General features: G+C 43.7%; 3 protein-coding genes across 12 annotated transcripts in view; 2 read left to right on the plus strand and 1 right to left on the minus strand.

Moving 5' to 3' along the window:
• The first annotated feature begins 16,606 nt into the window (after positions 1-16,606).
• On the plus strand, positions 16,607-88,671 carry LOC126984168 (protein-L-histidine N-pros-methyltransferase-like). 3 transcript variants are annotated; one of them, XM_050837580.1, is made up of 4 exons: positions 16,607-16,743; positions 77,476-77,814; positions 87,721-87,908; positions 88,331-88,671. In XM_050837580.1, the coding sequence occupies exons 2-4, from the start codon at positions 77,495-77,497 to the stop codon at positions 88,603-88,605; spliced, it is 783 nt and encodes a 260-aa protein (XP_050693537.1). In that variant the 5' UTR covers positions 16,607-16,743; positions 77,476-77,494; the 3' UTR covers positions 88,606-88,671. The 3 variants fall into 3 exon arrangements, with proteins under 3 accessions (XP_050693537.1, XP_050693538.1, XP_050693539.1); XM_050837581.1 differs by having other exon boundaries at positions 16,615-16,756; XM_050837582.1 differs by lacking the exon at positions 16,607-16,743 and adding an exon at positions 44,031-44,076.
• Positions 88,672-92,669: 3,998 nt separating this feature from the next.
• On the plus strand, positions 92,670-108,922 carry LOC126984170 (BLOC-2 complex member HPS3-like). 3 transcript variants are annotated; one of them, XM_050837583.1, is made up of 19 exons: positions 92,670-92,741; positions 95,575-95,795; positions 95,957-96,558; positions 96,684-96,871; positions 97,012-97,199; positions 98,122-98,265; positions 98,847-99,016; positions 99,283-99,395; positions 99,527-99,778; positions 99,909-100,074; positions 100,513-100,611; positions 100,776-100,880; positions 101,870-101,986; positions 102,093-102,296; positions 102,529-102,618; positions 103,309-103,530; positions 103,752-103,928; positions 104,186-104,300; positions 105,197-108,922. In XM_050837583.1, the coding sequence occupies exons 1-19, from the start codon at positions 92,719-92,721 to the stop codon at positions 105,376-105,378; spliced, it is 3,378 nt and encodes a 1,125-aa protein (XP_050693540.1). In that variant the 5' UTR covers positions 92,670-92,718; the 3' UTR covers positions 105,379-108,922. The 3 variants fall into 3 exon arrangements, with proteins under 3 accessions (XP_050693540.1, XP_050693541.1, XP_050693542.1); XM_050837584.1 differs by having other exon boundaries at positions 92,672-92,838; positions 105,197-108,921; XM_050837585.1 differs by lacking the exon at positions 92,670-92,741 and adding an exon at positions 92,874-93,064 and having other exon boundaries at positions 105,197-108,921.
• Positions 108,923-111,250: 2,328 nt separating this feature from the next.
• LOC126984171 (dnaJ homolog subfamily C member 13-like) overlaps positions 111,251-142,791 on the minus strand; it is a 38,412-nt gene continuing 6,871 nt past the window's right edge. For 3 of the 6 annotated variants that reach the window (XM_050837587.1, XM_050837588.1, XM_050837589.1), the window contains exons 10-40: positions 142,225-142,432; positions 141,720-141,899; positions 141,340-141,570; positions 140,649-140,849; positions 139,998-140,084; positions 135,641-135,823; positions 135,325-135,432; positions 135,028-135,137; positions 134,321-134,528; positions 134,023-134,202; positions 133,667-133,828; positions 132,910-133,113; positions 132,466-132,630; positions 131,721-131,852; positions 131,036-131,260; positions 130,347-130,538; positions 129,968-130,103; positions 129,447-129,631; positions 129,017-129,208; positions 125,543-125,722; positions 125,248-125,418; positions 124,609-124,839; positions 124,201-124,363; positions 123,546-123,587; positions 120,976-121,124; positions 119,732-119,855; positions 118,099-118,381; positions 117,696-117,903; positions 117,413-117,592; positions 116,816-117,109; positions 111,251-116,202 (exon numbers count right to left, since the gene is read on the minus strand). In XM_050837587.1, coding sequence (XP_050693544.1) covers positions 115,996-116,202; positions 116,816-117,109; positions 117,413-117,592; positions 117,696-117,903; positions 118,099-118,381; positions 119,732-119,855; positions 120,976-121,124; positions 123,546-123,587; positions 124,201-124,363; positions 124,609-124,839; positions 125,248-125,418; positions 125,543-125,722; positions 129,017-129,208; positions 129,447-129,631; positions 129,968-130,103; positions 130,347-130,538; positions 131,036-131,260; positions 131,721-131,852; positions 132,466-132,630; positions 132,910-133,113; positions 133,667-133,828; positions 134,023-134,202; positions 134,321-134,528; positions 135,028-135,137; positions 135,325-135,432; positions 135,641-135,823; positions 139,998-140,084; positions 140,649-140,849; positions 141,340-141,570; positions 141,720-141,899; positions 142,225-142,432 — 5,521 coding nt within the window. In that variant the 3' untranslated portion in view covers positions 111,251-115,995. The remainder of the gene's footprint in view (positions 116,203-116,815; positions 117,110-117,412; positions 117,593-117,695; positions 117,904-118,098; positions 118,382-119,731; positions 119,856-120,975; positions 121,125-123,545; positions 123,588-124,200; positions 124,364-124,608; positions 124,840-125,247; positions 125,419-125,542; positions 125,723-129,016; positions 129,209-129,446; positions 129,632-129,967; positions 130,104-130,346; positions 130,539-131,035; positions 131,261-131,720; positions 131,853-132,465; positions 132,631-132,909; positions 133,114-133,666; positions 133,829-134,022; positions 134,203-134,320; positions 134,529-135,027; positions 135,138-135,324; positions 135,433-135,640; positions 135,824-139,997; positions 140,085-140,648; positions 140,850-141,339; positions 141,571-141,719; positions 141,900-142,224; positions 142,433-142,791) is intronic. The other 3 variants (XM_050837591.1, XM_050837590.1, XM_050837592.1) reach the window with 3 other exon arrangements.

A 142,791-nucleotide genomic window follows, 5' to 3' on the forward strand; every position in this document is an offset into this window, starting at 1 on the left:
GGGTGGTTGTGTTAGCAGGGCTCCTATTTAGTGCGTCTTTCCCTTTCTTGCCCTGGGTTTGAGTACATAAAAGAGGTTGTATTAGTAAGGTTTTCATACGAGTCAGTCTTTCTCTCTCTCTCGCTCTGGGGCATAAAGGCATAGAGGTCGTGTTAGTAAGGGTTTCGTAATGAGTCTTTCCCTTTGCCGCCCTGGGTTTAAGTACATAAAAGAAGTTAGCATAAGGTTTTTTTCATAAGAGCTTCTCTCTCTTCTCTCTCTCGCTCTGCATAGGCAGGGGTCAAGTAAGTAAGGGTTTCGTAATGAGTCTTTCCCTTTGCCGCCCTGGGTTTAAGGGGTGTTAGTAAGGCTGCTCTATAGTGTGATTCTCCCTCTACCGCCCTGGGTTTGTGAGCATAAAGGGGTGGTGTCAGTAAAGCTTCTATAGGACTGAATAAAAGACACATAATCTCAAACGTTTCAGGACTCACACACCCACGTTAGATCAGGCTTCCGTAGAGGTTGTTGTGGGTATATCCATGGGTAGTTTTATGAGCCTAGTGATAGTTTGACAAGGCTTCCGCACCGTGAATGTGGAAAACACTCACAAGAACCCGACTAATCTCCTTTGTGGCCTTTGAAAATACTTGTTGAGAGAGACGAAAGCTCCTGAGAATACGTGTCTTACTTAGGGGCGTATTACTAGATATATCGCCGCCCAAGAACACATATTCGACAAGGCTTTCGTAGGAGTTGTGGGCATTTCCAGGGGTAGTTTTATGACCCTGGTGGTAGTTTGACCCTTCCTCTGTACCGTGAACCTAAAGAAACACATATTTGACAAGGCTTTCGTAGGAGTTGTGGGCATTTCCAGGGGTAGTTTTATGACCCTGGTGGTAGTTTGACCCTTCCTCTGTACCGTGAACCTAAAGAAACACATATTTGACAAGGCTTTCGTAGGAGTTGTGGGCATTTCCAGGGGTAGTTTTATGACCCTGGTGGTAGTTTGACCCTTCCTCTGTACCGTGAACCTAAAGAAACACATATTTGACAAGGCTTTCGTAGGAGTTGTGGGCATTTCCAGGGGTAGTTTTATGACCCTGGTGGTAGTTTGACCCTTCCTCTGTACCGTGAACCTAAAGAAACACTCATTAGAACCCGACTGACCCCTTGTTTGACCTTTAGAAATAGTTGATGTGAGACGCGAAAGTGTCTTATAAATAGTGTATCCAACTCCATTGATTTGATGTTTCTCTTCTCTTCGCGTCTTTTTACTGTTCTTGTACCGCTCATGGCTAGTTAAGGAAGGTATAGGGATGTGTTTGGCTTAGTAAGAGTTCCATGGAGTGCCTCGGTCTATCTACCTTCATCTTACGAGTCCATTTCGCAGTGTTAAGTTTGAGTCTAAAATGTCGTGTCCTTGAGGCCGGAAGAGTACAAAGATGTCAGACTCAGCTTGCCTTCCTCTTCGTTTTCTTTTCTTTTTTAATTGTGTTTATAACTTTTGTCCTTTGTGTTTGTGTTCTCTCTTCCTTGTCTTGTTCAGTGTGTGTGTGGGTAAGGGGGGGGGGGGGGGGATGAAGTGTGTGTGTGTGTGTGTGTGTGTGTGTGTATACCTAACCTGCTTTTCATCGTCATTTCTCCCCTGCTTACACGTGTATCTTACCCGTACCCTTCCCGTCACGCCGTCCCCTTGCTATACCTCTCTCTCTCTCTCTCTCTCTCTCTCTCTCTCACACACACACACACCAAACGCAGCCCAGAGATGTGTGATACCCTGAGCGACTTCCATCCCTTCATCCCTTCCCCGTATTGTTCCTTCTTGCAATCAAAGCCTCTAGTCCCCTCCCTCCCCAGCCTTCCCCAGCGCCTCCATCTTACACCAGGGGGCCGTAAAACCCGTAAAACCCGCGACATCTTCAGAAATCTTAGTCCTGCTTCTTATCTTGCCGGCGATTGTTTAATATCTGAGCAAGACGCCACCGCGCCTGTCCGTGATGAGCCGAGCAATAAGATGGCGGGTTCTCGCGCAAATGAGATATCAGGCGCGTTCGTTTCCCCTCGCAGCGGCTCCGTGTCTCATCGCCGCCTGAAATGATTGATCCCCAGCGCTGTTATCGGGCGTAGGAGGCGTGGGATAAGGCGGGCGTGTGCTGGTTATCAAGGGCGTGGGCATTGGAGGCGTGGATGAGAGAGAGTGCTGGAGGGAGAGAGGCGGCGCGGTGTCCTGGGAAGTCGATCTGTTCGGACTAAGTTTCCCGCCATTTGTACTTTACTGCTGGAGCCGGAGTCCTCCTCCTCCTCCTCCTCCTCTCTTTCTCTTTTTCCCCTCCGAGCCGCCCCCTCTCATCTCTCCTCCCGCCCCCTCCTCTCTCTCTCCCCTCTCTCTCTCTCTCTCTCTCTCTCTCTCTCTCTCTCTCTCTCTCTCTCTCTCTCTCTCTCTCTCTCTCTCTCTCTCTCTCTCTCTCTCTCTCTCATTCTTTACCACTCGCTCACAGGCACTCACTCTGTTTGTCTTTTGTCTGTTTGTTTGTTTGTTTTTTCTTCATTCCTCCCGCAGTGTGTGTTTTGTGCTTTAGATGTGAGTGAAGTGTGTGTGTGTGTGTGTGTGTGTGTGTGTGTGTGTGTGTGTGTGTGTGTGTGTGTTGGTATGCATCAAACACACACACACAAAAAACAAACATCACATAGAAAAAAAAAAATACAATAACATCCACTGACTCGTTGTATTGTAAATCATGTATAAAACGAGAAATAAATTAATGTATACACGTAACTCTCTTCTATACAGCGAAGTGAATGTATAACGGCGAAAAACTCTATACACTATACACATAACGTTGAAAATGTGTATTATGTATATCCTATTACGCTTCGGTTCGTCGGTGCAAGGAGGCGTGTGTGTGTGTGTGTGTGTGTGTGTGTGTGTGTGTGTAAAAAGGAAGACGTATGAGGCGGTGGACACACTCGCCTCGCTTACTCGTATTTTTACATGTGTATTTCTTTCATTATTATTCACGCGCGGGGATGACGGAACGCCGCTCTGTGTGTGTGTGTGTGTGTGTGTGTGTGTGTGTGTGTGTGTTGAGTGTCCGCGAATCAATATCTCCGGACACTTGCCGCTCAGACCTGGCTTCCCCTCCTCCTCCTCTTCCCTCCTCCTCCTCCTCCTCCTTTGCTCATCCTCCCTCCCCCACCCCCCTCACCTCGCTTCACCTGGCCGGCAACAATGCATATCCCGGAGTGGCTCGCCTGCGCGCACGCACTACCACCACCACCACCAGCGCCTCAGATAAGTTATATATATTTGCGTACATATTTCCAGATCGTGTAGCGGCGATAACTCAGAAACATTACCTGGAATGAGACACGCTTCTTCGCCTAGGAGGAGGAGGAGGAGGAGGCATGGGAGGAAGGAAGAAGAGGTAGGTATACGTTGGGGTGCTTGAGGAGGAGGAGGAGGAGTAGGAGGAAGAAGAAAAAGAAGAAGAGGAGGAGGAGGAAGAGGCGGGTAAATTCCTCCAAGTTTGCTTCCTCGGAAACTTTAATGAGGGTCTCGCTTGTGCACGAACCCCGCTATGGCTGCCCCGCCCCGCCCCGCCCCGCCCCGCCCCAGGCCTTGCTAATCCCCGAACTCCTCCGCACGACCCCCCCACCACACCGTCGAGTCACCGTGGAGTCGTCGTAGGTGTGAGTCAGACGATGATGATGACTATGATACCGAGGGAAGGAGACGAGACGAGGAAGATGAGACGACTCGGAAAGAAGGAGGAGGTGGAGGAAGACGAGAAGGAGGAGGAGGAGGAGGAGGAGGAGGAGACGAACGAAACTCATGTATTTAAATTATAATGACAACTCGAGCTATCCATCCCGGCGGCAGCGAGGCCCAGGTGAGCGGCGCGGTAACAAGCCTGTTTGAACTAGCGTTAACAAGGTCGTTGGTGAGTTAACACTTGTTCCGAATTTGAGCCTTGTTACGGCCCTCTCATTATCTTTTACGGCCAATTTACCGAGGACGAAGGAGTGGGATGGGAGGGGGCTGAGTGGGGTGTTAAGTGGGGGGTTGGGGCGATGTGTGAAGTAATGGGAGGGTACGTTGAAGATGGGGTGGGAGTGGAATGAAAGGGGAAATGAGAGGGGGTTGAGAGGGGGCCGAGGTGAGACTGAAGGGAAGGGGAAATGAGGGGAATGTTGATGGTGTGAGGCCGACGAAGGAATAATAAGCAGAGGGAAGGAAGGCAGGAAAGTCGCGGGTTGAGGTTAATGGCGTGAAAAATAGAAATAATTGGAGAGGTTGTTAGACGGGAGAATAAGTATTGGAAGGAATGGTTGGGATTTGAGAGAAGCTGCGAAAATATCATAGTTTACATATTATGAAGGTAACAAAACTACGTCGACGATGAAGCGACAACAGGAAAACGATTACTAACTAGACGAATCAGAAAACGTTAGTAAAGAATGATAGATTGAAACTGTAAGTAAAGGGACGCTGAAAATCAACGTTTAGACTCATCAAACGTTAAAGAGAGACTAAACGTTTGAATTGTAAGTAAAAAAGTGATGTGAAAATAAACGTTTAGACTCATAAAACGTTAAAGAGAGACTAAACGTTTGAATTGTAAGTAAATAAGTGATGTGAAAATAAACGTTTAGACTCATAAAACGTTAAAGAGACTAAACGTTTGAATTGTAAGTAAATAAGTGATGTGAAAATAAACGTTTCGACGCATTAAACGGAAAAAACAGTTAAACGTTTAAATTTAATAAAGCTAAGGAGAATATCACCAATAAGAGTGAGTAGCCGAAGGAAGAAAGTCACGTATAAGCTGATCAGAGGAAATGAGAATACGTCCACGGAAATTAAATTCATATTACAGAGAGCAAAAAAAAAAATCATAAATAGTTGCGTGCTTCTAATATCCGTCTAGCAGGGAAAATATTAATATCAAAAGAGATTATATTAAAAACTTGATTAAAAAACGACTTGTAACATCAGCTGGAATTGTGTTTTATAAATGAATCAGGATTACTTAATATGTTTCTCCGGCAAATATATGTAATAACAAAACAAAAAATTAGGTCGATAATATCCATGTTGTTTTTACACGTGAATGAAACAGGGAAGATTAATTGTTTGTCTTTGAATGATACTAAAAGGAATAACTGTTTAGACTGGAATGTAACAAAGGATTGACTGTTTTGGCTTAAGTGAAACAGAAAGGACTTGCTATTTAGACTGGAATGTAACAAAGGATTGACTGTTTAGGCCTAAGTGAAACAGAAAGGACTTAATATTTAGACTGGAATGTAACAAAGGATTGACTGTTTAGGCTTAAGTGAAACAGAAAGGACTTAATATTTAGACTGGAATGAAACAAAGGATTGACTGTTTAGGCCTAAGTGAAACAGAATGGACTTGCTATTTAGACTGGAATGTAACAAAGGATTGACTGTTTAGGCTTAAGTGAAACAGAGTGGACTTGCTATTTAGACTGGAATGTAACAAAGGATTGACTGTTTAGGCCTAAGTGAAACAGAATGGACTTATATTTAGACTGGAATGAAACAAAGGATTGACTGTTTAGGCCTAAGTGAAACAGAATGGACTTATATTTAGACTGGAATGAAACAAATGACTGACTGTTTATGGTTAAGTGAAACAGAAAAGGCTTACTAACTTGGCCTCGATGAAACAGGAGAGCAAAAAGTTAACAAAAGAAAGGAAAAGACGGTAAAAGAAAGACAGGTAAGGAAAAAGGTCAAACATAGAAGCAGAAAAAAATAATCTCCCTTTTTTTCCTCCTCCCACTCGCTCTCTTTTTCCCCTTTTCCCCTTTTTCTCTTTTCCTGACTTTGCATTTGTTTGTTTTTAACCACCTTTACTCTCCTTTCACCTTCAATTTTCTCCTTTGTCCTCTACGTCACTTTTTTTCTTTTCCACTTTCATTTTTATCTTAAATTTTTATAATCCTGCTTTTCTTCCTCTCTTTCATTACCTTTGTTTTTCCATTACTCCAAATTTAACCCTTCCTCGCTTCATCCTTCCTTCCTCCTTTTCCTCTTCCTACTAGAATACCTTTTCTTCACTTTTGTATTCGTATTTTCTTTTTCTTTCCATTCCCTCAACTTTACTTTTTACCCTTCCGTCCTTCCTTTTCCTTTTCGTTCTTTCCCCTATCCGTCCTCCTCCTCCTCCTCCTCCTCCTCGTCTTCCTCTGTCCCTCGGTAAATAGGAGTGATGCTCATAACTCTCTCCTCCAAAATGTTGAGAAAGAATCGTCGGGGCTTCGTGTGGTCTGTTCCTTCAAGCGTGAAATTACTGCTTGATATGAAAACCAGGAGAACCTCGTTAGATGTCTCTTCTCCTCTCTCTCTATCTCTCTCTCTCTCTCTCTCCTTTCCCTCTCTACCTCTCTCTATCTATCAGTCTATCTCCTCTCTCTTACCTCTATCTCTTCTCCATATCTCTTTATCTCACTATTTCAATCTCATCTCTATCCATCTCAGTTTTTCTTTCTACTTTTTTTCTGTCTCACTGTCTCCATGTCTTGTACAGGTAGAAAGGAAGAGGAAGAATAATAAGAGAAATAAAGTGATAGACAGGTTCACGTAACAACAAAAGGAGGAAAGGTGAACAGAGACAAATAAGGAGGAAGTCTAATAATTAATATAGATAGAAAGACAGAGGTGAAAGGAGAAAGAAATAAAGAGAGGGAGAGAGACTAAAAGCTAATGGTTTCTGGCATGTCTTCAATTCTCGATATGAACACAGAACACTGATTTAATATTGAGACCCGATGTGGAGAGAGAGAGAGAGAGAGAGAGAGAGAGAGAGAGAGAGAGAGAGAGAGAGAGAGAGAGAGAGAGAGAGAGAGAGAGAGAGCGTGCAAAAAGAAAAAAAATAGTAAAACAATAGACGATAAGACAATCCAACTCTCCTTCCTCTTTAGTCTCGGGGTAACTAAAGGAATCCAAGAGGCTGAGAAGGGATTGGATATCATGGCATTTATATTTGTGTTCCTTCGTCTTTGCAACAGCGTCGAGACCTTGTTTTCGACGAAGGGAAGGAAAGGGAAAAAAAAACTCAGGTACGCGCTCACTCACGTATGGTTATTAATCTTACCTGGTGAGAGAGAGAGAGAGAGAGAGAGAGAGAGAGAGAGAGAGAGGGAAAAAAAGCGAGGAAAGGTGTACTCTCTCTCTCTCTCTCTCTCTCTCTCTCTCTCTCTCGCTCCTACGAACATCTGAGTGAGAAAACGCTCGTAGTGGAAGGAAACGAATGATGCAAATACGTGACGGACCCAAGCGAAGGAGGAGGAGGAGGAGGAGGAGGAAGAGGAAGAGGAAAAAGTAGGAGAAGGAGGAGGAGGGGGAGGAGGAGGGAGCCTGCAAACGCCTGATAAGATTTAGAGACTTCGAATGCTTTTCTCATTGTTCCTGATATTCAGCTTGAGATTCCTCCTCTGTGTTACCTTGAGATATAGCGAGGTGCGGATAAAGAGGTGAAGCATTAACGTGTGTGTGTGTGTGTGTGTGTGTGTGTGTGTGTGTGTGTGTGTGTGTGTGTGTGTGTGTGCACTTGTAGTACTTTCCAGTTCTACTTCAAACTTCTTTTTTGTGATATTGTTGGTGGTGGTTTAAATGTCAAGATCTTTGTTTACTCTAAAATATCTGGGTTTGATTAAGTGGACTGGAAATGGAGAGAAAGTGGATGAAACGGTTTGTGAGACGAAGGATAGAGGAAGAGAGAGGAGGTGGAAGAGAAGAAGAGAAAGAAAGAGATGTAACGGGATATAGGGGAAGGAAGAGGAGGTGGAAGAGAAGAAGAGAAAGAAAGAGGAGGTTAAAACGGGATATAGCGGAAGGAAGAGGAGGAGGTGGAATAGAAGACAGAGAAATAAAGAGAAGATGAAACGGGAGATAGAGGAAGGAAGAGGAATTTAAAAAGAAGACAGAAGAAGAAAGAGAAGGTGGAAATAGAAGATAAATAAAGAGGAGGTGAAATGGAAAAAGAGAAAGGATTAGGAGGTAGAATAGAAAATAGAGAAAGAGAGAATGTGGAATAGAATAAAGAGGAAGAAAGAGGAGATAGATAGCACTGAGAAGAGAGTAAAGAGATTGAGAGGAAGGGAATAGGGACGAGATTAAAAGTAAATAAGGAGAAAACGAGAGTGAAAAAGACCCAGAAGATGAAGATGGGAAGAAGGAATAGAGGATAAGAAGAACAAGCGAAAATAATAAAATAGGAAGTGGATAGGAAAAAAAGATAAAGGAGAAATCATAGGAACGAAGACCAGAGGAAAAGATAATTGGAAAGGGAAAAAAGAAACAGAGGAAGAGGTGTAAGGAAGAAGAGAGAGAGAGAGAGAGAGAGAGAGAGAGAGAGAGAGAGAGAGAGAGAGAGAGAGAGAGAGAGAGAGAGAGAGAGAGAGAGAGAGAGAGAGAGAGAGAGAGAGAGAGAAGAGGAAAAAAGGGGAGAAGAAATACAAAAAAAAAATAAAGCTGGTTAAGAAGGAAGGAGAAGGAGGGTAAAGAATGAAGGAAAAGGGGAGAAGGAAAACCACAAAAAAGAAGCTGATTAAGGGGAAGAAAGAAAATGGGAAAACAGTAAGAAGGTTAAAGAAAGAACGTAAGCAAAGGCGTGTAGGGGGAAGAGGTAGAGAAGGGTAGGGGAGAAGAGTTGGGGAGATGGGGAGGATGCGGATATCTTATTGGCGCTCGTGGAAGTTTGGGATGGCAGATTGAGTCCCCAGTTGCGTCATTCCCTCCACCCCCACGCCGCCAGGAAATTAAGCCACCCACAAAGTCTTCCTTGAGATGCAAATTACCTCCTCCTCCTCCTCTTCTTCCTCCTCCTCCTCTTTCTCCTTGCACAACCTTCGACGCTGTGGGTAGTCTCTCTGCTGCTCCTCTTTCTCTTCCTCCTTCTCCTCTTCCATTTTCTTCCTCCTCCTCCTCCTCTTCTCATTCTCTCTTCCTCTCCCCTCCTCTCTTCTTTTCGTGGTTTTCTCGTTGGTGTTTTCTTTTTTTTTTTGTTCTTTTTTTGTGTTTTTTTGTAGTTTTTTCATTGTTTTGTTTTTGTTGTGTTCTTTGTCTTGTTTTCTTGTTTTCTTTCTCCATCGTCCGTTCGTCTCTCCGTCCTTTATTCTCTTCCTCCTCCTCCTCCGCCTCCTCCTCTCCTGATACATCCACTTTGCACTTTGTTTTCTCTCCGCTAATGCCTCCAAGCTCTCTCTCTCTGTCTCATATTCAGATTCTCTCTCTCTCTCTCTCTCTCCAACGCTGTTTTTCTTTCATTTTCAACGTATAATGGCGGACGAAAGTAAAAATTCACGTCTTTACGAAATCATGGAATGGAGATGAGATTGAGATTCGGCTCTGGGATGCTGCTGCTGATGATGATGCTGATGATGATGATGGTGATGATGGTGATGGTGATGAAGGTTGAAGAGTGATGCTGTTGAGGTATTACAGTACGTGGTGGTGATGTTGTAGTGATGATACGGTGGTTGGTGATGATGTTTGGCGGTGATGTAGACAGTGGGAACATCAACCCCCCCCCCCCCCCACACACACACACATACACACTCACACACACTCATTCACACACACATACACACTCATATACAAACTACTAAGTCTTTCCTTGTGTTCTTGTACGATCTCTTATCCCATCCATCATTCTCCTCTTGTATACCGTTTCCTATTTTCTTTTTTATCCGTCTTCCTCTCCACTCTTTCCGCTCTCCTCCCCTCCCTCCATACCCCCTCCTCCTCCTCCTCCTCCTCCTCCTCCTCCTCGTAATCCTCCGTCTCCAGTCCTATTGATTTGTTTGCTATGCTCAGCCTCCGTCCATGAAGTTTAAGTATGTAAACACTCTCAGGGAATGAACTTTTCCATCTTGAATCAGTGACGTCACCAAACCCCTCGGCCAATCAACGCCTTTAATCCGTGACGTCATTATATCAGCCAGCCAATCAGGGAGCGAGAGGCAAGAGACCGGGACCAATCAGACACGTCGCTGGTGCTGTTTCCCCCCCCCTCTCCCCTCCTGATCCCCCCTTTTCTCCCCCTCCCCCTCCCACTCCTCCTGCTTATGGATTAGATAGCATGCTGATTAAAGAAATGGACGTGACGAGTTTTCGGACGAGTTGTCATAAAGTTCTGATTACGGGCGAGTTTTGACGGAATTTCTCACGAGATTTCCAGTTCTTTTCGTCTTATCTGAGTCGTGGAGTCGGCCAGCGCGGAGCAAACAAAGAGAGAGAGAGAGGAGGGGAGGGAACGAGCAACGACGGAGGAAGAGGGAGATGGAGGGAAAGAGGAGGAAAGAGAGAGGAGGAAGAAGGGAAAAAAGTTAATGTGATCATGACTTAGACTTAACTGGCTCCGGAAATGGTTCTATGTTTTCCCATTTTTTTCGCCATTGATGTGAAATGTTTACGGGGAAAGATGATATGTTGTGTCAAGCAGCGTGTGTGTGTGTGTGTGTGTGTGTGTGTGTGTGTGTGTGTGTGTGTGTGTGTGTGTGTGTTTTCCTTTCATGGAGCGACAAAGAAGTGGCTAGGGTTTGGACACACACACACACACACACACACACACACACACACACACACACACAACCTTAATTAAACCTTGCATACTTATAGGCCCTAAGCTTCCTATTCCTCCACCTGTAACCACCTACCTGTCCTTTCCACCTCCCTCCCTGCCCCCTCACCTGAACCCACCTTTACCTGTGCCCTAATTAACGTAGACGCTCTTACCTGGATTTTCCCTTTCACTCTCATTACCATTTCTTTACCTGTTTTTTTTTCTGTGTGGAGTTTAATACCTTTCTACCTACACTATCTCTTCTTCTTCCTCTTCTTCGTCCTCCTCCTCCTCCTCCTCTTCAGGTTAGTGACGCAGCTTCTCAGGTCACGGTCGAGGCTGAAGGAGGAAAATGTGAGTGTGAGGACAGACTCAAGTGTTTTGCAAGACCCACTGCTCTGATCACCCGCAAATCTCTTACCTTTTCTCTTCGTAGTCTTCTTACTCCTCCTCCTCCTCCTCCTCCTCCTCCTCCTCCTTCTTCTTCTTCTTCTTCTTGTTCTTCTTCCTCTACCTCATCCCCCACCTCATTCTTTTTCTTCTTCTCTTTCTTCCTCCTTCTCTTTCTTCTTCTTCTTGTTCTTCTTCCTCTACCTCATCCCCCACCTCATTCTTTTTCCTCTTCTCTTTCTTTCTCCTCTTCATCTATCTCCTTGTTCTTGTTCTCCTCCTTCTCTCTCTTTTCCCTATTCCTCCTCCTCCTCCTCCTCCTCCTCCTCCGATCGATCCATCCTCCTTATCCTACTCATGTACTTTACTTTCCCTTCGTTTTTTTTTATTTATTTGTAAAGTGTGTGTTTGTGTTTTCCTTCTTTTTCCTATCTTTATTTTGTTTTCTGATTGATGACTTTACTGCTTTTTATCTTTGCTTGCTTTTCTTTCTCTCTTTTCCTTCTTTTCCTCTCCCTTTTATATGTTTTTGTTTTTCGTTTTGAGCGAGATTTTTATCCAACAGATTATCCAGTTTGCTTTTTTGTTTTGTTTTCTTTTCTTTTCTCTTTTTATTGCCTATATTTTTATTTCTGCATCTCATTTATCTCTTCGTTCTCCTGGTCCTCCTCCTCCTCCTCCTCCTCCTCATCATCATCATCTTTATATTTTGACTCTCTGTATAAGGAAGCGTAGCGACTTAGTGTTCTTTACCAGTCTTCTTCCTCCTCCTCCTCCTCCTCCTCCTCCTCCTTTTGATCACGTGTTCTCAAGGTTTCTGTACCATAAGTTTATTTTCTTTTGTCTTTTTTTGTATAAACTACCCTCTTGTACCCTTGATTTCTCTCTCTCTCTCTCTCTCTCTCTCTCTCTCTCTCTCTCTCTCTCTCTCTCTCTCTCCGTGTTGACCTACAGGTGGTGGGCGGCCGAGTTAAAGGGACTTGTGGGTTGGTCAAGGGCGGACATCATCGATCCTGTATAGTCCCCCCTCACTGGACACGCCGGAAAGAGGAGCAGCAGGAGGAGGAGGAGGAGGGAAAGTAGCCAGGGCGAAGAAGGGAAAGGCAGAGAAGGGAAGAGGACAGGAAGGAGTGTAGGAAGAAGAGTGATCATATGGAAAGCAAGGGAGAGTTGGCAGAGGGAAGAGGGGAGACTGAGGCAGAGTTAGAGAGTGAACAAGGAGAAGGGAGAGGCAATGGGATGGGGAGTGGACAGAACGAAGAAGGGAGAAGCTGAGAAACAGGGAGAGGAAAGGATGGATGGTGGGAAGAAGTTGGAACATATTGAAAGAAAGAAAAACAGCCAGGGCGTAGAAGGGAGAAGCAGAGAGAGGGAGAGACGAAGAGGGCAGAAAAGATGGTGGAAGCCGTGAACATTTGGAAGAAAGGGGGAGTAAACAAGACGAAGAAGAGGAGAAATAGAGATAGAAAGAGTACAAAGAGAAGGAGAAGGAAGCAGTGGGAATCATTTTGGAAGAAAGAGAGATTAGTCAGGAACAAGAATGGAGAGACAGGGAGAATGAACAACACTAAGAAGGGAGAGAAAAGGAAAAAGAGAGGGGTAAGACAGGGAGGATAGTAGGGTGGCTAGGGCGAAGGGAGAGGCGGATAGGGAGAGTTCAAAAAGGATGGGTAAGCGAGAGCGTTGAATCGTAAGGGAGAAATTAAAGAAGGAAGATTAGCCACAGAGGGAGAGGAAGAGTGGAGCCGGTGTAGGGAGAGGAAGGAAGAGGATATGAAGGAGTACAAAGGAAAAGTAAACAGCAACATACCTCTTGGTCCTAACTAGGCTGTTTGTTGTTGCTACCATCGAAGAAGAGAGTGGAGACAGGAAAGAAGGAAGGGAAAAATGGTTATAAAAGTGAGGGAGGAAGATAAGAGTGGAGAGAATGGAAAAACGAAGGAAGAGGAGGGAAAAGTGAGAATGGGAAAAGGGAAAAAGAATGGACAGGGAGGTGAAGGGTGAAAATGGATAAATAGTAGAGAAAAAAGAAGTTGAGAATACAGTAGAAGAAGAAGAATGGAAAAGAGTAGACAGGGAGATGTGATAAATAGTGGAGAAAAAAAAAGTTGAGAATACAGTAGAAGAAGAAGAATGGAGACGAGTAGACAGGGAGATGTGATAAATAGTGGAGAGAAAAAAAGTCGATAATAGCTTGAAAGAAGAAGAAGAAGAAGAAGAGGAAGAGTGAGATAGAGAGAAAGTGAGAGACGTAGCGGTATTTATTTTGTTTTCATTTTCCTGTTAACGACATCTTTTGAAAGCCTCTGGTATCGAAGTTAAGTATTTTTCCTCTACTAATTGGACTTGTATCTTTTATGTACTATTTCACTTCTTGAGTTCTTCAGTTCGCTTCCGGGTTCTTTTTCGCGTTCCATAAGAGTGACTGGCGGGCAGAGTTTGTGTCATTATTTTTCAACGTCAAAAGAGAAGAAAGCTCAAGAAAAAAATGAAAAAAAAAATGTTATACAGAAAAAAAATACCGCATACAGAAAAAAAAATGTTGGTCAAACTGTATAATTCCTTTTTTTTTCTCTTATATAAACCTTAAAAACCTTCATATTCTATTTCATTCGTACTCTCTGGGGTTCATTTGCGAGGTAGGAGTTCATGTGTTCATATTTTTGTACTATTTTATTTTTTGTCAACCTGTATGTCATTTCTATCCCTTTTATAAACCTCAAAACCTTCATATTTTCTTTTGTTCGTGTTCTTTGAGGGATCATTTGCGAGGCAGGACTTCAGGTCTTTATATTTTTGTACTTTTTTATTTTTTTGTCAACTTGTATGTCATTTCTTTCCCTTTTATAAACCACAAAACCTTCATATTTTCTTTTGTTCGTGTTCTCTGTGGTTCATTTGCGAGGTAGGACTTCAGGTCTTTATATTTTTGTACTTTTTTTTGTCAACTTGTATGTCATCTCTTTCCCTTTTATAAACCTCAAAACCTTCATATTTTATTTTGTTCGTGTTCTCTGTGGTTCATTTGCGAGGCGGCGGTTCATGTGTTCATATTTTTGTACCATTTCAATTATTTGTCCACCAGTATAAGTCCTTTTATTTTCCCTATATAAAGAAAGAGCGAGGATTCAAGTTATGTGTTATGTTCTCGTTTTCCTCTTAACATCTTTCAAAGCCTCTGGTATCGAAGTTTATAGTTTTCCATCCTATCTACTAATAGTTTTTGTATCTTTTTGTACTATCTTTTTCTCCCCGTGTGTATTTACCCTTTGTGGCGGGGTGGACGCGAGGAGATGAAGTCTATTAGGGACGATTGATGCCATTATCAGTCAGTTGAAATCCTCTATGTATGGGCGGCAGAGGGAGGGAGGAGAGAGGTAAGGTAAGGGTGTTAGGGTCGATTCCCTTGCTACCTCCCTTCCCCTCTCCTCCGCCTCCTCCTCTCCTACCCTTCCCTCCCGCCCTCAAACCCCCTCGGTCAATGGGGTCTGAAGGGCATTGAAGCAGGCGGCGCTTACATAAAGTATTGAACTTTCTGTCTAAAGGATTGAGGTCTTTATCAGGCGGATGAATCATGTCGGGAGAGAAAAAAAAGGGGGATTGAAGTTGAATGCCCCATCGCGTCTGTGGTCAAAGGGACTTAAAGATCAACCAGGTAGTCAACAGCCCCCCCGAGACCCAAACTCCCCCCCAGCTACCCTCCATCACCACCCTGGACGTATGCAAAGTGGCCCGTGCCCCCACCATTGAGCGGCGCCGAGCCCATTGTCCAGCGGCGTTGTGGGCCCTCGGTGGCCACGGCGCCCGCCACCCCGGCAGCAATTAGCGGATTAATATGATCTGTGGCCGGCAGGGTGACGCGGCGGGGAGGGGTGACGGGGCAGAGTGACGGACAGGGAGAGAGAGAGAGAGAGAGAGAGAGAGAGAGAGAGAGAGTCAGAGAAAAAAAAAGAAACGGAATAATATGCGTGTGGGTGGTGGTAGGGGAGGGGGGGAGGGACAGAGGTAGTGGGGGAGGGGGGGAAGAGAAGGGAAGGGAGGGAAAAGGGAGGGAAGAGAAGAGAAGAGAGAGAGAGAGAGAGAGAGAGAGAGAGAGAGAGAGAGAGAGAGAGAGAGAGAGAGAGAGAGAGAGAGAGAGAGAGAGAGAGAGTATGTTATGAGGGTTTTAGAATGGAAAATACTGTAATATGTGTCTCAGTGTGTGTGTGTGTGTGTGTGTGTGTGTGTGTGTGTGTGTGTGTGTACCTATTGATAAATGGGCGAATGTTTATGCTTTAGAAAAAAAAAATCTCCCTTGCTTTGAATACAGACCAGCTCTCCCTTCCTCTCCCTTCCCTTTCCCTCTCCCTCCCTTTGTGGACGCTGGAAGATAGCCGCTCGATAAGACAGATAAGGAAGGCCAGCGCTGAGGGGATTGTGAGACCCATCGCTTATGTTAGGGCAGATAAGGTGATGACCAGGGATGAGGAGGAGGAGGAGTGCAGGCAGAAGGGGAAAGAAGTGGTTTTGAGTTGAGGAAAAGGACGGTTGATGGAAGAAGAGGAAGATGGAATATATTAAAAAAGGGAGAGAGTGGATGAGGAAGGAGGAGAAGGTGGAGGCAGAAGGGAGGTCGTAGCAGTGATATGAGTATGTGGTTTGACGAAGAAGGAGTTTGAGAGAGGAGAAAGAGAAGTAGGAATATCTAAATAGGGGGAGAGTGGGAGAGGAAGAAGGAGGGATAGCGAGAGAAGGACATATCAGGGAGTGGAACATGAGTGGACTATTTTTGAGGAGTGGAGGCGGAGTAAGGAAGAAGAAAAACACCCGGGAAAGAGAAAATGATGGAAGGAAAATAGGGAAAAGGGAATAAACGAGAGAAAACGAGGAGCGAAGGGAAGAAAAGAGGAAAAATAATAAGAAAGGTGGAGGAAAATAGAGTTTGAGGAGAGGAAAAAGAAGAGGAAAGAGAAACGAGGAGGTAAAAAGACAAAAAGGAGAGGAAGAGGAGTTGGCAAAGAGGATGAAAGAGTAGATTGCGTAGAGGATATAGAGGAAAAAAAGAAAGAGGAGGAAAAGGGATAAGGATGGAGATAGAGGAGAAAGAAGAGGAGGAGGATGCGTGCAGATGATGAGAAAGGGAAAAGAGAAAAAGGGTAGATAGGAATGATTTTTGTGTTCTTTAAAATGATATAAACTGGTTGTATTTTCTTGATTTTGTTCCTTATATTAGTAATGTATGTCTGCCTCCTCCTGTTACTGTGTGGATATTGTACGATAACTTATACTGTTCATTTTTACGTGTCTTTCTCTCTCTTCATCCATCATGTCTTAAAACACCAAAGAAAACCAACCCAATATACATTTTTCATTCTTTTCCCACCTTAATTAGTATACTCAGGTGTAACGGAGCGCAGGTAACCCTCATCACCCACCTGTCTTAATTACCTTATATTCCCTAATGATGACGCAGCTCCTTCTTCGGGCACATGACGTCACAGAATGGTAGAGTAACGCCCACAACGCCCCCTTCGTCTACCCGCCTGTCTGCATACCCCGCCCCACACCCTCCCTTTTTCATCCCCCTTCCTCTCCTCCTCTTGATCCGTCCCCCGTGAATACCCCCTGAGGCTGAGGGGGCCACCGCAGTACCCTAGCGGATCATACTGGCTGTGGAGTGGCTCACGGACGCGGCGGTAGCGGTGGAGGAGGTGAAGACGGAGGGAAGTGGAGCGAAGGTGATGGACTTTAGTGAGATGTGTGGAAAGGTGGAGCGCGCTGACACCCGGATTCGCGTCAAGGTAAACAGGCCAGGTGAGAGGAGACTGAATGACGATTTAGAGAGAGAAGGAAGGAGGAAAAAGAATTGAAAGTATCTGTGAAGTAAAGAGTTGAGGGGGTTGTCTGGTTGAGTTCTTACACCTCGATTCGCGTCAAGGTAAACAGGGCAGGTGAGAGAAGACTTCTGGCGTTTAGAAAAAGGAGACAAAAGAATGGAGAGTAAATGTGAGTCAAAGAGCTGTAGAAGGGTTGTCTCGCTCAGTTCCTACACCCGGATTCGCTTCTTCATGGTAAACGGTATAGGTGAGAGGAGACTTGACTGGCGTTTTAGAAGGAGAAAGTATAAGAGAAAGAAGAGTACAGGTTAAGCAAAGAGTAGATAAGAGGAGACTGACGGGCGTTTTAGAAGGAGAAAGTATAAGAGAAAGAGGAGTACAGGTTAAGCAAAGAGTAGATAAGAGGAGACTGACGGGCGTTTTAGAAGGAGAAAGTATAAGAGAAAGAAGAGTACAGATTAAGCAAAGAGTAGATAAGAGAAGACTGACTGGCGTTTTAGAAGGAGAAAGTATAAGAGAAAGAGGAGTACAGGTTAAGCCAAGAGTTATTTTCCTCAGTTCTTCAATTCGTGTTCGGTAGCATTGATTGGTAGAGTTAGTGTTATTATTTTTAACGGCAAAGGAGACAGCTCAAGGAAAAAGAAAAGAATATACAGCAAAAAATACCACTTACAGAAAGAAGAAAAATCGGTTTACGGAAGAACAAAGAAAAGCAACAAAAAAAGCCTTGTAATCTTCATAGTTTCCCTAACATACAAGGCATCGTTATATATATTGCTTCGAAGCCTCACGCCGCGTTTCGAACTGAAGCAAAGGACGGTTCTTGATGGCTCTTAGAAGCGAAGCAACACATCAACAGCAACGTCACTCACTCTCTTGAGGCGAAGTTCGTGTGACGCCCAGAGTGACGTATTTCAAGGCCGTTAAGTAGATGTCCTTTTGTTGTTCTGTGATGTAAAGGAGTTAAAAAGATGACCTCCTCCTCCTCCTCCTCCTCCACCTCCTCCTCTTCCTCTCTTTTTCTACTCCATCTTCCTCTTTCTCTTCTGGTTCTTGTTCTTTTTGTTCTTCACTTCTTCGTCTTCGTCTTCTTCACATTCTTATTCTTATTCTGCTCTCTCCTCCTCCTCCTCCTCCTCCTCCTCCTCCTCCTTTTCCTCTTTTTCTACTCCATCTTCCTCTTTCTCTTCTGATTCTTGTTCTTTTGCTCTTTTTTCACTTTTTCTTCGTCTTCGCCTTCGTCTTCTTCACATTCTTTTTCTGCTCTCTCCTCCTCCTCCTCCTCCTCCTCCTCCTCCCCCTCCTCCTCGTCGCCGCGTACTGGAGTCCACCTCGGCTCGGCTATTTTTCTCCCCCGATCAGATAAAGCTCCTTCCGCGGCGGGATCCCTCGTTGTCAGTCGCCTTCAGAAGTGGATTGATGGAGGATTCAGGAGATTTTTACCTTCGCGTGTGTGTACAGCAGCGTCCTCCTCCTCCTCCTCCTCCTCCTCGTCCTCTTCCTCCTCCTTCTTCTTCTTCTTCTTCCTCTTCCTCTTCCAGCTTCTCTTCCGTCCATCTTTACCACACAACTTCCTTTCGTCCACTTTTATAATTTTTTTCTGATTTCCTTGAACTCTCCTCCTCCTCCTCCTCCTCCTCCTCAGACACCCCCAAACACACACACACACACACACACACACACACACACACACACACACACACACACACACACACACACACACACACACACACACACACACACACACACACGAAGGGTTCCTCAAGGTGGTAATCCCGCCCAGGCTTCTCTTCCACACGTCAACAAGACTCAAGTGGCTCAGCGTCTTGCACTTCGATCCTGTTTTTCAAGGTGTTCGATTCCCCTTCACTCCCAGAACCTCCTTTTGCCCCCCCCCCCCTCCTTTATCCCCCTGTCGTGCCTCCTCCTCCCTAACTTTTTATTTCTTTATTATTATTTACTTCCTGATTGTCGCTTTGAAGTTCTTTTTTTCTTCTTTAATGATTTTTTTTCTTTCCTTTTTCATCCTATTCTTTCATTAATCTTTTTTTTCTTTATTATCCCATTTAACTTTTTTTTATCTTGTTATTAATTTTTTTCATTTTTTTTCTTCTTTACTTTTTTTTTGCGGTTGTTATTGTTCATATTTCCTCTTGTTCTTGTTGTTGTTTCTATCGTTGTTGTTTTTGTGGGGGGTATTCTATTTCTGTTATGTTTGATCTCTCTCTCTCTCTCTCTCTCTCTCTCTCTCTCTCTCTCTCTCTCTCTCTTCTCTTCTCTTCTCTTCTCTTCTCTTCCCTTCCCTTCCCTACCCTTTCCCTCCCTCCCTTCCCTTCTCTTCTCTTCGCCCTCTACCCCTCTCCCTCCCACCACCTCCTCCACCACAAACGCGTATTATTCCGGTTTTTCTCTCCCGTCCCGTACGTGTTCCCTCCCTGGCGGCCCCACAATAAGCTTTACCAGAATCAGCATCTCTCACCTTCACTGTAATCTCCAGGTTCCCCGAAGACTCGCGTGTGAAGCCAGAAACGGGGACTTGAAGCATAAGGAATAGGAATCGAAGCTTGAATAAGAGAAAACAATAAGAGAAATAAGGATAAACAGGAGGAATAAGAGTCGAAAGGTGAAGAAGAGAGAAAACAAGATAAATAAGGATGATAATAAGAGAGTAGATCCATAAACTGAGTGTCTTATGGGCAAAAAAAAAAAAAAAGTATTCGTGTAAAAGAGAAAACAATAAGAATGACAATAATAATAATAGTAATAATAATAATAATAATAATAATAATAATAATAATAATAATAATAATAATAATAATAATAATAATGAGGGAGAAGAAGAAGAAGAAGAAGAAGACATAGGAAAGGAATACTTAAGGTCTGTTATGGAGAAAAAAAAAAAGCCGAGAGAGAGAGAGAGAGAGAGAGAGAGAGAGAGAGAGAGAGAGAGAGAGAGAGAGAGAGAGAGAGAACCAAATTAAAGAAATATAAATCAGAAATACATCACCATCAGCCACGCCCATACCTTTTGACTCCCTCCATACCCTCCCCCTTCCCTCCATACCCTCCCCCTTCCCTCCATACCCTCCCCTTCCCTCCCTCCCGTCGCGGCCTTTTGAGGGGAAAAGTTAATTAGGATGTAATGAAGTCACTCGTCCCTCTGAATGATGAATGATGGATGAATAAGGTCGCGCCAGGCCGGCCATGTCTCCTCCCTCCGTGAATGGGCAATGAGACGATGAATGAAGGTGAATAAAAGGGGAGGGGGAGGTGGAGGGGGGAGGGGGGGGGCGCAGGGGGTGGCGGCTTGTATAAATTCGCCCCGCCATTCATCACTCGTCATAATGAAGTGGAAAGATGGGACGCCTTTGTCCTCCTCCTCCTCTTCCTCTTCCTCTTCCTCTTCCTCTTCCTCCTCTTCCTCCTCCTCCTGTGTCTCTTAGCTTCTGCGTCGTTGCCTTTTTCCATATCACTAATAATAATGATAATAATAACAATAATAATAATAATAATAATAATAATAATAATAATAATAATAATAATAATAATAATAATAATAATCTCATCACCATCTTCATTTTCTCCTCCATGCCTCTTCTGCTCTCTTTATTCATTACCCTCATCTACTAATTCTCCTTTTTTTCTTCATCTCTTCTTTCTTCTTCTCTTCTATCCTCTCCTCTTCTCTCTCCTTAGGTTATTATCCTCATCCTTCTTCCTCCCTTTCTCTAACCGCTACTTTCTTCTTCTCTTCTTTCCTCTCTTTTTATCACCCTTATCCTATCCCTTATCTTCCTCCTTGTTTCCTTCTATTATATTTTCCTTTTTTTCTATTTTATGCAAACAAAACATCGGCTTCTTCTTTAGGTTTTAAATACTTTCACTTCTCACCCGAATCATCTATGTATCTATCTATCTATCTTGTATCTATCTGTATTATCTATCTTCCTCATACCCTACCTTTTTGGCCCTATAGTGTCCCTCTCATCACACACATCATCCACCCAATCATGTATTCCTGTCACATCTTCCTCACTCTCTTCCTCTCTCCCTCTCTCCCTCACTCCCTCACTCCCTCTCTCTCTCTCCCGCGGCATACCAGGAGTCAGCAGAAATTAGTAGCGGCGTCCAATCCACCCTTACCATGTCTCTGATACCAAAGTTGGGATGGAAAGTGGATGGTAGGGAAGGAGATAGAGAATGATACGGGAGGTGGAAGAAGCGAGGGAAGGAAGGAAGGAAGGTAGGTAGGTAGGTAGGAAGGAAAGAGAGGTAGGAAGGAGGAAATGAACGAAGGAAGGAAGGAATGAAGAACGGAAACAAGGAAGGAGGAAGAAAGGAAGGCGAAAGGAAAGGAAGGAAGGAACGAAAGAAGGAAAGAAGGAAGGAATGAAAGGAATATTGATAAATGAAGAGAGAGAGAGAGAGAGAGAGAGAGAGAGAGAGAGAGAGAGAGAGAGAGAGAGAGATACGAAGGGAGAGAAAGAGAGAGAAGAGAGAAGAAACCAAGCATGTCGAATAGATAACACAGAAGAAGAAAATGGATAACAGAAAAAAAAGTAGACAAATTAAAAGAAATCTGGATGACATAAAGAAAGGTGGATGACAGGAAGGAATAAACGAGAGTAGAAAGGAAAAAAGAGGAAGGTTAATAACGAAAGGAGAGATGGAAGAAACTGAAGGAACGGAGGTGGATGCTAGGAAGGGAGGAAGGGAAGGAGGGAGAGAGGGAGGTGGATAGCTCGAGATGAATATGGAATGGAGAAGAAGGAGGAGGAGGAGGAGGAGGAGGCGCACGGAGATGAGGAGGAGGAGGAGGAGAGTGAGGCGTGAAGGATGAGGCCTGTGGAATGAGAGAGAGAGAGAGAGAGAGAGAGAGAGAGAGAGAGAGAGAGAGAGAGAGCAACAGCAGAAGAGAGAAAGAGGAAAAGCTGGAAGAAAGAACGAGAGAGCGAGAGAGAGAGCGAGACACAGAGAGAGGGAGAGAAAACACCACAAAATAAGCAAGTGAGAGAGACAGGGAGAGACATGGAGAAGGGGAGGGAGGAGTGAGGGAGGGCGCGTGTCCCTTCCATCGCCTGCTTTAATATGCAAACTGGCTCGTGTGCGTGGCGGTGCCCAGCGTGTGGAGGCGGCGTGCCCACTACCCGCCCTCCCGTATGCAAATAGCCACATGCTTAAGGGGGAAAAAAAAGATGAGGGGCGCCCGCAGAGGGGGAAGAAGAATACCAGTCCCGCACACAAGAACCGCCTCCTCCTCCTCCTCCTCCTCCTCCTCCTCCCCTTCCCATCCTCTTCTCTTCCCCTCTTCTCATTCCCCTTCCTCTTCTTATACTGCAGTTACGTGATGTGATAGAAGAGAAGAATACTAGAAAAATACAAGTCCCGGACATAACACCTCCTCCTCCTCCTCCTCCTCCTCCTCCTCCTCCTCCTCCTCCTACTACTACTACTACTACTACTACTACTCTTCCTCCTCCTACTCCTCCTCCCCTTCTCTTTCCCTCCTCTCTTTCCCCTCCTTCTTCTTCTTCTGGTGCAGGTTCGTGATTTGATACAAAGAGAGAATGAAAGGATGATAGGGAAAGGATGTAGAGGAAGGGGATGGATGAAGGGAAGAAAGGCAAGTATTGTAGATGGGTAGAGTAGATGGTGATAGTGTAGATGGTAATGATGATGATGGTAATGGTGAAGACAGTAATAGTGTTTTCTTACTTCTTTCTTTAAGGTATATGCGTGTTGATTTTCGCTATTTTCTTCTTTTTCCTATTAGATTATTTTCATGTTAGAGATAGAGAGAGGGAGATAGAGAAAGATAGAGAGAGTTAGAGAAAGGAACAGAGGAGGAAAAGGAAGACTGGGAATGGACAAGCGCAATATAATAGGGAGAAGGGAGGGAATAAAATGGGAATAAAGGAAATAATAGATAAAAGGTAGGAAAGGAAGGGAGGAAAAAGAAGAAAAACGGCCGTGGAAGAATAACGACGAGAGTGAAAAAGAGGAAAAAACAATATAAGAAGACAGAAAAAAAGAGAAAGAGGGTAAAAAAAAAGAAGATAAAACGGCTGGATCAAAGAGGAAAAAAAGAAAATTAAGGATGAATTGAGAGTCAGAAAGGAGAGTGGAGAGAGAAAGGGAGAGGAAAGGAATGAACGATGAAAGGAGGAAGATGAGGAAGAGAAGAAGAGAAAGGAAAGGAAACTGAAAGCAACTCGGTAAAGGATGCGAGAGAGAGAGAGAGAGAGAGAGAGAGAGAGAGAGAGAGAGAGAGAGAGAGAGAGAGAGAGAGAGAGAGAGAGAGAGAGAGAGAGAGAAGAGGTATAGGATAGCAGACGGAAAGACACAATACCAAAAAAAAGAGGAGGAAAAAAAGGAAAGAACTGGAGGCTGGGGATGGAACAGAGGGAAGGGAGGAGGGGAGGGGAGGAGGGGGGGAGATCCTTCGCCTGCATTCTCCCCTCCCCCCTCCCCCCTCCCCCCCAACACACCTGGAGTCCGTCAAGCGTGAGTTGGGTCCAAGTTTTTTTGTTGAAGGATTTTAATATATTACTTTTCTCACCATTATAATCCCGACCCGCTGCAGCCTCCCTTCCCTTCCCTTCCCTCCCTTCCCCTTCCTCCCCTCCCGTTTTTTTCCCCTTCCCTTCCCTTCCCTTCCCTTCCATCCCCTTCTCCACCCTTCATATCTCTCTCCTTCCCCTTCCTATTTTCTATCGTTCCTTCCCTTCTCTCTCCTTCCCTTCATTTCCATTCCCTTCCATCCCCTTCTCTACCCTTCACATCTCTCTCCTTCCCCTTCCTATTTTCTATCGTTCCTTCCCTTCCCTCCCCTTCCCTTCCCTTCATTTCCATTCCCTTCTCTACCCTTCTCTACCCTTCACATCTCTCTCCTTTCCTTTCCTACTTCCTAACCTTCCTTCCCTTCCCTCCCCTTCCCTTCCCTTCACTTCCATTCCCTTCCCTCCTCTTTTCCACCCTTTCCCTTTCTTTCCCCTCCGTTCTCTTCCATTTCCTTCCCTTCTCCTCCCTTCCATTCCATTTCATTCCTTCCGTTCCCTTCTTTTTCTTCCCTCTCCCATCCCTTTCTCTTTCTTTCCCTTCCATTCCCTTCCTTTCTCTCCTCCCTTCCCTCATATTCCATTCCTTTCTCCTCTCCTCCCTTTCCTACTTGTCTCCTTTCCCTTCACCCTGCCAATCTACCTCCCTATACACTTCACTTCCCTCACTCCTCTTTATCTCCCACACTTATCCTCCCTTCTTCCTCTTCCTCCTCTCTTCTCTCCCTTCCTCCCTCTCCTCTCCTCCCTGTCTTCCTCCACGTAATACACCCTTGCTAAGTTTCCTTCCATCACCCTTTTTTTCCCTCGTACCCTGCCAATCTCCATCACCCTTTTTTTTGTTACTTCTCTCCCTCTCTCCCTCTCTCTCCCTCTCTCCTTCACCTACCCTGTCAAGCCCTTCCTTCTCGTCTCCTAGCACCCTGCCACACTTCCCCTGCCAGGTCCAGAGTGCAGCCTCCCTCATCTCCCTTCTTCCTCTCCCTTTCAAGCCTTGTTTCCCTTCCTCTCCCTCTCTCCCTTTCCTTCTCTCCCTCCCTCTGTGTCTATGTCCTTCTCTCTCTCTCTTTCTTTCACCCTTTCAGTCACATGCAGTTTCGTGATTCACTGATATAAGAGAGAGAGAGAGAGAGAGAGAGAGAGAGAGAGAGAGAGAGAGAGAGAGAGAGAGAGAGAGAGAGAGAGAGAGAGAGAGAGAGAAGGCGAGGGGGTTTCGAAGGGGGGATTAGCCGTAACAATGCAGCCGTTTATTGATCGCCTTCGCCACTCAGGTATGCAAATTAGACACGGGGAGGAAAAAAATGTGGATGGGGTGAAGGGAGGGAGAACGGGAGGGGGAGGGGAAAGGAGGGGGGAGTGTGTATGCGTGTAGGGGGGGGAGGGACGAGAGGGGTGGCTAATGTGGGGGGGTGAGGGAGAAGGAGGAGGAGGAGGAGACGGAGGGAGAGAGAGAGAAGGCTTGGAAGAGAAAAGGGGAGAGAAAAAGGGGAGAAAGAGAGAGAGGCAGTGTGGTAGAAGGGAAGAGAAGGGAAGGGAAGGGAAGTCAGCTCTCTCTCTCTCTCTCTCTCTCTCTCTCTCTCTCTCTCTCTCTCTCTCTCTCTCTCTCTCTCTCTCTCTCTCTCTCTCTCTCTCTCTCTCGCTCAGTACGTAATTAATTTTAGATGCGTGTTATCAGTCATTACGTCGCCCGAATGTGTCTGTCAAGAGGTCGTGTTTCGTTTTATGGCCAATAGAATGTGTGTGTGTGTGTGTGTGTGTGTGTGTGTGTGTGTGTGTGTGTGTGCGTGTGTGTGTGTGTGTGTGTGTGAACTCAGTTGTTGTTTTTGTTCCATTTCGTTTGCTGTTTTATAGGTGTTTTTTTCTTTGTTTTTTTTTCCTGTTCTGTTCTTGTTTCTCTATTCTTTCTTTCCTTTATTTATCTTTATTTTCCCTCCTTTTCCCTCTCTGTGTCTATCGTTTATCACAGCCTTATAGTTAGTTATCTCTTTCTCTCCCTCACTTTCTCTCTTTCCCTCTCTCTCCACCCTTCTCTCTCTCCCTTACCTCCTCCTCCTCTTCCTACTCTTCTTCCTCCTCCTCTTCCCCGCCCTTACGCGTGCCCAGCTTCCTCACCTTATTAGCTCGAGTGTAGAGAGAGAGGAGGAGGAGGAGGGAAAGGGGGAGAGGCAGGGGGAGGGGGAGGGGTGAACGGGTGTCAGTATGCAAATAGAAGGTCTTGGTTAAGGGACAAAGGGGCATACGATGACGCTGAAACATGCTAGGGAAAAAAATGCCTCACAAGGTGTATGCTAATATTTTTTTTCTTTTTTTAATCTTTATTTTTCTCTTTTTTTCTCTCTCTTTTCGTCTCTTCTTTTTTTTTCCTCTGCTGGGCTCGTTTTGGTTTGCTTTTTCCTTTTCTTTCTTTTTTTCGCTATTTTTTTTTCAAGAGGAAGATCGAGTTATTTTTTTTTTCTTCTACATTCGTTTCATTTAGTTTCGCTTCCTCATTTTCTTCTTTCTTTTCTCCATTCCTTCTATCTCTATTTATCTCCTCCTCTTTCTCTCTCCAACCCTCTCTTCCGTGTCTGTGTGTGTGTGTGTGTGTGTGTGTGTGTGTGTGTGTGTGTGTCTCCAGCTGTCATGAATTCTACCCCATCGCTTGAGGCAACGAGACTGTGGCATCTTCATTCTCTCCCCTCTCTCTCTCCCGTTCCCCTCTCCTCCTCCCTCTTCTCTCTATTCCCTCCCTTCCTCTCTCCACCCTCTCAAATCCATCCCTCACCTCTCCTTTCCTTTCATCTATGCATCCTTTCTCTTCCTACTGCTTACTCTCTTCTTCTTTCTCACCATCGATAGTAATAGTAACAACACCATCACTATCACCACCACCAACACCACCAACAAAGCCTCCCACCACCACCACCACATCATCATCATATCACTGTTATCATCCCGTGGCCAATAAAACACCCCATTCTAAGCCTGCCATTGAGAGGGGGTTGCAGTGGGGCTTGAGGTCTGTCGGTCTGTCTGTCTGGTTAGCTGAGTGACTGGGTGCCTGGCTGACTGACTGGGTACCTGGGTGACTGGCTCGTTAACTGACTGGATCGCTGACTGGCTGAGTGGATGTGTTACGTTGTGCTGAGTGAAGGAAAGAGTGGCATGAAGGGGAACCAGACAGCAGGGCGGGTGGCAGGGCGGGGCGGGACGCATCAAGAGGGCAAGGGTAGGATATGCAGATTATCCCCCGCTGTCACCACGTGCCCGCCATGCCCACGGGCCTCGGGCGTGCCCCTGTTATGAAGGGTCCACCGCTAATTTGAATAGGCACATGCCAATCTGCATACACCCCTTTATGGCCGCGCTACCCACTCTAAATGGCCATTACTTCGGAGAGCTGATGGCGGGGCGGCGCTCGGCTCCTCGCGGGATAAAATCGATGGGCGCATTCCCTCACTACATGCCCGGCGTATTTAATGACGGCCGTGGCTTAGCGCTCTCTTGCCGCCGCCATTATACTTCTCGCTATCTCGAGGCTCAAAGAAAGCTCATTACCCTGTGACGGACTGCCGCGGCCTTATTTATGGCTTGTGGGCGCGTCTTTGTCCGCTGTTGTGACGGGTAATGGTGATGGTTGCAGCCCCGCGACGCGCCCATTCTCGCCCCGACACGTCCTCCTCGTCCGCGCCGCTCTTTATGCGCTAATGACCTGCGGCAGATAGCGGTATGTAGCTCGTTTATCCTGGAGACTGGCGGCGAGAGAGAGAGTGTGTGCGTGTACGTGTGTGTGAGTGTGCGAGTGAGAGAGAAAGAACGTAAGAAAGATGGAAAAAATGGGAAAAGAAAAAGGAGAGAAAGAAAAAGAAGAGTCAATATTGAAGAAGAAAATAAGAGTTAAAGTATGAGAACATTGACATTGAGGGAAAAGGAAATCCGGGAGCCGCTGCAAAGGCATATCCCGGTACTACATATGATCTGATCTGAACGTCCTTACTTAATCCTATCGATCGTCCTCGTTAATAAGAGACAAAATCGCTCGTTTGTTTAATCACAGAAGAAAGTAAGCATCCATTTCATTACTCCACCTCCTCCTCTCGCTCCTCCCTCACCTCCTCCTCCAGCTCAGCCTCCATCTTCACTGCATCCATACCATAAGAAGGTGATAAAAACAGGTCCTACAGTAGAGTCACAAGGTCTTCGTTACCATCCTAGATAAGTGATAGATAGCAAGGGAGAAAGGATTAGAGTAGAGGTGAGCCTCGAAAATATGATTAGTGTCAGCTGAAAAAAAAAATATTGGGACATGTTTGGTTATTGATGAATGCTTTAATGAAAGAAAAGTAAAAAGAGGGATGAATAGATAATGATGGTTTGATGGTTATATGTAGTTGATATGTAGATGAATGATGGATATGGTATTGCTGTATGGTTATGATAATGATAGATGGTTTAGGTAATGTCTGTATATAACATTCCATACTGTAAGAAGAGTTAATAATAAATACATTACCATTTAAATATAACTAGGCTGAGAAAGGGTAATAAAAATGGTTTCCTACAAAGCTTAGACCTAGAAATACATTTAAATAGCAAAAAAGTAGTTTGAAAATATTTAAAACGTCAAAAGCCAAATAAAGAATAAATAAATAATAATAATAATAATAATAATAATAATAATAATAATAATAATAATAATAATAATAATAATAATAATAATAATAATAATAATAATAATAATAATAATAATAATAATAATAATAAAGAATAGTTTAAAAGAAGTAAGAAACACGAGAGAACACACACAAAAATATATATATACAAGTCAACCAGATCATAAAGAAAAGAAATAACCAGATACTGTAAAAACGTTAGCTTAAAAAAAATTACTTCTTAAAAAAAAATACTACTGAGATTTTAGTTGAAAGATAGGTCAGATTCGGGGAAATGACAAGCATAAAAAAAATTCTATCGTTAATACCATGAAGATAATTCCAAAAGCAGATTTTAAGAACACTTTAATCAGAAAATAGGAACGACAAAATAAATAAAAAAATGTGAATACCAAAATAAAACAGGAACAAAAGTAAACATTACCCAAAAAATAAAACAGTAAAGACAAGAAACGAGAAAAAAACAATACGTCATAACACACTGAAAATAAAATAAAGCCTAATAAATACACTAACATCAAAACCAAAAATAACTATCTAGAAAAAAAAATCAAATAAATTACCCGGAGAGTCAATACGAGTAGGGAAAGAAACAAAGAAAGAGAGAAAGAGAAAGAGAGAACCAGATGTTGCCGGCCGGAAGTGAAGGGAAAGACGGAAAAGGATGACAGGAAGAGGAGCAGGAGGAGGAGGAAGGAAGTGGGACGGAGGTCACGTTAAAATAAGGAGCGGCTGCCGGGCGGAAGTCGAAGAGAGGAAGAGAAAAGAGAGTAGAGGGAACAGGAAGAAGAAAAGGAAGAAGAGAGATGAGAAAGATATCGTAGTAAATAAAGTCCAAGTTAATATAATGAATTTGAGAGTCGGAAATTATCGTAGTAAATAAATTCTAAGTTAATATAAAGAATTTGAGAGTCGGAAATTTAAGGAAACGAAGAGAAATTACGAGGAAAAGATAAAGAAGAAATAAAAACAGGAAGAAGAAAAGGAAGAAGAGAGATGAGAAAAATAACGTAGTAAATAAAGTAAGTTAATATAAAAAATTTGAGAGTCGGAAATTTAAGGAAACGAAGAGAAATTAAAAGGAAAAGATAAAGAAGAAATAAAAACAGGAAGAAGAAAAGGAAGAACAGAGATGAGCAGGAAAACGCAATAACTGAAGTCTGAGTTAATATAAAAGATTTGAAAGTCGGAAAATTATGGAAAGGAAGAGAAATTAAGAGGTTAAGATGAAGAAAGTAGAAATAGGAACAGAAGAAGAGAAATGAGAATGATAACGTAGTAAATAAAGTCTGAGTTAATGTAAAAAAATTTAGTCGGAAATTTAGGTAAGGAAGAGAAATTAAGAGGTTATGATAAAGAAAGTAGAAATGGGAACTGGAGGAGGAGAGGAGAGAAAGAATGATAACAGAAGATCAGAAGGAGGGAGAACGGAAGTATCAGCGTTAATATAAGCAGAGGGAAAGACATAGGAGAAGAAGGAGGAAGAAAAATAAAAATGAACAAAAATTAGAAGAGGCGAAAAAACTGACATTAGGAAAGAAAATACAACTAGAAGAAGAAAAAGAAAGCAGAACAAAAATTAGGAGAAGGGTGAAAAAACAGCATTAGGAAAGAAAATACAACTAGAGGAAGAAAAATAAAGTAGAACAAAAATTAAGAGGAAGATGGAAAAGATGTCAATAGGAACAGAAAAACGACTAAAGAAGGAACAGGAGAAAAAAATAAACTAGAAAATCAGAGGGAAATATGAATGAGAGAGAGAGAGAGGTTGCAGATTTGGATGAAAATTAGAAAAAAGAAAAGAAAAAGAAGGAAAAAGAAAAAAAAGCTGAGCATGTATTAGAAAGAAGAGGAGCAGGAGGAAAAAACGCTAAATATGAAGATCAGAAGATGGCAGGAATGAGGGAGGGAAGAAAAGGAAGAGGAGGAGGAGGAGGAGGAGGAGGAGGAGGAGGAGGGAGCAGGGGAGGTACAAACTGCGTCCCTCCCACCTGATCGCCTCCTGCCGGGTACTGTCCTCTCACCTCTGATGGACTCCTTATTTTTTTCTCCTTCAGGTTTAAATAAGATACGTTTTCCTGTTGTGTTGTTGACGATCTCTCCTCTTCTGCGCCTCCCCCCTCTCTCTCTCTCTCTCTCTCTTCTCTCTTTATTTATTTCTCTCTATTTTCTCTTTATCTATCAGTCTGTTTATCTCTCACATACACACACACACACACACACACACACGCACACTTATTGTAGTTTTTTTTGTTATTGTCGTTAGTTGTAATATTGTTTTCCTATAGTAATCTTTTTTTTTTCTTTGAGAGAGAGAGAGAGAGAGAAAGTTTTCTAATTAAGATATCCTGAAAAGGTCTTTGTCAGGCTAATCAACACGCCTCTTACCTGCCCTTTATAGCAGCCGAGAGACACTTGGCGGAGGGTAGTAACAGTAATAATGATCATGATAATAATAATAATAATAATAATAATAATAATAATAATAATAATAATAATAATAATAATAATAATAATAATAATAATAATAATAATAATTTGCTCGTGTATGAATTTGTGATAGACCTGTAAAACGCCTCTTCCTCCTCCTCCTCCTCCTCCTCCTCCTCCTCCTCCTCCTCCTCCTCTTCTTTCTCCTCTTCCTCGTCCACATTTGAAGCTCGTCACGTGACCGATAATATTTCTGCTTCCCTTTATGAGAATGTCCCTGCTCTCTCTCTCTCTCTCTCTCTCTCTCTCTCTCTCTCTCTCTCTCTCTCTCTCTCTCTCTCTCTCTCTCTCTCTCTCTCTCTCCTGTTATTTTTTTTCTTTTTTTCCAAGTATTTCTTTTTTTTCTTGCTTTCATTCCTCTTTCTTACCTCCTCCCTTTCTTTTTTTCTCATTTTTTCCCTTTTCCCTGTTTTTCGTCTCCTTACCTTTCTTTATTTTTTCTCGTCTCTTCCTTGTCTTCCCCTCCCGTCGGCTTCTTTTCTCTCTTTGTTTTTATTCTTTTCTTTTCTCTCTTTCTTTATTCTTTCCACTTTCCTCTCTTCCATACCTTTGACTCCTCTTGCTTCCTCTATTCATTTCTATCTTTCTTTTTATTTCCTTTTTTTTTATCAATATATATGACTATTTCCATTCATCTATTAACATTCTCTGTCCGATTTCTCTTCCTTAATATATTTTACCATGCCTCTCTTCTCTCTTCCTCTTTTTGTAATTCCTTCTTCTACTCCTATTCTCTTTTCACACACAAACACATTTTCTCCCATACTCACCTTTCTTCTTTCCTTTCCCTTCCTCTTACCTTCATTCTTGCTCTCTTTCTTCACGTTTTCATTCAGATCACCCCATTCATTTGCCACGCACTCTCTTCCTCTCTATCTCTCCTTCTCTTTCTCATAATACTCCTTTTCTTTATTCTCCCCTTTTCATCCCTTTTACCCCCTTTGCACCTCTTCCTTCCGCCATTTTCGAGAGGCGAGAAACATCTTTCCTGTGGCTCGGGTGAAGGATTTCCACAGTTTATGGCGTAGCTGGTTGGGGGTCGAGCGTCACCAGTTTCTTAAATGATTTGCGACTTTGTGAGCTCCGGGCTACGGCTGCGAGAGAGAGAGAGAGAGAGAGAGGGAGAGGGAGAGGGAGCAGCAGCACCCTCTCTTGCACCCTAATGAAGGTGATCACCCCGGACCTATAATGATAAAACTCCTCGGAAACTGTAATGAGACTGCCCTGGAGATGACGTACCCGGAGCCTGACTGCCAAACTTAACCTCCGCGCGCCCCTCCTAAGAGCCGAACTCCTCTCCCTCCACCTCCTCCTCTTCCTCTTCCTCCTGCATGGGCCAGCCTCCTCAGAGTTGGCCCCCTTAAAGCACACACACGCACGCACACACGCACTCTCTCCCTCCTCCCTGCTCCTCCTGTTGCCTCGTATCTTTGGCTGTAGTTTATCAGACAAGCGCAAGATCTCCGGCATATGTTGAGGCTGAGGCCGCGAGCTGACCCTATTGATCCCGCCGCAGACGTCATTATTTGCCGCGTTTTATAGCGGGAATTACGTCGCTGCGCACCTTCAGGAGTTGGTTCTGCGGGAGGGAGGGTCTTTATCTCTTCCTCCTCCTCCTCCTCTTCGTTCGCTTCGGCTTCTTCTATCTATACCTCCTGTCTGTCTATTTGTGGACTGGCGGTTCTGTTGTTGTTGTTGTTGTTGTTCATGCTGTGGTTGTTATTGCTATCTCCGTGTTGTCATAATATATACTGTTTACTTCTGTTGTTTATTTTATTTGTTTCTACGACTGTTACTGTTGTTGCCACCCTTACAGTAATAACAATAACGGTAGCAACAACAACAACAACAGTTACTACTTTTACTACTACTACTACTACTACTACTACTACTACTACTACTACTACTTCTTTAATTTTCTCGTCTCATCTTTCACTTCTATCTTCCCTTGCCCTCCTCCTACCCATCCTCCTCCTCTTCCCCCTCCTCCTCCTCCACGTTGTAATTGTAACTTTTAATAAAACTTTTAATAACTTCTTCATCAAACAGGCGACGTCTCAAGTTTTATGGGTTTAATTTCGGGCTCCTTTTTCCTCCCGTGAAACATCTTGATTAGAAAATTTTAAACTTTGAAAGGCATTACTCTGGGCGGCGGCGGCGGCGGCGAGGGGTGAGGCGCGGTGTGCAGAGAGTGGAAGTGGGGGCTGTTCTTTTACGCCTGTGCTGTGAAGTGTGGGCTGGCTGGTGGGCTGTGCATGGGGCTGACTGGAGGACAGACTAGGTAGGGATAGGTGGTACTTGCCGCTAACCTTTCCTAGTCCTTACCTTCTTTTATTCCATCTTTCCTTCATTCTTTTTCTTTCTTTCCTGTCTTCCGTCGAGTGAATTGGTGGGCTTGTGGACAGACGGTGTAAAAAGTGCCACGCCTACCGTCTTTCCGTCCGTTCTTCCTTCCTCCCTTCCTTCCCTTCCTTCCTTCCTTCCGTCCGTCCTCTCTTTCCTCACACACACCCTTCCGCCCGCCTGCCCTCTCGTCCACCCATGCTGAGTAAACATTGCTCCATTACTTTGTGTGTCATTGGCCGTGTTTCTATTGCGGCTGCTTTGTTGTCAGAATTGTGATACTAAAATAATGAACATGATAGCACTGTGGGTGTGTTTTCCTAGAGGGCGAAAACTAGAAGTGTATAAGCGTTGTAGCTTTGGTTGGTGCCTTGTCAAACATGTCTTGAAGCAGCTGATTCTTGTGTTAGGTTTTGGTGGTTGTGGTGGTGGTGGTAGTGATGGTGGTGGTAAAGGGATTAGGTTTGTGTCAGTGTTGCTAATTATACTGATTAGATATTCCTGTATTTAAGTTTCGAATTAATTTTTATCTAAACAGTAAGTACATAAATTTCGTAATAATAATCGTTAATCGTCAGTTTGTGAGATATGCCAAAGCAAATTGTAGTCAGATTTTTCATAGTTTTTTTCTTACTCTTTTTCATAGACATTTTTTTCATGCGAATTTTTCATACATATATTTTCATACAAATTTTTCATATAGATATGTCATACACTACCTTTAAAAATATACTAATACGGCGTTTAATTTATATGAACTTGAAATAAACACTTTAAAAAATACAAGTACCGAATATATGCGAGTTTACGGCTCAGTGTATGGGAGTGTATTAAGAGAGAGAAAAATAAAGGTCACTAATTAGTAAGCTACATTTATTTGTCCATTAGAGAAGTTCGGTGTCGGAAAAAATAAACTCATGGTCTTTCTTTAACTTACTTCAAATTGATATCATGTTTTACACTCACCATACGGAAGCTTATGATCGCTTAATATAATTTTAGGAGAGATAACCTGCCTCTGATAAGGACCGCCAAACCTCACCGCAGCACGTGTTCCGCCAGGCCGCTTAATAATATTTTCACCTTCCCTCAAAGCTCCACGTCGGCGGTGCACTGCGTCGCCTCCCATTGTTCCCTTGTTTGGCGGTGAATGAGCGGCGGTTTACCTGTCTGTTTTACCTGTGAGAGAGAGGAGCCACTTTTCCCACGCCTCAACCCTCCCCCAGCAACCCGACCGTCCTGGTGGTGTGGCTGAGGGTTGAGTTTTGGTGGCGTGGTTGGGTTGAGATGTGGTGGCGTGGTTGTGGTAGAGGTGAGGTGCTGTTAGGATGAATAGATCGGTGTGGTTGAGATGTGGCGTGGCTGAGGCGAGATGTGGTGTGTCTGGTTTGGTTATGAATAGGTGTGTGTGTGTGTGTGTGTGTGTGTGTGTGTGTGTGTGTGTGTGTGTGTTGGTAATATTGTTGTTGTCGTTGTTCTCCTTTTTCTTCTTTTTTTCATATCATTTTTTTTTCTCTTCTAAGCCTGGGCAATCTCTCACTCCAGCAACTCTACCGCAGCGTGACATGGAGGCGTCGGTTAACCTTATAAATAGATCAGTGTGGTTGTGATGTGGTGGCGTGGTTGTAGTGGTTGAGGTGAGATGTGGCTGGCATATGCTACTGTGATGTGACATGACTAAAAATTCCATTGTGTATTTTCATCTAATATTCTATCTTTTCCACATATTCTATTACTATTATTCTCTATTCCACTGTATACAATTATTCTATATACCACCATACTCCACTACATACTATTATTCTTTATTCCATCTCAATTCATTCTGTATTTTCATGTCATATTCTATCTTTAGTACATACTCTTACTACTATTCTCTATTCTACTGTATACACTTATTCTACATGCTACCATACTCCACTTCATACTATTACTCTCTATTCCATCTCTATTCATACAGTATAAGATATTCTACCGCTCCTACACTCTTCTTTGTTATTCCAACCTAAAGACAGCGAAATCAAATGTAACTCTGTCCCTGGAAATTATTTTTTATACATATATACTCGAAACTGGCCTTTTTTATTGTTGTTTGTAGCTAATATATGTATGGTTATGTTTTCCTCACGTTTCAATTAACCAAGAACGAGCTTAGGGAATATTACGTGCATTTTCTTAGCTCGAACATACTGGGGTGCTCAAGGAAGGGAGAATATAGACGTTAGGCTCAGAGGAAAACACTTATCCTTTATCCGCTTTTCCTCTCGTTTCCATTATCCAAAGAACGAGTTTAGGAAATTCGCGAGTGCTGTCTTGGGTGTAACATGTTGGCTGTACTCATAGAAGGGGATATAGACGTTAAGTTCAGAGGAAAACACTCATCCTTCAACCCCTTTTCCTTTCGTTTCCATATAGCCGAGAACGAGTTTAGGAAATTTGCGTGTACTGTCTTAAGTGTAACATGTTGGCTGTACTCATAGAAGGGGATAGAGACGTTTGGTTTAGAGGAAAGGAGTCAGCACTACCCCGAACAGTCCGCTCTCTTCCCTGCGTCCCGACCTTCGCCGCTGAAACCCAAGAAACGTGAATGATAACTTGTTTTAGCGGTCTTGACTCACGCCGCCCCCTCCTTCGCCCCGGCCTGCCTCTCGTTGGCGTCGCTTAGGGGTGTTACGTAAGGTTGAGGTTGAGGTTGCTGGTGCGATGTTGTAATTTTTTGATAGGTTCTTTCGTCTTTCTTCAGTGTTTTTTTATGCGTATCGTAACACAAAAGGTACATAGTGAGGTTGTTGTTTCTTGGTTCTAGTTTCTGACTGGCGCTTTGTTGTTGTTATTGTTGTTATTGTTATTGTTTTAATGTATTTCATAACACAAATAAAGAGTTTACATATGTGAGGTTTTCTTTTTTTTTTTAATCTGTTTTCTTCGTCGGTAGTTTTCGTTTTATTTATACTGTAACACAAAATTAATAAAAGAAATACATACATGAGGTTGTTGTTATTTCCTTCTTGATTAAAAAAAATTCTCCGTCGGTGTATTTTTTATCAGTATCAAAACACAAATAAGAAAAGGCATAGATTCCGCTGATGGTTTTTATTCCGTATCTCAGGTGCTTAGAAGTCTTTCCAGGTATTCACGTTTTCTTGCTGTCGACTTTACTCTTCCATTTCATCGTTCCCGTTCAGTCGATGGAAATTGACTACTTATATCGAAACTACTGTCTGGTGTTGGTATTTGCGTTGTATTGGAGGTGCTTAGAACGCCTGCTTTTGCTTCTTCCTTTTCTTCTACTAATACTTAAGATCTACACACACACACACACACACACACAGAAACACAAACACAAACACAAACGCAAAGACATACACACATACATTCAGGTTTGTCTGGAGCACTTAGAATGTCTGTTTTTGCTGCTTCGTCTTCTTCTTATACTTAAAATCTACCCCACCGCCCCACCCCCTCCACACACACAGACGCATTCCACCGCCGTTGTTTTCGTTTAGCTCCGGAACCAACGAGTAGGTAAATAAAAGATGCATTTTGATCGCGTTCTTTATTCTGCGGCGGCCTGAGTCCCGTGACGTGAGGAACTGTTGTGTTTGGTTTGAGATTCATGATATTCCGAGCCGCCGGTACTGCCCTGGGTCGCCTCCAGCCCTCTGTATTGATGTGCTTACCTTGCCCGTCTCTTAAAGCCGCTTCAGTTCTTGGTTTTCGTTACCTAGTGGCGGAGTCTGTGGCGGCGGCGGCGGCGGCGAGGCGAGGCACAACATAGACACCGCAAGAACATGAAGACTTTGCCTGGGAATAAGAATGAGGAACTAAAATGATCTGTTATATGTCTGAATTTTGCTTATGTAATTGGTAGTGTTTTGTCCTTATTTTCTTGTCTTATTGTATTGTTTTGTTTTCATTGTTCCTCTGTTATTCGTCTTGTCCCTGTTCTTCTTTTTGTTGTTATTTCTTTCATTTTTTTCTTCTTCCTCTTCTGTTTTCTTCTTTTCACTTCGGTTTTGTTGTTGGTAATATTGTTGTTCTTGTTGTCGTTGTTCTCCTTTTCTTCTTTTTCCATATCAGTTGTTTTTCTCCTTCCTATTAACCTGGGCACTCTTTCTCTCCTCTTCTTTTTCGTTTTTTCTCCTCCCTCTTTTTATTTGGTTTTGTTGTTGATAATATTATTGTTTCTGTCGTTGTTCTCGTATTCCTCTTCTTCCCAGTCATTATTCTTCCCTCTTCTAAACAAGGACACTCTCTCTCCTCTCCTCTTCATTTTTTCTTCTCCCTCTTGTCATTTTGGTTTTGTTGTTGGTAATAGTGTTGCTGTCATTGTTCTCGTTTTCCACTTTATCCCAGTCATTATTTTTCCCTCTTCTAAACCTTCGCTATCTCTCACTCCACTACCATTCCAGCAGCATGTCATATAAGCATTGGTGTACCTGTGGCGGGTATGCCCAGGTAACCACGGGCCAGACTCAGCCGTGGCCGCGTTGACAGGTGGGCCGGTTACGTAAAAATTGTAGTACCTTGCCCTGACTCCGCAATAAGATCGTGGTACTGAGAATTATGTATTTTAGTAAGCCCTTAATTTAGATCATTTATGTGGCGTTTGTTTTGTTTCATGCTCCTTAAACTGTTATAAAGAACGTGACTACATGCCATTGTTCACGTCTAATTCCTCATGAGAGACCCACCTGCCGGAAGCTTTATATATGTGTGTGTCGTTATAGCTCGGATGTAATGCGTAGAAGGTTAATACTTACCATGAATCATTAGTTTTCGTCTTTCCGAGCATGTCTTTAATATTTTCTTTTATAGATGTATGCTGAGGGCCATTCTTTCGTTAACTCTCGGTCTGTTTCCTGTTACAGCGAATTAATGTTTTGACAAAGGTGTAAGCAGATGTGTGTTAGTGAATGTGTTGGCTTGTTCTGTCATGAGGAGGTTAGAATAAGGGGTTGTGGTTGTGATCTGAACACTCGTCTGCTGCCCGCCACGTCTGCGTCGCTCCGGGCGTCAACCGTAAACCTGTAAAGTCAAAAAAAGTAATTATTCTTTTCATTATTTGACGATGCTTCGCTGTCTGTCGAGCCGCGTCTCTCGTTGCAGGGACGAAACTAAAACACCACAACGTTTGTCTAAGGAAGAAAAAATATCTGTCGTTGAGAAAAACCTTAATTCATTCTCTTTTTTTTTTCAACTAAAGCAGAATTTATTGAAGTCCAAGAAACTGAGAAAATGAGAAAAAAATGTGCCCTCTCACGCTAAACAAATTATCATCGTAACAAAAAAGCAACATGAACTATCGGTAATTATAAGCATCACTCAACTCAATACTAACACTCCTACTGACGAACTCACTGTGTTACGTGGCCGGAGGAGCGATGGAGGCGAGGGGAGGCGTGGCGGCAAGGAGGAGTGGGCACGTCGGCGGCCAGGGCGGTGACGTGCTGGATTTTCGACACTTTACCGACGATGACGACCCGGGCGCGTGTCGACGAGGAGCACTGCGACTATTTTGCGTCTGCTTTACAAATATGCGTGTATGGAAATTAAGTTGGCTACGTGTATTTTGTGTTTAGAAGCCCTCAGTGTGTGTGTGTGTGTGTGTGTGTGTGTGTGTGTGTGTGTGTGTGTGTGTGTCGTCGTCATCGTCACCAGCAGCTCGTCCTCAGACTGGCTGTGGCGGCGGCACTCACCTGGCCGCCCCGCCGCTGCCCCGCCGCCGCCGCCGCCACCTCCGCCGCCGCTGCTTCTACACCTTCGTCATCTTCGTCACTGTCAGTCCTGTCACCGTCTACATCGCCCCTTCAGCTGCTAGTAATGGAAGTGATTACAAATGCCAACTATTCGATTTACTTCTTTTTTACCATATTCGCTTAGCTATTTCATGTCACTTCTCTCGTCTGTGTGTGTGTGTGTGCGTGTGTGTGTGTGGGTGATGGGTGGGGGTGGGTGAGCGGCTGCCTCGCCCCCTGCAGTGTTTGGGTGTGTTTGCGAAGCCCGGGAGGGAATGGTTGGGAAAGAAATATAATATTGTAATTAATGTCGCTTGGACGAACCCAACTCACTCACTCGGTATCAATGTAAACTCAGTGCGGCGGCGGCGGCGGCGGTGGGGCGCGGGGCGGGGCGGGGCGGGGCGGGGGACAGCTGAGTGGTGGTGGTGGCGGCGGCGGCAGCAGTGGGGGTGAGGGGAAGACACGTCTCTTTCGCCCCGCCCCCCGCCGCCCCTCCACGCCCCGCCCCTCGCCTAGCCTCGCACAGGGCCCACCTTTTTAACCGGTTTCCCCCGTCGGCTGCGTTCCCGAGGGGAGGGCGTGATTAGAGACGGCATGATGGTGGTGTAGCGATACCCGGCCCGCTCCTCGGCATAGCTCCCTCCTCCCATTATTCCTCTGATGCCCTCCTCCTCTCTCACACGGCGTAAGGCTTGCTTTGTCTCCACTCACAGCGACAGCCCGTCCTTGTCTTGTACAGCAGGCGGCGGTGTCTGGCGCGGCGCGGACTGGCGGCACAGGCGACGGGCGGCACGGCAGGACGGAGCAGGGAATGAGAGAGAGAGAGAGAGAGAGAGAGAGAGAGAGAGAGAGAGAGAGAGAGAGAGAGAGAGAGAGGGAGAGGGAGAGAGGGAAGGGAGGGAGGGAAGAAGGGAGGTGAGAAAATGGATAGTTTATCATATTCTTCAAACGTCTAGATATGTACCTCCCTTCCTCCCTCCTTGCTCCCTACCCTAACATCCTCCTCCTCCTCCTCCTCCTCCTCCTCCTCCTCCTCCTCCTCCTCGTCTCTCCCGACCTTTAGCCAACATCCTCCACTCCTCTCCAGGTTCCTCTCGCCCGTCCCTCGCGGCGCCGCTCCTCAGATAAGGCCCCGCTCCTTGACTGCTAATATAGTAATTATGTTCCCGGCGGCGCCTCCTGCGTGGCCTGGCGCGGCGTGGCGTGGCGGGGCTGGCGCGGAGGGCGGCTGGTGTGTTGAGACAGACGTTCAGGCCTCGGGACGCCCCTGAAAGTGACGGGGGAACTGTGGAAGAGACGGAGGTAGAGAGAGAGGACTTGAGAGAAGGGAATATGCCCCCTCTCACTCTCACTCACTCTCCCAAGCCAGCCAGCCCCCATCGCTCGCACCCGTCCCCTCTCTCACTCTCCTCTCTTTCTCTCTCTCTCTCGCCGTTAACAGAGGCCGGGTATTGCATCTCCGCCAAGTCTCCGCCAATCTAACATTCTGCACGTACGCCGCCCCCCAGAGATGCCTTATTTTGTGTTTATTCATTCTTCAAAGTGTGTGGTTTAAATGCAGATGTGATGCACGCCGCCCATTCCTCCCGCGCTTTACATTCTACGGCAAAATCCTGCGGTCTTTCATTCATTATACAAGGCCGCGTCTGTTCCCTTGGCCGCGGACCCTCGAGTTGTTGCCTCTGATTCACGGTGTTGCCTCTCCTTCTCTCTTTTTTCTTCTTCTTCTTTGTCCTCTCTCTTCTTCTTCTTCCATCCTGTCTCCTGTCCTTTCTTCCATATCATGCTTCGTTCTTTGCGTGTTGCCTCTCCTCTCTTCTTTTTTTTCTTCCTCTTCTTCTTTGTCCTTTCTTCTCCTTCTCCTTCTTCCATCCTGTCTCTCCTCTCCTTTTTTTTCGTTTCGTGCTTCGTTCTTTGCGTGTTGCCTCCTCATTTTTTTCTTCTTTTCTCTTATCTTCTCTCCCTCCTTTCATCTCTTTTGTTTCTTACTTCTTTCTTTCTTTGTGTTTGTGGATGTGTGTTTTTTTAATGAATGTTGGTTTGTTTTTTCTTTCTTTATTCTTCGACTCCACTAGGCTCGATTTTTATGTGTGTTTGATAGCTTGTGTTTTGTTAGTCTTTCTTTCCCTTTCCTTCCCGTAACACACTCAGCGCCGCTACAACACTGAACACACACACACACACACACACACACACACACACACACACACACACACACACACACACACACACACACTTGAAAGGAGGAATAGGACTGGTGCAGGACTCTGTTAATTTCTCAAACGCTCGAGTGTTTTGAGACAACCGAACGTTTTTTGCAGTAACGTTTTAAATCTTGGTGATGGTAAAAGAGACATTAGTTTATTGTTATTTTCATCATCTTAGTGTTTGTCTTTGTTTTCACCTTCTTCATATAGCAATAAAAACAGTAATGATAATAATAACAATACAATGATGGTAGTTATGGAAATGGAAGAGGAAGGATAAGAATGTAAGAGGACCATAGCAAGAGGAAGAGGAGGAACAGAGAGAGAGAGAGAGAGAGAGAGAGAGAGAGAGAGAGAGACGGAATGAAGATGAACAAAAACAAAGAAGAGGAGGAAGAGGAGGAACAGAGTGTGTGTTAGAGAAAAAGAGAGAGAAAGAGGAAGAGAGACAGAATGGAGATTAACATAAACAGAAAGAAGGAGAGGAAGAGGAGGAATAGAGAGAAAGAAAGCGGAAGGGAGACGGAATGATAGATGAACATAAACAGAAAGAAGAAGAGGAAGAGGAAGAACAGAGTGCGTTAGAGAGAAAGAGGAAGAGAGGCAGAATGAAAATAAACATAAACAGAAAAAAGAAGAGGAAGAGGAGGAACAGAGAATGAGTTAGAGAATGAGAGAGACAGAGAGAGAGGTTGGTATGTTCAGAGGAGCGGAGTCGAGCCTTATCTGCCGGGGGTATTTGCCTGCCGCCCTGGTTCAAATTTGGTCTTGTTTAACTGCAGCAAACACGACGAGGAGCGAAATAATTGTAATTTTCTCTTTGAATCTCGATGTTGACTCAGATGTTTCCCTCATAAGGCGGCTGTTTGAACGTGTCTCTACCCCCCTGACCCCCCTTACCCCCCTTACCCCCCTTACCCCCTTCCCCTACCACTGTTCCTGCCCCTAATGCCCCTCTCCCCCTCGCTTACTCCTGTTCCTGCCCCTAATACCCCTCATCCTCCTCTGTGTTACCCTGTTCCTCTTCCTCCTCCTCTTCCTCTTCCCTCTTCATCTCCTCCTCCTCCTCCTCCCTCCCCATCGTCTCCTGCCCTCACCAAGCCTCGCCTACAATGAAAATGGAGGCTGTTTCTTTTTCTTTTTTTTTTCTTATGATTCTTTTAGACAATTAAGGAGAGTGTCTCGTCAGCGGGCTCTGCTTTTCCTAGATTTGTTAACATTTTTAGTGTAATTTTCTCTCTCTTTTCCTCTTTCATCTTTTCTCTTTTTCTCTTATATCTTGCCTTTTTTTCTTGCTTTCTTTTTCGTTTTCTTTAATATCTTGCTTTTGTTTCCTTTTCCTTCTTTATCTCATTCTCATTATTCTACTATTGTCATTTTTTCCCTCTTACCTCTTGTTTCCTCCTCCTCCTCCTCATCATCATCATCATCATCATCCTTCTACTTCTCTCTTCCTTTTTTTTTCTCTCTTACCTTTCTCTTGTTTCCTCCTCCTCCTCCTCCTCCTCCTCATCTTAATACTTGTCTCCTCTTTTTCTCTCTCACCTTTCTCCTTCTTCCTCCTCCTCCTTCTCCTCCTCTTCCTCCTCCGTCTTCAGGTTCTCCAGCGTGAAAAAAATTGTATGTATGTTGAAGAAAAGTCTGCCGCTGATTGGAACATGATTATTATTACTGTTTTGTGTGAGTCTGCTCCGTGGAAGTAGCTGAAAGGAAGAAATAATAGGGAAATGAAATAGTATGTATAGTTAATGGTTCTGTAGTGAATGGTTTTGGAGGTGAGTGGTATGGACTAAAGGGGGGGAGGGGTTAGGGGGTTTGGGTATGAGGATGTGAGGGATGGGGTGAGTGTGTGTGGTAAGGTGTGAATGGGTGTACGTGGGGTGAGTTTTGGGGTGAGATGTGAGTGATGTGTGCGTGTGTTTGTCAATAGAGGATGGTGTGTGTGTGTGTGTGTGTGTGTGTGTGTGTGTGTGTGTGTGTGTGATGCCAGAGGTAGGAATGTCTCTTTCTCTCTCTCTCTCTCTCTCCACCACCACCACTACCACCAACACCAACACTACCACCACCACCACTACCACCACCACCAACAACGCCAACACCACCACCAACTGAAGTAATATCCACGATTTGCACTTAAACTACTTTACCCAACTTTTGCTTCCTTCATTTACCTGCTTCGGCCGCCTTGCGTGTGTGTGTGTGTGTGTGTGTGCGTGTGTGTGGTGGAAGGAGGAACATGGCGGCGGCGGTGGTGGTGGTGGCGGTGCGGGATGGAGGGAGGGAAGGAAAGTAAGACGTGACAACCTGATCAATATTCTGTCTCGCATTTATACACCAAAACTTATAATTACCAAACCCTCAATACCAGCTGTACGCCTCCTCCTCCTTCCCCTTCCTTCCCCTCCTCCCTCTCCTCCTTCTTCTTCCCTCTCCTGGTTTCCCTTTTCCTCTTTCTAAATCGCTTTCTCCTCCTCGAATGTGTACGTGTTTGTGTACGTGTGATATTTATTTATATGTACGTGTTACTTTGAGAAGAATAGTTCACTGAAGTACTTAGATTCCTCCTCCTTCCCCTTCCTCCTCGTTCTCCTCCTCCTCCTCCTCCTCCTTCTTCCCTCTCCTGGCTTCCCTTTTCCTCTTTCTTAATCTCCTTCGCCTCCTCGAATGGTGTTTTTGTACGTGTGATATCTATTTCTATGTACGTGTTACTTGAAGAAGAATAGTTGACCGAAGTACTTAGAAGACAGTGTTGCGTAAGTGTTCCTTTTATCACCATCACCTTCAACTTTCACCTTCACTTAACTATCACCTTCAATTCTAGCGTCACTCACCATCACTCACTCAGCACATCACCAGCAGCTACGCACACAGGGAGTAGCCGACCATCACCATAACCATCACCATAGTCACGGTTACCTGCCCCCCCCCCCCGCCATTCTCACACCTGGCGGGCAAGGGAAGATAAATAAAAGGATGGCGATTCGTGCTGAAGGTGTTACTGAAGGTGGACAAGATAATGATGTTTGGTGATTAATAGGAACATGAGTGACTATTTTTTTTTTTGCATTCTTCTTCTTCTTCTTATTATTATTATTATTGTTACTAATAATACTAATACCATTACTAATACTACCTTGGTTTGAAAATAAGTTGATGAAATAGCAAAATATGATACACAGACTTTTTTTTTTGTTTGTTTGTTAATTTGTTTGAGTTATCTTCCCAATAGTTCTTGAATTCACTTTTCTCTTTCCAGGTAAGCTGCTCTGTTCCTCCGCTACCCCGCCTCGCCCATCCCCGCGGCCAGGTACAATATTAGAGTCACACCTCCATAAATGAAGGGATAATATGTTAGACTTTAAAATATTGAACCTTATATATTTTACGTACAATCACTAGCATTCCACGTTTTCTCACTCACAGCAAAGATGAGGGACAAAAAGTTAATCATTAAATATAAAAGAAATTCCCGCTCTGTGATATTCCTGTAAAGATGAACGAAAGTAATAAATAAGAGAATGATTAGATTTACCTGTAGAATTCTCTCCATACTTAACTAATACTAATAAACCACATTAACACAAACAAACAAACAAACACATACACATAAAAAACACAAACCCACACCGAAACAAACACACACACATACACACACACGCACCTTTAATCAAATACACCTGGATCCCAATATTGGTGGATGCTGGATTTAGCGTCGATGTTCCCCTCTTGTCCAGGTGAAGGGACAGGCCTCGAGTCTCCCCTCACCTGCCCGCTCCCTCCCACCTAGCTGATTTCCCAAGGTAGATTTATCCCCACCCTCGGCAGCCTCCTCCCCATCCATCGCCGGCCGTTTGGGGAGGGAGGGGCGGGGAGGAAAGGGAGGGAAGAGGAGGGGAAAGGGAAGGGAGAGCAAGGGATGGAAGGAAAGAGAGAGAGGAAGAGGAGGAGGGAGGAGAATGTGAGAAGGGGAGGGAAGGAGAGTATACTGAGGGTTAAGGTGGAGAGAGAGAGAGAGAGAGAGAGAGAGAGTTGGGTGGGTTACTCTGAAGGGCAGGTGGCCGCGGCTAAGCTTAGGGGGAACTATGCTATTGATTTTAGATTTAAGTTCTGCATTGACCACCTTCCGATATTCTTAATGACGCTCCCTGACGCAAGCGCTCTCTCTCTCTCTCTCTCTCTCTCTCTCTCTCTCTCTCTCTCTCTCTCTCTCTCTCTCTCTCTCTCTCTCTCTCTCCTTCCTTCCTTCCTTCCTTCAGTTCCTTCCTGTCTTCTTTCCTTTATTTTCTTCATTCATTCAACTTCTTCCTTCCTTCCTCTCCTTCACCTTCTTTCCTTCCTTCCTGTCTTCCTTTCATTACTTCCGTCCTTCAATTCATTCCTCTTTCCTGTCTTCCCACCTGTGTTTCCTTACGTCATTCTTTTTTTTCCTCTATTCTTCCTCTTTCTTTCTCTCCTTCACCTTCTTTCGCTCCTTCCTCTCCTTCCTTCCTCCCTTCTTTTCTTTGCCTTCATTCCTTCGTTTCTCCTTTCCTTCCTTCCTTAAACTCCTTCCTCTTCTCCTTGTTTTGTTTCATTTATTCTTTCCAATCACTTTTTTTTCCTTCATCCCTCCTTCGCCTCCTTCCTTCCCTCCTCCTCGTGACCTTCCTTCCTTTCTTCCTTCCTTTCCATCACTTCGCCCATTATTTCCTTCGCCAGATATTATGTTTCCCTTCCATTGATTTTCTTGTATTTCATTTTTATTATTTTTTTCTCGCCCCTGAGTAGCGTTTTCTTTATTTTTTTTTCTTTTTCACTTGTTTATATTATTTTCGTTTTTAGATTCGATTGGGATTCATGATTTCCTGTGTGTGTGTGTGTGTGTGTGTGTGTGTGTGTGTGTGTGTGTCTCTCTCTCTCTCTCTCTCTCTCTCTCTCTCTCTCTCTCTCTCTCTCTCTCTCTCTCTCTCTCTCTCTCTCTCTCTCTCTCTCTCTCTCTCTCTCTCTCTCTCTCTCTCTCTCTCTCTCTCTCTCTCTCTCTCTCTCTCTCTCTCTCTCTCTCTCTCTCTCTCTCACCAGCCTCCTTCCCCTCGTCATTTTAAATTTCTGTTTATTTATGTATCAGACGACACATGTATTAGCATATATAGAGATGCCTTCCCGTGTATACGCCTTCATTTACCTGTTTGTCTGTTTGTCTGTGTTTGTCTTTCTTTCTACTTGTGTGTTTGTCATGTTTGTTTGTTTGTTTTCACCTCCGTTTTTGATATGTGTTTTTGGGGTGTGTTGTGATCTCTGTGTTTGTCTCATTGTTTCCCTGTTTTTTTCTTCTTTTTTTTAATGATGTTTTTTTTTGTGTGTTTTGGTTCTTGTCTTAGATATGTTTTGATTTTTTTATTGCTTTTTTTTTCTTCTTCATTTCACGGTGTTTTTTTTCATATGTTCGGTCTTGTTTTAGTTAATCATTAATTTTTCTGGTTGTTTTCTTTCTTTAGTTTATTGTTTTCTCCGTTTTTTTTTCTCTCAATTTCACTCACTCGTTCATCTCGTCTCTCGCAGCTCATATATTTATCTCCCCTTCTCTCTTTTTTCTCTCCCTCACTGTCTCTTTTTTGTATATATTTCATCTCCCCTTTCCCCTTTACCCGTAACTCATCTCATGTATACTGCCCTCCCTACCTCCCTTCCTCTTTCCCTCCCTCCCTTCCTCCCTCTCTCTCCCTCTCGCCTTCCACTGGTCCCTTTCCCTCACTTCGGTTTCTCCCTTCCGCCCCTCCCTCAATCTCTCTCTATCCCTCTCTCCCTCTCTCCGTCTCCCTCAGCTCTCCCTCCCCTCGCCAGAGACGGACAATCCACTCATTCCTTTTCGATTTAAATGGATTCAGAGACGCCAAGGTTTGACACGAGGGGAAGGGTAGGAGGAGGAGGAGGAGGAGGAGGAGGAGGAGGAGGTTGAATAAGAGAAGGAGAGGGAAGGATACCGAGAAAGATGACGAGAGAGAGAGAGAGAGAGAGAGAGAGAGAGAGAGGCTGTGACACTCCATACTCGTCCTCCACTCCCCTCTTAACTCCTCCGCCGCCATTCCCTCACTCACATCTCATTCCAAATATTTTTTCCCCTTGCATCTTAATGTGACGCGACGACGAGGCGGATTCTTCCAAGAGGCTCCGTGGGTCCCTGAAGAGTGGTGGTGGTGGTGGTGGTGGTGGTTGTATATGTAATAGTGGTAGTGGTGGTGATGGTGGTGGTGGTGGTGGTTGGTGGAATAAGGAGAAATGATTGAGGTGTTTGTTTGTTTGTGTATGTTTTGTTTGTGTTTGTGTTTGTTTGTGTTGCCTGTTGGTGATGTGGTTCCTTCTTGTGTAATGATTATCCTTTGGTCAGAATGTGTAGTTGTTGTTGTTGTTGTCTTTGTTGTTGTTGTTGTGTGTTTTTGTTAGTCTGTCTTGCTTTTACTCAGGTCTGTTGGTCATATTGTTCTTTCTCTCTCTCTCTCTCTCTCTCTCTCTCTCTCTCTCTCTCTCTCTCTCTCTCTCTCTCTCTCTCTCTCTCTCTCTCTCTCTCTCTCTCTCTCTCTCTCTCTCTCTCTCTCTCTCTCTCTCTCTCTCTCTCAAAACCACGTCAAACGCTCTCCCTATCTCCTCCTCCTCCTCCTCTTCCTCCCCCTCAGTTCCCCCTCTTTCCCGCATCCTTCCCCTCTTTGTCCACAATTTCATTATTCCTCCACCTCAGTTGGTCCTTCCTTCATTCTTTCAAGCTCTTTAACTTTAGATATTTTTCATTAAGTTTCGTTCCGGCAGCCTCGGCGTTTATGTTTTCATGCCCCCGTCGCTGAACGCCTCTTTTTTTACGTCTCTGTATTTTCTTCCTTTTCTTCTTTTTTGTATCTATCGCTCTAGTGTCATTGTGGGTTAGTAGACTCCTTTTTTTCGTTTCCTTTGCTTTCGTTCTTTTTTTTCTTCTACTCTTTCTCCCTCCTCCTCTTCGCTTACTCTCTCTTCACTGATAGCTTTTCTAGGAGCTCTCTTGCTTACCTCTATTTCCTGTCTGTGTCTGTCACCATCTCTGACCCTCACTACCACCACCACGATCCTGTCACCGCCCTACCGTTGCCTCCTCCTCCTCCTCCTCCTCCTCCTCCTCGCAGCTCTCCCGCCTCCACTATTTTCATTTCATTATTATTCCCACTAACTTGGATGGCTGACTCTCCCGGTACTTGACAGCTGAACCATTTCGCAACGATCAAAGAAAAATACAGTCAGACGGCTTCCCCGGCAGCCCAGGTTATTACGAGGTGACGTGGCTGCGAGGGGCGTCGGGGCTCCTGGAGGGGACGCCGCCGAGGAACACCACCCAGGGAACAGTCGATGGAGGTGGCGGCGGAGGTAAAAGGGACGGAGAGCGGTGGAGGGGAAAGGAAAGGGGGAGTTTTTAGACGACGGAAAAGGGAACATTGAGATCATTTCAGTCCCCTTTCCATTCTACCTCAACTAACCTCCTCTTCCTCTTCCTCTACAACTCTGTCTTTGATACCACCCTTCCTCCTCCTCCTCCTCCTCCTCCTCCTCCGTCCCCTTTCCATTCTACCTCAACCAACCTCCTCTTCCTCTTCCTCTACAACTGTCTTCGATACCACCCTTCCTCTTCCTCCTCCTCCTCCTCCTCCTCTTACCCCTTACCTCCATCCTCTCACCCACCCATCCGTCCCCTCATTCTCCCTTTCTCTTTCTCCAACGCCACGTCCCCCTCAGCCACGCCCCCTTCACTCCTTCATGCCCGCGTCAGGAGGTGTTGGCCGCCGTTAACACCCTCCGCACCAGGACGAATGGAACTGGAGACCAAAGGCGTGATCTCGAGACGTAGAGGGCGATGGAAAAGGAGGTGGTGGGTGAAGGGAGGTGCTGGAGGGGGAGTAGAGGAGTGACAGGAAAAGCAAGGAAGGGGGAGAGGAGTGATGGGTGAAAGAGAGAGTTAGAGTGAAGTTAAGAAAGTGGGGAGTTAGAGGAAGCTGAAGAGTACGAAGAGATATGTGAAACAGGTAGAAAGGAAAAGTAAGTTTCGTTTAAAGGAGTTGGGATAAAAGTTATGGATGATGGAGAGAATTAGAGGAGAGGTAAAGTAAGTAAATGGGAGTTAGAGGAAAGTGAAAAGCCCGAAGTGAAATGTGGAATAGGAAGTTTGAGTAAGCTGAAGAAGAGGAGAGAAAGGAAGAATAGAAAAACAGAAGTAATCTGAGAAGAGAAGAGGGGAAGGAAAGGAAGGTAGCGATAGTTAAAGAAGCCAATGAACCGAAGTAAAGGAACAGAGAATATGATAAAGAGGGAAGGGGAGAAAAATGAAAACAGGAAAACGGGAACACGAAGATGAAGAGGAAGAAGAAGTAGAAGAAGAAGGTGTAAGATAAGGACCAAGACGAAAAGGGAACAACAGACGAAGTAGAAGGAATGAGGGCGAGGGGACAGAGAAGGAGACAGGGGGGGGGCGTGATGGTAGGGTAGGAGAGGAAGAGGGGAGTGAAGGAGAAGAGAAGAAGGGAAGGGAAGGGGGGGAGGTCCTCATTCCTTAGGCCTATCGCGCACGCAAACTATACGGAGGGCCTGATGCCATCCCGAGGGCGCGCCATTTCTCGCCCTCAGTGAATAAAAAGTAGGAGGAAGAAAGGGCAACACTGCTTTGGTTTTTTTAGAGAAAGATGGCCTCTGTAGGTTCCCCAGGGTCAGAGAGAGAGAGAAAGAGGAGGGGGAGGGGAAGGAGGGGGAGCAACACTTGTCACTCCCCCTGGCTACGAAGACCTCCATCACTGTGCCTTGAGTTGTTCTGGCACCGAAGACTTAGTTATGGTGTGTTGCGAGTTCTTAGGATATGTGAGTTGCGGGTTGCTTAAGATGTGTGTGTGTGTGTGTGTGTGTGTGTGTGTGTGTGTGTGTGTGTGTGATTGGGTCGAGGAAGTATAGGTGTTTCTCGTGTTAGTGTGTTGATAGCTGATGATTTGTTTACCTATGTGTTTGTTTACTTAGAAAGACCCAGTGTTTTTGTTTTACTAAGAAGGAAAATTGGGCGTGACTGACAGGCAGAAAAACAGGCACATATATAGACAGACACACAGTCAAACCCCCCCCCCACCCCCACCCCAACACACAGATAAAGGAAAGAAGGGGAAATTAAAAAATCTTAAGAAGGAAGGGAAAATGAAAACAAGGAAAGGAGAGAGAAAGGCAAGATGGAATGATAGAAACTTGGAGAGTAGGAATTAAAGAAAAAAAGGAAGAAAGGATGAAAGGAGAGAGTGCGGAAGTGAGAATTTAATTAATGAGTGCAGATAGACAGACAGATAGATACAGACAGAAAGACAGACAGACCGATAGATAAACAGACAGACAGAAAGAGATAGATAGATACAGACAGACAGACAGATTGAGAGAAGGAAACAAAAAGGGCGGAAGGACAAGATTTGCTCATTTCCATCCTCAACAACATCCAAATTGAAGGAAATGACGTTGTGAAAAGATAAACACAATTACAGGAAATAAACAAACAAATAAACAAATAACCTCAGAAGTCCTTACCTACATCCGGGGGTGGAGACGCGGGGAGGAAGGAGACAAATGGAAGCGTCCTTATTCCGGGGAACATGTCCATCTACACACTCCACTCCATTCCACCTTACTACTCCACTTCACTCCACTCACTCCTCCACAGCCTTTTCTCTCCCTCTTTCATCCATGCACTCCATTCCACTTCCCTCCGTTCTTCCATTCCTCACCATTCCACTTCTCCACAGGCAAATCCACTCTCTTCCTCTCCACTGCCACTCCACTTATCTCTTATCCACTCACACACTCCATCCCATTCCTTTCCTCCACCACCACTGCTCCCCTCCCCTTCATCCACTCCTTTACTCCCCTCCTTTCCACCGCCACTCCATTCCCTTCCACGCACTCTACTCCTCTCCTCTCCACTTCTCCACTCCACTTCTTTTCTCTACTCTACCTGATGCCCTCGCTGCTTCCACTCGCCCGCCAACATCACATCATCATCATCATCATCATCCACTTTTCATCCACCAGCAGTTTTTGTTTTGTTTTTTGTGGTTGTTTTTTCTCTTGATTTTCTTTGTTTTCTTGTTTTGATAGATTTTCTTTTTTTTCCTTATTTTTTCCTCTTTCCTCCTCTTTGATCTAAACTCTTACTCCTCGTTGTCTTCTTCCTCCTCCTCCTCCTCCTCCTCCTCCTCCTCCTGTTACTGCTGCACTGCAAGAGATTACCACCCGTTTGTTTTTGTACACTAAGGCTCAGAGTATATGAGAAAAGGATTGAGTCTCTCTCTCTCTCTCTCTCTCTCTCTCTCTCTCTCTCTCTCTCTCTCTCTCTCTCTCTCTCTCTCTCTCTCTCTCTCTCTCTCTCTCTCTCTCTCTCTCTCTCTCTCTCTCTCTCTCTCTCTCTCAAAAATGCATAATTGTGTAAAAGAAAATGGGAAAATTGTGTGCATCTAGACGTCAGAATAATAGACGAGAGAAGAAGAATGGGAAGGATTATGTGAGAGAGAAAATAAAAGAGACACATAATGGAATTTCTCATATCTAGAATCGAGCTTTAAACAAGACTTTTATGAGGAGGAGGAGGAGGAGGAAGTGAAGGAAAAGGAGGAGGAGCAGGAGGAGGAGGAGGAGGAGGGGGAAGGGGAGAAGAAGGAGGGAAAATAATGAATAGTTTGAATGTGTAGAGAAGAAGAAGAAGACGGTGATGGAGAAGAAGAAAAAGAAAAACACGAAATCGAAAAAGAAAGTAAAGAAAAGTTGAAGAAAGGAAGAAAAAGAATGAAGGAAGGTATAAAAGGAAAATAGAAAAGAAGGAAGAGGAAGGGCGAAAGGAAGGGAAGGAGAGAAATAAAGAGAAAGGAAGATAGGATGAAAGAAAAGAAAGAAGAAAGGGAGCGAGAAGGGAATGAATAAAGGAAGGAAGGAAGGAAGGTAGGAAGGCAAGTAGAAATGAATGAATGAAGGAAGGAAGGAAGGAACAAAGAAAGGATAGAAAGAAGGAAAAAGGAAAGAAAGTAAAAAAAGACAAAAAAAGGAAACGAAGACAGGATGAGAGAAAAGAAAGCAGAAATGAAATGAAAAACGAAAGATCGAATAAATGAATGAAAAGCAAAGCAAGTAAGAAAGAAAAAAAGAAGAAAGAGGGAAGAAAGACAAAAGAGAAAGGAAAGGAGGAAGGGGGCGGGGACGGGGGTGGCGGAACAACGAACAACAAAGCGACAGGTGGACTTTCAATTACCTGAGCGGCCACCTTCCCCCGCTCGTCTACCTTGATGCCGCAGACAGACCGAGGAATTAAACCCGAAGTCAATTATACGAGGGAAAGAAGAATACCTGGAGAGAGAGAGAGAGAGAGAGTAAAGTAACATCAAATCGCCACATTTCCGCATGAGTTAACGTCGAGAGAGAGAGAGAGAGAGTGTGTACACCGTCAAAACTTCATTGAATAATTATAATATCCCAGAACGTTTAATAGTTGAAGTAATATCAGTTGTAAATCTTATTATTCGTTTTGTTTTTATCATTACTAAGACTTCTTGCAATGGGGATGGACTGACCTCCACGCGAATTTGTGGAATTTAAAGTAGCTTGCATAGTATTGCTTGTTCATCCTTCCTGTTACTTAAATATTCAAGAGAGGAGTACCGACGCACCTGTGGCCTTAAAGTTAATATTTCGTTTTCTTTACTGTTTTGTTTTTTTGTAGGAGGAGCATTTTATGGCCCTTTATTTTTCCTTGTTTAGCCCTGGCTCTGACTCTTCGTCCCCTAATAAGAGTTCTGGCATGGCTGAGGAGATGAATGAATGGCGAACGCACGGACCTACAATCGCCCGCTGTTCGAATCTTCATTGTGACTGTTCTTGAGGACATCTGTGGTGGTACCGTGAGCCAAGCAAGCAGGGGAAGGCCTCACTATAAAAAGAGTCCGCCCTTGCTAGTTCAGACTGTGACCAACCACCAAAGCCTCTGAAATGTATGAATATGTCTTTAGATTACATGGAAAATCATTATGATAGCTTTTTGATAACACACACACACACACACACACACACACACACACACACACACACACACACACACACACACACACACACACACACACACACACACACACACACACACACACACACACACACACACACAAACACAAACACCAAAGAAGATGAAGAAGGAGGGGAGAAGGGAGAAGAGAAGAGACAATTTCATGACGAAACAAAGACAATTTCTCGACAATAGCAGCCCCGGCGTCTGGGCAAATTGAAATTCCAAAAACCCATTTTACGGCTGATTAAAACGTAATAAACATTTTATGGGAATTTTTCTTCTCATGCTTCTTATTCAATATCGTATCAGCAGCACACTCGCTCCGTAGGGTAAATGTTCCCCTTCCTCCTCCTCCCTCTCCCCCACCATCTCCTTCTCCTCCTCCATTCCTCCTCACTCCTGCTGTGTTTCCCGCCTCACGCCACTCCTGGAAAGACGAACTGATAAGAACGTGTCAGAACGTGTTAGGACGAGTTAGAACGCGTGAATCCGGCTTTCCATCAGGCACATACATGATTGCTTTCCTCTAGCTTCGCCTCTTAGTGTTTATCTCTTGAGGGGAATGAGGCTGAGAGAGGTCTTTGTGAGGGTCGCGTGAGGGTGTGTGTGTCTGGTATAGATGTGAGTTTGTGTCTTGATCTACTCCGCCTCTGTTAGTGATGGGTTTGTTCCTTCCTTTCTTTTCTTCTTTCTCTTTCAACTCCACTTTCCTTCCTTACTTTGAGGTCACTAGTCTACTCCCACCTACCTGTTTTTTTTCTCTCTCTTTTCCACTCTTTGATACTTCTATGTTCTTCTCTTTTTCTCTGCCTTTTCTCTTTTTCGTGGTTCTATTTCTCTTTATGTTCTTGTTTATGTCATTCTTCAACGTCCCCCTCTTCTTCCCTTTTTTACTCCATCTTCTCCTCTTCTTCCTCGTCATTCTGCTTCTATTTCCCCTCCATTTCTTACTACTTCCACTGTTTTGTCTCAGTCTCTCCTTAATTTTCACTCCACATCATAATTCTTCCAGTCGTCATTCCTTTCCGACAACACACACACACACACACACACACACACACACACACACACACACACACACACACACACACACACACACACACACACACACACACACGAACTCCCCTACCCCACACACACACACACACACACGTACACAGCCTGTCAGGGTTTGGGTTCTTCCTCCTAAACTTGACAAAACTCTCCAAAGTTTCACCAAATAAGTCAAAGGCGAGGCCATTATCAGACATTAAGTTCGGGTAATTTTAGATAGGAACTTGGCAGCGAGGGAACACAAGTTTTAAAAGCTTATCTTGGGCACACGTTAATTTTACAAGCTCGGCGGGAGAGAAGTAGCAGGAAAGGAGAGAGAAGGAGGAGAACAAGGAGAAAAAGAAGGAGGAGGAGGAAGAAGAAGAAAAGGAAGGAGAAAAATGTAAGAAAGTGTAGAAGGAAGGCTCAGTATAAACCCTTGGATGAAGAGAGGAAGGACGATGGGGAAGAGGAGGATGAGGAGGATGAGCAGAAAGGAAGAAGAAAAAGAGGAAAATGAGAAAGTGGAAGAGGAAAAGGAGGAGGAGGAGATAATAAATATAAGATACTAGATTAAGACATAGATATATTGGTAGGCAGTTAGATATTTAGGTTAAGTAAATATATATAGATAGATTAAAAGATAGTTATGAAAAGATATAGATAGATAGAGATGATGTAAATTGATATATACGCGATTCCACATAAACACTAATAAACAGATGAATAGATAAAATGCTTCCCACGTTAAATATACCTGCACGCAAATTTAAAGGTAACAATTAATGAAGAAACGAGAAAAAAAAAATAGAATAATGTATATGTGTTATCTCTTCTATCTCTCTCCCACACTTTACCTCTCCTATCTATCTCCCATTCCTTATCTCTCCTATCTTCCTCCCTCTCTTTATCTTCATTGAGTCATCAGCTGATCAATCCTTCTTATCCTGCCGACCCAATATCCTGCCGCCGTGACCTCTCCTCGCCCGCTCCTAGGCATCTGTTCTCATTCTCTCGACGTGATCTCTTTCCCATCAGTTTCTTCTCCTATTCTGCCTCTATGGTTTTTTCCTCTATCCTATATATTTATCTCTCTTTCCTTCCTTCATCTCACTAACCTCTCTCTGACTTGCCCTTAATGTTGCTTTGCTCCTTTCTATATTATCATTATTGTTTTTGTTTTGTATTATTTTGTGTATAGGAGTTGTGTCCCTAAGTTGTTTATATCTACTTTTGTTTCCCTCATCACGCTAGACTCTCTCTCTATGACTGTTTCCTCTTCATAGTCTCGCTTCTCTTGCTTATTTTCTTCACCTTCGTCTTTGTTTTGTAATATTTTGTCTGTCTGTCGAAGTCTGTATATCTATCTACTCTCTATCTATCTTTATACACATCTTCCTTTATTTTTGTATCTATCAATTCATCTCTATATACCTTTTTATCTATCCATCTACCAATCTACTTATGCATTTCTAACTTATAATTCTATCTTTCTTAACTCACTAGCCTCTCCCTCACTCACTCACTCACTCTTGCATCTTCCACCTTTGTATCATCACTGTTACCCTCGTTTTCTATCATTTCAACTATAGGATTTGTATGTCTATCTTGTATTTTTTTTTCTCTCTCTCCCTCATCTCTCCACCTTTTCCCACTCTTTTCCCGCTGCTTAATATCGCTTTTTTTCCCTTCTATCATCAAAATTATTTTCATTCTCTATCATTCTGTTCCTACTTTCTTAACCTATTACTCTTTCGGTTAAGTGATCACATTTTCAATAATATTCTAACGCGCTATCAGTACGAGCATAGCTGCTTTTTATAAGTCTACGGATTCTGTTTATCACGTTTCAGTATACAAGTAATGTCATATATATAGATTCTTTTTTATGCTTTATCAACGATTTTTGTTAATACTCCTTGCTCCGTCTTCCTTTTTCGTCTTTGTGTATAAGTCTACGGGCTCCGGTTACCATGTTTCAGTATCTAGGTAATGTTTTCATATTTCCACGTTCAAGTCTTCATTTTCAGGACTCCTTTATTCTATTTCAGTGCTCTTTCCTACTGTCCCTTCTTCCTTTTCATCGCCGCTTTTTATTCGCTACAACTTTTTTTCATCCTTCCGGTTTCATATCCACTCCAAGTTGATTTTATTTCTTCATTTCCTGTTTATTCCCCTTCCTTCCTTCCCTCAGCTTTTTCACATCCTCTTCTTCCTCCTTCTCTCCCTCCTACCTCTCCTCCTCCTCCTCCTCCTCCCCCTCCTCCTCCTCTTTCAGCTCTATCTGGTTGTCTGGCTATTCCTCTCTCTCTCTCTCTCTCTCTCTCTCTCTCTCTCTCTCTCTCTCTCTCTCTCTCTCTCTCTCTCTCTCTCTCTCTCTCTCTCTCTCTCTCTCTCTCTCTCTCCTCTCCTCTCCTCTCCTCTCCTCTCCTCCTCCTCCTCGAGCCCCTATTCTCCTTCCTCCTCCCCCGAAGACCGGCTTTGCTCTCGGTATATCTCATGCATCTGCTTATACGTTTTACACATCGTGGGAACCAGGCGTCTGCCCACCACCTGACTGGGTAAGGAACCGATATAAGCAGGCAGCGCTCTCTCTCTCTTCCTCTCTCCCTCTCTCTCTCTCGGTTTCTTTCTCGGTTTTTCAGTTTCTATCTCTCGTTCTCTCGTTCTTGTGTTTCTCTCTCTCTCTCTCTCTCTCTCTCTCTCTCTCTCTCTCTCTCTCTCTCTCTCTCTCTCTCTCTCTCTCTCTCTCTCTCTCTCTCTCTCTCTCTCTCTCTCTCTCTCTCTCTCTCTCTCTCTCTCTCTCTCTCTCTCTCTCTCATTCACACACACATACAAACGCACTCTATAATTAATTAAAGTCTTTCTCCCATGCAACTCGAACACACACACACACACACACACACACACACACACACACACACACACACACACACGCACACTCACACTCACTCACTCACTCACTCACTCACACTCAAGCACACACACACATGTTTTGAGCCAAGAGTTATTACACTCGTGGAAAGTTTCATAGTTTTTTCCCCTCGCTTTTTTCCCATTTCTCTCCCTCTCTCCCTCACTCCCTCTCTCGCTCTCTCGCTCTCTCTTATTTCTCCTGCGCCTCGGAAGCTCATTTGACGTCCCGAGAGTAATTTTGCCGCGAGAAATAACATTAGCATGCCTTCTACTCCCCCTTTACTCCTCCTCCTCCTCCTCCAGTTCCTCCTCCGTTTCTTCCTCTTCCTCCCCTCCCTCCCCCCCTCCTCCGCCATTGTCTCAGGCCATCCACCACCCATCCAATAACTTCCGCGGGCGATCTTCAGAAAGCCATATTCCTTTTCGGGTGAACTGATCTAATCGCTTTCCATTCGAGATCCAAATTAATTCCTTTCCCCCCGTGATAGCGTCTTCCCGGCCCGCCAGCCCCTCCTTTAACCCTCCCCTCGGATTCGAAAAATGAGCCCACACATTTTCCCCTTTCAATATATTAACGGCCTTTCCTATAATGCGCCGCTTTTAACGCCCTTAATATCTTCCTCAACGCCTCTAACGAACCGTTTTTACGAATCCCGAGGAATTCCCAGAGGTTCCCCGCATCAAATTCCTAATCTCCCCAGACGAAATGGAAAACTACTTCATGTTTTGGAACTCCGAGTTGATTGCGCGGCCTGACAGTCATCAGCGTAAATATTTCCCCTCGTTCGTAACCACGCTGCTCCCAAGAGAACATTAATATGGCTCCAGGAGAAGCTTAAGCTCAACTGTTTATTTCTTTGTTATGTGAGGCACGCTGTCCCCCCACCCACCCCCCCATCCGCCACCCCCAGCCAGCGGCAACAACATGTACTTAGGTGAACGTGAGGACGTGGGCTGGAGGAAGCCGGCGCCACACACCAGCGATCGGACGCGGAGGCTGCACTAATGGCAAGGCGAGGCGTGCTAATCACTGAGCGCTGATTGGTCGAAAACTCCGGCGCGCCCCCTGCAATGAGAGTGTTTTCAGCGCGGCTTGATTTAGTTAAATTGCATTATTGCGCTTCTGCTGAGGCGGCGACTGTAACGAGTGAATGTTGTCTGTATGTCTAAGGGTTTATGGGAGGTGACAATACGTGAGTCGCCTCTGGATGGCTGAATAGAAAGAAAACTGATATTCTCCGGAGCGAGAGTTCTCATACATCATAGGTTGGCAGCCCTGCAACCAGAGCGTGCGGGGCGGCCGACGAATACACAAGAGGCATTTCTGAGCCGGTCTTGCAATCGTATGCAAATTAGGCTTAAATACAGCCAGGCGACGCAAAATGGACGCCTCTTAATGACTTCGGAATTGGAACGACGGAGATGGGATGGCGCAGCGCCGCCGCCTTGGATTCCCCGATTCAGAGAAGGAATTTGAGAGATGGGTTCATTAACGCTGTTGAGGAATTCCGATTTTATGCAGAGCGAGAGACCCGGACGGATATTCCAGCGACGAGCGGCGGCGCTGTGGGGGAGGGGGCGGCTGGCGGGTGGTGGCGGTGGCGGGGGGCGGCTCGGAGGCCATGTTTGTGTCGGCGGCGGCGCCTTTGTTTCCGGGGCGCCGCGGTGTGTCCCGGTAATTACGTTCGACTCCCTCCCGCCTGCGTATTACTGAATTAAATTATCCCCAGTTGCCGGCTCGCCTCCCCGCGTTGTTGTCGCCGCTCGTGTTGCCATTGCACGCAGCCGGGGAGCGCCGGGTGTCCAGATGCACGACAACTCCTCCTCCCCTTCCTCCCCCTCCCCATCTTCCCCCTCCACCGCCGCCCACGCCGCCCCACGCCCATCGCCGCCCGCCGCCGCCACCCCCACCCTCACCCACCCGCCACACACCCGCGTGTACACACCCTCTCGCCGGCAACAGCTCACCATTTTTATACATTTCGACATTTTGTGACCTGGTTTTAATGAAGCCAAGTAAGGTAGAGCCAAGTCCAGGGTGACCTTTCCCAGGGACGGGGGGTAGGGGTAGAGGAGGGGAGAGGGAGCGAGAGGGTGCCACGCGAGACCGGAGAAACACCGCCATCGACCCAGTGACAAGGGGGCGTAGAGCATAGATTCCCGTGGTCGTCCGTGTGGGGTAGCATTGTCTTGGCCTCGGAAGGGGTATGTGTTTTTAACGATATTCTGGTGCGCTTCTTAAGGCTTTCTTCCATACATGATTGGATGGCGAGGTTCCCTAATGATGAACCTCCCCTTCCCCCTTCCCCTTCACCCCTACTCTTTTCCCTCCTCTTCCCCTTCCATCTCCTTCCTCCGGGGTTGTGTGGTGGTGGTGGTGATGGTGGTGTTGTGGTGTCGCTGCCTGCCTCTCGTGATATTGAAAAACGTGGTGGTTGTTGGTGTCCTTGTCAGCTTGTGGTGGTGGTGGTGGTAGTGATGGTGGTGGTGGTTTTCTGTACGTGGTGGTGGTGTTAGAAATAGGGGAGGGGGTGGTAATGATGGTGGTGGTAATGGTATTGGTGGTGGTGGTGTTGATAGAAATAGTGGTGGTGGTGGTGGTGGTGATAGAAATAGTGGTGGTGGTGGTGGTGGTGGTGGTGGTGGTGGTGGTTTTGATGTTTAAATTTATGGCAGTGTTTGAGTCTTCCACCTCCCTGGCTCCCTGTTTCCTTTCTTTGGTGTGTTAGTGTTTGATGTGTTGTTGTTTTCTTTCATGCCTGTTGTCTGCTGTACCTCCTACCCACCTCCTCCACCACCTCCTTCTCGCTCCCTTTTCCTCCTTCTCCTTTTCACTAACTTCTTCATCCCCCTGCCTCCCTTCTACCCACACCTCCCTGCCCCTCTTCTTCTTTCCCTGCCTTCTTTCTTTCCCATCATTCAGAGCATCTTTTCACCCATCGAACAACATCGCTCACACCCCTTCATCTCGTCTCGCCTCTCCCCAGCATCTTTCTGCCTCGCTCATGCTCATCTCATCTCAGCATCTCTCGTTTCTGCATGTACTTTCCACCTGCTCCTCCTCCCTCACGCTCTCCCTGCTAACCTCTCCCATTTTCTTTCCCTCCTGACTCACCTACACATCACTATCTTCCTTCCCCTTCTCTCCTTCACTTATCTCTCACTCACCCATAACCTCAATTTGATACAGGAACAGAACTAGCATCTCAGCATCCACCTCTGACCTGTCTCTCCACCACACAGACCTTCATCTCCACACCCTGTACATCACCCTTTCAGAAGTAGTGATTAGCGGGCTTTTTTTGGTGTCGTTAATTGCCCTTGAGATGTTTCCTTCTTCATAAAAAAACTATTCACTTTTTTTCCTTACTACCTTTGAAGCTAACATATGACTCAGCATCAACATCTATATCTACATCCTTCTCCTTTCCATCTTCTTTTTTCCTCCCCCTTATCATCCACCACCTCGCTATCCATGCCTATCCAACATTCTTATCTTCATCCTGCACTTCACTCAAGACATAACACAAAAAACACATCCTTCTCCTTTCCATTTTGTTTCTTTCTTCACTTTTTTAATCATTACTTCACCTCACTATCCATCTCTATCCATCATTTTTTTTTACCTTATCCCAACATGAGACACAAAAAACACATCCTCCTTCCTCCCATCTACTTTCTTTCTTCCCTTTATTTTATCCGTCACATCACTATCCAACATTTTTTCATCTTATCACAACATAAGACTCACAAACCACATCCTTCTCCTTCTTTTCTACTTTCTTTCTTCCTTTTTTTTATCCGTCACCTCACTATCCAACATTTTTTCATCTTATCACAACAAAAGACTCACAAACCACATCTTACTCCTTCCCATCTACTTTCTTCCTTCCCATTTTTTATCCTTCACCACCTCCCTTCCATCCCCCCTCCCTTTCTTCTTTCCCGTGGGCGACGCAGAAGGTGGGTGGGACAAAGCCTTCTGCTGTCAACCGGCGCGGCGGTCACATACAGGCTGAGTGGCAATTATGTCTGATGGCCTGTGCGTGTGTCTGGTAATCTTGGCAGCCAGTTATTTATCCGTAATAAGTCCCCCGTGATGGGTATTAGCAGCGGGGGAGTGTGGTGGGGGGCGGGGGAGAGGGGAGAAGGAAGATGAGTGGGTGCATGTGTCTGTGAGTGGGTGGGTGGGTGGGTGGGTGGATATGAAGATTTGTGTGTGTGTGTGTGTGTGTGTGTGTGTGTGTGTGTGTGTGTGTGTGTGTGTGTGTGTGTGTGTGTGTGTGTGTTTTCTGTTGTATTTCTTTTCATTTTGTTGTCTTGTTTTTGTTTTCGTTTCCATTTTCTTTGATTTTTTTTCTTCTTATTTTCATCGCTCTGTTTTCTCCACTCCTCTCCTCGCCTCTCCTCTCTCCTCTTCCTCTTCCTCTTCCCTCCACCCACTCACTCCTCTTCCTCTTCCCTCCACCCATTCACTCCCACACATCCTTACTTAACTCGCATTCCTTTTAATCTCCTTCCCTCGCCCTCAAAAGGAAAGGGAAAACGAAAACTCATCAGTGGCAGAGATCAAGCAGCGGAGGACGCAACCCGCTTCATGCCTAGTGGGAATCGAATCTCGGGAGGCGGTTTGTAGCGAGACAGAGACGTTCCGAGCGACTGTAAGAGCGTTTGATGTCAATATACGACGCCGCCAGGGTACGTCAAGGCGCTGAGGGAGGTGAGCACATAGCCAGGATAATGCCAGCCTCGAGCACCCCGTCAGCTGAAATATTAGGACAGTGTTGCGTATAATGAGCGGGAGAATGGGGACGCTTCGCCGCGCTGAATCTGCATGATCGGTGGAACACGGACGAATCAAGGGAGATCAGGGTCATTGGGGGCCTGATAACCCCTGCGATGATGACGAGGAGGAGGATGACGACGACCCAGCTGGAGCAATGCCGTCCCGTCCTCCGAGGTGGCTGTTGTCTGGCTGGTTGTTGTTGTGTTGTTTTGTGTTTGTTGTTGATGTTTACCACTTGATGTCATAACTGGGGATGCATGGTCAGGGTAGAGATGAGGTCATTGGTAGGAGTGAAGACTCGTTTGATGTGAGAGATGTTGTTCGTTGTGGTACTTTAATGTTGATAATGACGGGAGTATTGGTGTTTCTAGTGTTGTTTGAATATATAATTAGAAACAGAATTGGTTTTCACTGATATTATTTTAAATCCACAATACTTAAACTGTTTGAATCATTCTGATGTGCATGGCTAGGTCCTGCAATTGTCGTCGTCGTCGTAGTAGTAGTAGTAGTAGTAGTTGTAGTAGTTGTTGTTGTAGTAGTTGTTGTTGTTGTTGTTGTTGTTGTCGTCACTAAGAATACGTTTCCAGATATTCCTTTCAGTACTCAATTTCAGCAACAACAAATGCAACAACAACAACAACAACAACAACAACTACTACTACTACTACTACTACTACTACTACTACTACTACTACTACTACCATTACTACAAATTACTGCTACTAATATCACTACTTCTATTACTTCTACGACGACGACAACGACGAAGCAGACGAAGACGACGATAACGACAACGACACCACCAAAACAAAAAACAACAAAAACAACAACATCAACACCGCACGGAGGGTTTACATAAGTCTCCCATAACCTGGCAGCGACAGAAGCTTTTAGTCAGCACGTAAATAATTGACTAAAGGGAAGGAAGGAAGGAAGGAAAGGCGGGAGTCGAAGAGAAGGAGGAGGAGGAGGAAAGGGAAGGAGGAGGAGGAGGGGCACCGCTCCCTTCTGATCAGACAGACTTCCCTCCTCTCTTTGATTTTCCCTCCGGCCAGCCACCAACTCGGCTTCTCTCCCTCCCTCCCTCCCTGCCTTCCTCGCCCTGGCCGCCCTCCCCGCCCCTCCCTTCCTGTGCCGGCCGGTGGTCAGTCTCCCCGGACGGTCAATAGGGAGGTAATCCGGCTTCCGACCAAAATTAATCCACCGACCTCAAAGACTCGGCCTAATTGGTGGGCGGGGCCTGAGTGGCAGCCAATCCGGGCCCGGCGTGGCGCTCCGAGATTAATGAAGACCAATCAAACAGCGTCTTGCACCGCCGTCGCCTTATTAGGGCAATAAGAGAACCAATGAAGTGACAGAATTCCCCAAAGCTTTTGACAGACTTCTCGCGCCGGGGAAAGGCAGGGAGAGGGAAGCCATAAGGAAAATATGGTAAATAGAGAAATAATGAAAAAGAATGATTGTGTAGATCCAGGTGAAAGGGAGAAGAGGAGGAGGAGAAAGAGATGAGGAGGAGGAGAGATGTAGGTGAGATAAAAAAAAATAATGAAGAATGATTGTATAGATCCAGGTGAGAGGGAGAAGAGGAAAAGGAGGAGAAGAAAGAGGAGGAAGAGGAGAGATGAAAGTGAGATAGACAAAGAAAATAATGAAGAAGAATGATATTAGATCCAGGTGAGAGGGAGAAAAGGAGAAGGAGGAGAAAGACGAGGAGAGATGAAGGTGAGGCACGGAAGAGAAACACAGGTGAGGAGAAGGAGAGGACGCAGCAAGAATGAGGGAGGAGAGAAAACTTACCTGACTGCATAATGACAAAGTTTTCTTCCTCTCTTTCCTTCGTTTGAGTTTTGGAAGGACGAGGAACTTTGATTGATTGCGATGGTGAACTTGGCGGGCTGCAGGGGGAAGAGGAGGAAGAAGAAGAAAAAGAAGAAGAAGAAGAAGAAATGGAAGAAGGGGGAGAAGGAGAGACATGAAGAGCAGGAGAAGAAGGAAGAAGAGGAGGAGGAAAAGTGAAGGTGAAAAGATGACAAATAAAAAAAAAACAGGAAAAAGTAAAACAAAGGTAATGAAAAAGACTTAAAAGTGAAAAAAAGCAGAGAGAGAGAGACTGAAAAATAACCGAAATAAATACTTGGGACCGAGACCCAAAAAAAAAAAAAAAAGAAACGGAAGACAAAAAGAACAGCAAAAAAAAGAGGAGAGAAAGTTAAAGATGAGAAGAGGGAACAGAGAGAGAGAGAGAGAGAGAGAGAGAGAGAGAGAGAGAGAGAGAGGGGGGGGGGGGACATATTAACTTGTACACTTGCTGCCCAAAGTTTCTGAGTCTTTCTTCTTTACTGGTGCGTGTCCGGGCGGTTTATTGCCTCTCCTCCTCCTCCTCCTCCTCCTCCTCAGTCCGCGTTGACCACAAGGGGAAGGCGGTGGAGGAGGAGGAGGAGGAGGAGGACGAGAACGAGGAGGAGGAGGATTTAGTGATGAAGACGAGAAAGAGAGAAGGAAGGAGGAGGAGGAGGAGGAAGAGGGAGAGGAAGTGAGAGGGGGGGGGGGGAGAGAGCACGTAATAAAGAGGGAATGAGAGACATAACAAGAGGGTGAAGGAGAGCGACAGGAGGAGAAGTGAGGGCGCACCTTGGGAGTGTGATGAAGGTGTGTGTGTGTGTGTGTGTGTGTGTGTGTGTGTGTGTGTGTGTGTGTGTGTGTGTGTGTAAGAAGGTCGAAGCACAAGATTTTTTTATAATTTATCAACATTAAGTTCCTTTTAAGTGAATTATTGATGTGTAGTAATAATAATAAAAGAAATATTTCATGCAGATATGTTACGGAACTTATTTTTTTAGCTGTGAGGTAAATGAGTGTGTGTGTGTGTGTGTGTGTGTGTGTGTGTGTGTGTGTGTGTGTGTGTGTGTGTGTGTGTGTGTGTTAATGGTGTCATGGAATATGTATAAGCAGTGATCTTTTTATAGCTTGTCCGTGAAAGACGAACACACACACACACACACACACACACACACACACACACACAACGCTCAGATTCAATCATCCCGCGTATACGTAAGGTAACGAAGAACAAACTCGATCTACGAAACGCGAAACTGAAGCGTCAAACAAACACGAAGAGAAACTAGGAAACGCATTCATCATCAACGGAAGGAGGAGGAGGAGGAGGAGGAGGAGGAGGAGGAAAAAGAGAACGAAAAAAAATAAGTAAACAAAGTACAAAAAAAACACTCGGTAATGGTCAGAGTTTAATCAGAAAACAGAATTCCCAAACACGGGGCGCCTCGCCACGTCACAATCAGCTGGCTCTCATGAATAAATTCGCCGCCGCCTCCTGTATCCGTCCCAGAATAAAAAGCACACTATCCATCTTGTTTGAGATTCATGCGGCCCATAACGCGTAAGTGATCGTAACTTCTCAGAATGGTGCACTCCTTGTCAAAGTGGGAGTCGGAATCACCATAAAGACGATCATTTTAAGTTATGGTGCATTCGGGCTTTCACCACGCTGGCCGGGCTGACGGGATGCATGGCTCGGCTAGCTGGTACGGGCGAGAGCTGGGCAGGGCTGAGAAGGGTACGGGGCTTGGGCGGTGGTGAGCGAACTGTGGACTGGGCTGGGCTGGAATGAGATGAGGTATGGATCGTGGGTGTTGTGAGGAACTGGGTCAGGGGTCGGAAAGGGCAGTGAACGCATAGACGGGGTGAGTTTCTGAGTACTTTTTAGTAGAGGAGTGCAAGGAATGGCTTAGGTGAGGGACAGGGTGGGTCAGTGAAATGGGAAGGTACAAATGGTGGGTGTGGTGAGGAACTGGGTCAGGGGTTGGAAAGGGCAGTGAACTCATGGACGAGGTGAGTGTATGAATAGTTTTGGTGCATAGAGGAGTGGTTAAGGTGAGGGACAGGGTGAGTTAGTGTAGTGGAAGGGTGGAAGTTGGTGTGGTGTGAGGGTGTCGATGGGTGGATGCGATATAGTGGGTGCCAAGAGTGGATATGGTGAGTTAGCGTAGTGGATGAGGCTTGAAGGTACGACGGATTGGTGTGTGTGGTGAAGGTGGAAGAGGGTGGATTGTGGAGTGCATGAGTGGATGTGATGTGAGATTATGGTGAGGGATATGGTGAGTTAGCGTAGTGGATGAGGTTTGAAGGTACGACGGATTGGTGGGTGTGGTGAGGGTGGAAGAGGGTGGATTGTGGAGTGTATGAGTGGATGTGATGTGAGATTATGGTGAGGGATATGGAGAGATAGCGTAGTGGAAAGAGTGCAAATGGGTGAGGTTTAAAGGTACGACGGAGTAGTGGGTGTGGTGAAGGTGGAAGAGGGTGGATTGTGGAGTGCAAAAGTGGATGTGATGTGAGATGATGGTGAGTCAAGTGGGAAGGTTCAGTTACAGTCCTATCTTCCCTATCATTTTATTACGCATTTTCTTCACTTTTTTTTTTATCAACGTTTTCCTGCAACCTTTAGAATAGTTTGTCTCCTTTTTACTTTATCCTCTTTCTCCCTCTTTATCTCTTTCTTTATCCTCTTCTTCCCTCTTTATCTCTTTACTGTATCCTCTTCCTCCCTTTTTATCTCTTTATTTTAATCTATTTTCCGTTTACTCTATTCTCTATCTTCTATATCTCATTTCCTAGGTTCTTTTACTTTAGTCTCCTTTAACTTCATTCTTTGCCCTCTTTATTTGTTTTGTTTTGTTTTTACTTCAGTTTGTCTATTCACTATATTGTCTTTCTTCTCTGTTCCCCTTTTCTTTGTTCTCTATCTCCACTGCCTCCATTTTATCTCGTCATTCCATGCTCATAACCTCAATCTCCTAGTCTCAGTATCACAATTATAACTATTTCTTTCATGCATTTCCTTCACTAAACAATTCTCATCGCTTTCTCAGTCAACATTTCCTCGCTACCCTGTGTTCAGTACGTCATATCCTTGTCAGTCTCGTTCTCTTTAAAGTCTCAGTATTACAATTATATGTTTCTTTATCTCTCAGTATCACAATTATAACTATTTCTTTCATGTATTTTTTTCACTGTACAAATCTCATCGCTTTCTCAGTCAACATTTCCCTGCTTACCCTGTGTTCAGTACGTCATATCCTTGTCAGTCTCGTTTTCTTTAAAGTTTCAGTATTACAATTATATATATTTCTTTATTGTACATTTTCCACCTTTTTGCATTTTCATCGCTTTTCCAGTCATCTTTTTCCTGTAGCCTTGTGGTCAGAGCCTCATTTATGTCTTGTTCTTCATCTCTTTGTCTATGTTTTACTTATATTATTAGTCTAGTGTATATTTTCCTCAGTGTACATTCATTATCGTTTTTTTTCAGTCAGCGTTATCTTGCAGCCTTCTGGTCGGTGCGTCATTTTACTATCATATCGTCAGCCACCTCGTCTCAGCATTACTATTACTACCAATGTCTTAATTTTATCATTTCTCAGGGGTGGGTTTTTTCTGTCAAAGTTCCCCGGTAGCCGTTCGTTTCGTGGTCGCTTCCTTTTTCGCGATCGCCTCCTCCTCCTCCTCCTTGTTGTTTCCCTCCGTCGCTGGAGAAACTGCCGGTCATTTTGATCCACTGTCTTCATGGTCATTCTTCTCGGGGTAATTCTTGACCGCCGGACCGTCCTCTGCTTCATTAAAATCGCCTTACTCCATAATACTTCAAAAGCCTCCTCCTTCTCCTTCTTCTTCTTCTTCATTTTCCTCCACCCCTTCATCCTCTTTCTCCTCCTCCTCCTCCTACTACTCCTCCTCCTACTCTTCTTCGATGTTTCCTCTCGTTGTTCTTTCTCTCCTTATCCATCCTCCTCCTCCTCCTCCTCCTCTTCATCATCATTTTCTTCTTTACTCTCGTCCTCGTCCTCCTCATTGTCTTCTTCATCCTCATCCTTATCCCCATCACCACCATCACCATAAAAAAAAGATTGTTTAGATGATAGATAATTGAAATAGGGCGCAAGGAAGGCAGAGAATAAGGAAAACGGGGAGTGACAACAAAGAAAACGGGTACAGAAGAAGACAGGAGATAAAATAAAGGGGACAGATCACAGTAAATAACACTTGACCGAGGAGAGACTAAAAGAAAATGGAGACGGTGAGAATAGAGAACAAGGAAAGGGGAACTAAGAGGAAGGAGAATGAAGTGAAAGGGCAGACTAAAGGAAAAGAGACAGGAGACAAAGAAAACGGAGAGCATAAGAAAGACGACACAGACTAAAGTAAAGAGATAACAGACTAAAATATAAAGGAAGAGACAAATTAAAGAGACATAGATGCCACAGAATAAACGAAAGAGTACACACCAAAGTAATAAGATAAAGATAACAAAAAGAAAATGGAACACAGACGAAGACAAAAAGACAAAAGAGGGCAGATAAGTAAACGAAGACACAGATTCAAGTGGTAAAAAAACAAAAAGACAAAGAAGGAAGAAACAGACTTAAGGAAAAACAAAGAGAACACACAATAAAGCAAAACACACACACTAATGTTAAAAGACAAAGACATACCCGAATAAAGCAAAAAGAAGACCAAGGCGACACAGCATAAAGAAAGAACGCCGAGTAAGTAGACATACAGATCGCAGCCGGAGACAACATGAGCATTAAGGACATCACTGAGGGAGGGGCGGTCTCATACATAAATAAGGGGACGGGGCGCGCGGAAGGGAGACAAGACCCGCCCCTGGGAGACGCCGCCCCGACACCCTCACGAAGACTCGCCACAACCTTGCCTATGATTACCTTAGTAGTAGCAGTAGAAGTAGTAGTTGTAGTAGTAGTAGTAGTAGCAGTAGTAGTAGTAGTAGTAGTTGTAGTAGTAGTAGCCCCCCCGAAAATGAGTTACCTCGCTTCCTCTTTAACCAGAAAACAATCTTATCATATTCTTATGTACACAGGAATAGGAAATAATAGTACGTCTTCTCATATCGACCCGTAGTAGTAGCAGTAGTAGTAGTAGTAGTAGTAGTAGTAACAGTAGTAGTCGTCTCCCAAAATGAGAAATCTTCCTTCATCTTTAACCAGAAAACAAGCTCATGGCATTCTAATAAACACAAGAAGAAAGAATAACAATACGTCTCATACCAACGACGTCCATTTTATGCCGGGAAGCTTCACTACTCCCCCCCCCCCCCCCAACACACACACACACACACACACACACACACACACACACACACACACACACACACACACACACACCAACGGAACGCGCCTTTATTCCTCTCTATGTATTGTTTCTACACCGCCAAATATATCGCTGGATATTATTTATTGTGATTTTTCCTCCCTGGAGAATAAAGTGACCACCAGGTGTGAGGAGGAGGAGGAGGGTGGGAAGGAGGAGGACGAGGAGGAGGAGGAGGAGGAGGATGGAAGCAGATAACCCCCCCACCCACTACCGCTCCTGCCTGGCTTACATATATTTATATTTCGGGGACATATTCACCGGAGAAATTGTGAGAACGCGAGAATTTCCTTTTTGTTGTGGAGGCGAGTGTGTGCGAGGGAGGGGGATGGGCTTCAGGAGGAGGAAGAGGGGGAGGAGGAGGAGGAGGTAGAACTGGAAGAAGACCCTCTCTAGCCAGCCGGTCTCTTCTTCCTCCTCCTACTCCCCCTCCTCGCCCACACCTCCCTGTCCTCTTCCTCCTCCTTCCTCTCCTCCTCCTGCCGCTGCTCTTCCTCTGGCATTCATACATAAATTTTACACATATCCCGGCCGTATTTGTCGCGGGCTCCCTGGACACGGCGCGGAAGAGGAGACGGAGCCTTGTTTAGTTGGCCATTTCGCGAAGTGACGGGCTGTCAGTCCCGCTCCGGGCGAGGGCCTCGTGACAGCGGTAAAACATGCAGCATTGAGACACCCCCCGCCATCTTGCAGGCCCCCTGGTGGCCGGCCGCGGAATAACTTAGAGAGATGGCGCTTTGTGTTACCCATCATGCCTCGTCTCCCTTTATTTCTTCCGCTATTTGTGAGGAGGAGGAGAGAACGTGTTCTTGAGGGAGCGGCGACCCCCACCCACCCACCCACCCTATGCTCCCCTTCACCCGCCTCCCCCGCCGCCGCCGCCGCCACCTTGCTCCTCCTGTTCCTCTTTTCCTCCTCCTCCTCCTCCTCCTCCTCCTCCTCCTCCTCCTCCTCCTCCTTCTGCTCGTCAACACACACTCGCTGACGCTGTTGTTCTTGAAGGCTGCCTGAGTGTTTTTTTTTTTTTTTGTGTGTGTGTGTGAGCTCATCTTGCCTCGCGTTCTCCCCCCCGTTCTCTCTCTCTCTCTCTCTCTCTCTCTCTCTCTCTCTCTCTCTCTCTCTCTCTCTCTCTCTCTCTCTCTCTCTCTCTCTCTCTCTCTCTCTCTCTCTCTCTCTCTCTCTCTCTCTCTCTCTCTCTCTCTCTGCCTATCTATCTATCTTATCTTAAACTTAATTTCAATGTTGCTCAATGTTTTCCACTAGACATGGCTTACATATTTCGTCGTTCAATCGTTCATTCTTCTCAGCTTCTTTTCGTGTTCTCTCCGTCCTCATCAAGCCGAGGATCCCCGTAACTTTCTGCTCCAGTGGTAGAAACAAAGGTTGTGTTTTACATGCTAGTGATGGCAGCGAATATGACAAGGAAGAAGAGTCATTGGCCTTATATATATATTTTGAGTAACCGAAGTTGTTTATGTTACAGAAGAATGAGAGAGGGAGAGAGGTGCTTATCTATTTCAATCTATGTTTCCAAGCACCCGCACCCGAACTGTCCGATATCACTCCTTCACAAAGCCGATTTTCTATTCCTCATCTCTCCGGTCTCATCACAGCTTCCTCGTGTCTTCCTTTTCCCCTTAAACTCGCATACTCAACCTCCTTTCTCTCCTTCCCACTCCTCCTTCTCCCTCTCCTCTATACTCCCTCTCTCCTTCTCGTTCTCTTCTCTATTACTAAGTCACTTCATCAGACAACGTAGATTTCATAAGCATCATACCCGTCATTTATCCTGAGAGGTACCACGACTGCCTCCTCCTCTTCTTCTTTCTTCTCTTCCTCTTCCTCCTCCTTCTTCACGGCCCATCCCAAAAGATAGGCTTCCTTCTTCATATCCTTCCATGCTGCCATCATTACACACCGTCGCCGCCACCAGGAGTCGGCTGTTCCTTCCCTTCGTCAGTAGGTGTGTCGGGGCGAAGGTACCTGGGCTGTGTTACCTGAGACTCTCTTAATCAGGTGTGAGGAGGGTGTTGGCTTCGTTGTCGTCCATTCGTGCCGTCGTTTTATGGTGTTAGAAGCTATTATTTTTTTTCTTTTAAGGAGGAGGGATTATTATATGTATTATGTTTATTATAAGTTTGTCAGTTTTTTCTTTTAGTTGTCAAAATTATGACTGACGGCAGTATTTTTTTTTATAAGAGTAGTAGTAAGAGTGATATGAGTTGTAGTAGTAGTAGTAGTAGTAGTAGTAGTAGTAGTAATGGATGCGAAAAATTAAACTCGTATATCAACTAGACTAATGATGTTATTTATACCCAAGCAACCACCACCACCACCACCACCAGGATATAAGTATAGTAACTCAGAGCGTGTGCACACCCTTCTCGACGCACACAAATACGTACACAAAGCACACACACACAAACACACACACACACACACACACACCAAATAGGTAAGTGTCACTGGGCCGCAGGTGAAAAGTGTCCAAACAAACACCGCGCGGGGCAAGAGGGAGCTACGCCACAGGGATCCTTAAGGTCGACAGTTCTATTATCGTTTAATGTATACGCGACCTTAAGGGAAGCGTCCACCTGACCCGCCCCGCCCTTCCCCCCCTCCCCCCCTCAGAATACCAGTGGATAAAGGTTGTCAAAAAAGGTGAACACTACCGGGGGAAGAAAATGCCATGCCGTGTAGACCAGAAGAGCGAGTTCTCATTCGATACCCCGTGTGATTATCGACCTACTTGGCACACTGTGGTTTGGCGTGGTCTTCCCCCGTGGTAAATTATTCATTCCTTTGGAGAAAATGGGGGAATTTTTGGTGGGTTGGACGCGTTTCTGGTGATAAATAACAAAGGGGGAAGGGACAGGGAGGAGCAGGGCATTTAGGGGGAAAGGACACGTCGTATTTTTCGTCTCACGTGTACTGTGCAGGTAATAAGATGTGTCATTAGGAGGGAGCCAGGTGAGGGTGCGAGGTATAGCTGCAAGAGACAGACACACACACACAAAAAGGCAGACAGACAGACCGAAGGAAAGAAAGAAGAAAAGAAAGAATGACAGACAGACAAACTACATAGGGCGTTTTATAATACTCTTGAATAAAAAATATGGAAATGTGAAAAATAAATGGAAAAACGAAACTTGGTAATCAAAAACACTAATTACGATTACTGCGAAAAGTTATCAAAGAAGAAGATGTGCGTAACAGAGGAAGAAAGGAGAGATGAAAAGACCTTCAAACGAGTAAAGAATTACGGAGAAAGAATGCAAGTTAAAAAAAAAAATAACTAGAAAGCAGATTGAGTGAGACAAAGTGAGAGGCAGGAAAGAGGAAGAAGTATAAATAGGAACGAAGGAGGTCGAGAGTGAGACAGAGAAGAAGAACAAGAACAAGGGAAGGAGATACATAAGGATGAATAATGGAGGTAGTAAGAATGAAGTAGAGAAAAAAGAAAAGAGATGGTAACGCTGATGGAAGAAAACCGGAAGTGTCAAGTAGAGAAAAAGGAAAGACGAGTGAAGATAAATAAAGGAAGTAAGAGGAATGAAGAGGAAATAGAGATGAGTAAGAACGAATGAAAGAACGTAGGGAGAGGAAGGTGAATAAGAAGAAGAAGGGAAGGAGGTGATTATGAAGGAAGTAGAAAGGGAGAAATAGAAAAGACGGAGAAGCAGGGTGCAGAAGGAGGAAAGGAAGGAAGGAAGAAGAAAGGATGAAGAATAAAAGAGGGAAATATAGGGTGCAGAATGAAAGAAGGAAGGAAAGATGGAAGAAGGATGAAGTATAGACAGGGAAGAGAAGGAACGTAGAGTGAAAGAACGAAGGAAAGAATGAAGGAGGAACGGAGAATGAAGTATAAAAGAGAGATAGAGGGATGCAGAAGGCAGGAATAAAAGGAAGGAAGAAAGGTAAACTATAAAAGAGAGAGTGAGAGGGTGCAGAGTAAAGGGAGGGCATGAGGAAGGACGAAGGGAGGGTGACTTGTTATTAAAAGCGAGTGAGCTCTAGGAAAAGACTATAAAGGGAGTTTTTACAAGGCCGTTTCCCCGCCATGCCGTCGAGAGAAGGATAAATTAGGCGTGAGAGAAGCAAGTAAATACGGAAACGCGCGAGATGACGAGGACGAGGACGAGGACGAGAGGGAAGGAGGAAAAAGGGGGAAGAGAATGGATGACGAAGGGAAAAAATTGGAGTGTAAGAAAAATGAGTGACAGTGTAACCACGATAGTCATGATAAATAAAAATAATGCAAAAGACGAAAACGAGGATAAAGGAGAGAAGGAAGGAAGAAAAGGGGAAGAGAATGGATGACGAAGGGAAAAAAATGGAGTGTAAGAAAAATGAGTGACAGTGTAACCACGATAGTCATGATAAATAAAAATAATGCAAAAGACGAAAACGAGGATAAAGGAGAGAAGGAAGGAAGAAAAGGGGGGAAGAGAATGGATGACGAAGGGAAAAAAATGGAGTGTAAGAAAAATGAGTGACAGTGTAACCACGATAGTCATGATAAATAAAAATAATGCAAATGACGAAAACGAGGATAAAGGAGAGAAGGAAGGAAGAAAAGGGGAAGAGAATGGATGACGAAGGGGAAAAATTAGAACGTAAGAAAAAATGAAAGTGTAACCATAGTAGTAATAATAATAATGATAAATAATGATGCAAAATAATGATGACGAGGACAAGGGGAAGAGGAGGGATGAAAAGGGAAGAGGATAGATGATTTTAAGGGGGGATTTGAAATGCGAGAAGGAGGAGTAAAAGTGAGGCCGTAAAGTAAGTTAAGTTAAGGGCATACGCCATAGCTACGCGTTGCCACAGTGCTCATCTCCGTCACATTTCCCCTTGAGCATGTCCGTAACCGTAGTAATGATAATAAATAATAATAATAATAATAATAATAATAATAATCACCTCATTTTCATCATTACCATCACCATATATAGTTTGTTTGTTTTTTGAGGGGGAAGTAATTAGGTTCATTTAGCAAAGTTTCATGAAGTTCAACCATAACAATTTGTACAACTGCATCTCATTAATTAACTAGTCCATTAGAATCATCATTTAGTTATTTTTTTCTTTTACGTAATAAAGAACAAAAAGAAAATTTCACAGGAAGCTCAAAAAACACACATAGGAACACTCGATCACAACAATTCTCTCTCTCTCTCTCTCTCTCTCTCTCTCTCTCTCTCTCTCTCTCTCTCTCTCTCTCTCTCTCTCTCTCTCTCTCTCTCTCTCTCTCTCTCTCTCTCTCTCTCTCTCTCTCTCTCTCTCTCTCTCTCTCTCTCTCTCTCTCTCTCTCTCTCTCTCTCTCTCTCTCTCCTTTTCTTTTAATACGCATGGCATCAAAGAACACAGTAGCGCAGGAGGAGAGGAGTAAAGGAAGGGGAGAGAAGGGAGGGAGGAAAGAAGGAGAGAAGGAAGGAAGGGGGAGAAGGGGGAGGGGGGCATGCTTTTATCTCCCCCCTGACAACTGTGTGAGGAGAGGCGGGTGAAGGGGGAGGGAGGATGGAGGTAAGGGGAGGAGGATAAGGGGGTGGGCTTCAGCACCTTCCCCTGTGTTGTGATCTCCCTCGCCCGCCCATGCATGAAACCTTCTAGTATTTCCCTCTTCTGATGACGATACGGAGGAGGAGGAGGAGGAGATGGTGGTGGTGGTGGTGGTGTGAGACCGTGTTGCCAAATGTATGATAGACCACCAACAACAACAACTATACTATACTTCCACTACCACCTCAAATTTATCTTTTTTTCTCTCCTCGGCCTCTACTTCTTCGTCCTTGCAGCCTCAGTAAGTAAAAACGATCCTATGTACGAACCTCTCCTAAGAAATTTTGATCCTATAGTTAACAAATGGAAAGGAGAGCGTCTGAAGCGAGTGGATAAAGTGTGTTTGTGTGTGTGTGTGTGTGTGTGTGTGTGTGTGTGTGTGTGTGTGTGTGTGTGTGTGTGTGTGTGGTCGTACATCTGGCATCGTCTTTCACTTTTTTTATTTTTTATTCCGTCTTATTTTTCCTTATTTTTCTTTGTCAATCGCGTGCGAAGATCTCCATACGAAATGCTCTTTGTGTTTTCATCAGGACATTACACATTCATTATTTTCTTGTTGGATGCTGACATTGCGAACTGGAGCGCTATTTCTCTCTCTCTCTCTCTCTCTCTCTCTCTCTCTCTCTCTCTCTCTCTCTCTCTCTCTCTCTCTCTCTCTCTCTCTCTCTCTCTCTCTCTCTCTCTTGCTTTTTTGTGTTGTTTTTTGTTTTCTTTGCTTGTTGTTGTTCGGTTTGGATCACTCGTTTGAGCTCACAGTCTCTTGTTTCCTCCCAAGCTTATCTGTTTTTTCTCTCTCTCTCTCTCTCTCTCTCTCTCTCTCTCTCTCTCTCTCTCTCTCTCTCTCTCTCTCTCTCTCTCTCTCTCTCTCTCTCTCTCTCTCTCTCTCTCTCTCTCTCTCTCTCTCTCTCTCTCTCTCTCTCTCTCTCTCTCTCCATCAATTTCATCACCACCTTACTCTCTTAAATTTGGCCATAAAAATTAAGGATAATGAAGACGAATGATATCCTCTTCTTTGCCCCGCTCTCTCTCTCTCTCTCTCTCTCTCTCTCTCTCTCTCTCTCTCTCTCTCTCTCTCTCTCTCTCACTCTCTCTCTCTCTCTCTCTCTCTCTCTCTCTCTCTCTCTCTCTCTCTCTCTCTCTCTCTCTCTCTCTCTCTCTCTCTCTCTCTCTCTCTCTCTCTCTCTCTCTCTCTCTCTCATCATCATCATCAGGTATTTCTTTATCACACAACTCCTTTACGTTGATCTAAATCCGTTTTTCTCTATTAGTAAATGTAACTCCTTTCTTTCCTTTATCATAAACATACACGCACCGTCTCAGTACCTCTTTTGACATGCTATAGAGTGTGTGAATCTGTGAATCTCCGTATAGCTAAACTTATATGTAATCAAATTTGACTGTTAAAGCGATATAAAGACTAGTTTTACCATTGACACCCACGCACAGCTTTAGTTTAACCGTAAAGGAAGGATATAACAGCAGCAACACACATACACACGCACATCACGCCAGCAGGAGAGAGCGAGCAGAGGCAGAGAGAGGGAGAGAGAGTAGAGGCACGGCGCAGAGCAAGGGAGGCAGGGTCGGGAGGGGAGGCCCGAGCGACTGAGGGAATGATACAGAGGTGCCGTGCCGGGGGCTAAGCGACCTCTCCGCTCCCTCTTTGTGCCCGGGCTGCATTTTGATGGCCGGAGAATTTTTTAAGAACGCGGCCCCTGAGATTTTCCTTAGCGGCAGCGAGCATAATGCCGCCCTAAGTGGAGTTCCTCATACGGACGGAGTGGTTGGGATGGCCGGGCGTCTTGCGGTGGATCCAATAGTCAGTATTTCGTGCGAGTCCGAAATTCCATAATGAAAGACTTTCCTCCCCGTCTCCTGAAGCAAGACAACAGGGGGGTGGGTGGGTGGGTGTCGTGCGCGCGGCGGCCGGTAGGTGGCAGCACTCCTCAGCAACATGGCGGGGATGCCGATGATGTAGTGATTGATTTTCATATTTATCATTATCTCTTTCTCTCTCCTCCCGTTAGCTCGCCCCCTTGCCTCTCTCTCCCCTGCTGCTGCTCCTCTGCTTCCCCACTCCCTGTGCCCGCGGACGCCTCACTACTACCCGTGCCGCTGCTGCTTCTGTTCCTCTGTGTTGTTATTTTTAGTTCCCCTTGACCGCCTTTTTTCTTGGCTCGCGGGATATTTTGTAGTTTTGTTTAGTGGGAGGAGGAATAAAGGTGAGGAGCCGAGCGGGGCGGGCGGGCGAGATGGGTGGAGAGGAAGGAAGAGGATGATGGTGGTGGTGGTGGTGGTGATGGTGGTGGTGTTGTCATCATCATCCTCGTCATCATCGTCATCGTTGTTGTCATTATGATTAGTCTTTCTATACCTGTTTATCTATCTATCTTCGTGTGTGTGTGTGTGTGTGTGTGTGTCGCGGGGTCCAGCACACAGCGAGGAGCCTGAAGGACGCCCACTAATATTTGCTCCCCTGCTTGCACCGCCGCTGCCTGAGGACCCTCGTGCTGTCCCCATCACGGCCTCGTCACGCCCGGGCTGATTGATCGTTTGGGCGGCCGCCATGATTTGTGGCCCAACACTGACGAACGCTACGCCACGCGCTCGCTCGGGGAGGCTGCAATGCTTCACCTCGCCCACGCCCGCGCCCCTTCCTTCACCCTCTCACCCCGCCACGCCCTCACCTGTTTGGCTTTCACTTAGGAGCTTCAGTTTAGCTTACCAACTTAACTATCGAGAGAGTTATATACGGCCTCACCTGCCTGGCGTTCACGAAGGAGCATTGCTGTACCTTTGTTTCAATCTGGATCGACATTTTTACTATCGAGAGGATTAGCGTGCAGAGAGACGCTTTAGTAGGTTATAATGAGTCTAATGTGAAGAGGCCTCCTTTGAGTTGTTCCCCCAGACCAAACGTCTTTTAGTTTACAGTCCAGTTATCGACGAGATGTTGCATTGGTAAGACAAACGGGTCGCCGTTTGACGTAAGTGTTCTCTGCTCGTATTTAAATCGGTCGACTTGGCATTTTGGGGAGTTTAGTTTTAGTCGAGCATTAATAATTGTTTTCCTCTTATCATTGCCTGTGGTCTTGGCTTGATGTTCAGTGTCTGTGTCTTCCCATTTATTGACTGACTGTGTCTTGCAGGTTGCTGAACCGTGGCCGCATGTTCGTGTGGTCCGAGGCTCAGGCACGCCTGTTGCTGGGAGCCCCGCCAGCCCTGACCAGCGGCTCCGAGGCCGACACACCTGTCCAGGAAGGAGAACAATTCTGCCACCAGGGATTCGTGGGCGTTCCTTCGCGCGAAGAGAACACTGAAGCCGCCGAGGGTTCCGATGAGAGAGAGTTGTGGGTTGGAGAGCGACTGCTGGACCTCGGGGCCGGGGACGGGCACGTCACCCAGGTGCTGGGTGGCGGCGCCGCCCACGTGGACGTCACGGAGACCTCAGGCGTCATGCGTCGGCGACTGCGGGAGAAAGGCTACAGGTGAGGCAGTGAGGGGAGGTGGGGGTGGACGTAGGAGTGTGGGGGTGAGGGTGAAGTTTGTTGATAACACCAAGTAACGTTCTATATCACTAAGAGTTTGAAAGATACAAATTAACTTTAAAACTATGAGTAAGTTATGCTGTATTTTATTACGGATTATGCTGAGATCCGTCACAGTTTGTCATCACTACCTAAGAGCGCCTGAAGGCTTACACCAGCTGATGCATGACACAAAGGATGTTGATTAAAGAGATGTATGATAAAAATTAAAAAAAACATTTATTCACGTCTGGTAACGCCTCGTCTTCCCGAGAGGCATCACGCAGGCGAGGCGGCGGCCCAGCTCGTCACACATCGACTCTTGAGGACTCTGTTCCCTTAACAACAAATAAAAAGAGGCAGAAGAGTTTCCCCGCCGCACGTAACGACCAGGTGCCCTCAGCATCTAGGCGTAGATCGTTAGGTGTGAGCCGCGCCGAGGCCCCGAGGAGGCGACCAAGTTCTCCTGTATCCAGAAAAGAAGAACACAGGTGTAGGTTGGCCATTACCGTGAGTGTGAGGATTATAGAGCGCGGGGAGGCGGCCAGGTGCAGGCTGGGGAGAAGAATACAAGGGGCAGTAATGACGCGTCGGGGCCTGGGGCGGCGGGGGAGAGGCTCGCACCGCCCCTCGCGTCTTCATGTGGTGGGCGGGGGGCGGGGGGACAAGAGGGGGAAGGGAAGCACACGCTCTCCCGTTTTTAGAGATACAAAAACAATCATAATAGGAGTGTTACGTATCTGAAGTTGTGTGTGTTTTTATCCCACTGTTGTTGCCGTTGTTGTGGGTCAGTTTTAGTTTTTCCAAGGAATCGATATCTGCTTCTTTTTCTTCTTGTGGCTGTACAGTGAATAGCATTATACTTACAGACTTACATGCTCCGTTGTTTTTACTTAATACATGACCCGATAAATACACGAAGAGCGAACTCACACAAACCAGACCAAGTATATCTCTCACTTCACTTCCTTTCCTTCCTGTGGTTGTACGATTGAATAACATTATACCAACGTTCTATTGTTGTTTTACCTATTACGTAGCTTGGCATGTACACGCGGAGCGACGCCACGCAAACCAGGGCAAGCACCTCGCACCTAGCTTCCTTTCTTCCGGTTGTACAATTGAATAACATACGAGCAGGTTGACACACTTCGTTCCTGTTTTCGCTCAGTACATAACCCGGAGAGTGCACGACCAGCGATCCCAGACAAACAAAGCCAAGTACCTCACACCTGGCTTCCTTTCTTTCTTCTGGTTGTACAACTGAATAACATACGAGCAGGTTGACACACTTCGTTCCTGTTTTTACTCAGTACATAACCCGGAGAGTGCACGACCAGCGACCCCACACAAACAAAGCCAAGCGTCTCGCATAGCCCCAAGTGAGTGAGCGGTGCAAGCCTCTCTTCACGCACGACAACGGGTTCCACCACACGATGCACGTCAGCCATGAAATACCGGGCCGTAAACTATCGATTCAAATGGTTTATGGCGCTGCACTATGGGGTTCGAAAGCTGGAATCGAGCTGGTAATGCGGTTTAAAGGCTCACCGGAAGCCCAGGATATAGTTAAGGGCCTCCAGGTGCGGCTTAACGCTGTGGTTAACGAGACTGAGGTGAGGTTACGGCCAGGCTACCCTTCCCGAGGTCTCGCTTATGACGCGCCGCAGAAGGACCTAAAGCGGTTTATGATTCGCTTAGACGGATTCACGCTGGCCTTTGGTGCAGTAAGTGGTGTCCGGGAGGGCCGAGGACGATCCCGCGGGTTTTAGGACACTGTTGAGGTCTTGGAGGAGGTGTTAGAGGCGCCGAGAAGTGGATATGCGTTTAAGGTCTTGTGGAGGTGAGGGTGTTTTTCTTTTTTTTCTTTTTTCTTCTTCTTTTCAAGGACTGGGCTGGTCTTTCTTCCGCTTCGTCTTTCTTCTGTTTCTTCTTTATTGTTCTTGTTCTTTTCGTTCTAACTCTTTTTTGTTCTTGTTTTTTCTTATTCATTTATCTTGTTTTTAATTTTCTTTTTTTGTTATTCTTCATGTTCTTACTTGTTCTTCTTTTTCTTCTTCTACTTGCTGCAAACTTTTGCCGAAATGCGTCATGGATTTGTTTATTGTTAAGATGAATTAAGACAATGATTTACGTAGTTTTATTTAATTTTTGTGTAAAGACAAAATGAGATGTTGTTTTTGTTTTTGTGTGATACATAATTAGATAGGTAGAATGAGATAGAGATAAAACAGCATTACCTGGTACAGTATGTGTGGCTTAAACACACACACACACACACACACACACACACACACACACATACACACACACCCTCCCTCCCTCGTACACAGGTGCCTCCTCCTCCTCCTCCTCCTCCTCCAGCTGCCGTCCAAGAAAGGAATCGCCCCGGAGACCTATTTCGACTGTCACAACTACTAGCGTCAATTATCCTCTTAGTGCCTGATTTTCCACGAACGTCTCCCCCCTAAGAACTTTACAATACACGGGAGGGTCTTGTGACGAGCCAGCAACACCCGTCACAAGAAATAACCTCCGTAATCTTCTTATCTGGGGCGGGCGGCGAGGCGGGACCAATCGGCAGCGTCCTCCGCCTCGCCGTGGCCTGCGCTTGCCCGGGCCTGGGTCGCTCATTAGTCGAAATATGACTCCTGGAAATCTAATTGGCCGGTTAATGAAGGCATTTCCTGCGGCCCGGCGCTGCGGCACGATAATCGCACTGCTTCATGGGGTTATATCCGGTCCAGTAATGCGGGAGAAGTTTATGAATTCGCTTAAGTGAAATTAGACTCTTATTACCCCGCGGCCCGCCAGGTTTTCCCAGCGTGTTCACCCAAAGTTTTCGCCGGAGGGGGTTGGTGGAGTGTGGCAACCGAGCCCGCGCCGATGACCAATGGCGAGAGGGACGAGAAGGGGACAATATTGCTGGCGTTGGCGCAGGAAAATACATTATGATCTCCCTTAATATCTGCCACACGAGAAGATGCTGGAAGAAGGACTGCCGCCAGCACACTTGGGCGGGCGAGGGAGTCACGAGGGCCCCGAGGGAGTGGCTGTCCGTGTCCCCTTTTATTACATCCCTGGGCGTGTACTCCCCCAATTAGAGTTTATTACAGTCCCCCCTCAAGAGACTGCCGCCTTGTACGCCTACGCTCGTTTTCTTTGTTTTGTTTTTGTTAATGGTCGAGTGGAAGAGATATTAATGACTCTTACCTTCGTCTTCATGTACTACGCCCGTCACACACACACACACACACACACACACACACACACACACACACACACACACACCTATAGTTTTCCCTCTTCATTCGTTTCTTCCCTTCCGTTCTCTCTTTCCTCAATCATTCTCATTCTCTTTATTCTCCTTTCACTTTTTCTCACTTTTATTTTCACTCCGCCTCATTAATTAATCATCTATTCTTCTTTACCTGTTATTCATCTTCTAATGGCCCTGAGTTTAATAGTATTTAGGTGTCATTTCATCCATCAAGCCATGCATCCGTCTATTCACCTACCTGTCTATTTACCTGTCCGTCTGTCTGTCACTCTACATACTCATCATCTCCATCATCATCACACCTGGCTCCCATCATCGTCATCCCACGTATGGCTTTTCTTTTTTATTTAGTAAGTCATCATTTTCTCCATTTATCCTTCATATTTCTGCTATTCCCTCTCTTTTATATTTTTTTTACTTGTCCTCCCCTCTTCTCCCTCCTTCAGTCCCTCTTCCTCTCCTCCTCCTCCCGTTTCTTCCTCCTCCCTCACCTTTTCCTTCGCCTTCATCTTCTTCCTCTTTTCTCTTCTTCCCTCCTAGCCCCCTTTGCATCCCTCTACTTTTCCTCCTGTTCCTCCTTTTCCTTTTTCTCCTTTCTCGTTGTCTCCCTTTGCCTCCCTTCCCCTCTGTTTCCTACCTCAAGTCTTCCCTTTAGCCTCCCTCGCATCCCTCTCCCTTTCTTCCCTCTCTCCTTTCCTCCCTTTGCCTCTACCTCCCTTTCATTTTATCCTTTTATCTTCCGTGTGCCTCTCCCTTGTCTTCTCTTCTCAGTCTTCTTTTCCTCCCTTTCCTTCCCTCTTCCTTCCTTTTCCTCCTCTTTCCTCCATTCTCTTCGTATCCATCTCCTTTCCCTTCATTCTCCCTTATTCCTCTTTTTTCTCCTCTATCTCCGTTATCTTTTCCCTCTTTCTTCCTTCCTGTCTTTCCATGGTCTCTGTATCTTTTCTTCTTTTCATTTCCCGTCCCTTTCCTTTTCTCTTCCCTTTCTTCTCTGCCCCCTTCACTTATCTATCCCTCTATCCTTGTCCTTTATCTTCCTTCTTTCTATCCTTCCTTCATTCCTTCCTTCCTTCACTATCGTCCGTTTTTTCCCCCTTCCTCCCCTCCTTCCTTCGTTTCCATCCCCCGCTCTTGCTCCCAACCCCAGCACTCCCTCGCTCCCTCGCCCCCTCCGCCTTGCAGCAGCCACGTAGCACCACAAAGCCGCCTCGCCGCCCCTGGAGACGCCAACCCTTCGTGAGGTGGGTAGCGGGGCGCCGGGCTGAGGTCTCCGAGGCATGGCTCTCTCAGGCTTGCCATCTCGTCTCGTTAGCCACCATTACGGCACGCCTCGCCCGTCATCGCACACACACACACACACACACACACACACACACACAGCAGTAAGCGTGTCTGTCTGTCTGTTTGTCATTGGAAAGCATAACAGCAGCTCGAGTGAACCAGAAAAAATGTATTTACGACCCCATAATCAGACAACAGCAACAAGGTGGTTCTATATGATGAGTCTTTGTTGTTGTTGTTGTTGTTGTTGTAGTTTGGGGGCTACAGGAAACATAGCAAAATAGTGATATAAAAATAGTAATGGCTTCTCAAATGAACGCGATGACCAAACTAGAAAATAAATATAACAAGAGTCAGTATGCTAAGCTTTGACGCTCCCATGGCAACATACGTCACTGGACACCTTATGATAGTATTATTTTACAGTATATATAGAGGGGACAGCTCAGTGGCGAAAAAAGAAAAGATACAAAACCCGCTAGATAAAGAAAAATAACGCTCTATATTGTACGCCGTAAATAAGTGTCAAAAGGCGCGTTGTGACGTTGTAGTGATGTAGAGGCTGATAACGAAGAATGTGACGTCAGGGCAACGTTGCTAGATTATCGTTCTCAGAGCATCGTTTTTACCTGTTTCTGAGCCATAACTATTGCCAAGAAACACCGATAATTAACCATTTTAACGAGAACTCTATATAAAACCAGTTAAAGGGTTGGGGAGACAGTCTGGGGGTTGGAAATCTGTAAATCTAAGAGCGTGAGCATGACGTACCATATGGCATCGTTGCATCAGGGAGGGATAGAGATGCTTAATAGAAAAAAAATAACGTTAAGAACACAGATGCTCAATATCAAAGAATTCTATAACGTTGTGGATGCAGAGGATCAAGAACGAAGAATAGCATTATGTATCTAAAAGGACAATCGCGTCACTAAACATAATGATCGCTGTGCTTCCTTGAAAATGCTCGCAAAGGCTTATTACCCTTCGGCAGCATCAGGAAGCATCAACCGGCGCCAGCACGTAACTCAAAGAACATTATTTGTCAGGTATTTCCCTTATAAATACTCGGAAAGTTATATGCATTCAACAGCAGCAGGAAGTATCAAATAGCCTATATAAGGAGCTCAGTCTTATGTTAGGAAGGAACTTTAAGCACCCGAGACTTGATCAGAAACCATCAAATGGGGTCGTGAGGCTTGTTAGAGGGCGGGAAGGAGTGCCAAAGAGTGCCGATATGCGTTGAGGAGGTCCCGCTTGAGTGCCGAGGTCCTGGGGCGCCATCAGACACCAGTGACCACCGCTAGGCACTGACCGTCGACTTTATGACATCTAATTCAACATCAAAAGGAGTCGCAAGTTCTCTTTGACGAGTGACTTTTGACACCGCGTCGTCCCTCACTACCTCTAGAGACTCAGACGCGGGTGTAGATGGCGCTGGGGTAGTGGGGCGTGATGGGGAGGGAGGAATAGAAGGTGAGGACGCGGGGATGAGGGAGGCGGGGACTAAGGACGCTGAGAGGAGGGTTAGAGTGACGAAGGTGATGGAGGAGGTGATGGATGACGTTTCGATTGAGTGTGTTTGGGAGGAGAGGCTGCGGGAGGTGCGGGACCGAGGACGCAGGAGGTGTGTTGAGGTGGGGGTGAGGGGCGAGGGGACTGAGGGCGGCGAGAGTGTGTTGGGTGACGGAGGAGGTACTGAAGGAGGGGACTGTGGTGTGAAGAGGACGTACTGAGTGATGCGAGGTTTGTGGGAAGGGGAAGTGTCAAAAAGGGACTTATTTGAGGTGTTTCATCTCTAGCTCCTTTGTAGTAATCAAAGAAGGCATTAAAGTACTTTATTTCCGTTTATTTGTTATAGGCAGTAGATTTTTTTTTCCCTGCAATTTAAGATTTTGTATGTTTAATAATATAAGAAAATAAAGATTTTGAGATGTAGTCCAAATGTAGCTTGATCTGCTTCCCTGACAGCGTTCATATTCGAAAAATATGGATGTTATATACGCGAGTCTGAAAATTGGTCATTATCTTGAAGGAATGAAAGCAAGAAAGGATACTGGAGTAAGTTTGCACAAGTAGCGTCTAGACACTCACACTACCCGCGGGAGCCCAAGTCTTCGTGGTTCGTCGAGGCACGTATTGATTTTGTGAGGAGAATGTTGAATAAGTTTAAGTATTCAAGAAAATTACTTGGTGGTATTTGTCCTCGCAACATTGAAATGTGTGCAAGGGGGGGGCGGGGAGAGTGTTTGGAGGTGTTCTGGTGTGCGGGCGCGAGAGGACGGGGAGGGGAGGGGGTGTGAGTGGGTGTTCTGCCTCCCGGGTGTGGGGGGCGGCGTGTTCACCACTCGGGAGGGACAGTAAGCACAGGCCGTTAGTCGTCGTCTTCCGCCTCCCCGTCACCCCGTCACCCGCCCCTCACTCCCCCTCCCTCCGCTCGCTTGGTAGCTTGAGCACGTTTCATAACTTTTATCCAAATCGCATTTCGTATTTCATTTTACCCTCGAGTTCAGTAATTGAGCTTTATCACCGGCCACTCCTGGACGAGGCCAGTCGACCATAATGGACTAGGCGGCGCTCGGGATACATGTAAAGATAGCGTGAATGAGTCCACCTGGCAAAGGGCGGCCGGGGAGACATTGCTCACTAGCGTTGTGTTATGTATGTCCGTGAACCTTCCTAGGAGTGTTGCATAAAGCTGTGTGGAGGTGGTGCTTGTTCTGAAGGCCGCCGTGCGTGCTGGCTCACTGAGGCGGCTGTGGTGCAAGCTCTCCAAAAGGCAGCACTGGGGACTAGCGGGCCGCCTCTCTCCCTCGCCCCTCCTGCCGCCTCCCTCGGCCGCCGCGCGTTGCCCCGGCTCTTCCCCTGCCCGCCAAGCCCCGCCCTGGCCGTGACTTCCGCCACGGCCGCCAGAGGTCACCACCTTCCCGCCACCAATTCCAAAATTTATGACTATTGTGAAGCTTTCGTCAATATACAGTTACATAATATACGACAAAGATCAACTAGAATTCATATTGCAGTGTGTAAGCGAAGGTACTTTCTGAGAGGCATCACCCGTGACCAGAGGAGCCGAGCAGTGGACGCACGAATACATCAGCGAGGAAGAGGCAACATTAGCCCCATTTTCTTTGTTTCTTACTCGTTAGGCAAGCGGCGTTGCACGCAGCATGACCCGCGGCGGACACCTCCCGGCGCTCCACGAGGCAAACCTAATAATCGTGCACACTGGAAAAAAACTATCGTACCCTTGATCTGGCGACTCAGTTCGTGCTGTATCAGAATTTAAAGTACACCCAAGAAGACAAGTGAAGGTAATGCAGCAGTTTATTTTCCATACATACTAAAGGCGACCATTTGTCAAGCTGCGGGTCTTTAAGGACAGGAGAAGGAAAAGGGAGAGGGAATGGGCGGGTGGACGTTATGTGTTATGGGTTCTTTGTAGTCTAAAAATATTTCCACGGCACGAAGGATCAGTATATCTATGCCCCAGCGACCCCGAAAGGATTTACTCTGCCTTGGAGCCCCCCAGCAGCATCACCCTAACCTCCCCCTCCCCCTACCCCCCTCGCACGCCCCGGCTCACCCTCACACACGCCTCCACCCTTATCCGTCTCACCTGAACTCATCGGCAACCTCCCACCGCACCGGAATTATTAATAAGCGCATCGCCCAAACTTTAAGCTGGCAGTGATGTGTATTGCCTCATGAATATAAATTATAGAGACGACGCCTTAACGCATGCAGGCTCCTTCACCTCCTCCCCCCACATGCCTCCCCCCTTCCCCTGGCCTCTGTCCGCCATTCCGCCACCTTAAAACTCTTCGTATCATCCAAATTCGAAAATCAATAAGGTATTAAGAGAGGCCGAGCGGGTATCTACTTTCCCGGCACCACCTCTCGGCGCTGTCCTGAACGATTACGAGGAAGGAGACGCTGTGGTCGTGTTGCCGAGCGTCAGAACAGCTTTGGTTACGTTGTCGCCTGTGTTCTCCACCAGGCGGCTTGTTGTCTGATTCTCTTGTATTATTAAACTGATTTCACACGAGGAGTGGATGAGTTGAACAGCCTCGGGAGTCATGTTGTGAGTGTCAACTGATACATTCAAGAAAAGATTATATAAACTCATGGATAGTGAGGTTAGGTTGGGTTAGGTGTACAGAAGCTGCTTTATACAGGCCTATACCCGCCTCTTGCACACTCCTTATGTAATGTTGTTTTTTCCTATGTCTACAACAGGAGTCTCATTACAGCAGATCCATAACCTACCGAGGAAAAAGCCTGCCCACTTACTCTGCACATTATTCAGATTTCATGTTTTTTTTACCATAAGCTTTACTCCAGAAAATACATAACCTACCAAGAAAGACGAGTAAAGCCTGTCTTACCTGATGACATAAACACTAAGTAAATTTATCTCTGGTTATGGAGAATACAGTGACTTGCGTATGGTCTCTATTTTGCAACGAGAACTGTGCTCTACAAATGAACACTACAACAGCATGAATAGAAGAAAGTATCAGTGAGGTATATGCACACTTCTGATCTCGCGTGAGGAGTGGCCCTGTAGACCCCTCTTGTGGTAACCCGAGATTGTAATAGTAGCCCCACCGCCGCCTGTGTAGCCCTCGCGGTGCCTTCACGGAGAGCGCAGTCCCTTGGTGCCAAATGGATACTAATGAAGAGAATGGGAAGTTTTTATACCAAGTGGTGGGGCCCTTTATTACGTTTGTGTGCTGGTGTGCGTGAGTTGAGAGAACAAACAATGGCTAAGAGGAGTCAGAGAGAGAGAGAGAGAGAGAGAGAGAGAGAGAGAGAGAGAGAGAGAGAGAGAGAGAGAGAGAGAGAGAGAGAGAGAGAGAGAGAGAGAGAGAGAGAGAGAGAGAGAAGAATGTGGCTTGCTAAACGTATAGAAAAGAAACATTTTAGATCGCTTCCCAGATTAACATCTTTCCATACGTCTCACTACGATGTCTTGCAGAATACTTGCGTCTAAGATGAGAATATAAACAAAAGCTGGAAGTCAGAGAGCAAACTAATACATAGAGGAGGAGATTAACCTTGCTTTAAACGTGGACAGAAAAAAAACAATAGCTCTGTAACGTGACAATTTATCATCAACCTCACTTCGGTGTCTTGCAGAATATCTACGTCGGAGTTGAGAGACTGAACAAAAGCTAAGAGTGAGAGAACCAACTGCTGCATAGAAGAAAAAATAAAACTTGATTACAACGTAAAACGAGAAAAATTATATACCTTCCTCTATAGTGACAATTTGCCATCAACCTCACTACTGTGTGTTGCAGGGTACTGGACGCCTGGAAGTGGGCACAGGAGGCCGGGGACACAAAGTACGACGTGGTGACCTGCCTCAACCTGCTGGACCGCTGCGACACGCCCCGGACGCTGCTCAGCCAAATCCACGCCAAGCTGGTCCCCGGCGGCACGCTGGTGGTGGCCCTCGTCCTGCCCTTTAACCCCTACGTCGAGACAGGTGAGCGCCGCATCGGTACTTTTGCCCAAGGTCTAAATAAATGGGAGGTCAACTCAGGCGCAGATTAGGTGACGTCACTTGGTCAGGGGGAAGAGCCTCGAGAGGATGCGCGGAATGGGACGAGTTTTGAGCCGACCGTGAGTTGACCTCCCTTTCTTTAGATCTTGCTCTTGCCTGCTGTTTACGTGTCCCGTCATGGAGGACTCAGATGGTCACGGCTGTAGCTGTCATTTGTTTTTCCTTTGAACACATTTTCCACATTTATTCCTCATTGTAGACTCAGCTGGCCATGGTTACAAGCCGGCCTCTTGCAGACTCCTTACGTTCTTATGTTCTTATGTAAGCATGCATCTGCTTAATTTGTTCCTTCCATCCTCCAATACACGAGCAGGCAGACCCAAACGGACCTTTTCACACCCCAGGCACGGCAGACAACCTTCCCTCCGAGGAGTTAGGTCTCACGGGCTCGACGCTGGAGGAGCAGGTCAACAGTCTGGCCTCGGAGGTGTTCCCCAGCCTGGGCTACACACTCTCCCGCTGGACGCGCCTGCCCTACCTGTGTGAAGGAGACTTGGACCAGGCCTTCTACTGGCTCTCTGACGTGGTGCTGGTCTTCAGGAAAGCTGCGGCCCAGGGAGAGGGAGACGAGGACGAGTATTTCCATGATGCTCTGGATACAGTTAAGGCTGAACTCTGATGCCTGAGTTCTGGCTGGTGTTTTCTGGATATTATATTTATTCATCAATATTAAAGCATTTTGGAATGTGGTTTTATTATTGCATACTTATCACCTACTTTCTTCAACGACGTTAGCTGATCATTGTCGCTGGGACCCCACCAAGGAGCAGTCAAAGAATACCGGATGCAGTGTCTCGACGCAACATCTGTTGTATAATAACAGTGCTTTTAAAAACTGAGCTCGATACTTACACAGAGAACTCCTACACAAACTATGCAGCCTTCTACCATATCACCAATTATTTTTAAAGTAACTAATTATACTAATGTTTGATTTCATCTATTGTAAGTTATTGCTCCATACACCAGCATAGCAACTGTAATAGCATTCTGCATGTGTGTGTGTGTGTGTGTGTGTGTGTGTGTGTGAGGGGCTTTCCTCCACCACCACTTGTTCTTCACTTCGCATGCGCTATACGCCATGGAGCCCCAGACGTCCATTTTCAAATCGCCCACTGTCTGAATCAATTTACATGAAGCACCACTTCCATACTCTCTGCTCAGTCACCGTCGTCAGCCTGTCATCGCCAGCTGTCTGCCAATTCATCCCATGAGTAAGTTCGTTTCTTGTCTATCTCTGTGTACACTATATAGTGTGCCGAGGCTTTCCCACGGGTGGCGGGTGGCACGTGTGTGCCTCCATGCGCTGGTTGTTGGGTTGAATACTTTGGCAGGTGGGGCACAAGGACATTGATGTGATTGTTAAGAGAGGATATATATCAATTGTCCTCTCAATTCTTCAAAATATTGACTTCAGCAGTAGCTTAACCAGTACCCATGCAACGGTCTGCTAGTCCCAAGGGTTCAGAGGGCAGGCGATGCTTACGTCTCCACCGAGGCGTTATGACAAGCAATACGGTACAAGAATTATCAAGTTTCCAGGCCGGAGGGTAAGATGGTACTTTCAAACAGTAATGAATTTCGTAGTCAGTTTTAGATTTCCGACGTATAATTTTATTAAGAACGATAATCACCTTGACAACTGGGGAAATACTTTTCTGGCGTGGCTAAGGTGGCCGGAGCCAGCCCCCCCCCCCCCTCCCCTTAGGAAGGTTACAAATATACATTCACCCATTCCCATGCAAGTTAGATTAGATAGCAAGTCAACGGGAGTATCAAAATTTGTTGTTTCTGAATTTGGCGCGTTATGTATCGGTAATAACCGAAGCATGGTGCAAAGGTTATACATGTAATCTCGTGTGACTGCAGAATTCCTGTAATGGTTGTTAGTCTATTGACTGGCTTGTTCTTTGGGAGTGTTGTGAAACGTGGGTGGGAAGGGCTAATCCAACTTATTTCCTGCGAACACGGGGATGATACAAGGCTGCGTCCTTGCTCCAGCACTCTTCAACTCTTCTATGGACTGGGAGTTTTTGACGATGCTGCAGTAATCCTCGCCGAGACCCTGGAGATTCTGGTGATGACTCTCGAAGCACTGCACGAAGAGTCGAAGCCTTTGGGACTTACGATCTCCTGGGCCATGATCAAGTATATGGCGTTGTTGATACCTATGCATGTGCAAGAGCATGGAGACTTACTCGGAGCGATCCCCAGGTTTGGCGTCGAAGGGTGGGAGAGGCGACGCGCCCCCTGGGTTATTCTCCTACTGATTGATTGGGAGATATATAGCACTATCTTCTACAGGAATCCATATGAGCGCCATTGCGTGACCAACTCTGAAAAAGAGATCCGGTTGCAGATGTCCATTTCAAGTTTTATATACTGGTTACGCGGAGACCAATAAATCAAGGGGCAAAAAAATATATAACATATCGACAATCTGTATGGAGAGGTACAGAGTTAATATGTCCAATGAAGCCTGGCAAGTAAATTGTTGCGGTAAAGTCTGCCAACGCAAATTCCATCCTTTATGCCTCATATCATGGCGGGTTGTCGTATCTCTATCTCTAAAGGATCTCTGATGTTATATAGTGTCCTCCATCCTGCTTCGGCAAATGCTCATAAGTTTCATCACAAGTCTTCTGTTTCCCCTGACCTCTCTTACAATGCCTGGGTTGCCACTCTGCTACTTTGATTGTCCATTTATCAGTTCTACGCATGATCAGTTTCTTATTTTAAAATCGTCATTAGAATATATTCAACCTTTGTCCGTTCCCCAATCCATGATGCTCATGCTCACTTCCTATATCGTACCCAACATTTTTTTCCTGCAACTATTTTGTTCACTTCTTAGCCTTCTCTGTAGATCTATGGAGGCGCCAAATTTCTGAACCGTACGTTAATTTAGGACTGGCAGGATACAGTGATCGTGCATCTTATCTTAGGTAAAAGTACGGTTGGAGGCATATGCTTTAGGTGCGCGTGGCCACGGACAACAAATGGTGGTGATTAATGGAACTGCCTCAGAGTGGGCGCCAGTCACCAGTCTGTTGAAGCGTTTCCCTGGTGACTAGGCGGCATTCGTCAGGTCTGTCCCGATTAAAAGTTGTCGTCTGTCAATCACGAATGCCCTCATGCTACGCGTTTCTTTATTATTTGCCTTGGCTCACCTCTCATACAAGGGAGACAGCTATGACTGATACCATTACATTCAGCAGTGATGTAGAACTTAATCTTTTTTATATACATTTGAAGTGAAAACAGCTCCGAAGTGTTTATAGCCAACCACTTTTTACAATCGTTGCCGTTTGCAAGAAATATTGATTCAGAACTGAAGTAAACCATTTCATGCAATAAGTAGTCTCCTGAACACTATAGTCTATTCATTTGGGCAAGGCCACTCACGGCAGCTTAGTTCCATCAACTTCACTTCCCCCTTCTGTCTGGGTTGCTCCGAGCTGGATGATGTAACTTACTTGTCATGTTAAAGGTTTTTCTTTCCTCCATCATGTAAACTGTAATTAAATCACCTTGGGCAGTGCTTGAACAGAAATTAGCAGTTTGTGTTAGATATGCATTTTATATTGACTACTTAACATTTTATTATTATTACTTACCATTTTATGTTGACTATTTAACATGACAAGTAGGTCACATCATCCAGCTCGGAGCTACCCAGCCAGAAGGGGGAAGTGGAGTCGCTGAGACTAAGCTGCCGTGAGTGGCCTTGCCCAAATGAATAGACTTTAGAGTATAACCAGCCAATAAGTAATATGTGATATTTGACAGTCTGAAGGATTTATAAGAACATATCGCGCCCTCCTCCATACATTCTTGAGTTCATGGTTCCCCGATGCAGACACTCATTTATTTACCTCAGTTCCCCAGTTTGTCGTTCCTCACATGGTTTCTTTAATTTTTGCTGATTTTTTTTTATAATTGTAAGAACTAAGGGCAACGATGATTAAGGCAAAGACACATAACAGGGGTGCAGGAAGGAATGAGTGAATGTCAGGAACATCATATGGAAATATCAATTTTTGGGTCGTTCAGGGAGCGAATCAGAAGGGAAACTTAACTTCATTATATTCCAGTGTACCCCCCATCGTTACCTCCATGATACTCCATGCCCTTAAATGTATGAGCATGGGATAATTCATTTACGGGAGGGATTCGCTCTGTCCACCGTGGGAGTCTTGGGATAATGTTAACGCGGCTGGCTGTGTCCGCAGAGTATCCCGCCTCACCGGTAAGGCACCACTCCGCTATAACACAAGTGTTTGTCTTGTAGGCAGGGAAAAGTTAGTGGCAATCTGGTGGAAATCTTACTGAAAAACCCTCAGCTGATCAAGTTCATGATACTAAATGTGGCAGGAGATTTCCAGAGATTATGAAAGTGAAAATAAGAGAGAATAAGTGAAAATCGGAGGGTTGATTATATGACGCTTGGTGTGAAACTCAAATATACAGTGTGTTAAAGACCTGGGTCTCAAAAAATCGCGTTAAAATTCAGTTTCCCAGCAACGCATCGAGGCAGCCAATCAAGGAAAGGTTGAACTTCTCGCCCTGGCCAGGCAGCTCGACTGGGATGAGCGATTTACGGTACCGGTACCGAAACGTTAGGGGCCTGGTACCGGTACCAGTGCCGTTGTTATTACTAGTAGCGGTACTAGTGCCATTATCACCGGTACTGGTACCAGTGCTGGCCAGCGCCGCTCAGCTGTGCCCCGTGATGGCCGCCGCCCCCCAGCACAGGTGAGCCCCGCCCCGCCCGAGGGTGAGGCCAGCCGTGCCCCGCAACACCCACACCCAGCCGCCGCCAGGGACGCCCCGCGCCTCGGCTGCACTAAATGTTAGTTCCGCGGCAGGGCGGCAGCGGCTCGGCGGGGCCTGCTCATGGTTTGCCCCGCGGCTGGACGTGACACTCCACCACTGACCCCCTGCCTCGGGGCCTGCCCCGTGTGTCCTAGTTAAGGTGTTGGCCCTAAGTGTTGCCGTGCCTCTGCCGTGCCTTTGCCGTCTCTGCCTCTCTGGCCTCTGCACGGGGAAAGACTGACTACCTGTTGAGGCAGGGGCAGGTAGGAGGGGGGGGGGCCCTCAGGTGTATGCACCTAATGGTGGGGGGGCCGGGGCCACGCCGCCCCGCCTCTATCTCTATTATCTTCCAACTTTGCCTTAAAATCATGGATCACCTTTGCGTGGCCCACACCTTTCTCCAGGCCGTGCCAGGCCGCCAGCACTCTCTGGGGAAGGCTGTTCTTTTTTTTTGTCTCTTCTGTAGGCTTCCTTTTCCACCTTCCTTCCATGACCTGATTCTTTAGTATCCCACATTATTAAATCTTTGTCCACTTTTGCCGTCCCGCTCAGCACCCTGTACACTGCTGTCAGATCTCTCCCTCCTCTGTTCCGGTGTGGGCAGGTTTGCTCTCCCTATGTTAAATTTCTTAGTCCTGGAACCAGCTTTGTTGCTGCCGCTGAGTCCTCTGCTTTCCTTATATTTGTCTTTGTACTCAGTGACCACACTATTGCTGTGTGTGTGTGTGTGTGTTTTGACCTGGTGAGGCAGGGCCGGGGGGAGGCCTCAGGTGGGTTTGGTACATGTTTTCTTTGCTTACTTTATCATTTTGCTGACCTGCTTGTATTACTGACCTTTTTTTTGTTGTTGTTGTTGTTGACCTGTTAGTTTTCTTTACCTGTTGAGGCTAGACCAACTAAGTGAGTGTGTCCTCAGGTGTGTATTGTTGACCTTGCATTGTTTACCTGTTTGTTTTGTTTATGATTAAGATGCGGCGTACCTCAAGGATCAGTGCTTGGCCCCATGCTCTTCTTAATCTATGTTAATGATATCGATGATGGGCTCACTTGCAAAGTATCAAAATTTCCTGTAAGTGCTTAACCCGGTAGCAGTGACGGGCCAAATTTGTGGCTTTACCGTGTAGCAGCGACGGGCCAAATTTGTGCCATCATATAAACCCCCCAAAATAGATGATACATAAACTGATCACAAATGCTTTGATATATATTATGCAGTGGTTTGTGTGAGTGATGATTTTTTTTCACTTTTCTAGCTTAGAGGGACCATTCAGAAACATGATCCCTGCTATTACAGGGTTAAGTGCTTATTTTCCTTTTCCCTGCATATTCTAAGGACCAAATTGTATTTATGGTGTTTTCATGTTTGATTTTAACATGTATTATTTATGTGCAAAAATTACTAGGTAGTTTTGAGGAGGGGAAGGGAGATTCTAGAAACTGGATGTAGTCCGCTCACTTAAACTGGATCCCTCGCTGAGTAAGTAAGGATGCTGCTTTTGGTGGGCAGAGTGTCTGACATCTCTATCACCCAACACAATTGTGTAGGTTTACAAAATATTCATATTTCTTTACTTAGTTCATCTGTTACACTAGATGGGCAAGTTTTGTCAGCATCATTAGGTCACCGTAAGCACTGATTGTACAACTGTATATAACAAGATTTTCAAAACTTGATAGAGTAAAAAATTAAGTAATTACAGGAGTGTAAATCAGAAAACAGCATTCAATTTTTACAAATCCTTCCTTTTCTCTTACATTGCATTTTATCTAAAATTTGAGAGTATATACCATTGTATTCAGGAAGATTTTATGTATGAGAACAGCCATTTTATTTTAGAATTGATCCCATAATTGCTGCAAAGATTGATAATAAGTAAAGAGTGTTATAAACATTAGTAAATGTTATCTTGTGACCTGTAACTTCTTTTTCTTTTTACCCTACCAAGTGTTGAAAGTCTTGTTAATGTTGTACAATATCTGTTTAATCCAAGGATCTCAAAAAATTTGCCTATCTTGTGTAATATATGAGCTATATAAAGAAATAGGCTATGCGTATTTTATGAACCTATGCGAGTGTGTTGGATGACAGATATCAGACACCCAGCCCACCAACAACCAAACAGCAAGAAGCCAGGGATCCGGCTCAAGTGAATGGACTATAGTAACTTCATCAGGAAATAGTGAGCAGATCAATTAAGAAAAATATAAAAACTAACCAGAATAAACAGTTTTGTCTACCAATGTAAAATGGGTGAAGCTCCAGATGTTCACCAAAGCTTTCAAGTTTTCAGCATGTTCCTCCTTACTTCTCTTGCACTGAGTAAGAGTCAATGTATTAAGTCCTTTACATGAGTGCTCCTTCAAAGCTTAGACATGCTTGGTAGATCGCTGGACTTCTTCCAAGGTGTCTATGCCCTTCCTGAGGTACTGGGACCAAGCTTGGATGCACTACTCCATGTGGGAGTGGACTAAAGTTTTGTAAAAAGTCAGGAACATGTCAATATTCATACACAAGAAATGAAAAAAATTGCTAGATTTGTAGTTTTATTATAGTTAGAAAATTGTGGAGATGTTATATCATTTTATAAATTAGCAAATGTTTTTCTTGTATGTTCTACTCCCTATATGATAAGCCTTTCCCATATTCAAAACCTTTATCATGGGGATAATTAGATATATGTTAAGGAATTATCATATTTTTCTTTATTTGAATCTTAATGCCAAGAATGCTGAAAATATTTTCTGAAAGTATGAAGAAGAATTCAATCCACAGCAGCAAGATGGTGCGGGTCATCTCCGTGCACCACTTCACCAAGCAAGATGTGGCCGGCCTCGAGCGCTCCGGGGGCCGGGGAGTCACCAAAGGGAAGGATGACATTCTGCTGGTGGGCGGGGAGCATACTGTGGACATTCGTGATCTGAAGGCTGGTGGGGCCCTGCAAGGCAGCTTTCCCACTGTTGACTTGGTGCAGCAAATAGTGTATTGTGAAACAGGTAAGTGAACAAACTGGATTTGTCTTTTATCACATAGAAATGTGTTTAATATAAAATTATTTACATGTTATGAATTATACCAAAGTTGTCTTTTTTTATAGATTTGTACTTTTCTTGAATTGTATTAGGTATGTCAGTAATCAATAAATTTCCTTACTCAGGCAATTTTGTGGTTACGTTGGAAACCAAGCCAGCAAGGCATGGTGGAGATCACCGATATGTACGTGTTTACCTCAACTGGGAGCATAATACCACCAACCAACCCATGCGGGCAAGGATTGCTGGCCGTGTCACACCCAGCAGCCAGTCGGGTGTTGCCAATCTCGAGATGGTGGAGATCCCTCTTCGTAAACCAGCGGAGTTCATTGCCTGCTGTCAGTCAACTGGAAATATTGCTGTGGCCTGTGGTATCAGTGTGACAGTATTCAGGTTTTGTGAAAAAACACATGACCTCTCAAAGGTAAAGTTTATTGACTTTGAAGAGTACATGGAGCTGGACATGTCTTTTATTGTTAAAGAAGTTGCTGTGTGTGAAGACATCATTGGGTGCTTATCGGAGTCAGAAGCACATGTCTTTCAAATTACGATAAATTCACAACTGTTAAAAGCTAATTCAGAAGAAAAAGAGAGCAAGCAACAGGAGAAACGCAGCAAGTCCCGATCTAAATCCAAGACACGGTCAGCCTCAAGATCTCCGGGCCGCAGCATCGACTCCCTGAGCTCCATCTGCTTGATGAGGGACCGGCAATCACTCAAGAAAGAGGTGAACTGTCTTATTTTGTTTAATCTGTAAGGATATTTCATTCACATGTGTATGACCACTATTTTAATAAACTAATTAACAATTTAATATTGAGTGCAGTAATATCAATATGGTGCTTTCCTCAGGATTCACTGGTATCCATAAGAGATGCTGATGACTATGTAGACTTGAGCAAGATGACGTGGGTCCCAACACTTTCATATGGACGGCGGCGCCCCACAGAAGACAGCCGTTTTCTCCTCTTCCCCTCACTGGTAGGAGCCGCTCAGTGCGGTCCTGTGGCTGAACCAGGGGAGGTGATTGGTCCTGTCAGGTAAGAAGCAAGTAATGCACACAAAGTTACTCAAACCCTTAAGATTAGAAAAGTGTTATATGTGAAGGCCATTAGCATCTTGGATAACACCATCTTCACAAGTTCGAGGAAAGATCTTTTACCTGGTGAATTGCTTTTAGCTCAGCGCGGTGTTCCACTGTTCGTATGAAGGTGCTGACTGGTAATGGGTCAGGGGTGAAGCTGCCAGCCAATGTGTTTGAAGCAGTGACGCTCATCCATCGCCGAGCAGACCACAACACTGATCCTGACATTCCCTTCTCCAACCTCATGCTGACAGCTGTATATGAATCAGAGAAAGGAAAAAATGGTAACTCTACTTTTGTTTGTCTTTTGGAAAACACAGCTGACTTTAATTTATATTAGCTGAAAACAACCATTTTGGCCATTGTGGATCTTAATGTTTGTTACTAGCATCTTTTGTTATAATTGTATTGTATGTAATACTTAGTTATTGCACTAGTTCTGGCAAGTTGTATGATTTAATGGTGTTTATTTTCTGCTACTATAGTCTTCCAAAAATGTCGAGGCCGGTCTGGGGTAGGCTCCCGCGGGTCCTCTCCTCCCCTCTGCTAGGCCACACAGTTCCGACACCTATCCCTTCCTCTCATATATTAGCTATAGGTAACATATGAGAGGAAAAAATAGGTGTTGGGACTGTGTGGCAGAGCAGAGGGGAGAAATGGACCCACGGGAGCCAACGCCAAAACGGACTCGACAATTTGGTTTCAGTCTAGTAATGTAATGTTTTCAGTCATAGTCAGAAAGTTTTCAGTACAGGTTTTCATAAAAGTTCTATATTTATTTCCGTTTGTATTTCAGCAAGGCTTCAAAACGGGCTTATAGTTAAAATTATTTGATTATAGAAAAAGCAATACAAGCAATAAGATTAAAACCGGGACAAATTAATGTCTCGTTTTACAATACCAGTTATAGGGAAGAATCCATGAACCAGAAGTCCATTCCTCTTGTCTTTTCATTTTGTTTATGACGTGAAAGTCACTTGCCTTTGTCTAACTATGGGATGTGAGGCCTTATGCTTCATCAGTGTGAGTATCCTGTTAAATGTCTGAGACTTAGAAAATAGTGCTTTAATGCTGCAGGAACATATAGTGCTTCACTTCACCATAGTTAAAGGTTTTCTCATGTTTAACGTTCAGCCCTTCATAGTGTCTAGGCAGAAAAAGAATCGTTACTGATGATGATTTAACTGTATTTACATGATCTAACAGATGGTAAGGTCACACACCCTCGCCGGCTCTCTCACCCATTGCATCCTCCTGCTGGCGCCCCCCACAAGGTTGGTGCCTCGGTCTTCCTCACCACCCCTCACGTCGGCCAACTCTACCACATCACCCTCTCCCATGATCCCTTCAGTGAGTCAAATCTGATTGTTTTTTATTTGAAAGTATTGTTTGTGATGTAGCTAAGCTTATTTAAATAGCTGAGAGGGAACACATGGCGAAGTGGGTACAACACCTGTGGATCATTTACTTTACATCATTGGTTTGAAATAACTTTGTAAACACAATGCAATTATCTACAAACATATCATGGATAAATTTTTCTGTTCCTTGGTGAATACACATTTTTTTCTTATGTGAGTAAAAATTTATGTAGGGCAGCCAGGGAGACTGAGAAGGCATCCAAGGCAGTGACGACTTTTAAAAATAGGAGAGGCTCCTGCCGTTAATGGAATAAAAGCAGATGTCCTGATATATGGAGGGGAGAGCTGAGTGGGTTTTGGTGTTGCTGTGGGTGTGTAATGTCACCATAGCATTAAAATATTTGCATGGATGGCTGTATGAGAAAAATGGAAGCCAGAGTAGATCTTGGTGCAAGACTGAAAAATAAGAGGTGTGGAGCACCATTTGGCGTTGGGCGTATTTGCAGGTGATAGTGTTGTTGGAAATTTGGACAGTTTGGGTGAGCATGGGCCTCTGTTATTTTTGTCCAGGTGGCAATGTGGTCCGTGGTGGTGTCTTTTCCTACACGGCGCCTGTGTACTCGGTGGCACTTGAGCCGTCTCTTCTGCATGCCCTCACACTCACTGGCCTGGAGACGTACACTCTCAGGCCTCACCCGTTTGTTGTTGTCTCGCACCTTCCAGAGGGCCTCAATATGGTTGTAAGTATTGGGAAGATTTGTAGTCACATAAAGCTTTTTGAAACCAAAATTAATTTAATAAATTTTTATTAAAAAACAGTTGTGTGAGCACATGTTTTGACCCAATATATATCATCAAGGTATTGAGTACTATGTCAAAAGTGAGATTATAACAAAAAATGTCCAAAACTCTTCAAACTTTAGATTAAAAAATGTTAATATGTTATCTTATAAGATGTTTCCTTTACTAGAGTAAATTAATGCTAACTGAAATGTCACACTTTCAGGTCCCTCCCCACTGGGAGGAGACAGTGTGTCTGGTGGGCCTGCGGCCGTTCCTCAACGTAGAGACACTCACCCTCACCAAGTCATGCCTGGCCCTCATTGCCGCCAATAATGAGTGAGAAATTTTTGGAGTTTCATTTGGACGCACTAAAATGAACTACTGCTTATTTAATATTTTTACAGGTGAATTCTTACCATAATCATCAAACAAAGCAAACAAAGCACCATATTTTTTTTTTTTCCCAGGGGTGGTGACAAGTCCCACACTGTCTATGCCCTCCACCTGCCCAGTGCTGCCAGCCTGTACAAGGAGATGGTGCGTGTGGGGCGTAGTCACCGCAACGCCTCTCATTCTACATACTTGCACCTTCTTTTGGAAGCGCATTTGATCCTTACCACCGCTCTTCACAACGAGCTGCCTCAGCTTGAAGAGGATGGTGAAGACCTACACTCCCTGCTGCAGGATTCCTCAGCATTGCTTGGGGACTACTATGCCCAGTAAGTCATCTGATTACTTCTGAAGAATGGATAGATAATGCATAGTTTAATACCTTGCAGCAAAGTTATTGAGTTACTATATATATTTAATGTGTCCCATAGAGAATGTAATTTTCTTGTCATGGTGAAGGTGTGAAACTGAGTCAGAATGGAAACAGGCCACACAGTACTACCAGGTGTCCAGCCTCACCCCTGATGCAATAGTGGAGCGGCTGGACCTGCAGTGCCCTGGCCTTGTCCCTGTTGTGTCGGCCCTTCTCCTCAACCCCAACACACCACCACTTACAGCTGCTCAGGTAAGGGAGAGTGAAAACCACAGATTACTAGAGACTACACATTTTGTTGGATTGAAAATTATGTTCTTTATATATCATTGCTTTAAATCAGCTATGTATTAGACTTGTTTCATGTGCTCTTTCCTCCTGAAGAGAGTGGATATACATTATTGTTTGGTTAGAGGGGAACTGAGGATGATTGTCTTGTCTAGTGCCCACACATTGTCCTATGGCAGTCAGATTTAGATTTGCATGCCAAGCTTGTTGTTTCCTTATCCAGAAAGAAAAGTAAGAACTCTTGTGTACCTGTTTTCTGCTAGGTATATAGAAACTACAGTATGAACAGATGTCTGCTGAGGCCAAGGGAATCAAACTGGATTTGATTGTGCTGAGCCAAGTTTGTAACCCACAATACTATCACCAAGTTTCTAATTCATTTTTCTCTGTTCTCTTTTGCAGGCTAACTGTGTGTTGGAGATGATGGAAAAGGTTGCCCCTTACAAAGTTTCTTCAATAATTCTGAAATCAAATTGCTTTAAGGAATACAAAAAAGACAAGGTATATAGTTTGGGTCATTTGTTCTAGTAAACATATGCTTTTAGTGCAGGTTTACACAAGTGTTATGGATGTTCTGATACATTATACTTATGCTTGAAGTTTTACTGTTTATTTGATTTTACTTATTCCTGAAATTTTTATATAGATACTGACATTTTTCACAGGTATTGGGAATCATAAAGCAAGAATTATCAAAGACACAGGAGCCTCGGCCAACAGATGTCCTGGCTTTGGCCCTTGTGATTCTGGACAGAGGTTCTCCTGAACAGGTATGTAGTACTGCCTCTAGTTGGAAATATGCATTTATTTTATTTATTTATTTATTTATTTATTTATTTTTTTTTTTTTTTACAACAAAGGAGACAGCTCAAGGGCAACAAAAAGAGTGTAGGAAAAAAAAGAAGCCTGCTGCTCACCACTCCCACAACAGACAAAAGTAAAGAGTGATCAAAAGAGAGGTCAGTTTTTGGGTGGAGAGGTGTCTTGATACACTCTTCTTGAAAGAGGTCAAGTCATATGCAGGAGGAAATACAAACAAAGGAGGGCTGTTCCAGAGTTTACCAGTGTAAGGGATAAAAGAGTGAAGATGCCGGTTAACTCTTGCATTAGGGGTTTGGACAATATAGGGATGAGCTAGATTAGAAAGTCGAGTGCAGCGGGGCCGCAGGAGGGGAGGAGGCATGCAGTTAGCAAGAGTAGAGATTGCTGTCAGTAGCCTCAGAAACCTGTTTCAGTGAGGAAGAGAAGGTGAGGTTTAGAGGAGGGGAGATGGTGTTCCACAGAATAAAAATTAGAACGAAGACCGCGAGTGTTGCAGAAATTGATAAGAAAGAGGTTTGAGGAGTTATCAAAACACCTCTCAAGTCGGCAGCCAAAAGGGGAGTCCTCCCTGGGAGAATTTGTGGTGTGCCCCAGATGGGGACTCCTAGGTAATGTCATTTATATTAGCCATTTTGAATTTGTAAAACTTGTGTGTGTTGTGTGAATGTAGTGTGAGTGGAAAGAGAGAGGATCTGTCTTTAGAGAGCATGCTGAACTACTCTGGTGTAGATGAGACAATAGGGAAACGGAAAGTGAGGACACAGGGAGGGTCTTTGGAGGGCTTGTAGCACTCTCCTCACCTCCCATGTATACCTCACCGGGAGTGGCCTGCACCCATTTCGGTAGGTGTCTCCCTACTTACTCCCTAAATTTTTTTTACTGTAAAAAGAAATCTGCTTTTCCTGTTCATATTTTTGATAATTCACTTTTACTTTAGGTGGCAACAGTTGTGGCCTCGCTCCGAGCTTACCAGTTGGTGGTGGTATTGCTGCAACACTCACGCCTCCTCCTGACAACACAGGATGGAGCAACCACACTCTCTCCTCTTGCACAGGTTAGAATAAATACTGATCTTTCTCTAAGTATGCTGCAGAAAATGGCAATCTTGTTTATCTCTATATAAATTATTCTTATGCTTAGAGTTAATGTTTCTCCTTCAGGTTTTGGCAGAGCACAAAAAGGAGGTTTTCACAGAGGTGTTTGTGTCCCTGATTGGAGAGGGTACTCTTTCCCTGAACGCCTTTGTTGATGCCTTCATAGCAGTGTACCCAATTGTGTCCTGTGGCCCAGAGTGCAACACACACTCACTCTGGCTGAGGGACTTTCTTGAGAAGTTCTTTTTAGAATATGCACATAACTCTGAGGTAAGGGTAAACTCACAGCAAAGTTAATTTGATGTCATCATTTGTCAGTATGATTGAAACATTATATTGGTTAGTACAGATACCAAAATAAAGGTTTATGATTTCATGCCCAATTTGCACATCCATATTTTGAATGGACTATCCTCTCTATCATACAAAACTCTTCTATGAAAGAGAAATATAAGAAATACCAAAATCAAACAAGCAGCCCCCTCATTTGGTCTTGCCACAGATAACTGACCAGCGCGACCGCTACGACCGAGCCATCCGGGTGCTGGTGAGCCTCTACCTGGCAAGCCTCATGGGTGCCTTTGGTGACAAAGTAAGTGTACTGGATAGGCATATGAATCTTTGAATAGTTTTTACTCTCGTATCATGATAGCCCTTTATGTCAGTGGTATCTGGATTCTTTAATGTGTATTCTTTGTGGGGGGATACGGGTTTTGGTGTAAAGCTGGTGATAAGGGTGCCTGGTTTATCCTAATGAAATGTGAAGTACCACTTGAAGGCCTCACAAGAGATTCTGCCAGTGGTGTAGCAATGAAAAGGCATTCAGGAGAGTCTGTTCATGTGTTCAAAAAGACTTTAAATGTGATCAGACAATAGTTGATGAAACAAAGAGCCTACAGTGACAGCCCAGGAGAATTTTTTCTGGAAATTTATCAATTGTTCCAGTCAAGACAGCCCAACAAAGTTAATGATGGAATGTGTACTGGCCAATGAACAGTGTACTTAAGTAACTGATTGCTCTTTGACAGGTATTTGAAAGATAGCCGAGTGATATTTGCCATTTCATGTCTCATACAAAGCTTCCTATATCATTCTGCAATAGCACTTTAATTTTTTAAGGATATTTATTGATTCCATACTCAAGAAACTCCATTATATAGGTTTAACTGGCAGGTTCCTAGCTTCTGAGTGCACCCACTATTAATTTATATCCTACCCTTAAGTACTACTTGCATATGCAGCACTGTCCTTCCCTTGAATGCAATATTGTATTATTTTCCAGTCAAAAGAAGATCCTAACTGGAGTGACCATAGAGTGGCCTTGAAGGAGCTGTATGCCCCACGCCCCACTTTTCTGGCTCTTCTGCCTCCCTTCAGCCAGGAGCAGTCCCTGAGCAGGGCCCTGGCAGGGGAGGGAGACACACCAGAGGAAGTAACTCCACAAGATCCTGAGGAGGTCGGGAAAAGCTTATCCTCATCACTGCTGCACCTGGTGGTCCTTCAGGTAGGGCTTTCCATGTGTTGTGTTCAGGGCTGTTTCCATTTTAATCATCAATTGACTCTTCATCTTCTGCATGCATGTCATATCTTAAGAAGTATAAAACACAAAGTAAAAAAGACTGCCCAGTGACAACTGAACTTATCTTTCCTGCAGTCATTATTTTCATGAGCTTTTCTATTTTTCATCACCATCAGTTGTTAATGCCCATATTTGTGATTTTTCAGTCTCTACTAAGCTCTGATCTGCCATCATCAGAGGACCGTTCAAATGTTCTCAAATTTGCCACTGCCAACCCCTCAGCCTTGGGTGCCCAGTCCCTGAAGATCCTGTGCATAGACCGCTCACAGCAACTTGACTACATCTTGCACGAATTTCCTTATGCTCTCCTCCAGTTTGGAAAGGTAACAAAATAATTTATACTAAACCCAGATTCTTTTCTTTTTGACATTTAGCTTTTTTTTCTGGGGGGGGCAGGATAGCCATGCTTACATTATTCTGCCTCCAAATCCTTATTTCTTCAACTTCTCCCTTTACCATCCCTTGGTGCTTTTACAACTTCCAGTGGTGCTTCCATATGAAATGATCTTAGTTAACTTGTCATTTGTTTTCATAGGCATTATAGATTTTTTAAAGATGCTAGATGTAATGATTTTTGCAGGATATGTACGAGTCACCACTAGAGTGGGAGGAACTGGTGACTAAACTGATTAATTACAAATCGAACCTCCAAGAATCAGACCCAGCTCACCAGATATACTCAGACGTCCTTAACGGTAAGCATACTGCATGCCATCATCAACGTGTCCTTATAAAGTGTCTAGTATTTCATATTACGGTTTTATAGCTTTTCTAGAAGTCAGCAGATGTTTAAATTGTTGTAGTTTTGTATGTTTTCATGCAGCTGCTAATTTTCACAAGGGTTATTTTAGAAAAAAACATTTTAAATTTGGGAACATTTAATGCATTTTCCTTTCCTTACATGCAGAGATGATTTGGGATTTTGGGGTCATTTAGTCCCTACAACATTTTTAGTTCAAGCTTGACTAAGTGTAATAGAGTGTGATAGGTCATAGTTTGCATGGTTTAGCATACACCATCACAGTTATTAGAGTAATGTTTTATAATAAACCAATACAGGGGAACCTTGCTCTACAAACAGGTTATGGCTCCTGAGAAGCCATTCATGAACCAAAATCCTAACATGGAAGCTTTAGTTCAATCCAATTCATCCATGTTTCAGTGACTTCTTTCACACCACACTGCGAGGATGATAACACAGGCGTGAAGATAATGCAGAATCTCTTGTTGGTGCTGGGAGGTTGCCATGTGAATGCAAAAACACATTAAATGTCAAATTGATAAAATATTTGTAATACATTTGTAGTAACTTTGTATTGGTTTCCTAATGGATTTGTAGTAACTCGGCATTTCTTAATTCATGGTAGTGTAATCAGCATCTCAGTATTAGCTTAACTTTTTCTTTGATAATATATACAATAGTAAACTGTTAGTAGGTAACATTCTTAATTGATACAAATTACTTTATTTAAATTGGCGGCCCATAATCTTAAAATCACGGCCTTATTTGGACACAGTGTACCTGTTACCTAACGCTAAGGTTGATATAACAAGTGATGATTCTTTGACTGATTCCACCTTTCGTCTACAGCTGTCCTCAGTGAGTTGGTCATGTCTGCGCCTCTGGACACGTTCATGCGCATCATCCCCAGCAGCAGACACGAGGAGTTCAGAGGCCACATTCGCCAGTGCCATTCTGCTGCCTTAGCAGTTCACCTTCGCAATTCCCTTATGACCTATGCCAAGAATGTCTTGACTCAAATGTCTAAATAGTATTATTTGGAGTTAGGGACAGATTCATGCTAGTCAGTATCTGCTCTAGTCAGTTGTATTTTCTGATTAGGTAACTCATTCAGCAGTTTACATGATAGAGACTCTGCTGTATTTATGAATCTCTAGTTCAATTTTAATCTTTTGTAGCATTAATGGTATTGAATATCATAAAAACTAAAACTGAAATGTTAAGGGTTCATTATGTGATCTTGCATTGTGCCTCCTGTACTGTCAGGTGAAAGTCTCAGCAGTTTACCAACACCAGTACTGCACTACAAGTCCTGGCTTTTATTATTCGATTCTTGAGGCTGCAAGTCAGCCTGAGCTCATTGCTCTTAGAGGAATGGAAACTGCTGCTCTCACCTGCTGGTGGTGTATGTTAGATCACCCTGACCCCTAGTTGTCCACCCATCAAATTTATCACTGCACAATTCCAAAGCACTCTGGGCACTTGCCATGCTAGTGCTTTGGTGGTTCCTTGCTTGCCTCTTTAGCATTTCATGTGCCATCCATTATTTATCCTGCTTTTGTGCTGGAAATGAAAAGGAGACTGTAACATCCAGTGTCTGATGGGCAAAGATGAAGCACTTGTCAGTCGAGGCTGGAGCTGTACTCCTTGTGTTTGAGTTATTTAGGGGTGCAACTAGGGAGCTGTTGGAAGACCAGGATATTACAGTTTCATTTTCTGTGGGCTCAAAGAGGAGTGCAAGTTTTGGCTTAGGGAAATAGGACGAGTTGTTTGGAAAAAAATATTATTCACACGGGTTTAAGCTATTTAACCCTGATGGTCTCCTGTACCTTTCCAGATAGCAATGACCAGTCCCCTTTTCTAGTCAAGAGGAATGGTACCAGATTGCCATACAGCAGCCATGACCACATTCAACCGATGGATCACGGTTGCAGCACCATCTTTGAGCAGCTCTGCACTGATGTTAAAAGTATCGGCTGCCTTTTCACCCCTGAATGTTGCCACAGCCTCAATGACTTCGTCGCAAGAGGGTGAGGTTTCATCATTGGATGGATTAGCATCCACTATATCTAGTCCAGCAGGAAAGAGCTGCCTACAAAGGGTTCACTGTGTATAACTGCTTTAAGTACTCAGCCCAATGAGCCTTTTGCTCTATTTCGTTACGGCGCCACATGACCCTGCAGTTGCGGCACCAAGACCAAACGCCCCAATAATCATCAATCATCTATTTCGTTACCTACTTTTAGTTTTCCCTGGACAGAGCTACTAGCTCATGTGCCCCAAGTCTGAATGCCTTGGCTTCTCACTTTGGTGGTGCCTGACTACCACTCCAGTGGATGGGACAAAAACATTAACTGCCACCAGGTACCCATTCACTGGTGGGTAGTGAGGGGCACAAGTGTAAGGAGACTGCCCATTGGCTCCACTCTGCCTGTAAATCTTACCCAGGATCTCTGAGCTGAAAGGTGGTTAGCACACTTCTCACAACTGCAAAGTATTGGGTTCAATTCCTGGGCAGAAAGAAGACAAATAGACAATCTCCTAACCCCTGCCCACCCACCAGTGAATGGGTACTTGATATCAGTCAAGGAACTGTGCCTCATCCCCTGATGAGAATGTGGTCTGGCACTGCTAAAGAAGTAGCCCAAGGGTTCACACCTGGGACACATAAGCTTGTAGCTCACCCAGTCTAAGAAGCTACATCTAGTTAAGTACGTAAAATTACTATAGACATAAATCTCAATACGAATGACCTTTGACCTGCTTAGTAAGCCCTGAAGGAGCTCCACTCCAAGCCTCACTCTCAGATGGGCACTATCCAAATGGCATATGATTACCATGTGTCGGACATGGGTGGGCAGAGGGCTCATTGGACTCGGTACATAGAGCAAGAGCACTTGTACGTGGTGGACCCTCTGAGTGGGTAGCTTCTAGCTGCTGGGTTGCAAGCAGTGGATGCTGATCCATCCATTGACAGAAGTCCAACCTCTCTTGATGAGGTCAGAGATGCTGTGGCAAAGATGAGAGGTGGAAACAAACCTACTAATTAACTAAGGATACATTTGCTTCACTCACCTACCGCCTCCACGCCTGACGTTTCCCTAGAGCAAGTCCCCCACGCAGCCACCCTATCCATCTCAGGCCCCTTCCAGCAGAATCGATCAACTTACACTAGTCATGAGTTGGATGGGCATCCCCTTGGTCTCTTCTGCTCAGGGTTCTCTCTTACAGAAACAATCCTGTGAGCAGGAGCAACATCTGGTAAGCATGCTGCATGTCCATATAGCCAGAGGTGGCATTCACTGACTAAGCTGGGAACAGGCCTCAATTCAGTTTCATTGCATAGTCGCTGGTTCAACACAAAGTCATTCCAGCAATACCCCATGATCTTACAAAGGCACTTCGTACCGAAGACACTGACATGCCTCTCCACGTCACTATTCAGTGTCCATGTCTCCCAGCCATACAGTAAGACAGGGAGCACTAACAACTTAGATTAAAAATTTTGTTCACCTGCATAGATATTGGCAATACTATATACATATGTTGAGTGTGTCCAGAAAACACTTACTCTATGGCCTGAAGACGTGAACACTGAATAGTGACTTGGAGAAGTAGATAGATGCCTTTGGTAGTAAGTGCCTACACAAAATCATGGAATATTGGTGGAATGACAGCGTCAATGCAGCTACTACTCGGTGAGACTGATTCGACATCTATTGCTTGCATAGTAAATCATTGCCAACTCCAGCTATAAGGGGATGTGACATGCTACCCAGGATCAGACCCTGCTCACTTTGTTGTTTCTGTAAGAGAGAACCCTGAGTGGAAGAGGCCAAGAGAACGCTCAGTGTTTGTGGCTTCAGTAAGTCGATAGATCATGCCGAGGTGCCTCGGATAGGATGGAGACTTGCCTGGAGAAACCAACAGATTTGGCGTCATAGGATGAGTGGCATGATGTGTCCTTCCGCATAACCTCCGATTGATTGATACCTCCGATTGATTGATTGACTGCTGTATTGCTGACTGGAAGAGGGGGCTTGTCATCCCTATCTTGGAAGGTAAAGGGGAACATCAGGACTGCAACAACTACCACAGTATTAAAACTGCTCAGTGTACCAGCCTACTACCAGGCCAGATGGTTACCCTTCTATTGCTTATGCAAATTAGCAGTCTATTGCTTAAGTTGCAGTGACCTGACTAGACTGGGTTCATGCCTGGAAAAGTCAACAACTATTATCCAAATGATTTGAGTACTGGTGGAGTGACAAAGGAAGTTTCAACAGAGGATGCTTTCAGGCTACGTCAATCTTCAGAAATTGTTTTAGTCAGTGCATGACAAGGCAATTTAGGACAGATTTTTTGTGACTCCATGGAATTCCTGGAGGCATCGTTCATCTATTGATTGCCCTGCAGTCTGGGACTGAGAGTGTTGGGGAGGAGGGGGGTATTTAACCTCTTTCCTATGAACTCAGGAAAGTGGCAGAGCTGTATCCCTCCCCCATCCCTTTTCAGCCAGTACTTGGCAGAGTTGTGGAGCATGGAGAATATATATATATATATATATATATATATATATATATATATATATATATATATATATATATATATATATATATATATATATATATATATATATCTCTCTCTCTCTCTCTCTCTCTCTATATATATATATATATATATATATATATATATATATATATATATATATATATATATATATATATATATATATATATATATATATATATATTAAAGAGTACAGCCTGCTCATGCATGTGGCAAGAACATTAAGATCTTGGAAAATATAACATATAGCATAATGTAGAACAGTGGGTATCGTCAGGAAGTTTTTCAGCAGATAGGCTTGCCCAACACTGTTATGGACTCGCTCAGCACGAGTATATTGCATTATCGATACCGTCACAAAAGGACAATGATCTGGATATCATGTTACATGTATTCACTGTCTTACTCTATGCCTGCGAGGCATGGACAGTAAATAATTACTTTTTTTAAAGAAATGAATTGATACTTTTGGTAATAAGTGCCTGCACCAAATCATGGAATATAGCTGGAATTATTTTGTGTTAAATCAGCACCTACTCTATGTGACTGAATCAAGGCCCAACGCCTGCTTATTCCATGAATGCCAACTCTGGCATGTGTCACACTACCCAGAAGTCAATACTGCTCACCTGTTTTTCTTTTCTGTAAGAGAACCCCCAAAAGGGATGCCCACAAAAGTTTCTAGTTTGAGACTTGCTCGGAAGGATCCTTGGGGTTAGTGTTATAGGGCGAGGGAGGCAACACCCCCCCCCTGGGACCTGCCCTTATTGATGGATCGATTCATTACTGTTAAAGGACATGGCAATGGAGTACTTATTTTCACTGTAAAAGTATCTGTACCATTTCCCAGATATCATTTGCAATTACAGCAATGGAGTTTGAATTTTCTTCCACAATTTATAAATTGAATTCAAGATTTATTGTACCTTGGATTCTAACTGGCCATTTAGTCAACATTTATTAGTTATGTACAAGTATCATTGTTGAGCATCTAACACCAATCTCTGACTGTTAAATAAATGTTACAGCACAAATAAAGATGTTGTTTTCCCTTATCCCTCCTTGTGCATAACAAAACAGCATTAACACCTCTACATAGGAAGGACCTAAATGTTCCTTATGTTAATGGGGAAGAAAAATGATATTTGGATTTGGAGCTGCTGTACTATTAGTAGAGGAGATATCTTCACAAAACTACCTTCAAATTTTGTTAGGAGGTTTTAGGTGTTTGATAAGTGAAGTAAAAAAGGAATAATGAGTTAAAAAGGATTTCAGAGGAACAAAAGAAAGAAAACATGAGACCGGAATAGGGAGTTGTGAGAATAATGAAAGAAGGAAAAAGTAGTGGGGAGGTTTAATAAGGGGAACTGTATAGGTGACAGATCAAGGGCAAAGCAAACTGAAAAATATAACGTTACGGCATTGTAGTCACAAGCAGAAAGAGTTGCACAAAAATTATCAGAGTATATTTGTTGAAGTGTCAAGTCATAACACCTCCAACCCAATCCTTTTCACAGTTGACACTCCCCTCCTGAATGCTTTCAAAGGAGGTAAGGCATACAAAAGGCTCTTATAGAGTTTACAAGTGGAATGGATGAGAGAATAAAGATGCTGGCTAACTCTTGTGTTAGAAATATGGACAAAAGGGTGAGTAAAAGCAGAAAGTAGTAGAGTGCAAGAAGGCCATAGGAGGTGGATGCATGCAGTTAGCAAATTCAGATGATGAGCAGTTAAGCATGCAAATATTAACAAAAGATAAGGGAAACAACATTACAGTGCCAGTATCTTGGTTTTGTCCAATAAGACATTTAGCTCCTGCAGTGCCACAAGAGCCATCACCAGAATCTACAGCAACCACAGGGTCGGTGACCTGGTGTTTGCTAATAGATGCTCCACAATTACCTTGGTTCACAACTTGGCCTAATGCCCAGTACATACAAGTGGTGAAAAGGGATGGGGCACAGTCCTGTCTCACTCCCTTGTTCACAGGAAAGAAGCTGGACACACCTCACACACAGCTCACAGCACTCTGTACCGGAGTACAAGCCAGTCAATAAACCAATGGAATGCTGCGGAGTGGCAGGAGATCCCAGACAGCCTCACGACACATTGAATCAAATGCTTTCTTGAGATCGACATATCAATTAATCAATAAGAAGGAAAGAAACATTGATCAGGAGAGAAAAAGAGAGAAGCAGCTAGGGGAGGTTGAGGGCACTGCAGCTCCTCATCCTGGCAGGCCAGCCCCTACCTCCGAGTGGTGTACAGATATGGCAGGATATGTGCACTTGACTGATGTGCAAGTAAAGCCAAGCCAAGGAATAAAAGAAAAAAAATAATTACAGTTTATTAAGTTTATAGACAAAAATAATTGTCTAGCTAGTGCTGGAAATACACTACTGACTTTTTAAACCTCAGTGGAAGGTCCTCACCAGCATGCACTCAACAAGTGGGCACTCATAAAAACAAATTGGAGAGTAACTGAACATTGGTCACAGTGATTAAGTGGCTTTATTCATATATAGACAACTTCATTATAAAAATCAGGTATATACAATATGCTACATCAGCTTTGTCTACATCACAGGAAAGCTTTCTTCTACCTTAACAGATCTCTCAGTGGACCCACACAGCACGTTCCCTCCACCACCCACTTCATAGCAGACTACAGCTTGGTTTCCAGGACAACAGGTTAACCAACTTTTCATTTGTGGAACTTCATAGAATGCAGAGAAATTTTGGTGGCTTCCTCTGGTGATATGAAGTGTTACTCTGTTGAGACTCTTTCTTCCCTAAGGTTCATTTTGAAGTTACATATACGTTTTCACCTGTCGTATACCCCCGTTAAAAACTTGGTCTTCTTTACCTGAATACTGACTGACATGAGTGAGTGAGAAACATGGAGATGCTACCACTGTCTGCCTCCTCTCAGCACAGCCATAGAAGCCCATACAGACAGCAGTGCAAGACAAGTGCATGGCCCTTACAACAACTGGTCAACCGTACTTAAATCAGTCATGATCCAGCGGTGTAGTGTGATGCACGCCTGTCCTGGAGCATTAGTGAAAATAGCTTCATTTCATTTTCCATAATTCAAAGGAATGCTTTAGTTTGTAAATAAATTAAATAAAAAATCAAAAGCACATATATAAAGACACTAGCAGTTGGGTTTGCCTTCATAATATTCCCTTTGGGGACTGCTTCTATCCTAAGATACAAAGACACTACATGGTAAAAGGGGGATAGGGAGAGAGGGAGGAAAAAACATGGTCAGTAATGGCAAGGAAATTTCAGTATTCAACACAGTGATAAGTTCAACAAGAAAACACCAAGTACTTCAAATGATCATTACAAACTGCCAAAATTAATTTATTATGGGGATATTATTATGAAAGCAGATTATATGTTTCAAATTATGATGCCTGTTGTGAAGAGATCTAAATGGATAGGGATATATTCCCTAAGGACAAAAAATATGTGCTTTACCAATTTTCTCCCAGCATAGTTACATGTGTATAAATGCCTGCAAGTGGGCAATGTACTGCTGCAATGGCAGCATGGAAATCTGTGCAGCACAGATGCTGCACACTATTCTCAAACATTTAGTATAAGCAAGAATGTGCTTCTTCAGACAGATCTCAAGCTCTCCAGGAGTACTGGGGTACAATGAAGGAAGGTGGAAATAAATATTCAGCATTAATCTGCCTTGAGTGGACAGATGCGTAGCTAACAATCGATAGGCACCAGCATAGCGGTGGGAATGACATAGTAGCTCCAATCCTACATCTCCTTTCCCCTTATACACAGTAAAGGGTTATCTATCACCACCACATTGCCCATTATGCTGTGCCTATTATTGTACTGTCTATAACAGTGTGGTGAGCAGCACAGGTCTCGTGTGATGCTAACACATCTTGCCATACCATCAATGGGCCCCAATAGTATGTGGCATACAAATGCAGCACTACATGGACACAAAATAAATCAAGGATCAAAACTGTCATTAAGTACAAATATTACATAGAAAAAAAATCAAAAGCTTTATTTCAGATTACTATATGTATTAAAAATACTGGTAATTTACTTATGCTCAAAAGATAACTGGCTATTCTGGTGCAGAATTTTTTACTACACTACTGTGCAAAAGTGTAAACATAGTGCTTGTTTCTTTTGCAGTGTGGGCTTGAGTAATAAACCTGATGCTGAGGCTACTGCATGCTGGAGAATATTTGATGCCCATGTCTGGTCTCCCTGTGTGACATACATACAGAAGCATATTTTGTATGGGCCCCACCTCCCTTGGTCACCACAACTCTGCCTTTTCAATGGTGTGGTTGACAGTCAGACACGCAGCTCCCATGGCATGCCTGATGCTTAGGGTCAAGCATTGGTGGACTACTATTTTGATAAAAAATGGTTAGAATGTGAAAAAAATGAACATCTAATACTGACAGTACTTGATAAATAAAAAAATGTTATACATACAACATAGAAAACACGTCATTCAGTAATGAACTTAAACAACCTGCCAGTCATAACTATGAAAGGGATTTATGTCGTCAGAAGTAACAGATGCAACCATGATCAAAAGGGACTCATTTTTTCCATTATTTTGTTGCTATCTAAATCATCAGCCTTCACTTCCTAGTCAAAATAAGAAACATAAGGATGAGGTCCAGTGCTTGCTTAAAAAATAAAAAATAAAAAATAAATAAAAAATATATATATCCAGTGAAAAAATTGTATATGTAATAGCAATTAACAGTTTTTCTAATCACACCTTACTGATGATCACATGTAGGATTAGCATCCCTTCTTCAGCCTCAAAGTCACTTCATTTATTCACAGGATAATATTTCTTTATAATTTATTTAGTGGTCAAATGACTTGGAGCTATATTCCAATGTTCAGAGCCCTTTGGGGAAAGTGGAGCGCTAAAATTACTCCTCAAACTAGAATTCTAGGGAAATATTTTCTGATCCTTGTGTTTTTTATGATAAATTTGGAGGACTCTTAATGCATGTTTTAGGAAGAATCAAGTTGTACTGCCACTTAGGTAACTTAACTACATAACTTTATATAAATGAACTTAAATTCCCGAAATGTTCATCTCCACTGTCAAATTGGGAGTGAACTTCAGCAAAATTAGTAAGGCTCACATATTTTTAAATTTTGAGTGACTGTAAAATTGGAATATTAAGTATGGTGCTTGAGACTCACTTGATGGGAAAGGCAAGAGTCCCTTGGAAGACCATGACTTAGATCATGCCTGACATCACTGAGAATCAAGGTATAACAGAAAAAAATATTTGTCACTAAGATGGAGGAAAATGTTCCATGAAATGCTACACAAAAAAGAACAAACATTCAAATTTACTCTAATAAAAACCATGATTAGCTGATGATCCTCTAGCCATATTATATACTTAAGAAGATATTAACCTTCAATCATTTAAAAAGGACATTAGTTGAATAATCTGCTCTATCAGTGTGTAAATGGATAATGGTTCATTGCTACTTTGTCATATTTTTTTGAGACTGGTAAACTGCTGGTGTTAATAAATAGTACAGGTCTTAATAAATAGTACAGGCCTAAAAAAATAAACTGGCCTTTACATTTTCTGGGCAAAAAACACATGAAAATTATTTATAAGATGGATACTGGTGACAACCCAACCCACAAGTATTCTGGCTGGCTCACCTCTGTGTTCTGTCTACATCACTGAGAAAATTACTAAGCTCCAGACCCTTACTTTTCCTTTAATTTGTGGAATTTATCCCCTACTTTTTTATTACATTCATATTTTTTTTCTTTTTAGTTACTGAAGATTGTAGATCCTTACTTTTGTTTATGCTAGATACTTTCTTTATCTCCTTCTTGTTGTGGTTTTCATATAAATTCTTCCAAATGATCTTTTTTTAAGTGAAGAGTACAGTCATGATAAATATAAAGTTCTTACTCTACATTTAATCAAATGAGTAAAACATCGTATGGAAATCTGTTATATTCTCACTATTTCAACAACTTTCAAAACACAAATCATAAAATGATAATTGGTTGTGTTAGGATCTCGACTATCAGTCTTCAAGAACTTTCTACTCTTGATCCCACATTTTCATTAAGTATATGAAACATTTCAAACGTTAATGGTTAAGATGAAGTTAGTGATGATGAATGAAAATGCATTTATACATACAATAGGCAGACTTGGCAGAGGTAACTTGAGATCAACATTTGTAACAATATATAAACACTGTGGGATCAAGCAGCCCCTGCTAAAGCCAAGCAGCAAACCAGACAACTATCAGTTGCTAACATGTGCTACATTATGAATAAGTTGATGCAATCACATTTTATTAGAGTAGTCAATTGTGATATGTTCCAATTTTTTTATAATTTCTCTGATCTTAAAAAGAAAATAACGAGAATTAGTGTAAAAACGCCAGCTTCTTTTGTAAGTGAATGGGAAAGTTACTTTTAAAGAAACCAACCTGAAATCACTTCCAAGGATCACCTTCTCAATGCATATCACAAGTAACAAACAGTGTACTGTGCTTCTCTTTTTGCTGCGGTGTGATTGATCAGTGTCCCAAAAGTGGTAAGATGCACAGCAACACTGCAAATGACTGTTAAAGATACATATTTCAAATATTAATATGCTGTTATAAACAACAGTAGCTCCCTACTAACTAATATCAAAATAGGAGAGCCTTAGGTTACATGTCCAAGAGTAGACCTCTATTGAAGAAGTCCAATACTTGGAGAGGTATTTGGCAGTCAGGTATATATTGCTGTGATGCAGAGCAAGATTTCTTTAGTTGAAACTTATAGTAACTTCAGTTATGAATATAATATACACAATCAAATGGTTGCTACATTTCATAAATACAAAACCAATTTTTTCCCTCATTATTCTTGAAACATTAATTTCTTTGTTTCCACACATCAAACCACAGGCCATTTATACAAGCACACTAGTATCATCATGAATCCTCAAATGAAAAAGTCATATAAACTCACTCTTACACTCTGTAAATTCACGACTTATAAAAATAACCTCAAGATAGACCAGTTTCCTTCAGGGAATTTGTGGCAGTCTGCGAGTGTTGGTGATGGAGGGTGGGGTGGAGGGCATGGAGCGGGAAGGGCCCTGCGTGATGGAGCCTGCTATGCCTGGGCCCCCCATCAGGCTCCCAGCAACAGTGGGGGCAGCCTCTATGAACAAGTCATGCTTTTGGTCCCGGTACTGTGCCCACACAGAGGACTTCTCCAGCAGGGCCGTCACCTATAAGATAAGATTATAAGATTACTAAAGAGGCAAGATACTTTTACTAGTAAAAGATCATGATGTGATTTAAATAAAATTTCATGTAAACTTTTATGTAACAATTTTCAATAAAGGTTATCTAGTCCAAAGGGTAAACCAGCTTGTGACTGCAAGAATCATAAAATCTGTAAAGAAATGTTGAAGGAAATTGAGGTTTCAACAAAAAGTGGAACACCATGGATAATGTAGCTGAAAAAGAAATCAAGAACATGATGCATAACTTATATCTTATCATAAACAATACCCAATGATTTTGGTCACTAGTAAAATCCTGTATTCACTTAAAGTTCAAACAAAACAGTATGACAGGCTTCACCCTGTGATGTAATCATTGTTATCATTTGACTTCAATACCAACAAATATATCATGATGCATTGAAAAGGACTTACATATAATAATTATGAGTAGTGTTTAAACAAAAAAATGAGTGAGATATCAGTATCCAACTTCAACCTCCTCAAACACTCAAGTTATATCTCTTTTCATTGCTTCTTAAAACATGCAGTGGAATACATAAACACTGACATGGCCCTGAGCTGCACAGATGTAATAAAAAAAGTTAAAACTTACCTCTTCAGCATGCTGAGGAGATGCTGCCATTGTTTTTAAACAAACCACAATCTGAGCCTTAGTTGAGGATGGTTTTTGAACTTTTGCATCAAGTGTTGAGCCAAGCAGGGAAAGGAGGAATGGTATCACATTGGCCTTGAGGCCCTGATCAATAAAGGCTGCAGCTGCCACCTCCCCTGTGGAGAAGAGATTGTGGAGGGCCTCACAGGCCACCCCAACCACATCAGGTCGAGCCTTCATGGCAGACACCAGGCCAGCCACTACTTCTGTTCCCTCAAGGACATTGATGCAAACCTGAAAAATAAAATTTCCATAATTGTTTTGCAAAACTTTATTTTTAGGATAAATTCATCTCCACATCAAACATCCATCATGCTAATGTGCAGGATCAGGCAGCCACTTTTTGCACATCATATTCTTCCTTTGTCCCTCAATTATATAAGTGGGGTGAATAGACAAACTTGAGGATACTAAAAAAGAAAACTGCTGAAGTTCAGCACTTTTGCAACTTATGAGCAGCCACTGAGAAGAAAATAGGCAACTCCCGATATTGCCACTGCTCTGCCTGCACCATTAATAATAGTCCAAGCAACATACCTGACTACAGGTGAACTGGTGTGTGGCGTGTGTGGCAGCCCGCACCACAGTTACATTTTTTGAGGGAAGCTGACCCACCACCCTCGGGATGTGGCCGAGCTGAGGCAGGTACTCAAGCAGAGAACGTTGAGCAGTCATCACTGCCACCACTGCATTCAACACCAACTCAAACGTGTCACCCTGAAAAAGATGGAATCATTTTAAACAGGATCTTTGTATTGAATTTTTGTGCTATGAAGGCATGAGGGTGCTATGTACTATTTTTCTTCCAAAATTCACTTACATCATTGGTTTTGTTCATCTGATCCAGTAGGGCGTCAAAAAGATCCGATACAAAGGTCTTGGGCTTCCGCAGCACCCACGTGGGGTTTGATACCAGAAGGCGCAGGTAAACCCCTCCTACCACCACCTCCCCAGAAGTGGAAGATAATGATACGTCCTCGGGGAACTTCCACACAACATTTGGATCTTCATGTTGTTGAACATGGATTCTGTAAAACATAATAAATTACTCCACTGAACTACTTCCACCTATCTAATGACTGAAATGAATTTTCAAATTGAAATTTTCAAAATATCAGTTGTTAGTTTTTCATGTGTTCTGCATGATAAAAAGTACAACCTCAACCTTTTACGTCTTCATGCACAGGAAAAGTTGTGACACTGCATCATGCAGGACTACTCACTCCTCTACAAGGCGAGCCACCACTGTTGACACCCTCTCCCTTGAGTCATCTGTCCATATCAGCTCAGGGTTCTCATGTTGTGCCTCATACATGTGAACAGCTGTGCCTGGCGAGTCCCTCATTTGGTCCACAAGGGCTGCTGGCAGGATCTTGAGGAGGATGAGCCTCACCCTCGGCCCAACCAGTTTGTCACATGTCATTTTTCCCATTAACTCGGCAGTTTTCTCCCTTACATCCCCCTCGTCCGAGGAGCAGAAAAGGTTGAGGAGATACATAACTCCACCTGGACAAAAGGGAAATTTTCAAATGATTGAAGAATCTAATATTTTCTTGGTATGATATGAACTGATAAATTTGCTTGTTGTTATCAATGAAGTCAGATATACCTGAGAAACTCTTTCTAAGGTAAAGTTGGGGACATACATTGAGTTATGTATTGTGTAGGCACTCATCACTGTCTCTGACCCTTGAGCCTATTGTGGGTAAGAACCCATTACCTTGGAGCACCCAGCAAGTGTGATATCCAGATTACCACAGTTTACCTTCCCCAGGCATCCATTTATCAACCAACACAAATGGGAGTTAAAAGAACTGAGTGGAGCTGTGCACAGACTTTCCTGACTGGGACTAAAACCAGGCCTGCAGATTCGTACCTAAGCATGCTGGCCACTATACCATGGGGACACAACTAAGGAAGTAGCATATGACTGTAACACAAAGTCATTCCTTTAACCCGGTAGCAGCGACGGGCTAAATCTGGCTTTACCGTGTAGCAGCGATGGGCCAAATTTGTGCCATGTTATAAACCCCCCAAAATAGATGATGCATAAACTGATCACAAATGCTTTGTTATATATTATGAAATGGTTTGTGTGAGTGATGATTTTTTCTCATTTTTCTCGCTTAGAGGGACAATTAAGAAACATGATCCTCGCTGCTACCGGGTTAACACATATCTCTTAAGCTATTTTCCCTATTCCTACATGGTCTATAAACCTCTGTGGTCTAGTGGTCAGCATGCCTGGCTACTACTCTATGGGCCCAGGTTCGAATCCTGACCCGGGCAGTCAGCGTGCAGCTCACCCTGTTCATCCTCCCTTTCAGACTGGTCGATAAATGGGTACCTGGGGAAACCTAGAGAAGGTAAACTGTGGCAATCCCAGATTTCACACTCGTCCATGTCCCGGGGTAACTGGTTCGTACCTACCACAGGCTCAAAGGGCCGACGGATTGGAGATGAGCACCACAGCCACGAGCAGCTATAACATTACCTTTACCTTTTAATTGAAAATATATTCTTCATTCAAGTTCTTTTAACCTGGTAGCAGTGACAGGCCAAATTTGTGGCTTTACTGTGTAGCAGCGATGGGCCAAATTTGTGGCTTTAGCGTGTAGCAGCAACAGGCCAAATTTGTGCCATGATATAAACCCCCCAAAATAGATGATACATAATCTGATCAAAAATGCTTTGATATATATTATGAAATGGTTTGTGTGAGAGGTGATTTTTTCTCATTTTTCTCGCTTGGAGGGACCATTAAGAAACATGATCCCCGCTGCTACCAGGTTAAAATATGCTCCTTTTTCTACTTGATACACCATAGCAAAAAATGTGTGATGCAATCTGTAGTACCTTTATTGAGAGCCTCCTTGACGATCTTGGTGTTGGACATGAGGGCGTGGAGAATGTTGAGGGCAGTTAGGCGGTCAGCCACAAGGGCAGGGGAGTGCAGAGCAAGCATCAAGTACACCAGCACCTGCAACACACCAATACACCAGGTGGATTCCTTTGAGGTGAGGAGCTGCCACTTACTTGGATGGGAATATTCATAATTAGCTGATTGCAATTTTTTTATATGTTGTATGGGGAGGAAGATATGAGGATGCTGAACACCACGGAAGAAATGGCTATGGACCGGCAACAGTGGAGGAGGCTCATATCCCGTCCAACCCCACCATAGGGAATAAATGGACGTTAAACGATTATGATGATGATGATGATGTTGTATGGGGTTGCATGAAACCACTTCTGGCCAAATTTCATAGAATTTGCCCAAGTAGTTTTCAAGAAAATAATAAATAGAACAAAATAGTGTAAAATGAGATAAACTGAGAGCCTGGTGTTCCTCCAGTGCTAATCATATCTGGTTCCTTTATTAACTGAACCCACAGCTGTAATTCATGATTTTTTTTAGTATTTCACTCATTCTTGAGAGAACAGAGGTTCACCATGTTCCCCAGACACACACACACACACACACACACACACAGAAAAAACAATATATTTGCATAAAAAAATATTCATGCAAAATTTCATCTTTTATCATTCTTTATGCAGCCAACTCCAGCACTATTAGTATACTTAAAATGAATGGAGTAATTATGCTCAATGTAACAGTAAGTTTAGCTTCAATATACAACCTGTTTTATGTAAGCAATAAAACCCATGTAACAGCCTGGAAAATTAGGGATTAAAACATTAAATGATGTGGTACTTTATTAGGTAGGATCAAAATTAGATGTGATATTTAAACCAATAAGGAGATAATGAAGATAAACGGTAAAAGTGAAGGTGATAACTGGCTTCCGATCTTTGTGTGAAATGACTTCATTATTTTCAAGTCTAATCACGAAATATTAGGATTTGTCATGAAACTCGCATCAGGCAAACAGGATGTCTTGAAACTTAGTGCATGCCAGTACCAATAAAATTAGGCTCTGTATGAGTCATTCAAAAATGAACCAAAGATAAGTCATACAGTGTAAATGAACCCTGAGGCACATTTATGAAAAGTTTTCTGATAATTAAAATGACTGGAATGCAAAACAACCGAAAAAAAAAGTTTGTAGAGCTGTGTTGAAAAAAACGTTCCTCACCTCTGAGGCAGCAATATCACTGACACATTCTGCATTGCCAGTCACTCCCTCCACCACGGCCAACACACTCTGCTGCACGGCCACACAGCCCTCCAGGCGCAGCAGGGAGAACAGCAGCTTAAAGTGCCCTATGCACTGCATCTCAACCCCTGGAAGGACAAAAGGTCATTAGTTATAATGTTTTCCAGACACATTGATGTCTCAAAAAAAAAAGAAGAAACATACAAATAATCTGTAAAGCTGCAACTAATTTTCATAACTGAATAATCAAGAAATAATATCGGTAAGTATTTTATGGAAATAACAATTTGCATAAAATAAACAAATAGATAAATAAAAATGTAAAAACTTAGTTGAATGCTTCTAAATTCCAGCAATTTTAGTATTTTATTCTTGAAGGCAGCCATAATTAACCCTTTCATTGCTAAACGCGCACAGCGAGCATGAGCATAACTTGCCAGTGGTGCTAAACACTTGCTGCGAGCTCCAGTCACACTCAAATTTCCAATGTATGAGTGTGTTCCAACACTATTTCTCACCCCACAGCATTGCCAATTCAGTGGGTTTTCCACAAAATTTGGTGGAAAATCATATCAGCCTAGCGCGGAAAAGCGTGGAAAATCTACGGACGAGCAACTGGTGGATGCTGTTGACCAATATAGCGGCATTTTTGCATAGCTTCACCTATCACATGACTGATATTTTGACCAAATAGTTGTAAATTTTGCAATTGGTAATACTGCCCTGCCAGCACCCCATCATCAAGAGATCTACTTAGTAGTTGCCTTATGGCTGACCATCGCGCACACATAAATGTACGTCTTCACAGGCAACACCCCCTGAATGTGCCTGTACATTTGCAGGAGAGGCTTACATTACCAAATCTTATAGATCTTGGCCTCCTCTTTCCAATGGTGTTTTTGTTTTTTAGTTGTGATGAATAGTTTTTGAGATACTGAGGTTAAAAGAGCGAGCACTAGTGTCACTTGCTTGTGGTGCTAAAAGCTCGCTGCGAGCACAAGTCACACTCACAGCAAAAAACACCCCCTGAACGTGCCTGTATATTCGCAGGAGAGGCTTACATAATCCAATTTTATAGATCTTGGCCTCCTCTTTCCAATGGTGGTTTTGTTTTGTAGCTGTGATAAATATTTTTTGAGATACAGCGGTTAAAAGATCCCCCCGCTCTGGGTGCCTGTTCTTATCCATGTAATCCATCCCACTGTCAGCCTGTCTCCACATTTCATATTTCACACTGACTGTACTCATGTATACAGGCAGTCCTTAATACAAACTCTTTCAGTTCCACATGAGTTTGATTTGGTCACGATATGGCTGAGACTGGTTTCCACAAGCTGCCATAGCCTGGAGGGTGCCAATGAGTCACCAATAGCCTTCACGTTGCTAATCAAAGACTTCTTTTTTGGCCATTTTCTTGTCACAACGTCAAGTTCGCTAAGCATGCTAAGTTTGGATCTCCAATATACGGTACAATGCCAACTTAAAAGAAAATTCTCTGACTTTCATTCAGTTCAGATAAACAAATTCAAAAATTATCTGTATAATTTTTTTATATAAAATTCTTTCGAAAAAAATTGCGATTTCTTTTGCCATGCAGACTTATTTATAATGCAGACATGAAGAGGTTTCACTGTACAATACTTGGAACACATACTGTCAATTCTAGTCAATTCTACATTTACCAGGTTCTTTTACTATTTGATTTTTTATTTAGTTGTGCCTGATAATGTGGATAGGAATTAGCAAACTAAGTAACTGTAATCATATCCATATTTCAAACAATGACTCACTCATGAAAAAGGTTAGAGTTAATGATTAAATACAGAAGCCATGTTATATCAGCATGTGAATTAGTGTCTTTTGGACCTACCTTGGAGTGCCTACTTAAAATCACACATACAAAAAATATCCTGACATGAAAAAATTCAGATGATCTGAAAACTTTACTCACTCAGTAACAAAGAAAACAAAAAAAACAAAACCACTCAATACTATTCACTAACAACTTTAGTGAGTCACTACAGCCCAGAGCATTCTCCAAGCTAACAAAAAGAGCAAAAAAGCAAAATGATAGAGGAAAAGCTTTTGCAGCATGCAGAGTCATGAATCTGACAGCAAGCTCATCACCAACCCACCTCACCTTGGCACGAGGGTGGTATGCATGTGATTCACGGCAAATCACTGAGTGCAAAATGTTACAAGTATACTAACGCAAAGCAAGCTAGCCAATGTATTTAACACTAATAAGCAACATTTGAGATTAATTTAAACATCATTTATGTTAATTGCACAAGATATTAAATGAAAGGTTGTTCTTAATGCCATGTAGTGTTACAATATCTTTTAATGTTAATTTCATAATAGATGCAACTAAAAATAAAACAAGTTTAACACAAAACCTATTAATTTTCAAAACTTTTTCCTACAATACTGAGTGACTAAAATTTGGAATTTTAAAAATTTATCTCCAGAAACTAAACCAAGTTCTGGGCCAGGGAGCAGCACCACCCTCGTGCCTTCAACTGTCTCTGCAGCATCAAAAATAGTACCTGGTTCCCGTTCACCATCTGGGGAGCCTTTACGATCTCGTCCTGTGGCCAATTATATACAATAATTTTAAGAACATGAAAAAAACTGTTGGACAGTTTAAAAGTGATTTACTTAATCATGCAACATTGACAACATTACTATTCACAGCATTCTTCTAATGAAACTACAATGACTTAAATACTCCTGCTTGGATGACTTTATCTATATGTTTGGGGATGATCTGGAATGCAAAAATAAAATGACTAAATATTGTGAAATAAAGTACATTACACTTGTTGTCCAAAGGAGGCAGCATGGAAATCAAGCTAACCCTAATGAAAGCCAAAAGGAAGAATAAATATAAGGTGCAAATGCATTACGGCATGTGTGACATCCAAAGAAGTATTCCTATCAAGGGGAGGATACAAGTATAACTAACTATGGATACAAAATAGAAAATGCAATGGTAAATGTGAAAGACAGAGGAAAGAAGAGAGGAGGGGATGCAAACACTACAATGTGCTAGAGTGTTTGCTGTGGGATGTTTGGAACCTCCTTCCTTTTACATTTGCTACTTTAGAGAAAATTTTCAGAAGGCAGCAAGTATGATGAATCTACATATGGAGACAACACTTACTACATGATTAATTCGTATACATAAACCTCTATACTCACCGGGATTATTCTTGATGACATTGACCAGGGCCCTCAGAGCATCCCCAACCCTGGCCAGTCTTGGGTGTGACACAGAAGCTGATGAGAGGGACAGCAGAGAGTGGACGTACTGAGTTTCCCCTCCAATGTACTGTAATAGCTCCAGTGTCAGCTCCTTGGCCCTCTATTGTCACAGAGAAACAATATACAAAAAAATTAACACTGGACAAATGGAAAATCTAAAAAATACTAGAAAACTAATGAAAACATGAAAAAAAACAAGGAAATAATGCCATGGGTGTGTCCCCAAAAGAAATGTTAAATTACACATAATCATTTAGCAAAATTATTCTCTTGTAAGGAATGCCATGCCTGCTCATTTAATATTTGAAACCACAGATAACACAGACAACATATGGGACAACATGCCTGAATAGGGAAGGTGGGCTGTTCATTGTAGATCCTGATGAACACTCCGCCAATGATAAGCTCGTCCTTGTGAGCATCAAACTCAAAGGTCGCTCCGTACTCAGGGTCAGATTGCCCGGTGCGAACGTGGGTCTGCTGGTTGGTGGAGAGGAAGTCGATGAGTTGCACACGTGTTCCGTTGTCCCAGATGAGATAAGGAGTCTCCATATTGCTTGTTAGGATCTTGAGCACCTGCAAAGGGGGGATGGGGGATAAAGCTTATTTATAAACTTATGAAGAAGCCCAACCACGAACCAAGACCAAGACTGATGCCTAAACACAACACTATTATTATGCAAGACTTTTTCCAGTAATGGACTAGATGAGTCCCCATTTTGTTTGTTAAATTGAGTCAAGTGTATATATTTAGTGACTGATATACATATCTACAAAACAATGAAAAAACATAAGACAAGCTGACATTTGTGAACCCATATTGTAAATTGTATGTACAGCTTAACCAGACAAAGGATTAAAAAAGGGTGCCAGCAGACCATCCCAAAGTGATTTATGGTCTTGTCTTGGCTGTCTAGAAAATTGAATTGCTGTTTTTCTTTCCTTTTTCTCACCAAGTTTCATTTCTTAGTAAAGTCCACTCACCTCCTCGGATGTGCTGGTGGGAATGAGGGAGGTGATGTATGGTGTGAGGAGCTTCTGTAGCACCGTCTGGATGACTGTATTGGGCGGGGTGGCACGAGCTTCATCGGTGTACACGCCAGCCAGCCGGCCACATGCATACAGGGCCAGCTTGGCTAACTGGTTGCTCAGCTCCTACAATATTTGCCATATTTTAAAAAGGAGAAATAGGAGATACTACATTTTTGCAATGCCATTCTTCACAGATTAAATGATTCTTCATGGCAAAATATTATCCTCCAAATGAATATCAAAGCACCTGTTGGTTGGACTCCTCACTCTTGCTGACTCCACCTTCATCTAAGGTGTAGTCATAGGAAAAGAGGAAGAGCAGGAGGTGCCACAGGATCCCTGCTTGTAGGAGGTTCATCTGCAGGATCTGGTCAATGGCCAATGCTGACACACACTCCACGCCCACCAGGCACACACGCAGCAATGACTGGAAAAGCACAGCATGACAATTAATCATAACCCAAATGAAAACTCATGACATAAGTGACAAATGCAATTGACAACACATACTGCAACAATTTGCTTCCTACATATTTGGGTTCATACAAAAAGGAATAAAATAACGGACACAAAATTATCACTGCATTTCATACTCTATACAGCTTAAGCATAGACCCTTCTGGGAAAGCATCATAGATGAACCTTGAAACTTCTAGCTATCAGATTATCCCTAGCTAGCAGTCAGCTAATGGGTACAAATTAGTTCTATTAGCTGGATTTAAATATTTAGAGTAAGAAATGGAAGAAAATTGAGAAAAGAGCAATCAAACCCACAAAATTACCAGTCTTGTGCTTGTTAGAAACTCCTGCTAAAGGGGCTATTACACTGGGCAAATTTTCCGTGGATCTTGAGTCAAACCACAATTTCCGCTAGCGTGGTTCTCATTTGTTTCTTGTTATTGCTGATGATGATGATGGTGAGTAATACCGTCGTCCTTCAGTGAAATCTACCGTAGCTTTGGAAGAGCGTGGACACGTCAGAAAACCATGGAAATATGAGAACCACGCCAGCGGAAATCGTGGTTTGACCGAAGATCCACGGAAAATTTGCCCAGTGTAACAGCCCCTTAAGCTTACTATAATATACTTATTGATTCTATTGCTTTAAAGACACATGCTGATTGATGAGAAACTACACTTCATTAAATATGTTAAAAGCACAGTACAGACTCAATTATGTGTTTGCCCAGAAGTTTCAGATGACGTAGATTCTAACTCAGCAGGGAAGGTTTGCTAAGAGGCAATGTATCAGCACAAGGGAAGACTTCAATGCAGGTCAACACTCATCCTTGGATCATGAAAATTCTAAATACTTCAAAAAGAGAATAAGGAGGAAAAGGAAGGGACTATCAAGAGACCGGAGAAAATGAATCCCATGAAATTTGTAATAGCAAACAATTCAGGAATGTCAAAAACTTCGACCATTGTAACTATCCCATCATCCCATTTACACTCTCGGGCACAATGATAAAGGGATGTTATACTTTGCCATCAACACCTAGTCACAGGAAAATCAATTATCCCGGTGAAGAGGCTCCATAACTTGACACACACACACACACACGCACACACTTAGTTAAAGGCTATATAGATCTATACAGATGAAATCAACCGTCCTTCTCTCTCCTGTATAATCCTCACTGCCTTGCTATAAAAGCTAAGTAGGTTTGAAATACACCATGCTTTCTCCCTGGATCAAACCTGTCAACCTGATATAAACTTTCTTCTAGGAACCAAACATATCTATTCTTTATATTCTTTCCACATAGCTTACTTATTACACTGATTTTGTTACTGACACTGGCTGGCCTGTAATTAAATCAACAAAGAATAAGTAAGTCAACAAATTTCAAAAGATATCACAATTTCTAACACTTTGTCCTCACTCTGTAAAAAAAAAATACTGCAAATCAAGTATAATTATTTAAGCAGTGTCCTGAAAATAATTACCTAAAAATATTTGTTGACTTCATAAATCAGGGACTGCCAAGAAGGAAGGAAGGAAGGAAAGAAAGACGGAAGGAAGGAAGGAAGGAAAGAAAGACGGAAGGAAGGAAGGAAGGTGGAAGAGATGTAGAAATCCAGGCATGTGAGAGTGTGAAGGAGGTACACAGAGGTGGAATGAAAGTGGCGGGACCAATCTATGCCAGTGATGTCATTGGAAAAAAAATAAATAAATAAAAATACATGCACTGAATTGCTTTACTTTTAGGGAATTGATAACTAACAGGCGAGAATAAAAAGAAATTTGTAAGTGAGAATGCATGGAAGAATGATTGAAGTGGCTTAATACCACTATTAACTTTTCGAGGTCAGTGACTGGTTCGGTTCATCAGAGGGCTCCGGTATATCACAGTTATGATGTTAATGAAAATACTGTGAGTAGAGATGATCCAGGACTGAGGTTTGAATAGCAGTGTGCATGAATTACAAGTGTGGCACATGTCACTGAGCATCTTCCCACCTCTAGATGTGCATTTGTTTCTTGAGGCTTCACCTCCTCACACTATAAATAATGATGATAAAGATTTTGGGAGTAGAGATGTAACTGCTGAGGGTTGTCAGCAAATAATGATAATCATGGTAAAGAAGCGGCTGCAAGGGAAACAAAATGCAATATGTCCTCCACTTTACATGATAAAACCTGTGTTTTGAGCCACAGAAATACAGGCATGAGGAGCCCTCTCTTCTCTGGGAATGCCTCCAAAAATTCATTACAAGCCTCTGAATCAGCCCTCCCCTCTTCCCACCCATCCTGGGTCTAGCACACAGACGGACTAGTGCATGTGGCCTGGAGGAATGCAGGCCTCGGTTCAACTGATAGATGGAATGTGATATATGTGAATACCATTGGACAACCTTATTGTCTTCAACGTAATTTTCAATTTGATTTATGTGCATCTGTAACTCCTTCATGTAGGACACAAGAGCTCTTGGAGATGATGATAATGACTATAAAATAGTTTCATCTGCAGTAATAACAAAAAATATAATCAAGCACCTTAAAACCTTATACACACAACGAAAATCTGCTACAATGAAGGATAAACAAAAAAAGAAACCATCATAATAGTACAATAAAATGTTTAAGGATGTAAAGCAAAACTTGAAAACAATGCAAAATTAATGACAAAATTTAGTGTGGGAAAAAAATTAGAAAGCTTTGTACCCTCTGAATCATTATCAACACCAGTGATGTGTCCCCCATATAAGCAGGGTGGGAAGGTTATTGGCAATACTGGTGTATATAATTAAAGGAGTTGCTTTATACATACAGGCTATATGATTTCAAGCATAAGAAAGTAAACTTCACAAGACATCAGGTAGTCATCTAACTTTCAAGGGAGCAAAACAAGACAAACTTGGTTCCTGAGCAAAACTAGGACATAACACAAGACTTCTCAATATACAAGGTCTAGGAAGCCAAATCAGAAGCATTGTAGCCCACCCTCACCTTGAAAGAGAGCATATGGCAAAGGTCCCTGGTAAACTGGGACATTTCAAGATCCTGTGAGTGCATGGGGGAGGGGTAGGGCAGGCACTGTGAGTATATGGGGGATTCATGGAGGGTATGGAGGGGCAATCACATTGGAACTGATATTTTTTCTTGCCTAACTTTCAAGAGAGAGCTGTACTACACTGCTTATTCATATTCAAGAGTTGGAAATTGGTTGTAGTAGGAACTTTTTGTGTATGTTATTTAGCAGCAGTCAATTATTACCTTGAAGTAGAGGGTGTGGCAGAGGTCCTTGATGAAGTGTGACATCTCTATGAGCTTCTCCCGGCACATGGGGAAGGAGGCCGCAGCAGTGTAGCAGCGGGCAATGTTGGCACACACCTGCACTGCAACATCGCTGGGCTTGCTGCTGGCATTTAGCACACTCACACACCTGTTGTAGGCACCTTGTAGCACCTGATGGAAAGGGCATGTTTAGTTTTCATTATCTCAACTTCTTCCTATAATTGCACAAAAAGAATTGCAATTTTTTCTCATAGCAATATTTTCAGACGTATGTTTGCCTAACTATTTAGCTCTCACGTGAATTTATTAACTTATTCATGTCAACTCCAGTCAGCCAAACTTCTAAGTCTCCAAAGAACTTACAACTAATGCATTTACTCCAGTCTATAGTCATAAAGAATTAGTTCACCTCAAGTCCCTTTTCCCTCCTCAGTTCCTCAGCATTCAGGGCAGAGCAGTTGATTGTGTGGTAAGTGAGCTCTGCTGCAGCTGCCAGAAGTGATGTCTCCTTACTGAAGAGTTGCTCATCATCAGCCTCAAGCTGGATGGTCTTGATGAGCATCGGATAACCAGAATACTTGTATGGTGCCAACACTGAAAAAAAAGAGGGGGAGGGGGGGGGAATTCAGATTTTAACAATTCTTCTGATGCCTTCACATCTTCTTAGTTCAAGATCATAGAGAGATGGTTGCCTGTACAATATAGTAAATGCTAAACTCAATGCACTAGTTCAGTCACCTGGTATTCTGCTGAATAGAATTTTCCGCTATATTAGGAGTGCACTACCAAGATAGTTGCTTATCATAGTGATCTCCAACATGTAAATGTTAATAAGTGGTGATAATTTTCATGATTCTACATACAAGTATCCAAGGCCAAGGGTATTTTCATTTCATTATAGAAATCTGCTTCTGTTAAAACATTTCTTACCATCCTTGTATCGGGAGAAGAGGATGCTCTGTGTTTTGATGACCAAGAGGATGTTCCGTGGGTCCGGGCCGTCCACCGCATGGGCTGACCGGCTGCAGAGGAACTCATAGGCCTTGTTGACACGCTCAAATTTCTCCTGCAGATAAAATGTGAACACTGAAAAACATCTGCATAAACCTATGCTTTACAGGAAGACTTTGCCATCTCATTCAAATACATCATGCAGATAATGACTACGAAAGAACTCTGGAGCATAACAAGTACTCTTTATATCAGAAGATTGATATCCGTAATATTAACCAGTGAAATTTCAATGCATCACGGCAGTCAGCAGATTAAGGTCGTGTCCATGAGAAATGGTAAAGAAATGTGATCTTACTCTGCCGTCAGGATTCTTATCAGGATGGTACTTTTGGGCCATCTTGAAGTAAGCCTTGCGGATTTTAGTATCATCATGGCGCATCTCCTGCTCCAGCCCCAAATCTTGGTAGGCTTCCTCCACACTCATGGAGGACGGCTGTTTCTCCACCTCACTCTGCCACGCCGCCAGGACTCGCTTCAGAAGGGCCACCTAGGAAGGGAGTCCAAGGTAAAATTCAAAAGGCAAATGTGTTACCCTGACGACAATGGTGGCACAACAAAGGTAAATGCAGCATGATGGAGACAAGGGGCACTACATTGAAGGTAAACACAGGATACTGAAGGAATAGGCACCAGCATGTTGTGAGGCCAGATTGTGCAAAGTATAGCTGCTATGTGAAATCCTATAATGTTTAATGGGTGATGTGAACTGAGAACATGCAGAAACCAACAAGTATCAAGGAAAGGAGTATTTGCAGATGATAAGTCAGCAAATTTGCCAGCTGAGCATTACACTGATATAAGCACTCAATTAGCTATATGTATGTTGCCTGATTGTAATGGTCAATCTTTCCTACTCATTTTACAAGTGTTTTCTCATTGGTGTGGTGATTATGATGACTGTAAAGATAAGTTAAAACATGCTAAAAACACTACATGGATACTGTACAGTGAAGATGAAGATAGGAAGCGGCAGACTCAACTTACAGGGTCCTTGATGGGCCAATCAGGGAAGCGGTCTGTGTCGCTCAGGTGTTTCAGGTAGTAAATGTCACAGAAGAGTTCGTGCTGCAGTTGAGGGTAGGTGATGTGAGGGATGGCGCAGTACTGGTACAGGGCACGGGTGTTGCTCATGAGGCGAGGGGTGAAGTCTGCCAGGTGGGAAGCCAGTTTCTCAATCATGAGGCGACGCATCTCATTGCTCCAGATAACCTGCAGAGAACGGAGGACCAGACCAAGGTAATGGATTATTTATTGCCAAGGAATATATTTCACAGTATACATAAATCAAAAGAACAATCTAGCTACTAAATGCAGGACTAAGTTATTTAGGGGGTCAAACTTCTGAACTTTGTTAAATGAATCATAATCTTCAACTGTTAAACTAGAACAATGCTGCTAAATTATAAAAGGTGCATACTGCAGTGGATATCAGAACTTCTGAAGGTAGTCAAGGGTTCCTGCAGTGGTGCTACGGCAGGTGTAAATCAATTAAAGTTCAGTGATTGATTTCAGATTTAGACTGTAGCAAGGCAAAGGTATATAATGCTTGTTTTTCTAAAATAATTTTATACATTGATAGTGACAGAGGTGAAAGCCAAAATGGAAATAGTTGGAAGAAGTGACTGGATATTAATTCATACCAGAAACTGTTTAATAATGAAGTTATTACCTCTGGGGTGTCAAATTCACCCAAAAAGATCTCTGCAAACTTCTCAGCCCCGTAATTCTCTAGGTAGCAGACCATGGCCTCAGGAAGGATCTGGCCCAGAATGCTCTGCTGCATGATATCTCCACCGATGTTCTGAAAATGGAAAATATTAATCATTATTGTTCATTATATTTCCTTATCTACCATACAAGGAAAGGACATAAGACCATTGATAAAGAAAAAGCATTAACTCCTTTTAACTTTCACACTTTGCTGATTGTTAATGAAATAACATAAAAATGTGTGGAATAAGGAAATTTATAGGTATCACATTTATGACCGTTTGCATAATAAGAATATAACTGAGTTTTCAATAGTCTTGGGAGAATTCAAATTCAAATTACCAAATTAGGAACCAAATATGTTGTTGAAACGACGAATTGGTCATTCAGGAGTAAGTACAAGAACCAGAAGAAGAGATCAACCTGTGATGCAGACATCATACATAACAGCAGCATGAAGCCCCAAAACATAGGTTAACCCCTTGCATCCGATGCGTCATTTAAATCTCATAGCATATCCGGTGGCATTATACTGCGTCATGGTCATTTCAGCCAGTGTGTGTTTTATTTCTTCTCGGGTATAGTACTCGGATATGGGAAGGGCGCGCGATTTGACAGCTCGTAGTGAAGAGGTTAATAATGCAAGTTTATCTTGGGGAATCATGAACAGAACGGACATGGAAAAATAACTGCCAACAACTCACCTCCTCAGCCCTGAATGATTGTTGCATGTGGGACATGTGAAGGAAGTGTCCAATGGGGAGCACATTGGATCCCATGTACATGAGGATGAAGTAGAACACTCCAGATGTGTAAACTGTGGACATCTGTGTGTTGTCCTGCATGACCTCAGTCAGAAGGACTGATACCTAGAGAAGAAGGAAGTCCAATAAATGCCTCATGTTTAAAACTGCTCTAAAGCGATACTGACTGAAACTGTCTTTATTGAACCTTACTTTTATATTTTTCATATAAGCATTCAAGAAGACCTAAACTTAGAACTACCTCCTTTGATGTGGATAAAAAATATTTATGGAGGAAAGGTAGATTGGGGACAAGAATATTTTTACTTGTTTAGGCTCAATAATTTTCTTGCTGGAAACTAACAATCCTTCCTTATCCTTGAGTAAAAGGTTTGGTGAGCTTACTTTTTCAACCAACACCGGGTCAAAAGTGAGCAACAACTGGACAATGTGTGGCAGGGAGATGGGGTCTGAGAGGAGCCTCTTGATGCGGGGCAGAGGGCGGATGACTGCCTGGTCCTCCGTGCGTGATGGGAAATACCTGCACATGGTGATGAGCATGTTCAGCACCAGCGTGGCCAAGTCACTCTCTGTCATTACTGGCGTCCCCTGGAGGTGAGGAACAAGGGTAACCTTTGCTCCCTATATGTAAACCTTCTCTTTTCAATACCATATTTGTTTGAATGTCCACACTTCTTCCATTAACAGTTAAATCAACTTAGGGAGTATTTAGTATATCAGTATTGCTAATACTAGCTTTTGAACTAAATGTAAACCAGTAAATGATGCATATTTTTACCCAAATTAAGCTATTTTCTTGTTTATTTTGTTTATTAAGCAAAATGCTGAAGTAGCAAATCTACAACAGGTAATAACTGAGAAGTGAAGCTCTGACCTCTTGGCAATAGATCTGAAACTGAACTGCAAAAACAACTGAGGTTCAAGATTTACCAAAAAGCTTCCCATTGACTGTTGCCTTCTCTGCATGTCTCTATGTCAAGAGATAAATGAATAGCAAACTCCTTACAGACGTAATAAGCTAAGTAGCTTTGTCTGGACATGCAGAGATTGGACCTTCAGGGCAATAGTATAATAATGCTGGTGAGGATGAAAAAAGCCAAATATCCTAAACCAGAGAAGAGAAAAATAATCTAAGTCTCACCGTAGCTGCCAGGGACCATTTCAACTGGGGAATGCTAGTAAGGGGGTGCCATCCATCCATTCCCTGGGCCCAGCAGAGGGTTTTTGGACTGAGGGCACCACTAGCCCAGCAGTCCTTCAACTCCTTGAAACTGAATGGTCCTGCACGCTCCTTGGTGGATCCCTGTGGTCATGAGGAACGTTATGCACAGAATACTTATCATTCACAAAGCGACATAGAAATCTTGAGAAAATCTTGGGAATCTTGGGAAAAAAATGAGAAATCACATCCCTGTAGTGAAAGTGATGAAGATGATGTAGTTCACTAAACATTTCCTGAAGGCAGAGGCATTATAACTTTACATAAATGCCACTGACCTGGTAGTACCACTCCTTCTCTGAGTCCCGGGCCATGTCAGGGGACGCCTCTATCACATTGGTTTGCGTTGGGGTGACGGCACGGCTCACATGTAGGTGAGCCAGTGTCAGGAGATCCACCAGGATGCGTATGCCCCCAGCCTCCACAACCTCCCGAACGTTGCTCTTCTCTAGTATTAACTGGAAGTATAACATGATTGCTTTGTAAGGGAAGAAAATGTATTATCCACTAGTTTCTGAACCACAAATGCGAGTGTTCATTGTTCTTTCTCTTCTCTAAAACCAATGAAATACTCACTTTATTCAGGAACAAGAGTAGCCTGTCCCTCTCCAGCTTATCACAAGTGCGAGCCAACATGGTCACAATGTACCGTGTGTCATTAAACTGACCAATATCCTTATGGTGCAGGCCATACACAAGGGTCATGGCCTGCAAGCAGAGGCACTTCATTGCCACCTTTGGGGTCAACAGGAACCGGTGATAAAGGTCATTGAAGAACTCGAACCTGGAAGATAACCAACTGTTACATTTGTATGGATGGATTTAGGCAAGTTGTAGTCATGTTATCCCCTTGTATCTACTTCCTCTCTAACTCTTAACCCGGTAACAGCTACGGGCCAAATTTGTGGCTTTACCGTGTAGCAGCTACGGGCCAAATTTGTGGCTTTACCGTGTAGCAGCTACGGGCCAAATTTGTGCCATGATATAAACCCCCCAAAATAGATGATGCATAAACTGATCAAAAATGCTGTGATATATATTATGAAATGGTTTGTGTGAGTGATGATTTTTTCTCATTTTTCTCACTTAGAGGGACCATTAAGAAACATGATCCCCACTGCTACAGGGTTAAATAAATTCCTTCCTTTAGCTCCTCTACCTAGGCAGGAATAAACACACACTATATATTTCCTTTAAAACTGAATGAAACCTAGCATCCCTAAGTAAAAATAAATGTCATTAAATTAGAAGCACAGTTCACTACCAAGGCCATATTAACTTACGATTTCCTGATTGGTGACTCCTCCTCAGCTGTGGCGTTTTCCTGCTCTAGAAGGATCCTGAGGTAATAGTCTCCAATCTTGATTTCATCCTTCAGCGATGGATAACTAACCTGTTAAAAAATATTCAGCTTAGAAAAAATTGTCATCCAAATACCACCCAAAATTAAGCAGAAAATAAGCAAAACCACAAGCTACACACACTTGCAATTTTAAAATGGAACAAGACAGTCTTCTTTAATTTTCAATAATCCAACATGTTGATCAAGGTGTCTGTCAAGTGCTGCATCAGGGACACACCTCAAACTCCTGATGGTTCCACGCCACCACCATGGCACCGCGCACATCCCGGTCCTCGGAAAAGGCTCGCATCTCAGACTCCAGAGACACCCTCAGCTCTTCTCTCGTCTGGGCAGATAACAAATAATTAGCGATTACACGTTCCTTCGAGGTGATGAGGCATAAGTGAAGGCAAATGAACATGAGAGTTACTGATTTTGCTTACAGATTCCAGTATTTTAAAAGCTTTTCCTTATTTGTTTCAATCATACATTGAATACATAAATAAGTTTCCAGATTTTCACATTGATTACAAATATTTACACTGCAGATTCACCTTATAATTCCATATTAGATTAGGAAGGGCATGGTCCTGGTTGAACTTATAGTAGAAGAGAGGCCAGTTGGCAGTAGACTTAAGCTTTTCTCTTCTTTTCCTGAGGACGAGAGGCCGTTCCCTAAATTTTTCCTCCACACTCTTCTCCTTTTTCATCCTTGACCTCCAGTGTTGAAGAGCAAACTGAAATGTTATGTGTTTTTTATAGATACCATCCAAGGAGTAAGAAGAATTCAATGTTAGAGCTAAATGATATGAACTCCACTTGCTATTGCCCTGTCCTTTTCCACAATGAAGCTTCATAGTCTATTAATAACAAAAGAAATACGTTATTGTCAATATAACCTAAAATGAACCATGTATGTTAAGAGGTGCAAATCTAAAATGATAAGAAGTGAACCATTCAATTTGGTAAGATTAATCATGCAATAGCAATCCTGTTACTATATAATTTGATACCTGAGAACAATTTTTTTTTTCTCAGAGGATAAATTAATCCTATTCTGGTTTTCATTTCTCTCATATAACCACCCATGTAAACTATAGTCATGGTAACATCTCACACCCACACCAATACTAAAACTCCCACTAGGATCCCCATTCACATTCACTGAGGTACTTGTGTGTTATTGTAAGAGGAACGGATCTCTTCAGGTAAAGGCCCTCCAAAACCATGGGTTGTATTACAAGACATTTCATTGCCCAAGAACACCTATTTGACAAGGCTTTCCTAGGAGTTGTGGGCATTTCCAGGAGTAGTTTCATGACCCTGGTGGTAGTTTGACCCTTCCTCTGTACCATGAACCTAAGAAACACATATTTGACAAGGCTTTCCTAGGAGTTGTGGGCATTTCCAGGAGTAGTTTCATGACCCTGGTGGTAGTTTGACCCTTCCTCTGTACCATGAACCTAAGAAACACATATTTGACAAGGCTTTCCTAGGAGTTGTGGGCATTTCCAGGAGTAGTTTCATGGCCCTGGTGGTAGTTTGACCCTTCCTCTGTACCGTGAACCTAAGAAACACCTATTTGACAAGGCTTTCGTAGGAGTTGTGGGCATTTCCAGGAGTAGTTTCATGGCCCTGGTGGTAGTTTGACCCTTCCTCTGTACCATGAACCTAAGAAACACATATTTGACAAGGCTTTCCTAGGAGTTGTGGGCATTTCCAGGAGTAGTTTCATGACCCTGGTGGTAGTTTGACCCTTCCTCTGTACCATGAACCTAAGAAACACATATTTGACAAGGCTTTCCTAGGAGTTGTGGGCATTTCCAGGAGTAGTTTCATGGCCCTGGTGGTAGTTTGACCCTTCCTCTGTACCATGAACCTGAAGAAACACTCATTAGAACCTGACTGACCTTAAGAAATAGCTGATGTTAGGAGCGAAAGTGTCTTATAATATCAACCAATATGTCTTCACGGCATCTCGTAAACATCTTGCCAATCCTGTCATAGGCCATTTCCAGGTCCATGAAAGCAGCAAACAGCTTCCCATCCTTCTCTAGCTAATCTTCAACTATCATTTCAGTGCAAAACTTTCACTTCCAAATCCCTTTCCGAAGCCTCGCTCATTTACTGGTTAGTTTCAGAATTCTCCCATTTTAAACCTTTCCAAGCACACTTATAGTCCAACCAAATTGTTGAGTACGTTTGGGCAGAGGCTCCCACGGGTCCATTTCCCCCCTCTGCTCTGCCACACAGCCCCAACACCTATTTTTTCCTATCATATGTTACCTTTACCGTACATATGAGAGGAAGAGATTGGTGTTGGGACTGTGTGGCAGAGGGGAGAAATGAACCCACGGGAGACTACGCCCAAACGGACTCGACAATTTAGCTGGACTATAGTAAGCTTATTACCTTATAACTGATACAATCATCCTTGCTTTCTTTTCTTTTTTGCAGCAGTACAATGATGGTCTTTCTCCAGCCTTCCGGCATCTCACCCGGCCCCCATGCTAGACACACATCCACAGCATCCACTCCACGACTACACCTCCATAATTCGGCATCTCTGCTATTATGCCTTCACTGCCAGAGGCTTTTAATAAATTTAATCTCTTTATTGCCACCTCTACCTCATCCCTCCCCACCTCTCCACCTTACTTTGATCTGTACTCCTATATGATCTCTGTCTATTATATATCTGTCTCTAGGATGCATTTCTCTAGTCTAGTGAGAGGAATAAAAAAATTTGTTTGCTTAAGTCTGACATGCATAACTAAGCTAAGCATCTCTCACACTTACTTATGCAGGATCATAAGTGTGCATAGCTAGTGCGGTGAAGGCTAAAAGCAGTGCCCAATGACCATTTACTTTTTTGCAATAAAATCATCCATAAACCTCAAGTCTTGACACCGAAAGCACAATATATTTCATAAGATATAATTTAACCGCTTTTTAAAAACACTTGTTAAGCATTTATTTCCATTTAACTTTAGCATTTAACTGTTCTTTCACTCACAATAAAAGTCAATTTATGAATCAACAACAGCTGAAAATGTACTGAATGCAAGGCAGTTTGTGAGGAACAGGAACACAAACAATGATCTACTGTTGTAATTAAAAGGAGCCAATAGCAGCATTTACATTTTTTAGTCCTGACCTTGAATTTGCATATGAAGAGCTACCACCTTTAAAGAAACTGACAATTTTTCACAGTAGTTATGAACTCACCATGCAAATATATGACTCTCTGTTTTTATAGAAATTATCTCCCATTTTCACTTACAGATGCTCTCATACAAAATGTGAGTACAGGCAAAAATTCTGACTGAGGGCAAGACCAATAGTTTAGTCTGAGCAGCCTGGCTCATCCCCGCCAGCCTGCAAGTTCTGGTCCTTGACACCAAATTATCTTGACAAAGTAGTAAAAACCTCTTGATTGCCAAACATACTATTTTCTTCTATGCAAACAGAGGATGAATTAGATTATTTCCTTGAAAAGTCAATATTTGGCAAAAAATATACATACTGAACATAATCATTATTAAACCAGGCAGTGCTGAAGTTGTTACAGTATATTTTCATATTGATCTGCACATTTATTATTAATATACTATACAGTGAAATGCAAACACATTTCCAAGTGAGCAAATGGTATTAATAAATATGCTTGCATGTATTAAAGACAATTTTGGTCAGCAGAAGTAGAGTCATTTCTCTTACTTGCTGCACCCTGGATGACAGCATTGTTGACTGCCCCTCATCACTGCCAAGCTTGCTATTAAAGACAATGATGCTGACTATTATAACATCCAGTAATAATGGCAGTAGTGTGCTTTAGGTGTCAAGCTAGGCTCATTAAAAGCAGAACAGCTTACAATCAGCTGGCATGTTTACCACAGAGCAAATCTTATGAATAAAAGACTGTCCATTAATGCTAATACCACCAATAATAATAATAATAATAGAGAGACTAGAAATACATCACTACAGCTCCAACTCACTCTCATTACCAGGACAGCAGAAGCACAAACTACAACAACAGAAATCACACAAGGGTCTGCACTCCACACCACACATGATGTCCATCACATTATCAAAGCCAATACAGTTACCTTCAATTCAGGATTACTCACACAACATGGAGCACATTTTGATACTGAGAGACAAAATAGCTATTACATTTCATTTGCAAAAAGAAACCAAAAGAATTACATCCCCAGTAAATTACATAATCAAATCAAGCACATCAGATGTAACTTACCCAATCCTGGGAGAGCAGGAAAGATAACTTTTTAACATGGACTTCAGGAAAAGGATTTTTTTCTTATTTCTTTTAGGAACAGAAATTAGATAACTACCATGCAAATAGTGAAGCTGCACAAACACACACACACACACAGGGGGCGGCAACTAGAGCACATGGAGGGAAGTTGAAAAAGACAAGATGTTTGAAAGAGATCAAGAAATATAGTTTTTCCAATAGATGTGCTGATCATTGGAACAGCCCGGACAAACAGGTTGTTCAGGACAAAAACTCAAAGGAATTTAAAGCCAAGTTTGACCAACTGAGATTTAGAGATGGGACCATAACGAGCTTATCTCATTTCCTGTTATTCTCAACTATGTACATACACACACACACACACACACACACACTATCTCTCACAGCATTTTGATCAACTACTACATTTACTATAGTAAACTGTACTTATCCTGTTCCTTGTACTTAACTTGAATATTCTACTTTGTACAGGTTATTGAAAAGATATTATGAAGATCATAGAGATAAGTTTTCAAAAGATTACTTAGGCATGTGTGATGCAAGTTGTAGTGGAAGAAGATGACAGAAATGCAGGCCACCACCAGCACCACCACCATCCACCCCTCCACCACCTCCACCACTGTACTCACATCAACGTGTCTCTCCAGATAGACTTCGTAGTAAGCCTCTATGTGCTTGGCTCCTACTTGCAACTTTCTTTCCACAGTCTCTATTTTCTGTGCAGTCAAACAGAGCATAGCATTGTGGCAGGGAAAGTCAGTTGTTATCAGAGGAAAATAGTATGTGCTGATCATTCCACAAGACACAAAGAAGGTGAACAATAAAGAAAATAGAAAAAACATAATTCTCTAAATCACAATTAAGTATATACAGAACCCTTGAAAGGGTCATGAAACAACAAACAAAAACAGAAAATGATTTTTTCCTTAACTCTAATTTACTAAAAGTGGTTTTGAATCTATTGCAATATTTATGAAAACAAGCCATCATTTACTTTTCAATTTCATACTTTTCAGAATCAAAGAATATGCAGTTTTTAGGCCAAAACAGTTGTGTTCAAAATAATTTGTTCAGTTGAAGTTACAAAAATCATGATGTTCCACACATCCTGATACTGAGGAGCTTTATGACACACTGAAACCATGACAAGTAGGGTACTGAGACAGGTAGGAGTCAAATAAAACAGGAAAGCCTTTTAAACTTGATGGACAAAAAGGACACTAGTAATCAACAGCCTTCAAGATGTATGTACAGGTCTGAACAATACTGTCTTTACTCACATCCATATGCCTCTCCATGAGATGCTCCACCTTCTTCACCGAGGTCTTGTATGCCCGGTCCAGAGTGTCAAGCACCTGGTTCTTCTTATTCCTCTCTTCATCCTCCTCCGCCAGTTTGAGGTTGTCTCGAGTGTTGAGGCGGTCTATGTCATCAAGCGGAACAGTTTCTTTACTCTCAAGGAAGGCTAACAGTCCTGAAGGCTTGGAGAAAGGAAGAAACAAAGCAGATCAGAATCATTTAGCATATTTATGTAGACATCTATGGCCCAACTATAAAACACTTGCCCATTCCCCTAATGTGATGGGGCTAACAAACAATCAATCAATCAATCAGTGGGGGCACAGGCCGGGGGCGCATCGCCTCGCCCACCCTATGACGCCAAGCCCAGGGGTCCCTCTGGGCGAGTCTCCATGCAGGCCCCCTTCCTAACCCGAGTACCTCCCAGCAGGATCTATCGACTTGCTCAAGCCACGAACTCTGTGGGCATCCCCTTGGCCTCCTCCACTCAGGATTGTCTCTTACAGAGACAACCTGACGAGCAGGATCAGCTTCAGGGTAACGTGCCAAGTTGTGGCACGTTACCCTGAAGGCTATATGGGCACATGGTACTGCCACATGCCCGTATAGCCAGAGTTGGGGTTGACGGACTATTGGCAAGATCCTACTGTAAGATCACAGGTGAGGACTTACCACAATCCGTCCCAAGAGTTCAATTGCAAGTCTGTTCTCTGCTGACCAGAGTGCGACAAGGCTGCGTGACAACTGGCGGTGGGTGAGGAGCCGCCCGTCTGAAGTCTGGGTAAAGAGGGCGGTAAACAAGTGGTGGGGGAGGGCACCCTCGGTCAGGGCCAGCAGCTGCATGCGCGTTGGGATGTCGGTTTCACCTTCTTCTATCACAGCTTTTAAGATCAATCCAGCTCCCTGAAAATGTAAAAATCAAGGTGATGATCAGAAAAAAATACAAGTCGATAAAAGAAGACTAAAATGATGTGAAGAAATATATAATGAGTAAAACTAAATTGTACTCTAAATTTCATGTATTAAATAAAATTCCAACATCACTCCTTTACCTTGACAATAGCAAGCGATGGGTGCTGAAAGAGTCTGTACAAGGACCTGCCGTTGTCAGCCACCATCTGTAGCAACCGGTCAAAATGAGAGCCATCAGTTGTCTCACTATAAGGGTTGCAGAGGGCGAAGGTCAGGAAGTCCAGCATGGCAGACACTACAAGGGCTCCTGTGCCATGGGTCTGCAAAAGGTAGGAAAGTTTTGTTAATCACTCTTGCTCTTTCAAAGGATTTCTGCACCTGCCTTCAATACATCTGCCTGTAGCCAGTCACTGAATTTCTTGCTTGCCAGTTCCTATACTCCCACTTCCCTTTATCACTCACTGGGATGTATACAGACAGATAGATAATACACTTTCAACCATTACTCCACAATGAACCAAAAAGTAGCTAAAGGCAATGAAACTCAATAAGTATCACCAATCAGTTGTAATCAAAACAAATGACACTCCACTCTCCATGCACGTAATAATAAATAAATGAATGAAAGCTAAGAGGTTCACTCACAACATGATAAACCCAAGTCTCCAAAAGCTTCTCTTGGAACTTGGGTGAGGCTAGGAGGGAGGCCTTGTTGAGCTGCTCCTGCTTGAGGTCAGGGTTGTCGTGCATCGGCTGCATTATGGCGCACAGCATGTCCAGTGCAGCGTGGTTGATCCCGTCATCGTTCCTCATCAGCGCCTTCACCACCTTCACACCAACCTTCTCTCGGAACCTTCGTGTGACAGTGAGGGAAGGAGGAGTTAAGGATACTGTACTGAGCAAGATGTTTTCATGGTGGAGATTGGTTGTTCATTATACATGTTTGATTCTCTCCTGTTTTCTCATCACATCAAAACTATGACGCCGAAAGATAGAAAGAGTTGACATTAACCCGGTAGCAGCGATGGGCCAAATTTGTGGCTTTACCGTGTAGCAGCAACGGGCCAAATTTGTGCCATGATACAAATCCCCCAAAATAGATGATACATAAACTGATCACAAATGCTTTGATATATATTATAAAATGGTTTGTGTGAGTGATGATTTTTCTCATTTTCTCGCTTAGAGGTACCATTAAGAAACATGATCCCC

Source organism: Eriocheir sinensis, chromosome 56 (assembly GCF_024679095.1).
Source record: "Eriocheir sinensis breed Jianghai 21 chromosome 56, ASM2467909v1, whole genome shotgun sequence".
NCBI lineage: Eukaryota > Metazoa > Arthropoda > Malacostraca > Decapoda > Varunidae > Eriocheir > Eriocheir sinensis.

What these genes read in the sequence shown, in the direction of transcription:
- LOC126984168 (XM_050837580.1), top strand. Translation starts at nt 77,495, where the DNA reads ATGTTCGTGTGGTCCGAGGCTCAGGCACGCCTGTTGCTGGGAGCCCCG. An exon ending in CTGCGGGAGAAAGGCTACAG is followed by an intron (nt 77,815 to 87,720) that starts GTGAGGCAGTGA and finishes TGTGTGTTGCAG; the next exon opens with GGTACTGGACGCCTGGAAGT. An exon ending in TAACCCCTACGTCGAGACAG is followed by an intron (nt 87,909 to 88,330) that starts GTGAGCGCCGCA and finishes TTCACACCCCAG; the next exon opens with GCACGGCAGACAACCTTCCC.
- LOC126984170 (XM_050837583.1), top strand. Translation starts at nt 92,719, where the DNA reads ATGGCCGCCGCCCCCCAGCACAG. An exon ending in CTCATTGCCGCCAATAATGA is followed by an intron (nt 99,396 to 99,526) that starts GTGAGAAATTTT and finishes TTTTTTTCCCAG; the next exon opens with GGGTGGTGACAAGTCCCACA. An exon ending in ATACTCAGACGTCCTTAACG is followed by an intron (nt 104,301 to 105,196) that starts GTAAGCATACTG and finishes TTTCGTCTACAG; the next exon opens with CTGTCCTCAGTGAGTTGGTC.